Source organism: Psittacula echo (genome assembly GCF_963264785.1).
Source record: "Psittacula echo genome assembly, chromosome: 1".
In the NCBI taxonomy this organism is placed as follows: domain Eukaryota; kingdom Metazoa; phylum Chordata; class Aves; order Psittaciformes; family Psittacidae; genus Psittacula; species Psittacula echo.
The window spans coordinates 26615736-26759914 of record NC_137735.1 but is presented as its reverse complement, the minus strand read 5'-3'; the positions used below and the strand labels follow the sequence as shown (position 1 = coordinate 26759914).

The following is a 144179-nucleotide window of genomic DNA, read 5'->3' as shown; positions in this document are numbered from 1 at the left end:
AAATATATAGTTCCTCTGATTGGAACAAGAAAGATTACAGCAAAGTAATTTTCCAACAAGTTATCAAACTATGCAATCTGCTGTTTCATGATCAATAGATAGTGTAATGCAAGAGGTGATTTCATACCTCTCTGGTTCCCGTAATGAAATAATTTTATTATACCAAAATTATATGTATTATCCTCAAACTAACTTTACAGTTGAATGTGTTGTCTCAGGAAACATACATATTCCTGAAGTGGACTGGCTGATGCTTTAACAGTGCTTTTTTTCAACTTTTTGATCTGAGAAAGCAATCTGTCTTCAGTGTTTCTAAAAAAAACAGTATTTTCAGGGAAGAAATGTAGTATTTCAGTTCATCTGGGGATTTCAATTTTTATTTCCTTTACTGGAATTGAGAAAGAACCTAAATTTATGCAGGAATAAGAAATGAAAATATCTTTCCAAATGGAGCTTGAACTGAGGCAATAACTGCAATTCTCATTGATTAAACTAATTGCTTGTTTAAATATTTAAACAATCTGACAAGGCAGACAGCTTTTTTCATATCTACAGTTCAACACTACAAAATAAGATCTGATATTTACATCCTCGCTGGTTTAAGTATGTTCTACTTTGGACATTGTTGCTTTATGGGTCTAACTCATAGACTGTAACCTGCCGTTTGAAATATTACTGATGTAAGAGACTCCAATGATTAAGCAATACACTTCTAAAAGGGTAATTGCTTAAAAAATAAACAACAAGCATATCACTACTGCTGACTTAGTTATACCATTTTGCATAATTATTGCATACAATTACATATATGTTATTTTCATTTAAGTATTATGAAACACACATAACTACTGTTGGATGACTGCTCCCACCTGGCTTCTTGTGCCCTCCTCACTGGGCACAGTCTCACGAGAGACTGAAAAATCTTTGATCAGAGTAAGCACTACTTAGCAACAACTAAAACATTGGTGTGTTATCAGCATTGTTCTCAGACTAAAGCTAAAACAGAGCACTGTACCAGCTACTAGGAAGTTAACTCTATTGCAACTGAAACCAGGACAGCTGTACTCATGAAAATAATGCTCATTCCATAACAGGAATTACTGAAACCCCACAGAGGAGCAAAAAAACCCTGCAGCCCCACCAGCTTGGACCAGCTTAGAGACAACTTATGAAGTTGTGTAGAAGTGAGATATCAAATATATAAACCCCAAAGACCTGGAAAAGCCTAAGCAAGCTGTATATAAGCAAGCTCTGAATTTGGAGATCCTCTCCAACATTTGCTGTTCTGTTTTTTTTTCAGAGCTTTTTTCCTAGACCAACCACACTATAAGTCTGGATTTAAACTCTGAATGTGGCACAAACTAAATTAAAAGACTGTTTCTTAGGGCAGCGTGTTGGCAATCCTATGATACTGGCAGCAAAAGTAGGGCACTAGAATTTTTGGACTCTAGCATGGATCTCTATGATGCACTATCCCAAAGACTTTTCTTTGTGGGCTCATATTTTGTTGTATCCCCTGAATGTAAAGTTAGAGTTTGATACTTACTACATGTGCAGTCCTTGAGTTCATCTATTTATTTGCCCCTCAGGCTTTATAATGGAAGATTTTGCAACTTGAAACTTTGACCACTGAAAGAGAAGAAAGAGAAAACGTCCATGAGATCAGTCACAGATCTACAAGAAAGCCTTGTCTCTGAGACTGAGTGGCTTCAAACTTCACTGTCTTTAAGTTTTGCAATTTTGTTAAATCCCAGTGATTGCATGTACACTGCTATGTGGAGCATCCTATAGGTCAGATTTCCCCATATTTTCCAACCTAAGCAGTTCTATGATTATATGATTCTATGATCCACAAAGTGGTGAGATTTTAGGCTAAAGGAAAATCTTGAGTGTAGACAGTGCTTCACGTGTCTCTTATAGATTACTTGCCCTTTGAACAGTATCAGGCATCTTTCCATCCAACATATCCTCAGGGTAGCCATGACAGGCAACACGAAAATGGCTGGTATAGTACAGACAAAGCATTTGCAGTCAAGATGTCCAGCAGCAGAGTTTTCTCACATTCTGGTTTGCAGTTCATTCATTAGGATCTTTGCACAGATGGAAGAAAATTAAACAATAAAATCTGAAGAATGTAAATATGCTCAGGGCAAACAGAAACCTGTGGAGACGTATAAAGGGCAATCACTACATTCTCAGCCTCCATTTTATCAATGTTTTGTTTACTATACAAACATAGGAGAGGCAGAGGTGATGGGGCATTTGCTCAGGAATTATTCAGTACCATCTGGCACCTTGAGGTAATTAGTCTGCACTGTACCTCCTTTGGAAACCATAGCAACTCTACAATAACTTAATTGTGTTCTCTGATGATGGAGTAATAAATAATAAGTGCCACTGCTGTAATATACTAATTAATGCATTCATGACTGCCCAGATGCTGTATACAAATGCACTGTCTGTTATGGGTTTCTTAGTAACTGTTTGCAAAACAGAAAAATAAAATGATCCAAAACCAGAATAATTTTGTATGACATCATTCCTGGATAAAATCAAGGAGAAGCTGGTACATTATTTAGTTGATTAAGAGTTGCAGGAACCTAATCAATGTCAGTCAACATGGTTTTATGGGAAATAGATCAGTTTTGTCAGAAAAATCTAATTGCATTCTTTAAGAGCATAAGTTCTGTTGATTTAAAATAGCTAAGCAGATGTAAACCACACAGCTCTGCAAGGTATTTCATGTACTGCAACAAGACAAAATATGACTACAGATCACTATTACACAGTATCGATAAAGTGAATGCTAAAAATGTTAAGAAACAGCTAACAAATAAGGGGAGGGAGGGAGAGCCAAAACTCAAAATCACAGTTCCATTCAGCAAAATGCAAGGTTTTTACATCTAGAAACAATGAATAAAACCTATGCAGCCAAAAGAAATGGATCTGAAGAGTAATGAATCTCAAAAATACCTCTGAGTAAGATTAGATCAAGAAATTTATCTCGACTGTTGGAAAAAAGAATACAAGTTAGTGGATCCAGTATTGATAAACCTGGTGTTAGAGTATGGTAATAAAGGTCAAGTGCATGCTTGCAGGCAGTGCAGGCAAGGGTGAAAGTGATTCAAAACTGGACAAAATACTCTAGATCAGAGAAATGTGAACATGCTGCAGCACTGGCCAAGATATTAGCCTGTTTGTCAAGCTAGCAGTGGAAAGTGGTACAGCTGCAGCAGCACAATGCAAACAAACTGAGCAGAGAGAAAAGGGTTGTTTGCTCCCTGTGCCATCCGCTCCTCAATTGCTTCCAGAATTTGTGCTAGGCTTCAGCATAAAGTTGCCCTATATTGTGAACACATGCCAGCTTGCTCAAAATTAGCCCAGGGTTCTTCAACCAGACACAGCATCACATTATTTAGGCATGGCAATACTCAGTTCTAAGTTTGTGTCCAGCTCCATTCAGACACCACTGAATATGAGAAACAGAAGCCAAATGCAAATTAATGCCATAAAATCAAGTCGGATACCTTTAAGGAACACTCAACAGACTCAGTTCAGCCCAGGAATAGATAGAAGCCACTCCTTAGTGACAACCATGTGCATTTTGTAAAACATTAGAACAAACCATGGTGCTTATGGTCTTATGCTCTCTCCAAGCCTGTCAGTCATGTTAATTTTGACCCACCTTTTTTCCTGTCACAGATATGACTGCGTTGTTTTTCCAGCTCTCTATGAAGGAATGCACATTAAGAAATCCAATGAGTAAATACACTTGTATTCAAAGTGGTGACTGAAATATTTTATAATCTTGTTATTACAATGCCCAGTCCTATGCTAGCTTAGGTCAAAACTGTGTCTTGATCCCTCTCAACAGATGTAGCATGCTTTTATGGCAGTATAAAATGTGAATTATGAACAGTTGTAGAATGAAGATGTTGAAGACACTACAGAAAAATATTTTTGGTTCAGAAAAAAATGTAATGACAGGTTAAAATGCATTGGTATAGCACACAAAAAAAAAATAAATCACCTAACATATACACAGGGCTTTCAGAAAGATCAAATGATTACAAGACAATCAAGAATTATGCTTCTATCCATCATGATTCATATTTGATTCATATGGTAAGCGAAATTAATTTGAGTTGCAGGCATAAGTGAGAATACTTTGTCTTTTAGGAAGATAAGAGTTGTTTTGGCTTGTTCTTAGTACCATCCCAGATGACCATTCCCAAATACCTGGGAAAAACAAAAATCCACAAAAAAAAAAAAAAAAACCAAAAAAAACTCTGATTCTGAGCTCATCTCATTCAAGCTCACAGAAAGAAAAAGTAAAATGATGAGCAGCTTCTTAGCTCTCTCTGGCAGTTGACCCTTCCTTCAGATATATGTCATAATATCTACTTGTGCTGAATTTTCCCACAGTAAAGGCAAAGGTCTTTCGAAGCTTTCCAAGTCTCCCCTTTTCGGTGTCGATGCAATACATGCAGGCTGCCACACGAGGGTATGCATCCAGTAAATAAAGACACCGAAGTGACTACTCCATCATTTACACCTTCTCCTGACCAGCACGAACTGGGTGCCACTACAAGCTTGGTGCATTTTCTGAGGGCAGCAATATCACATTCCCACCAGCCCCGTGCCAGTAGGAGACACAATAACATCATGGTAAGAACTTCAGGTGAAACCAACTTTTTGTTGTTTACAAGCTCTGTGGTGAAGCCAACATGCTGGAGGGAAGGGATTTCATCCAGAGGGACCTTGACAGGCTCAAGAGGTGGGCCAGTGAAAACCTCATGAAGTTCAGCAAGGCCAAGTGCAAGGTCCTGCACCTGGGTCAGGGCAATCCCAAACACAAATACAGGCTGGGCGGAGACTGGATTCAAAGCAGCCGTGAGGAGAAGCCGTGAGGAGAAGGACCTGGGGGTGTTTGTGGATGAGAAGCTCAACATGACTCAGCATGTGCAGTTACAGCCCAGAAACCAACCATATGCTGGACTGCATCAAAATTAGCATGACCAGCAGGTTAAGGGTGTTGATTCAGCCCCTCTACTCTGCTCTTGTGAGACCCCACCTGGACTACTGCATTCAGCTCTGGGGCCCCCAAAACAGGAGGGACGTGGACTTGCTCGAGCAAGTCCAGAGGAGGGCCATAAAGATGATCAGAAGCTAGAGCGCCTCTCCTATGAAGAAATGCTGAGAGAGTTGGGCTTGTTCAGCCTTGAGGATAAAAGACTCCAGAAAGACCTTACAGCAGCATTCCAGTACCTAAAGGAGGCTTACAAAAAAGCTGGAGAGAGACTTTTTACAAGGGCATGTAATGATAGGACAAGGGGGAATCGCTTTAACCTGAAAAAGGAGAGATTAAAATTAGACTTCAGGAAAAAATTCTTTACTTTGAGGGAGGTGAGGCACTGAACAGGTTGCCCAGATAAGTTGTGGATGCCCCATCCCTGAAAGTGTTCAAGGCCAGGTTGGACAGGGCTTTGAACAACCTGTTCTAGAGGAAGGTGTCCCTGCCTGTGGCAGGTTGGAACTAGACAATCTTTAAGGTCCATTCCAACCCAAATAGTTCTGTAATGCTATGATTCCTAGATGATCACAATTATTTGACAGGCTTGGATAAAAATCTATAGCTTTACATCTACTCCTGTGAAAACAAGATGATAGTGAAATAGCTTCATGCAAGTCTTGATATTTTCAGTCAGGTCAGCTTTGACCGGCGAGTAGACAATGGGAGTGCCCAGGCAATTGAAAAAGATCAACAAATAGAAATTTGTTAAATTGATTCAGATACTGAAAAAGCCAAAGGGCTACTATTACCTTCAGTTAAATCAGTTTCAGTTTAGAGCTGAGGAACAGGCTTCCCCATACATGCTATATACCTATGTAACTGAAGCAGAATTCAATAATGTATGTATTTTTTCCTGATTCTGTTATATGAGCATACTTCCTTGTTCATCATCAGCTATCCAGGGAGTTAAGCATAAAAATAACAGTAATAGTGTCTATGTAATGTGTGGAGTAGGAGGAAAAGGGGGACTTGGAAACAATTTCAGAATTAATAATGGTGTGCTATTCTAAGCACTGCTATTTTATAGTAACTTCATTGAAAACTTAAAAATTGTTTAAATGCTTTTTGTCAGATGAGCAATATTAACTGCACAAAGTATCTCATGTTATTTGCAAAAGGAGGGAAGGGTATTGCTCCATTTCCTTTCCTCTCCTTTCCCAACCCTCTCCTTTTCTTCCTCTTTCCCCATATTTCTGTGACTTGCATTTTCATGTTTCTTATCTTCATAAGCTCAACAGCTCAAAGTAATAGCCAGCAATCTAGCAATCACCAGAGCAGTCAGCTTGGGCTTTGTTCTTACTAGGTATTTACAGGTATGTGCTGAACACTGAAAGTTTGTCAGAGATGAAACTCAGCCTGAATCATTCAATCAATCTCACCACTACTGGTAAGCCTAAGTGAGATACTTCAGCAGCTTGACTTGACTGCCATCATCAATCACAATACAGAAGACAGTTCAGATCATTTGCTGCTTAGACAGGTTGAGATCTTCCTCCATGATTCTGGTTAATCCATGGCATCAGTTAGGCAAACTTAGCCTTACTTCCAAGAATAAATGGATAGATGCTAGTTGCCCTGGCTCAGATATCTTCCCAAGCAGCTTAAAAATAGATATAGAATATCTAAGTTCATATCTAAAAGTTCATATTTGAAATCTCGCACCAAAGACACTGCTGCACAAAGACCATCAAGATAAAATAAGGAGTTAGACCTTATGTTTCATGGCAGAAATTCACTTTTGTAAGAAGACGACACATTTCCATATTGCTTTCGTTCTCTCTTTCTTTTTCTGGTCTACATAAAACACTGTCTATCAAACTCCTCCTGTTTGTTTCTTTCTCCTTTGACACACCAGATAGCATAGCTAGCACCATTGGGAAATGCTATCTAAAAAATGCAAAAAGAATTCTGAAAGCTTTTTTTGGTCACAAAGTAAATATAGGGAACTTCAGTTTACACTTGGTTTTCTCTGTGCCATACATTTTGTTTGCTAATCACTGACCTCTCTTCAGGGGGTGCTGCCATGCTACAGTGTACTTGATGAAGACAAAGGCAGCACATGGCAGAGAAAGTACTCTTTTCTAGTGAGCTTAACTTTGTCCTACCATGTATCTGCTATTTCTTCTCATATGAAATTGAAGGAACTCAACCCTAAAATAAGTAAACTCTAAGGAAGAACACCTCAAAAAAGGAAAATGTTCAGGGATGATTAAGACAACATCTCATCTGGATCTGCAAGGAAAACATGCAGCTCTGGGAATTTTAATGCTCCCATGCTGAGTGCTGAGTCCACAGAGCCTCGCTCTCCAGCTACTCCAGAGAGCCTGCTGCCCTTGCTCTCCTCCACCTGCCTTTCACAAGTTAACATCTGTGATCTGCTAGCATTAGTTAACACCAGTTACCAATAGCTGACATTCTCTAGAGAAGCACTTTCACTTCTTGAAAGGTTTCAGCCCAGTGCCTCTGTAGTCTGCAGAGGTCTGCCTGCAGACAAAACTGCCACTCACCTGCTCTCTTCCTCCCCAGGCTTCAGTCCTCCATCGTGTTTGCTGTGATCCTGCCACAGCTCTCCTAGGAACATCCTACACGTCTCAATGCCTACTTGGACAATGGCATCTCCTTACCCCACGCTCCTATGGAGAGGCTGGTCTGGGCCAGCCACTGGGTTGTGTAGTCTGCTGGATTGCTTTGATGTAGAGGAATGACAAAACTCTGTCAGACCACATGTCAGGGTTTCTTTCTAATCTTTGGTTTTGCTAGACTGAAATCACAAGCAATTTCCTTAACCCCATTAGGCAAGGTATTTCAGAACACACTGACAACTGACATTATAAGATTATTGTAATAATGAGGTCTTTCATTGTGAAGTCTATGAATAATTAATTCTAATTAAGTCGCTGATAGACACAGTAAATCATTCATCAGTGCTTGTCCTGCACATTACAGACTATAATAATTTTTCTGTTAGTGTAAATGCTGAGCAAGAGAGTTTAATAAATGAAAACATTATTAAAGATTTGTGTCACTGCTAGGAAACAAATTGGAGTATTTCTTCTCTGGTTTTGTTTCCCTTACTTGCTTTTGCAATATTTAGGCAGTAGTTGTCCTTGGCCAATGACTCATTTTTACTGCAGAATTATTTGCAAAATAGGAGTAAAGAAGAAAGTACAATAGTAGGAAGAATAAAGAAAGAAGAAAGATGGGCTATAGACATTCTGTCATTGGCTTTCTCTATTAAGAAAAGCGATGAGGAAAACTTTTCCAGAAAGTGCTGAGCCGAAGATAGTAGACACAGAAAACTTATTGTGGAGAGCTTTACGTTCTGTGAACTGTCATCACACCTGCTACATATTCTAAGGTGGCACATTAAGTATGCTTAATACTTAATTCTGGGATCAGACACCCCCAGATTGTTCAGGTTCTATTAGTAAATTCTGAAAAAATGTATGTATATTTGAAAACTAATGGCAGAATCATTGCAAAAATCTGGTTGTGATTACATATAGAATAAGAACACAAGAAACTGTAAATATTAATATAGGATTCATATTAACTCAATTAACTGGATATATATCTATCTCCACTATCTATGTCAAATGGACAGTGTTCTCCTTACATTCAAGTACTCGCACCCTACATAAGAGAGAGAGACAGAGCACACAAAGAATTCTGGCAAGGTTACAGGTAAGGAGATAACACATGGAGAAGCAATGGCTGGGCCACTATATCTGGTAAATGCTGAGTTTTTAGACAGGTTGGCTTAAAACTGATGAGTTTAAATGCTGCTGAAGTTCTTGACTTTGACTTGTGGATTATGATGCTTTCATAGCTCCAGTTTTACTTTTTTTTCCAGAAAGAGAATAATAATCTAACTCCAGGAAGGAAAGCTTTATTGAGATTTTCCAAGCATCCTGAGACTCAACTGTCTGTCAAAAGACCGCAACTTTTGTTGTAGCTTAGATGTTTAGAATTCAATTAACGATCCAGGTCTTAATGTCCTTGGGAAATGAGATAACAAATGCAAGCTTTCACTGTTATATCCAATGTGAATAAAATGAAGAACGTCAGACTATATAATACACTTTTAAGAGAAAAATCATTATTACAAAAGGCAATAGTAGCAAATGTAAGAAGTAATTTTAAAAGAACACTCCAAGAACATCAAGGATGATTCAAAAGAATTCAAATTGCAAAGTCTGTGAAGAAAAAAACATGTAAAATAATTGGCCATAAAGAAAAAAAGTATATGAAAGTGATAATGCAACTATAGAAGTATTTGCATAACCGTTTTCCTATTTTTATGAGTCTCAGTTTTTTATGATAGTGATAATTAAAACTACAGGAATTTGAATAGATAAGTAACAAGAAACCAGAACTTAAAAAACAGGAACACAAGTAAAATGAAAAGAAAGCAAACCTGTTAACAAAAGTTGTGGATTTTCTAACAATGTTACTTCAATAGAAAATTTACCCGTTTTCACTTTCACAGCACTGCAGTAGCCACTGCCATAGGAGACACTTAACACCCCCATTGATATTGGGTTTTTCAGTACTGTGAAATATATATATTGTCAAAACCATATCTTTTTTCTGGAGAAGAAAATAAAACCCTCAATGGCATGCAAGTGCCTACTTGTTCAGACCTGTAAGCACAAGCATAATATTGGTCATTATGGGGAGTGCCACTGACTGCAAGAAAGCAAATGACATTTGCATCTGTGTTTGAAGAATGAAGGGTGGAAGTTGTCATTGATGCAGAAGAAAAAAGATTTATATGTCAGCTGAAAGAGATGATAAATCATACAGCACACTTCTCTGGCATGAAATTGCAACAAACACTGTACCCTTCTTTTCTTCCCTTTCACCGAGCATATACTTTGCAATCTCTAGTTATACACCAACACAAACTTGGACATAGTTTTTTCATTTTCAAGTGTGCTCAGACAGCATTAAAGAGCCTGTCAGTTATCTGCAATACCTGGGCATAGCTCAAGGTGGAACTCTCTTATTTTCCTTCATCTTGACAAAGAAAAAAAAAAAGTAGAATTAGTGGCATGTTTTCAGTTGTATGAATAAAAATATCAGTTCCACGCATTTCTCAATTACATTTTTTTAACTGAAAAACAACCTATTTCCCAAGAAGAAGAAATTAAGTCCAGGGAAAGCAGGTGAAGCAGTGTTTCAGGTATTTTCTCTGATTTACTTGATGAAAATGGTTTTGTCTGTTTTAAGGCCAAATGGAATGATTCAGCAAAAAGGGATAACAAAGCCCTGAGTCAAATCCACAGCAGTCAATGGAAAGCATCTCACTAATTCAATGAATACTACATTCAATATTCGATTAATACTGAATTCCATCATCTTCAATACAAGCCCAATTAATCCTAGTTTAGTTCTCTTGACATCAGTTTACTGGCTAAAATGTATCATTTTTCCCTTGAGAGATTCCACCGTAGTATTTTTTAAATGTCTTCATTAAGAAAATGCAGAGTAATGTCAGTATGACAGTACTGCAGAGGTTGCATGTGCCCTAGAGCTTTTCAGTCAAATCCTACTCTTGTCACCTGGCCATGGAGGGAAGAGTCCCCTACTGATGAAAGCCAAGTGAGCTTCAATCTACCCAACTGTCTGCAAAGAGCCTTTCTCTCATCAGCAGGTGTTTTATAAATGGTGTAAAAGGAACATAAAAATCCCTTGCATATTCCAAAGTACACCAGGGCTTCCAGAGGATATGCTGAGTAGACCCATAAGAGTACAACTCTTATTGCTGAAGGAGACACAGGAATGTCTAGCAGACAAATGAATTAGAACTTCCACATATCTGCAGCTACAAAACTGTGTTTAACGAATGAACTAATGAAGATGGGATCTGCCATAATGCTGAGCAGCAGGCCAGCCATGGCATAAAGCCTCCCTCTTGTTTTAGTCATAAGAAGGACCCCTGCTTCTTTCAAGTCAACTCCACAACCAAGGTGACTGTGAACCACATAATCATTTCTAACATAAAACTTGCTGTTTGACAATGTTAATATGATAGCTGATGTTCCTCTGGCAGGGCTGGCAGACTGCAGAATGGAAACTTATGCACAGCGGCCACCTCTGTTTCTATTAGCAATACCCTTATATACCATAGGATTATGATGTTTTCTTCAATATTTATTCAGTCCTGTGAGTCCACAAATTACTCTTTTCTGGGTTTAATTCATATTCTATACATTGAAACAATCATCTAAACGTTATTTTCAAGTTAAAAATGTGCTTCAAAGTTGCAAATGCTAAACCTCATCCTCAGGTAAACAACAATTTGCAATTCCTGTTTACCACTTTCACATTTTCAGCCAGTCAGATTTAAGTAATATTGCAGAAAAAGTCTATTTGTTGTAAATCCTACTACAGCCAATACATTAACACCGGAAAAAAAAAATAATATTACTTTTGCTTAACCAAGTTTTCAAGCACACGATGCATGATTGCTTTACTTTAATCTTTTTACTTTAATCTCCAGAGATTAGAAGACTGTTCCAGGATTTTTGCAATCAGGAGAAAGAAAGCCAGTAGTAACACACAAGAAACTGTATTTTGTTCCTTTTGCAACTGAATTTACAGGGTAATGATACAGCAGGTCTTAAACATAGAAGTTTTAAAATTAATGTATTTCAGATGCACTGAAAATACAGGCTCTATTATCTTTATTGTATAAGAGCAAAAGACACTGTATAAAATGAATCCAGGTATTCTACATGAGAAGTTTATAACTCATTCTTCCTTTTCTTAGAGCACTACTGTACCTCCCAAGTATTTCTATATTGAAAGAATGGCTACTTCCTTGCAAAGTGAAATTGATTTAGTATTCCATAAAGGAGAAAAATCCCAGGGCTTTTTTTTATATATATAATATATAAAGGGCTGTATTAAGCCAGAGGACAGAAAGTCTTTCTAACTTGATATTCAGACTCAAGCAATAAACATTAATGGAGGCCTAGGGATGTTCTTCTTTGCTTTTGCAATTCCCAGAAAAACTAAAAAAAAATACAAAAAAATATATTTATGAATTAAGAATGTATTTCACTGTATTTCTTTACTGTTATGACCAACTACATCTAGTTTAAAACTATAGTTATACAACAGCTTGTAGAAATCATCGATTCCTTTACCGAGATTTTGTGCAAGTTAGTATAATTGTGAGTACAGGTGTCTAGACAGGCAGATAATCAATCACCTCAACTGAGCATGAAATTACACCCAGGTGTGAAATTGCACATGAAACCTGAAACTCTGGTACAAATATGGTCATGTCTTTGCATATATTTAGTGCAGATTTCAGATCTTCTTTCTGAAGAGTTAAAATATTATAAAACATGGAAGTTTTATATGATATGAACAAAATCTGCTAAATACTCCCCATTAATTATGCTATCAAAACCCACAAAGTATTATGGAATATAGTTAAAGAAATATGAGTTATTCTCTTACTACATTCCCTTGTTTCTCATTTATGAAAAAAACAAACAATACAAAACAAAACAAAAATCTAAAAGGCCAGATATATGGGGTGTATATAGAAGACTTGTGACTGACAGTAAAAAGTGCCCTGTGACAATCACCATTAAAACAGTTCACAGAAATTGCAGATGTCTATTTATGACACTTTTAACACAATGAAGATGCATGATTCTCATATATGTTACAGGTTTTCTGTATATGTCTAGCTTAAATCCATTTCTTGCATACCTCCAGCTAGAATTTCATTACAAAACTGACACTTGACGGAAAGTTAATATCCTAAGTTGCCTAACAGGGCAGCAGCCAATCAGTCTCTTTCCAGAAAACTGACAAAAGTAATTTTGTTGTTTTGTTGTTTGTTGGTTTTTTTTTTTTTTAATCAAAGTAGAGTTCTAAGTAAAATCCTTCAAAAAATTCTTCAAAACAGATAAATTTGGCTACTCCTGAAAAAAAAAAGGAAGCTGTAAGAAAGAATAGCAGCCTGGAGAACCTGGCAATGATAACATTAAGACATTCTGTACTTCTTCCAGCTCAGTGTTTTTCCTAAGGTTATTGAATTATCACTATAAAAATGAAAGCACAATAACAGTGGTTTGAACAAAGTAAATTTTTGTACCAAGGTCATTTGGTCACATCCACATGTAATCATTTCTTGCTATGTAATTCTAGGTTTGCAAAGTATGTAAACAGAAACTCAATTGCAAAAAATACTTGCACGGCAACCTTGAACAGAATCTGAACTCTGATTTAATTTCAAAGCTGTGGTCCCTGGAGTGTCTCATTGCTTTCATTCTTACAGTGAGGCCTGGGAGACTGAAATCACTGCATATGTCTCCCCTGATTAGGTGAAAACAGTATTATAAATCAGGTAAAGAGGTAAGTGATGTGTGCCTGTTCAACTACAAGAAATTTGAAAGCAGCTGTTCACAGAGAAAGTGGATGTTCCACATAGAAGCTCAAAGCAAAAGACAGTTCTCCATCTGGATTACTTATATGATCAAAAGCAAAATTATTTTATCTTGTTCTGCTGTTACTGTCTGGGGAATGTGCTGGAGATGAATACAGAGTTCAAAAATAATGGTGGCAATGATCTTTCTTTCAAGCCCTTGATGTACAGGTGCATATACAAAGCTTCTGCTTGCCACCAAATTAATGACAGTCTTTTATAATAGTAATCAAAGAAGGCAAGGATGATCCAAAGTCCCAAATTTAGCTAAAAGATGACTTCTCACAACGTAACCCATCAGTTCTCTAACCACTGCTTCCCCCGGTGAGTGCTATGAAAAGGGATCTACAAGGTTTTCCTCCAACAATCAAGTTGGAGTAAGTCATCTGACCTACTGTCTTTGCTGCTTCTCCTCCTCAGGCACTGACCTACAGGAACTTGTTTACTAAGAGTTAATATAAGTTCTTAAGTATAGAATAGAACACTTTACAACACTGTAATTACAATATCCTCTTGCAGCTAGTACATAAATACATAAATAGACAGTCCATGAAAGATTAAGCACATCCAGGCTGGCTTTGTTTCCTTTACCAACACAACAGCTTTATCACGTATTTCTCAACAAAAACCTGAATATTGCAGCAATTTGGTGTCATAGTAAAAACTATGCAAGGACCAAAGGTCCATCAGCCCTAATTGAGTAAGCTTATTCCTCTTTCAAGTTTAAAAGCCACAGTAGATCATTTTATGTACCAGGGTAGGTGTTCTGAAAATGACTGCTTCTTTCCTATTTTGGACAGTGATTTGGACCTTAATGTTGTCTGAAGAATAAGAGAATAACTTACTAAATGTACAACAGGACAGACAGCTGTTAAATACAGACTTAAACTCACATCTGTCCTTGTTGTCTTTTCCTTTCACCACTTCATCAGCTCTTCTGTTGTTAGTTAAACAAATGTTAAGCTGATGTTCTAATTAAATTAACCACTCCACTACATCTCTTTCCAGTTCCAGTTTTCACCTTACATTCATTCCACAGAGCATCTCTCAGTATTACAAGTCTACTACTTTTTCTACACTGAATTACCCATCTCACTGAAAGCTACTTCTCTCCCCCTCCTTTTATTAAAAAAATAAAATTTCACCACCATAAAACATCAGCCTTGCTTCAGGCCAAATTAGCGTTATGCATCTCTCTAGCCCTACTTTCACTATTACCTTCCTCCTAAAGCACTTTGCTAACTATCTTGCTTCAGTGGCTTCCTGGCAGGCTCCTTGCAGCTTAGCATAGGGTCATCTAATTTCACCTTCTATTGGATCTCAAGGTTGATTTTTATATTATCACTTACCCTTCTTTACTGTCTACAAAAGTGGTAAGAGAAAAATGTACAAATGTATCTATTGCATGGGATATACAAGACGTCAAAGAGCATCAGGAAAAGGAAACTATAATTAAAAAAAAAAAATCTGGATACTCTACAAAAATGTGTTCTGAGTCTTTAAGTGAAAAATGCAACAGGTTTCTCTCATATGGCTTTCAGTTGCTCATCTTGATATCTTCACCTAGTAGGAGATTGCTTTAGAGTGAGAATTATATCGATTTTCCAGATTATTTCATCTGTTACACATTGTTTTGGTTGTTTCAGAGGCAGTAAATCTTCTCTGTCTTGACACATACTCAGATCCTTATCACCTTTTTCCTTACCACTCACTTTTTCTAGCCAGCTTTAGCTATGCCATTTTATGATAATTATTCTTTGCTTTCTTAGACCCCAATGTTAATAGATAGCATCTCAGGCCAACAGGAGATGAACTGTCCAATAGAAAACACTGGTCAAGGGTGAAAAGGGTCCAGGAAAGAGAATAAGATAAAATAAGACTACAAAAAATAAGAGTGGAAATGAGACAAATTAAGGAGTAAAAGGTCCAGATGAAGAAAAAGAAGAAAAAAGTAAAGAGAAAACCAGAAAAACCAACACTGAAGTTAAAACAGATTAAGAGAGATAACTTAAATCCCCAAAAGCTCGCACACATACACTTGGAAGTTGTGTGAGGAAAATATTTTACAGTATAAAGATCTTAAGATGGCAGCAGGTCAGTGGAAAAAACATGATGATAATTTGCACGCAGTGCGACAGTAAGTCCCAGAAAATCAAGTGAGATAATCCCTCTTCATTTAGAGGAACTAAGCTTATAATTCACCATATGAAATGTAGAAGCAATGGGCCAGAGCTCGACATTAAATCTTTTATCTACAAGCACTATGCCAACAAATGCAAAAGCAGACCTGAGGAAAGAAGATAGAGAATGAATTATACATATGCATTTCTACAACATTACAGCATTAAAAAAAACCAAAAAGGAAATATAAGAATGAATATAGCTTCTTTCTGTGTTGTAAAGTCTATTTAATAGCCTGGTGTAACTGAAACCTTACGTATTGCACCTCAGCATCCCCAGGGCATATACAGAGCCTGAAGACTAGCTCTTAGGAGGAGCCATGCTACACCAAGATGCAATGATAAGACTGCTGGAAAACGTCCCTATGACACTCTCAAATCTCTCTTCCCTGTAGCCAGTATGCCGGCAGAGTATTCGTGAAATCATCACAAGGCAGGATTTTGGAACATATATATATATATCCATATGTATGTATGTATGCATTTACATATATACACAGGAACATACATATATTTGCATATATTGTAAACTATTGCCATTACTGAACAAACCATGGAGAACATATCTACTCGGGTAGCAGAGATCTTGATAAATCTTAAGTCAATGGAAGGTCTGCATAAACAGATCCTTATAGTTAAGAGATGGAAGAGGAACATTTGTAGGAACTATGTTTGTTCAGAGAAGTATGTCATTTCATGTATTTAGGCTTTAAGTTAGAGTCTGCAACTTTAACATTTTCCCACATAGGAAAAAAAAGCCAAAACCCACCTGTCGTGGTTTAAGCCCAGGCCGTAAATTAGAACCACGCAGTCTACTTCCCCCACACACACACCTTTCTTCCCCCCGCTCCTGGAGGGATGGGGAGGAGAATCAAAAGAATGCAGCTCCCACGGGTTGAGATAAGAACAGTTTAGTAACTAAGGTATAACACAAATCACTACTGCTACTACCAATAATAATAATGATAAAGGAAATAACAAGGGAAGAGAATACAATACCTCACCACCCACCGACCGATAACTCCCCCACCCAGCAGGGATCCAGCCCTTCCAGGAACTCTCAGTTCTACATCCCGGGCATGCCGTGCTGTGCTATGGAATACCTCTTTGGCTAGTTTGGGTCAGGTGTCCCGTCCCTGCTTCCTCCCGGCTTCTCCTCCTCCCTGGCAGAGCATGAGACTCACAAAGTCCTTGGTCAGGGTAAACATTCTGACCAGCAACTGAAAACATCAGCTTTATCAGTATTATTCCCAGGCCGAAAGTCAAAACACAGCACTGCACCAGCTACTAAGAAGGAGAAAAAATGACTGCTACTGCTAAACCAGGACACCACCAAAAAAACCAAAACCCACCAAAAAAAAACAAAAAACAAACAAACAAACAAAAAACTTCATTTGCTTCAGTGCTCCCACCTAGCACATGTCTATAACGTTTTACTTTAATGCATCATGTTTCACTCCAATGCATCTTTCAGAAATGGCCAGCCTATATGTTCTGGGCAAAGAATGCAAAGTGTGTCCCTTCTAGAAATGAGAACAGAAAACATGAAAGCTGCAATCACAGATATTTTTAAAAGAATTTATGCTCCGCAGATACGTTGGCATTCAACAGTATTTTTACTGGAAACTCTCCCTTCTCTTGTGAACATACCCTATTGACAGTAGCAGCCATGTTGGATTACATAAAACTACAATACAAAGGACAGAGAAAATCAGTATCTCCTGTGAAAATGATGAATATTTTTTGTTAGACTTTAATCTATGCTATTTAAATTCATGACTCACTTCTTATGTGTGAGATTTAAGGAACTACATTTAAATCAAAGACAGTGAAATTACAATATTTTGACATAGCAAAATGGTTAACCACGTTCAAAGTTTTCTACTTCAGTACCACCACAGATTTTTAATATGTAAAAATTAGCTACTAAGTATTATTGGAAATTATTCAGTGGTTTTAATGGCATGGTCTTGCCCCCGTTAAACAAAGAGAGAAATTTAAGCATGAATTTACATCAAATAAGCAAATCTTTAAAACCCCTACTGTATGTTTCTTTTCCATTAAACTCCTCTAAAGTTTCACCCTGCTGGTGATGAATACTGGCCTGGATTAAGCCCTGCCCGGTGTTCACCTGGCCATGCATACACCTCCATAGCATTATATCCCCGTTTTTCCCACCCTACCTCATAACTGACCATTACTTGGCAATTCTGCCCCAAATATTAACTATCTTAGGTGTTTAATCCTATGATTGTCTGGATATAGGCAGATCTAACTTATCATTTCTCTCCTCCTATGACGTCACCAAGCCAGAATTATGGTTTCAGCACACATATTACCCCAGATGAGAGACACATATAAGTCATGGCTTCTTTCTAGTATCTAAAATCCAATACATAGTCCAGTGCCAAATAGGACTGCAGGTAGATAATTTCCAAGATGATTTACTCCCATGATCAACGCAAGTGGGGGTGATAGATACAGGTCAATGAAGCATCTCTTCTGTGAGCAGACTGAGCCTTTTGGAAGATTACCTTCTGGAGACCTCAAGTTTTCCATGGCAGAAAAAAAGAATGCAACCTCCTTGAGGCATGCTCCTGTAGGAACCCAACAGGCCACACTGTCTGTGAAAAAAGACATCAGCAACAGCTGATATGATCATAAACACCACTCCAGCAAGCATATTCACTGTTTAAACAAAAAAAACCAGCCATCATCTTGCACCTGAACCAGTTGACAGTGGATAGATGAGTTCTGTGGCAGTGTCTGCATGAAGTCCAGGAAGCAGTGGTGTGCTGGGTAGGGTTTTTTCTCATCTATACAGCTTTGCAAAAGACCTCCAGATATGTAATAAAAAAGTGCTGTCTCTGGTTTTGACCTTACCTTCTACTGTGTGCTCAAAGGTGCTAGAAAATTGATAAACTGATAAAGCAGGTGGTGTGAAGTCAGAGATACAGATGCTGGTCCAGGAGAGAAGGAAGCAGACCCAGAAGGACTGGCACTAGTAGCAGAGAGAGTAGACGACTCTATAGCCAAATGTAGGAAATAGTTTTTTCTCATCAGGCAGCCTGTAACAGTAGTTTCTAGTTTATGAGCCCCAAGAGCGAAAGTGGATTGACAGCAGCTGCAAAAGCTATTTGTCAGGACCATTCAGTCTGATCCTGAACCTTCCCTTTGCCACTTAAAGTGAAAGCTAAATGACAGGATACCTGGGAGACCCTAGTGGACTCAGGGGGAGGTGGGGCTGAAATGACCTCTCTGGTTGGTCACACAGCTCTTGGACTCCCAGAAACTGCTGAGCATGAAATTGGAAACTCCTCCCAGGCAGGTGAATGAGCGCAATTCAGCTGAGCATCCAGCCAGTAGCTGAGCTTGGGAACTCAAGGAAGGCTCTCAAGGCATATTCCTACGGTCTTCTGCAAAGGACTGGGGTTAACAGAGGTTGTCGTATGTGTCTCTTCTGATTATTGTACAGGGGAAAAGGATGCCCCATCATTTGGTTAGTTTTTTTCTGCCCTGACAGAAAAAAATATTCCTAAATATGTTTTCATCAAGGCACCATCATCTCTGCTGATTGGCTCAACTGTGTTCTGCAGCAGGGCTGCTGGCTGGAATCAGTTGTGTCCAGAATGGGACAGCCCTCAGTCTCTCCTCAGAGGCCACCTTGCAGCTCACCCACTACCAACACCTTTCCACCAACATCCAATAAACATGAACTTGACCAGCTTATGGGATGGCACTAGACAGCTGGAGCTGCTTCACGTCAAGGCAAGTATTTGTCAAAAATATGTTTTCTGTAAGACTTCAAAAAACCCAGCATTTACAGCATGAAAAAGGCACGGATTATTACATAATTTTCAGCTTTTCTGAAATATCTGACTGTTTGTACAGTATGTGACAGGACATAATGCCTATTTAACACTCTAAGGAAAAAGGTGTTTTGCCCACAGCTGGTATAGGTATGAATATTGAGAATAGCAGAGGAAATCCTCCCAGAATGAGGAAACAAATTAAGAAATCGTACAGCAAAGCATGAAAGATGTCCACATAATAGATCACAGAAGTGAGATTACCAGCATGTAATGAGATCTCCAGAGGGATGTCTGCCTCTATGGACGTACCTGAAATATTGTCTTCACTGGATATAGAAAGATGTGTTTCAGATCTCTTTCTTCTACCTTCAGTATCTGCCTGGAGACACCACTTGTAGCTGTTTTTCTTGTGTCTTCAAATAACCCACCCAAATTTCTCTCAGGCAGGCAGAGAAGCCCTTGTCATTTTGATCACAGAGGCTGGTATCTCAAGTTAAAATTGTACTGTAAAGCATTATTTCATAGTCTAGACTTACCACTTCTGCAATAATTCAAGGGAGGTTACATAATTTACACAAAAGGTCTTCATTATAAGAAGATAAACCTTACCAGAGTAAAAAAAAAAAGTATAAAGCATGCACTGATGGGGAGGGGGGCAGGGGGACGAAAAAATTAGTTTCCATAGCAATAGGAAAAATAAGAATAGGTTTCAAGGTCTTCTTTTTATTGTTACTGCTGGTTGTAAAATATCTGAAGGAGGAACAGCTAAGGTGCATCTAGAAGGAGATACAGGAATCCATCATTTATATTACATCATCCATCCATCAAGGGTTAGTTTCAAGGAGTCTGGGTTGGTGGGGCTTAGACAATTACTTTAAGCAGTTCATAGGTATGACACACAGCAAGAACAGGAAGGCAAATGCCAACCTTCCTCCAAGCAGCAGTTCTGAAACAATAACATTTATTTCCAGCTAAATATTGGAAAGAGGCGGGGCATCCCAGAAAAGGTGAAGAGATACAGCTGCAAAAGAGCATCTCCCAGTCCCCACCAGTCAGGAAAGCCTTGCTCTTCTTCTCCCGTTAGGACTCCAGCATCAGCCTAGCTGTTACATGCAACTGGTATGTATCTGAGGCTTCTGTTGCTATCTGGCCTCTCTGAGGAGAAAGAGGACAGCCACTGGCAGAGGATGCTGGACTCCCAGATCATCTCTAGAAAGTCCCAATAATTTTGCAGGACGTTCTTGTGAAGCACTTGTGAACACTGGAGGAACAGAGATAATTCTGTGGAAGAGGAGGAGGTAGAAAACAAGCCTAGCTGCATTTCTTACTGTTGTGGTGGTTGTTATTGTTATTGTTTTTAATTGCATGTGAATTCTGTGATGGAACTGGCTTCCATCTCTCTCCACCACTGTCAAACAGGGAAGGGGAAAAGCACTCACTCTTAGATCAATGCACTGCTTAGTCATCTACTATTACTAGTGGCAGTACCCTTAGTCTACTTAGTCTAACCTGGCAAAGATCCAAATGGCTTGTGAGGGGCTAGACAGCAGTTCTGCTTCAGTCTCACGTCAGCAAAGAGGTATCATTTTACTAATTTTTTTCCTATCAGGTACTGATGCAGCTGAATTTTTAAGTGCATCATGATGCATCAGTATCTTCTAAGTACAAACTAGTGCATATCCTGAGCTTTCTCATCTTGTAGAGAATTGTCTGTTTTTCTCTGCTTTTTCCCTTTTTCATTCAAGCATTTTACATTGCTCCTTTGGCTGTCCTTAAAATGGCGCATATGGTCCGAGACCTAGCAGAATACTTACTCACTAATGTGTGAGTGTTACACCTTTACTAGAGGGTAATATAAAATCCAAAAATGTCACCTGGCCAATTGTTTAATAATGCTCATGCATTCATTATGCTACATCCCACCACAGATGCTGATAAAATGGAAAACATCTGAGCAGCTGTAGGCAACTCATGGAGAAACACTAGAGCCTCCTTGTTCAAGTCTTCCTTTCCCCCAAGCTTGCCCCCATGAGCACAGCGTGTACAGGAAGGCTGGACATATGCAGCAGTAGACAGAGCTGATAATAGCACCTATCGTTTATATCTCTGCCTAACTATTTGGACTAAAATTTTCTATGCCAGGTTCTCTGCCTCAGGCTGAGCTTCACTGGAAGCATTGCAAGGAAAAAAATACTCTTCAGAGAGCAGAGCTGATGGAGGAGGGAAACGCACTGCTTTTTCCACATCGCTGAAACAGTTCAATTAACCAAACAGGAATCTGCTTGCCATTGTTTTTCACAGTCCTTGTGAGGTGCTGCAGCTGATCAAGTGGCTGGATCTGTGTGGCTATGGAAAAAAGCATCTGGCTGCTGAAAGCTGCAGTAGAGTAGAGGTGCTTGAGTAAAGCAAGGTTCAGATCTCCTTTTTGGTTTCAGGGAGACTATTACCAGCTAGATAGAGGCTGGTTCTAACCATTTTGTGAGAAATTGGTGTCTCAAAGAAGAGAAGGAGAGAGTGTTGGGGTGAGACAGACAGAATCTCCACTTAAGAGAGGGAGAGGGCAAAGAGAAAGAGAGGAGTACAGCCTTGGGCTTGCACCAGAAAGCACTATCTGCTTCAGACCCCATGAGATCACCAGATTCCCCACCCTTCCGCTGCCAGCAGAAGCTCATTTTGTTCTCATCATATGGCTGCTCTGAGAACAGACTGGCAAGTTATTTGACCTAGTGATAAACTGAAGAGGTTTGTGTGACCTAAAATGTTCAATGCTGTTGATTGACCTTGCCATGTTATTATACATTTTTCCATGGCAGCATTGGTTTCCTTAGTTCTTGAAGTCCTGAAATCTAGGAAATACACAGGAAAAAACATACAGATAAGTTGGAAAGTCAATGACATCAAAGTTACTGAAAAAAAGATTAAAGATTGACTCTATTTTCCACTAAATCTTGTGGGATTGCTCCCTTTAATTTCTTACAGCATTTAGCTGCATTTCTGTTTACAGAATTGGAGCAAAAAGGAACACTAACTGATAGTTTAGAACAGAAATGTGGTGGGATGGTTTCTATGACTGCAGTGTTGGAATGGAAGGTTACAGGCTCTTTAGAAAAGATGGGCCCAGCAGACAGGGAGGGAGAGTTGCTGTTTATGTTAGGGGTAGGCTGGAGAGTATAGAACTCTGACTGGGGACAGGTGAGCAGTCAACAGAGAGTTTGTGGGTCAGGGTTAAAGAGAGAACAGCGATGGGAGACATTACTGTGGGGATCTGTTACAGACCGCCTGATCAAGAGGAATCTGTGGATGAAGCACTCTACAGACAGATAGGAACTGCCTCATGCTCACAGGCCCTTGTCCTCATGGGGGACTTCAACCACCCTGACATCTGTTGGAGTGAAGGTACGGCCCAGCACAAGCAATCCAGGAGGTTACTCAATTGTGTGGAAGACAACTTTCTTCTGCAAGTAATAGAGGAGCCGACAAGGAGAGGTGCCATGCTTGACCTCGTGCTCACCAACAGGGAAGGGCTGGTTGGAAATGTGATGCTCCAGGGCAGCCTTGGATGCAGCGACCACGAGATGGTCAAATTCGAGATCCTCAGGACAGTGAGAAGAGCGTGCAGCAAGCTCACTGCCCTGGGCTTCAAGAGAGCAGACTTTGGCCTCTTCAAGAACCTACTTAGTAAGGTTCCATGGGATACAGCCTTAGAGGGCAGGGGGGCCCAAGACTGTTGCCTGATATTCAAAGATCACCTGCTCCAAGCTCAGGAGTGTTGCATCCCAACTAGAAGGAAGTGCAGCAGGAGGGCCAGGAGACCTCCTTGGATGGACAAGGAGCTGCTGAGGAAAATTCAAAGGAAAAAAGAGGCTTATAGAAGGTGGAAGCAGGGACAGGCGGCCTGGGAAGAATACAGGGATGTTGTCCGGGAAGCTAGGGACCAGGTTAGGAAAGCTAAGGCCCAGTTAGAATTAAACTTGGCTAGGGATGTGAAAGATAACAGGAAGGGATTCTATAGGTACATTGCAAACAAAAGACAGTAGGGACAATGTGGGCCCTCTCCAGAAGCTATCAGGAGAACTGACTACCCTGGATTTGGAGAAGGCTGAGGTTCTCAATGACTTCTTTGCCTCGGTCTTCACTGGCAAAGGCTCTGACCACATCATCCAAGTCCTGGAAGGCAGATGCAGGGACTGTGAGAATGAAGACCTTAGGCCCACTGAAGGAGAGGATCTGGTTAGAGACCATCTTAAGAACCTGAACATGCACAAGTCATTGGGACCTGATGAAATCCATCCGCGGGTCCTGAAGGAGCTGGCAAATGAAGTTGCTAAGCCACTGGCCATCATATTTGAAAAATCATGGCAGTCAGGTGAAGTTCCCGATGACTGGAAAAAGGGAAATATAGCCCCCATTTTCAAGAAAGAGAAAATGGATGACCCAGGGAATTACAGACCAGTCAGTCTCACCTCTGTGCCTGGCAAACTCTTGGAGCAGATTCTCCTGGAAGGCATGCTAAGGCACATGAAAAACAACAAGGTGCCTGGTGACAGCCAGCATGGCTTGACTAAGGGGAAATCCTGCCTGACCAATTTGGTGGCTTTCTAGGATGGCGCTGTGGAACTGATGGACAGGGGCAGAGCAGTTGACATCATCTACCTGTGCCAAGCATTCGACACTGTCCCACATGACATCCTTGTCTCTAAATTGGAGAGACATCAATTTGATGGGTGGAGCACTCGGTGGATAAAGAACTGGCTGGATGGCTGCACGCAAAGAGTTGTGGTCAATGGCTCGATGTCCGGCTGGAGACCAGTAACGAGTGGTGTCCCTCAGGGATCAGTGTTGGGGCCGGTCTTTTTCAACATCTTTGTCAGTGTCATGGGACAGTGGGATTGAGTGTGCCCTCAGCAAGTTTGCCGATGACACCAAGCTGTGTGGTTCAGTTGATATGCTGGAGGGAAGGGATGCCATCCAGAGGGACCTCGACACGCTTGTGAGGTGGGCTGATGCCAACTTTATGAAGTTTAACCATGACAAGTGCAAGGTCCTACACCTGGATGGGAGCAATCCCAGGCACAGCTACAGGTTGGGCAGAGAAGAGATTCAGAGCAGCCCTGTGGAGAAGGACTTGGGGGTGTTGGTCGATGAGAAAATGAACATGAGCCGGCTTCAGTGTGCGCTCGCAGCCCAGAAAGCCAACCGTATCCTGGGCTGCATCAAGAGGATCGTGACCAGCAGGTCGAAGGAGGTGATTCTGCCCCTCTACTCTGCTTTCGTGAGACCTCACTTGGAGTATTGTGTGCAGTTCTGGTGTCCTCAAAACATAAAAAAGGACATGGAGCTGTTGGAACAAGTCCAGAGGAGGGCCACGAGGATGATCAGGGGACTGGAGCACCTCCCGTATGAAGAGAGGCTGAGAAAGTTGGGGCTGTTCAGCCTGGAGAAGAGAAGGATGAGTAGACACCTCATAGCAGCCTTCCAGTATCTGAAAAGGGGCTATAAGGATGCTGAGAAGGGACTCTTCATTAGGGACTGTAGTGACAGGACAAGGGGTAACAGGTTAAAACTTAAACAGGGGAAGTTTAGATTGGATATAAGAAGTTCTTTACTGTAAGGGTGGTGAGGCACTGGAATGGGTTGCCCAGGGAAGTTGTGAATGCTCCATCCTTGGCGGTGTTCAAGTCCAGGTTGGACAGAGCCTTGGGTGACATGGTTCAGTGGGAGGTGCCCCTGCCCATGGCAGGGGGGTTGGAACAAGATGATCTTAAGGTCCTTTCCAACTCTAACTATTCTATGATTCTATGATTCTATGAACAGGCAGAAGGGTTGAGAGGAAGAGTCAGGGCAATTCTCAGTCCCTCCAGTTCTCACTGTCTCTCAAAACTAAGGGGGAATTGGTTTTGCATTTATGATATAAAACCAAGCAGCTGGTAATCTTCCTGTTAAATGTACGTGTATATGTAATTTAACATTCCTCTTATTTTTAAACCTCCATTTTAAGCTCTTTCAATAGAGAACATATTTCTTTGGACTGATTATTTTTATTTCCTACCTTCAGACTTGATCAGCGCAGCAGGCAGCAAAGTACTAGAGTCATCTCTTCCTCCTCGTCTCACATGGAGGATGTATTTACAAATCACGTTTTACAGGAGGCTTCCAGACTCTAAACACCCATAAGCAATGTAATGAATCACAAGTACAGACATACTGCTGCATACACAGGAAGTAACTTAAATCACTGAAGAAAGTAACTGAAAAAATAAGCATGATCTATGGTGGGGTTGGAAGCAATTGAGAGGCAGGAAATTGCTAATTTCTGAACCCGTTCATTCTGAGGTATTTGAGGCATTGTGAGGAAAACAGCAGTGCTCCCTTCCACATGTGATGTCTTTCATTAAATAAAGGATGCCAGGCAGAGACTAACCACTTCATCAGGTGTCAGGCTCAATATGATGTTCCCCAGCTCTCAAGGAAATGTGCTTTGCAGTCACATTGCCCAGGGGAAAAAATAAGAAAAAAGGAGGAAAAAAAATGAAAAGGAGAAAAAAAAAGAAAGAATAAAAAAAAAAAAAAAAAAAAAAAAAAAGACTTTTTTCAGTGGTATACATTTGAATCATAGTCAAATTCGTGGCAATTCACAGGCCAGCATCCAACCCTTGCACAGGTGGGGACTCGGTGTGTCTCCAAGGTGGCACAGTAGCCAGGCAAGAGGAAGGAGCCAGCTGGCCCCCCCACAGCCCAGCACTCAGGGAGCAGCCTCAGGAGAAGGCTCTGCCACTGCTTTAGCTACCAAGGAGGAGGACTGGGGGAGGGGAAAAGCACTTTCTGAGCAGGGACCAGCCAGATAGCTCATATACAAAAGCCTGCTGTTCCCTTTCATTAGCTAGATAATCAGATTCAAAGTGAAAAGCAGTTGTCTTGGATATTTTGCTTCCATAGCTCACGGCATATAGTAGATTTCATGATAGCCTGAAGAGATAAATTCTAACAAATCAAAGAGGAAAGTCCATTTAGGAAGTATTACTTTCAGCTGTGTATGCACCTTTGCATGGGACCCACCTCTCGGGGATCTGCTCTGTGCACTCCTTCATGCTCCTCATGTGCAGCCAGATTTGCACTACCAAAGTGCACTGTCATTTGCTCAATGCAATCTGTGGGGTGACTCAGGTCTAGTATGCTTATCAAAGATTTAACAACAATATAAATACATTAAGAGGACACAGATTTCAACAATTACCTGAAGCAGTGTACAAGACAGAAATTATGTTCATGCACTTGAATGAGATTGAAAGCTGAAGATCAGTTAATGGCAAAATGGAAAAATACAAAAGAATACAAAAGAAAACCCATCTCTGCTGTGGGCATATTTTCCTTTAGTGAAGAAAAGAGCAGATCATTTCCAGAAGCTGCAGGAGGAAACAATTGTGAGAGTCTGCCAGACAATCTGCAACACAAAAGCCTGGAGAGGAATGATAACCAGAGAAATGCACTTTATTCCCTTACAGGATATATTTGTTTTCCCATCAGAAACCACAGTGCTGCTGTTAGGATTCTGCAGATCATTCCTTATGCCAGACAGTTAATGAATGGAATATAGCTATTTTAAAGACCTCTGCCTTACTTTATTATTTAGGGTGAAGTTTAGCATCCTTGTCCCTGGTCAAGGGAGGGCTCTTCTTAAGTACACAGAAAGCATCTCTTGGGTGCAAGACAGCACACGGCATACACATTATTGCCGTAAACTAGTAATGGCAAGCAATTCTGGTAACTAAGAAAGAGCTTCCTGGAGCTCATTGCTATTCTGGGACTGCAGTTGTTTGGTAGTTTTATAGGAAGATTTCTTCCTCCAGTGAAATTTCCAGCAGATTCCCTGCAAACAGCTCATTTGTTTGAGCCATGGGTGAGAGAAAGAGATTTTGCTTTTAAATAGCGATATCTGACCTAAAAAAAAATCTCAGAAAGGAACAGGGAAGAGAACTGGGAAAGGTATTTTGTGTAGAAAAGTGCAATGTTTCCCTCCATGATGTGAATGAGTGTTTTCACAACACTGAAAACCCATGGGGAAAGACAATCCTCTCTGAAGCAATACACAGCAAGTGCAAAGTGCTGCTCTGAAGTGTGTTCCTGCATGCTTAGTAGAAACGGAGAAGTGGTTTATCATGCAATGCAACATATAAAGCTCTCATTTGAATCATCCATGTAAGTGACAAATATGGCTAGCAGCTCAAATGAACCCACTGAAATTAAGTGTGCAGAATTAATGACTTAAATTGACAATGAACCTACTTATGTTAATCTTTCATAAACAGTCATTACATTTTTCCTAAGCACAGTCTTAGGATGTGCTGATTCACAGGCAAAGTCAAAAGATTATTTTCTTAGTGAAGTTCCTTACAACAGAGATTTCCAAGCTGCAGGGAGCTGGTTAGTAAAGTATTTCTTCCTTTTTCTTCTAGCTGTTAAGCATAAGGGGATACAGCAGAGGAAAGGAGAGAAGGAAATTAAATAAGCGTGTCTGTGCAGAAGTACACAGAATAATATTTTTTTTTTCCAAAAACAAAAAAAAAGAAAAATCACATGCATTCTTCTCTAATGTTATTACACCTAATTATAGCTTGTGGTTATCAAGGGGCTATTCTCAATTGCAAATAGGATGAAAACCATTTGCTTGAGACTGGAAATAGAAAAGGTTGTGCAGTTTTAATGCAGTGCATGCTCTGAAAATGCAAAACTTCTTTCCATGTAGTGCATTGAATAATCTTCGCTGATACTGAGTTAGCTATATTCATATTAATATGGGGCCTACATCACAGATTTTCTTTAAAAGTCGGTGTCCTGGGTTCAGCAGTAGCAGTCATTTTTCTCCTGCATGAGATGCTGATGCAGTGCTGTGCTTTTTGACTTTCAGCCTGGGAACAACGCTGATAACACCGATGTTTTTAGTTGCTGCTTAGCAATGTTTACTCTGACCAAGGATTTTCTGAGCCTCATGCTCTGCCAGGAAGGAGGGAAAGCCAGGAGGAAGCAGGGACAGGACACCTGACCCAAACTAGCCAAAGAGGTATTCCATACCACAGCATGTTATGGCCACTATATAAACTATATATGCCACTATATAAAGTTACCCAGAAGGGTTAGATTCTCCTCCCCATCCCTCCAGGAGGGGGGGGGGGAGGGGGGGAGTGAGAGAGCGGCCTGCGTGGCTGAGTTGCCGACTAGCCTTAAACCACAACAGGGTTTTTTTGTGCCCAACATGGGGCACGAAGGGTTGAGATAATAACAGATCTGACCAGAGTGTGTCTAATCGTATTTGTGATAAGCATTTATTGGTTTGGATTAATAGTCACTCATCACACTGCTGATTTATTGGCTCTCAAAGTTGTTGATCTCAGAGTTTCAGCATGTCATACCTCACTTGCAGCAGGTATTTGCTGTGTTAGCGTTTATCGGCTGGGGAGTCTGGGTTAAGTTTCTTGTTTCATTGTACTTTATGGTAATGACTTGTAATACAATAGAATCATTGATCATGAAAGTGATCTGGCTTGCGTTCCCAGTGTGGTTACCACCTCTATACTTTGGGAGGTATATAATAGAGGTGCATAGCAATTGCACATCTTTTTTCCCCTCCTCGGGTGGTCAGCCTATGAGGGAGACATTCCCACACACCCTAGTGACAAGTACAACAGCTACTCAAACTCTGACTACAACAGATAGAGTAGCTACTCCAGCTCCAAGCACAGCAGCTACACCAGCCCCAGTGACAAGTACAGCAGCGTCATTTGAGAGTTCTGAAGGTTTTGAATGGCCTTTAGGTACCCTTGGGACTTGCCTGCTGATTGTGATGGGGATCACCATGTTGGCACACACACAGAGTGTGTTTTACCCACAATCATTTTGTCTGATCTTGAGAGTTAAGCGGAGTCGTGTTTGGGCCTTATCAAAGGTTAGACAATGATATAGGAGGACCAACAGATTTTCCCCGAGGCTGGACAGTCATGAGTGTCAGGGTGTGTGTGACAGTATGGGCAAGTGTCTAGGCCAGGGAGTCCCTCCAGTGCTTTGGAAGCATCGGAGATAGAAGGCAGCTGTATGGAGTCCCCAGCGACAAGTTGCAGAAACTGCTGAAGGGGAGAGTGAATTATTTTGAGCCTGATGGGCCCATGACACTTCAGGCCATCAGGGCAGAAATGCAACATACAGATGTACTCCTGATCGAGGGGTGGACTTAGCAATGGACACTATTGCCCAAGTTATTCACAAGTGTGAAACGTGCTGCAATTAAGCAAGTCAAGTGGTTAAAGCCTCTTTGGTATGGAGGACGACAGCTGAAGTACAAATATGGGGAGGCCTGGCATTTTGACTACATCACACTCTTTCCTGCTCTGAAAGACTGTTACAAGAGATGGAACCCAACATCGTGGACCGAATGGACTCAGCAGCTTTATAGGGATTGGTCCATGCTCTAAGGAATGATATCTCTCTCTCTCTCTCTCTCTCTGTGGACGTATATATATATATGTATATATATACGATAAAAGTGATGGTATATTGAAAATATGGGATCTGAGCATGAGGTGAATGGTATGGAATAAGAGGTGGATACTGTCTTGGGTTCAGCAATAGCAGTCATTTTTCTCCTCCTTAGTGGCTGGTGCAGTGCTGTGTTTTTGACTTTCAGCCTGGGAACAGCACTGATAACACCGATGTTTTTAGTTGCTGGTCAGAATGTTTAGTCTGACCAAGGACTTTCTGAGCCTCAAGCTCTGCCAGGAAGGAGGGGAAGCCAGGAGGAAGCAGAGACAGGACACCTGACCAAACTAGCCAAAGAGGTATTCCATACCACAGCACGTCATGCCCAGGATGTAAAACTGGGGGCAGTTACCCAGAAGGGCTGGATCACTGCTCAGTCAGGCTGGGTATCGGTCAGCGGGTGGTGAGTGGTTGTATTCTCTTCCCTCATTATTTCCCTTATTATTGTTGTTATTGGTGGTAGCAGCAGTGGTTTGTGTTATACCTTAGTTACTGGACTGTTCTTATCTCAACCCGTGGGAGTTACATTCTTTCGATTCTCCTCCCCATCCCTTCAAGAGCAGGGGGAGAGAAAAGGCTGGGGGGAGTGAGAGAGCGGGCTGCATGGCTGAGTTGCTGACTGGGCTTAAACCACAACAGTCAGTGACCAGAATTTTTCTATGCAACTACTGAAAATTAATAACATAATGAATCACAGCATTTTGTTTTCCTCTCCCCCTCCTTTTTTGGTATATACATATTTTAAAAGTTTAGAGGAAATAAAACCTCCTTCAACATTTACCCCATCTCCAAAGTAGTGTGCACACCAACATCAAGGCTCTGTTTGCCACCTTTGCTTACACTTGGGTAACATTAGAACTGAATGCCCTCATCCTTGCCACTGTTTGGCATAAAACTTTTACCAAATATACCACAGTACTCTTCTATTTTACCCATCAGGAAGTTTAGAGCCCTCAGTGCTTAGGAACGCTAGTTTTGCACAGTTCCCAGTGTGTCCTTTTCCTTCTGAGCTGTGCCAGGATGCTTGTGCCTGAGACTGAAGCCTGCTTCTTTAGGACACAATCAGAGAAGTTGTGCTCATCACAACACTTTTAAAGTAAACTGCTTGCAATCACATGTAGAGTTTGTTTGAAAGCATTAATCAGAAAAAACAAAACAAAACAGAATAAAACCAAAGTTTATGACTAGCCTCTTAAAAGGTTTAACTGAAAGAGAAGAGGTAAATCTTTCTCTAAGCTGTCTCAGGATATGTTTCTTATCACCAGCAGAGCAAAAGGAAACACCCTGGACAGCCTCTATTTTAAACAGTTATAGCTAGGAATTGCAAAAGCTGAATCATGGAGAAGCAAACTCAGTTTACATTAATGCAGCTGTTTAATCTGCTGTAGACTGACGGAATATTTGACCATTATCAACTTTCCAGAGTACACAGCAAACATAGACATGTGCTTATTCTTTGGAAAGTCTTGGAAATGTTTACACCTCAGAGTAGTTTTTGATTCCTTCTGTTGACCTAGTAAATGTAGGAAAAAAAGAAAAAGCATGATGATTTAAAGCAGTCAGCCTTCTGTCACTGGTTATTATGTTTCTATTTCTAAAGGAGTTTACACTTTGCAGTTATAAAATTTCTCAGACTCCAGTCTTTCTGTTGACCCCTGTAAGCACAGGTAGCCTCAGTGTGAGGTAGCCTCAGTGTGAGGTAGCCTCAGTGTGAGGTATGGAAATAAAATGATGCAAAAGTGGAATTCTAACTTATAAACTAAACAGTAGAGCAAACTCAAGATATAGCAGTTTAAAGGTCTAAAATCATTGTTTCACAGCCTGGGATGACCTTTAGTCTGAAACCAGAGACTTAACCTGGAAATACATATCTTATCAAACTAGAGTGGCGGATATTATTGCACGTTACCTTTGCAAGATGGCCCGTTCCTTCGCATTGACACTTACTGACTGGTACAGTTTCTTTGCACTTGCTGCTCAGGACTTCCTCTTTTCCTCTGGTAAAACCTAGCTGTAGCTTTTTGCTGCCAAACACAAACAAAAAACAGCTATCGTAAACAGCTAAAATAGATAAATAATCTAAATTAAGGAAAGCATTGCTCAGGTGTTCCTGCCAAGTTGCATGAAGGGCTGCACTTTACATCTGCGTCAGGTTAATGGTAGTGATTTTCCCTGCCCTTTGGCTAGATGGAAGCCTCTCCCTACAACACACCCACAGCCATAGCACCACAATCAGCAATTATTTTCCCAAGGAAATAACAAGAGGAGAAACATAAGGGTACCCTAAGGTTTTATTTATTGTCACCTTGCTGATACACAGAGAGGGTAAAACAAGGTGAGATTTTAACAGCAACTGCTCTTGGAAAGTAGAACCATATTTACATGAAATGGTGCAGGAATACTCTAAGAAGGAAGAAATCATATCTAAGCAACGAAATGCAGTATCATGGTGATGACAGTGCTATAATAAAAGGTTTTTCAGCCCCTGCAGTGATTCAAGGCTTGCTAGTTTCTGTCCCTCCTGTCAGCCTCCAGCACCGCCTGTTGTAGGAAGCTTTGTTTCATATTTGATTTTTTCTCACGGAATGGCTTGGGTTGGAGGACTTTAAAGATCAACTAGCTCCAATCCTTTCCATGGGCAGAGAATGGGGTGCACTCAGCCCCTACTCATCCACTTTGTGTTGCAGTGGCTAGGGCCCTCCACCAGGATTTTGGGGAAGTTCCTCCAGCTCCATTGCTGCCTGGTAGATTTGAGGACTGGCACAAAGGAAGAGGTCACTGGCTGCCCTGGGATTTTTCATTTTCCTGTTGGAACAAAATGAAGGAAATCAAAAAGGTCCCAAAGAGAGGAGCAAAAACCTCCCTTTGGAGTTTTGTACCATCCTGGGGATGTCTACAGTTGTGGATTTCATACTATGCACAAGGAAAGTACATTAAAACAAACAATATTAGGCCTAAAGTTGCATGATGATTGTGGATAATGAGAAAAGAGGTAGCTGGAATACCACAGACACAAACACAAGGTTGACTATAGACCTGTATTAGTCTGTGTCTTTCTGCAGAGTGGAGTGCAGTCCTTGTGTCCTGTTGGCCAGGGAGCTGACAGATGGAAAAAAAAAAAAACACTAACAGCCATCATTCTCTCTCCCATCATCCTGTCTTTAGTGACCATGCTTTCAATCCAGTAATCTGTGGTGGTGCATGACGTGAGATGGCACAGAACTGCTTCAAGTAATATGGATAATATCTGACATAGAGAAAATGACTTAGATCAGTGCTTAAAATTTGATTTCAAGTTATTCAGCACTTAACATTGATTTAATATTTAAAAGTAAGTCTCTTCGGGGAAGGGGAGACAAAGGAAGTGTGAGTGTGATGCCAACAAAGAATGACAAGGTGGTTAGAACGAAACAGCTAGTCTAGAAAGTTAAAGCAACATAGAAGACTGAACTTCCAGTAACTGTGCTTATTGATTAAAGTGGAAAAATTACACAAATTACTGTCTTGAAACTTAACTGTGGAATTCAATGCTAGAGACCTTATTGCTGGCTCAAAAGATACGGTAAAATCACTATGAACCCAAACCAACTCCATTTCTTAGTGACAGAGCTCCCAGCACAGCACAATCGCTGTTCTCATTAGAGTCTATAGCAAAAGCAAGGCAAACATCAAGGGAAAAGGCTCTTCAAAAAAATAAAAATGAGGGGCACAAACCCAAAAATTCATCCAGTTTTTCTAGTTATCATTGTTACAGAGATTTATTATCCCCTCAAGAACCAATTGAAGCAGATTTGCCAACTTCCAGATGTAAAGAATGACTTAACTGAACAGAACTACTAAAATTGTTCTGAATGGGAAAAAAAAACCCAACAAATCCCTAACCATGCTGCTGAGTGTGAGATACTGCACAGAAAAGACTTAAATGAAGCGAGAAATGAGAGTACAGACAAAATGGTTTCAACTGATTTTCCCCCTGTTCCTTACACAGAGCCTATCAGAGAAACAGACTGCAGCAAGAAGAGGCTTGGGTTGGTCCCCAGAGCTTGTAATACCAGTGGTAGTCACTCCATCAGGAAGACGGATACAAAAGCCCAAATATAATTTCCTGTGTGGACAGTCCCACCTACGCTGGTTTAACCCAAAAAAATAAACTCATTCAAGTTATCACAGCAGAGACACATCCAGTGTTGCATAGAGCCTGGTATTTGAACACCAAAGCCAAATTTCACCACTCCCACAGAAAACAAAATAAGCCTTAAAGAATGAAGAAGGCTCAGTACTTCTGTAGTGAAGCACTAGTAATCTGCTGTTGTGAAACTGTTGGCAGTTGAGTGAGATATTTCTTTTCTAATCCTGGAGGAGCCTGTGCAATGCACGATGTCTGCTCCTGCTTTCTTCCTGTGCTGCTGGGCATCAGCAATACTGACAAAACACCTTCTGTATCATACAAGCTTATCATTTCTCTGTGAAAGTGGTGCTTTGTAGCAAGACCTTTCCTAATGAAAAAAAATAAAAATAACCCCACATATTTTCAAGGGTGGCATAAAAGTGTAACTGCAACTCTTTGTCATACTGTCAGAAGACTTTGCTGTCATTTTTAGAAACTAGGCACCCAAAAATAGAAGAGTAAGTCTAATATTACTGTCCTTTCATGACATATAAGCCATTACAAAACCACTTTAATCAGATTTTTAAAACTTACCTAAAGTGTTTTTTCTTATTTTACACAGCATATCTCCCAATTAAAATATAATTGTTCTATCTCTTGATAGAACAATGTACAATGGATTTTAAATTATATCCTATTCCCTTTCAAAATTTAAGACAGTGAAACGATCATCTGGTAGACACTTTAAAGAACACGACTGCAAAAGAATTATTTTTTTTAAAGAAGGGGAGGAGAAAATATTTTATTTATTTTTACCATCTTTATCCATAATTGTTCATGTTAAGATGCTCAAAGGTTTTGAAATGCTAAAAGAAAAGCAAGAGGGGAAACCAGGGACAGGGAGAGGGGAGAGCAAGAGAGATGACGGGAACCAGCAAAAGTTTCAGACTGGCACTGCCGAGTGAAGAGTTTGGACAGTTAATCTTGATGCAATCAGATTCCCAGGCCCTTCTGGACAATTTTTTCTAGGGTGATTTAGTAGCTGGTTTAAAAGAAAAGGCTTAAAGTACAACTGAATTTCAGTGTTACAGCTACTACTACAATTATATTTGAGAGACAGATGCATGTTGTCCTACTGTCTCAGCATCTCACGTCATAAGACAGCAATGTTAGGCAAAGCCAGGAGATAAGGCAAAATCACCACTCTTGAAATTCAGGGGGATCCTGAATTTCTAGACTGAGGCTTTCATTTTTCACTTACTATTGTCTCTTAATGATTTGATTTTATTTTTTTTTTCTTTCTCATTTGGTATAGTGTGTAACTGTATTTCAAGAAGAAAGAAAATGATGAAAAGTAAAAAACTTTTTCAGAGCAAAGTTCTCATATAAAATAGGTCCAGAAAATGAGAAAAAAAATGGTACAACAGTATATAAACCTGAAATGTGTCCCCTAAAATGGAAGCAGAATAAGTAGTCCAAGCAAAACAATTGGATCAGTTGAGCGGCTCTTCTCTTGTGTACTAGGAGGAGGGGTAAGAAAACAAACAAACAAAAAAAAAAAAAAAAGAAAGTTTTTTTAAAAAGAAGAACCATAAGATAGGAGTTCTCATTGGTTTGGTCATCATGTTGGAACACATGGCCTAGAGTGACAAAAGAAGAAATCAGTGTATATTTCACTATTAAGTGAAAAAGAAATGTCTTTACTATCTTCTAGTTTGCAAAAAAAGGCTTATCTGGATGAACTATTATCCCTGCTAGCACTAATAATTTAAGAAGTATTCCATAAGGTGAGTTAATTAAAGTTCAATACAAAGCAACAGCAGATAAAAAGAGAAAATCAGATAAATAAAAATATGGCAAGGTTAGCAAATGTATGATTAACATCATGTTAAAGATGTTAAATACAAGGGATGCATCCAATATCACTTTGGGGTGGGTGGGAGAAAAAGACAAAGAAATGTAACTGAGGCAATGCATTTCTGCAAAAAGCACACACTCAGCAAGATGTTGGTGTTCTGGTGGAGTAAAAATAATCAAGTAGGAAAAAAACTAAGAATATGTCAGTCCTTCTCTAGAAAATAAAGTTTGATCTGAATTTCCTAAATTGTAAGGTTGGTGAAGCTGGAACCTGTGTGGTCTTGCATTCTCTAAAGTAGTTCTGATAATGTGTCACCTAACTGGTAACTCAGATTTTTTCCAGCCAGGTCCAGCACTGATCACCAGCGTGTTTCGCAGTGGAGAAGTGGGTAGTTGCTAGGATATACAAAATAGAATAGTAAGAAAATATTAGGACTTTTATGGTTACTTTTTTTTCCCTAGTCTGTCTCACTTTGTGAAAATAACAAACACAGACAAGAAAAGTAATTAGGATGAAAATAACTCCATTGCCAAATAAACTTAATGTCGTCATAAAATCAAAATATGTAAGGAAGATTCAGATCAAGTGGAATTACAATGATGTAAAACCCAAGAGGAGAACTCAAGGCCTACTCATAAACACAAGGGGAAAAACTATCGCTGTATTAAGGCATCCATCATTCCCTTCCTCTTCTCCACAGAAATAAGAATTTCCAGAGAATAACATATAATTATAGCATCACAGCTGTGTATACAGCTCAGAGAATGGTTACTTTGTAATTCTCACAAATATATCTCTGACAACTGCTATATTTGAAGCTTCATTTCTTTTTGTTTTTTGCTTCTAATGATTAACACATTCGGGACCTGGGCACCTGAAATCACCTGAAACTATTTCCTTCTTTGTTTTTGTAAAGAAATACTGGCCTGTATCTCCGATGTGTCTCACACATGCACATATGCATACGCACAAAAGCCATTTTCTACCCTATTTTGAGGATTAAGACTTTACCTTTCTTCTGACACTGAGATAGAAAAAGCTTTCAGGAAGTTGTGAATGTGGAAATAGGGGTGGGGAGTCCTGTCAAGGCAGGGACTGGTCTGGTATATGCACAGCCCTCACTGGGGATGGCAGCTAAACTGCCTGTGCAGGTGCCCTGAGCACAGGGACTGTGCTCGTCTTCTATTAATACAATAGTCTGATCACTAAAATAGATTCATGCACACATCTTTTGTTTTCATTTATTTTATTTTCAGGTGGATTGTCAGTTCAGTACTAAATAGTCCTCCATGGTTAAATCTGTGGCAGAATTATCAAGCACTGTCTTCTCACATATGCTCTCCCATATATTTTCAGAATAATCTAGTCCATTTACATCGTGATGCCATCAAAAAAATATTTTTGACAGAGACTCTTCCAGCCACCTCACCTGGCTGTCCCAGAGACAGGGTTTGTGTCAGATCGAACCATCCTTACATCTTTTTACAAGAGGAAAATAACAGATTAAGCACACACTGAGAATAGAGATGTTTCTAGGGTGGAGAAAAGGCCAGCTTTTCTCCTAGAAGGCAAGGTCTTTGAAAAAACTACTGGCTTTTTGTCAGCATGCTAACTACTAGCATGCAGCTAACAGATGTGTCTGCTCAGCACACTACCGGTGCATAGGGGCAGAGCGATTGCAGTGCTGCAGTGAAACAGACCCGACACAGTCAAGTTGCCCTTTGGCCACTCAGCTGTCTGCCGCAGGGAGAGAGTAAAGGACTGCAAAATGAAAAATTGCATCAGGCAGTGGGCATATCCCATTTCACAGTGTAATACAAACTTTTCACTGCATCCCTTTTGCCCCCACGGTAATCAAGGCATAATTTTAGTAAGAAAGGCACTCACCAGAGCACCACACGTCCACTTTAACCATATAAATAGTGGCTTTGAACCAATATACTAAGTATTTCATTGTGAAATGAGAACCAAAATGGGGGGTCTATGAAATACATAGACTGGTTTAAAAGGAATGCCAAATGCATTGAGCTTTGAGGACAGCAGCCCGGAGACAGAGTACAAGGTAGGAGTAACCTTTGCCATAAGGCACTTCATGGTACTCCAGCCAGCACTTTAAAATCAGCCAAACTTTATTCATCCAAATGAGTAACGAGATCTGTTCAGAACTTTGCCAGAGTGTTAATCAAATAGATTGGTTTTTATCAGCTCATAAACACATATCAGTTCAAACTTTACATCACTGTCAACATAAGACCTAGATTGAAAATAAAATTTAAAACCTAATGAATTGTTAGAAGGCACGAAAAGAGTCCAGTTAAACTGTGTTTATTTGGTGGCTGACCGATATTGCTAATATCTGAGACAAAATGTCTACAATAGATTTTTAAAACATCAAACATTTTTAATTAATTCATTTCAGAAAACTTGTCAAGTAGCAACACAGATGGGGGTGCTTCTTGTAAACTCAGTGATAAGAAACAAAATACAGAAACTAAAACAATAATATTTGGTGTTCCAGTAAAGCAGATTTGAAGCCTGCCAAACATCTAACTAAATTAATAAGTACCATAAATACTATAACATGTGTTCCTATAGCATGCAACATTTATCTCCCCAGACAGGATTAACTGAATAATTCATAAGTGCTGTGAAATGGGGAATGAATGAGTTTCCTGTACTAATTCTTATAAAAGTGATTACCAGCATCTCATGGGGTTCCCAGTACTCCCCTTTACACTATGAACAAATGTCCTACGTCTGTTTCGTAACTGACCACTCACTGCTTTTTTCCTTCTGTGCCATCATTATGGATAGAACATACATAAGATGATTGTTGCCAGCTAAGATTTTTTTTTCTTTTTCTCTTGCAGTTGATATTATTTTCAAAAATGGTGCAGCATTACAACCAGACATAGAAACAAGACCTTCATGCACAGGGCTCAAATCAAACTCATTTTACAGAAAAAAAAAAAAAAAAAAAAAAAAACCACAACAACAACAACATTCTAAAGTGGTTGCTTGGGTCAGAGATTGTAAGGAGATGCTCACAACTGCTTCTTTTACTCTCAGTTGTGTATACAAAGACGGGGATTTCAACTCATAATATGAATTTTATCAGCTGTCAAATGCAGTTTGTAACAGGTGCTTTTTCAGTGATAAAGCCCCATCCCTAGAATGATTTAATCACAAAGCCAAGTAAAGATGTTTTTGTGGAATCAATGAGAATCTAATTAGTGTATGTGTCTCTTTGGGTTTATCTTGACTCTTCTGGCATTAAAAAAGGGATGCAGCTTTCATGGCTTCTGTCTCAGCCTTGTGCAAGCAAAAGTTCTTGAAGCAGTGGAGTTTTGCACTGACCAACACACTTATACCATGCAGTACATTAGCACAACTCTTCAGCTTCCCCTTTAGACTGGGCCTGCATCTGCCTTTGCTCTACATGGGTGGCCTGTGATCATACTGCCCAAATATCAAATATATTTTCCACCTTAACACGGCAATTGTAGCAGAGGCTACAGGTTTTTTTCCAGGCAGCAACAGGCAGTTCCTATTAGAAAGAGGAAGGCTGTAAGGGTGAAAGCACTGAGAGTGAAGCTACTGGCTACACTCACAGGGAGAACTGAAAGCAGAGGAGGGAGCCCACCAGAACCTGAGCAGGTTTGTGTTCCTCTCTGCTCCTTCTCTATGGCAGAAAGGAATCGGTTTCTTTTCATTGCCACATTTTCTTTGGGAAAGAAAAGCAAGGCAAAGATCATGTGCTGAATGCTGAGTCATTGCTTTGATTTATGAGTCTGTTGCAGTTTGTGTTTGATCACTGCATGTTGAGTAATGATTCAACATTGCCAATCATTAGAGTCAACTCATCTCCACAGCTAAAATGGCTCTCTATAAATATACAGGAAATGCTTAGTATGACTAAAATAATACACAATTTTATAGATTTTTTTTAAACTTGTTTTAGTTGGTTTTCTATATTAGCCCCTTTGCTAGAGAAGAATGAAAAGTGAGCAACACTATTCATTTGTTCTAAACTAAGAATTTTATAAACGCTACCAAAAGCTATTATCAGCTACATTTTACCAGTAATGAGGCAATTGTGGAAATCACTGCAGGAAATTAGAGGTATTATCTGGAGCTAAATTCATGTCTGCTTTCTAGCTTAGTGAAGAAAACAAGTAAATAAAAAGGGGACGCTGTCAGTAGTATGGATGCATGCTGCTCCTCAATGACAGAGGGTGAAGAACCTAACCAGAAAAGCACCCAGTTTAGCAAACAATAATTTTCTTTCCTGTTTTTCCTCATATTTGTCTCTGGTAAACTATACTTTCCCCTTAAATCAGCTCTGCATAGAGTTCCATTTGGCTCAAGACCACTCAGTTCTCTGGGTCCTAAGCACAATGCAGCTGTTACTGGTGTTGCTGAGATATAAATAGATTACCATCTCAGTGAGTTTTAAAGCCACAACTGAGCTTATTAAAACTGAGACATTGCACAAAGGGCATTCAGTTCTATTAATTCTGATCTTTACATTCAGTAGCACTGAATTCAGTTTATTCCAGAGCACTGCAGGGAAAAGTGACAAAGTGATTTTTCCGGACCCAAGTTTACAGCAAGTATTTCTTTGAGTAGGAATAGCCTTCTTTTCAGCAGGCCAACGTTTAAGAAGTAAAAGAATGTAAAAGCAATTTTTTTTTTCTTTTTTTGGCTTAGAGGAAGCTAATCTTTATATCCTAGCATGCATTAAATCAGCTTGGTAAGAGATACAAAATGAAAACTTGCATTGCTGAAGCTGACAGAGCTTTGCCGCTGACAATAGATGAACAAGTTAAACTTCACTCACAGTGAATACTGTCCTACATTTCAGAAGCTGAATAATCATTAGCTTTAATTTCCAAACATCTGATGCAATAGTGATTTCACTTGGCAATCTATATTTTATGATCCTTCTCTCTCAGATAAACATTAGATTAGTTTTATGGTGTCTAAATAGATGTTGGTATCTGTAGAGAACTAAAAGAGAAATGGAAATGGAACACTTAGAGAAAATGGTTTTCTCCTTTCCCCTTCAATTTTTCTTTTTTGGGAAAAGAGAGCTTTTTTACTTCTCTGAAATCTTACCAATCTTCCACAATATTTGCATGCTGTTACAGATTTACTTATATTTAGCATTTTTCTGTGGACAGCAGAATAGGCTATGATGCTGTATTAGTGCTTTATTCATAGTAGGATTTCAGATGAGTCACAGATAGATCTCTGTAGCAGCTGTTGCAGACCTTGTAATGCCATTAGGCTCAGACTCAGAGAGAGATGTTGCACCGGTGTCCTGTGGCTATAGTCTTAATGATCTCTACAACACAGAAGCCGCTCAATGTAGATGATGGGAAGTATCAATGACATTTTGATGCAGAGCATATCCTGAAGGTATAATGCATGCAATATGCACTTCACAGGTTTTGTGACCTTTTCAGAACTTACATGGAAGTTCCGCACTGCAGAAGATAAGGAAATTCTGTATGCAGAAGTTTGTGACTGCTGCTGGTCAAAAAAGATTCACTTCCTAGCTCATGACAAGAAAAAAACAAAAACAAAAACAAAACCCCACAAACACCACTTCCTTGCTCATAGTAAAAAAACAAAACAAAACAAAAAAGAATCACTTCCTTGCTGATGATTAAAACAAACACCACTTCCTTGCTCATGGTAAAAAACCTCTGCAGATTCACTAAGGACCACTAATGTCTGTGAGAACTTTTAGAGGTCCTGCTGAAAATCTATACATTCATACTACAGAAGAAAACAGATCCCATGTGATACCAGAAATTTGGTTGGAAGTTTAGCTAGATCTCTGCGGAGGATTGTAAAGCATCTTACATATCCTCAATGCTATCATAAAAGCTACAATTTCTGAGTTCTGAGGAAGAGCTGTCATCAGCACAGACACAGATAATACTTGGCATTTTCAGCTTCAATAGGAAGAACTCTGCTAAGCTTCCACCCTTCAGTGATGCCATCTGTACACAAACATTAAACCCATCTTTACCTCTGAGGTCTCATGTGTTAAACTGACATACTCAGCTTAATTCAGATTTAGAGCAGATAACCTGCTACACCTGGGGATAGGTACATAAAGTACAGCCACTTGTTCTAAGTGCTCAGCAAGTAAGACTTGTGATCATTTTGCTCCTGTCAAGTCATCCAGTCAGATATTAGGCATAACTTTGGATTAATGGAAGGTAGTTGTATATCTGGCTCCTTGTATACCTTTCTAACATTCCACTTGCCAGTCAATGCTCATTTAATTTTATTTCATTCCACTGCCTTTATCTCAGTATATCTGAAATGAATTTGACTTATTAAGATACAAACCAAGTAATAGACAACATGCATACAGAGATTTAACAGAATAATAATGTAACAAGTTATGTTTCTGAAAACAAATAAAACAGTACATAATTGTTCTAGTGTGAAGATACATAAATAAAAAGGGAGGGGAGGAGAATGAGCTAAATCATTTGTTAGACTGTTCATTACCAGACTGATATTTTCTGGCATGTCAAACATCTCAAAAATAAAACATGAATTCTCACCTCCCTAACACTGAAGAATGGGCATCTGTCATGTTACATTCACTCCATCTATATTAGGATCTCTATGAGCTTTTCAGAGACTCCTATCATGCTGCATGTTTTCATTTTGCAATGAACCCAGAACAAGGACATTATTTTGTTTAAAGGTCATGCAAAGCATCAGGTCAGAACACTCTGTAAGAAAACTATTTCATAAATTCACATGTTTAGAATATTTCATAAGGGCCCAATGTTGCAAGGTTTTGAGCACAGGAGCAATAACGTGATTCCCCAGATCCATCTGTATTTATTACCTACATAAAAGAATTCACATTGTAAATGCTTACAAAAATATTGACACAACAGATAAATCTGTCAAAGACAGAAATCAAAATACTCTTGTTCTATAATGGTAAATATTACCTCTGGGTGACTAGGTACACGCTAGATAAAGTGTGTGCAAAAAAATGTGTAGTTAAACTGCAAGTGAGGTGTTTTAGTTCATTACATTGGCTGTCCAAAAGCTCCTCAAACAAAATAGGTATGAACCTTCTTTATCAAAAGTAGTATGGCTGCCTTGCTGTCTAGGTAGTCATAGCTTTTTTCACTGTGATACTGCAGAGCTAAATGAATGCTGAAGATAGACTCTACTGTATTAGAAAGTAAAATTCCATGTCATGTACATCCAACATGATTACATTCTTCATTAGTAGCAACATTCTTTTAAAGTTTATATAAAATTGCCCTTCTGTCCTTCATCTTTTTTTAATTGTCCCACATTACCTTGCTCTAGAGAGGACAGAAAGAAACTGGACAATGCAACAGTAAAATCATTGAGGAATAATACTTATTATTATAATAATGATCTACAGAATAACATGTCACTGTTTGGGGTTTTTTTTTAAGTCAGAAGCAGATTTTTTGTTTGTTTTACTGACTAGATAGTAATATGATGGGTTCAAAACTACTGAGAAAGATCTGGGCAGTATCCTTGCACTCCTAGGGTCAATAGCGAAAAGGACTGCCATGTTCAGCATGTCCAGGATTTCTTTCTGAGCTCTTCTTTTTAGTGATGGATGTGGAATATGTCAAAAGAAGGTCTCCACAAAAGAAGTATGAAAATGAAACTTCTTTGGGAACTTTAGAAAAATTATTTGTCATCAAAGTCTAAACTGGGCAGTGTTTCATGCGTGCGCTAAAGCCTGTCCCAGCCAGAATGCTGTGACTTCTAACTTGTGACAGACTGGCTTTGTAACCTTTACTTTCTACATTTTTAAGTGCATTCAAGAGCCAAAGATAAAAATTCCATCATGCAGGTTATTTTCACTTTCCATTAAAACTACCAGATTTAAATCTAAACTATCTGATGCCTTTACTGTCAGAATTATTCCTTTACAGATGGACTAACATCCTCCTGGAATCGCTTGCTGAAATCTACAGTAAACTTCAGAAGTACCCTGACAGTCACAAGTCAAACCTTACCTGTTGCCAGAATTATTAGACATTTGATTATTACCCAGACAGCCCAAGAGTTAGACACTCCTAACCAAGGACTAAAAAAAGCACCCACCTCCGTGTTGAACACCAGACATTTGTTTATGAGTCTGTAGATAGCATGAGCTTCTTGATGTCCTAAAAGCGCTGTACTTTGGTAGCTAAAGACACTTTATCCATTGTTTTAACTCCCAGGCCAGCCCTCTCTTCCTTTGATTTACACAATATTCCCTCACTCCTATCTTCCCTACCCACAACTATTTCTTGACTTCAGTTCTCAATGCTGCAATCACACTTCATTCTCCTTGGCACATGGTTGAATCCAGAAGTGACACTGAAAAGCACAAAAATTTGATTTTTTTTTTGGTTTAATGTTAATCTAGTAATGGCCTTCCTGATACTGGGGAAGACACTGGGAATAGCCATTACAGGAGGGAATCCTGTTCTGTCTTTGTTGTCCTGGAAACCTGTGTAACCTTCAGAGACTTGGCTGTGAAATGCTGACTGTGCTGAGAATGTGAAAGCTCAGATGTTCAGAGTCATGACTCGCCCAGTTTCAGTTGACTTTATTTTCACTTTTTTCTGAGCAATGTCATAAAGCATTCCTCTGATGATGAGGCAGATCCCCTGCATCTCTGCAAAGGCTCTGCAGTTCCTCAGCTAAACGATCAGTTAACATAGGAGTCCCCCGCCACGTACTATTTTCTCTCTCTTATAAGGCTGGCTGCTCATATTTGGGTGCAGTCATATCAGGGAGAGAACAGAAGGCATGGAGATCTGTTTTCAAGCTCACATCTGCTACACTGCAGGGCAACCGATAGTGCCCATTGCACTGCTACCAGACAGAGTGACACTTGCTCACTCTCTCCAAAACACAAAGCTGACTCATGCACTGTATTTCTTTTTTTAACAGAATCTATTCTGCTTTGAGTAGATTTCAGATTGATGGTGCATTTTTGGTTTATGGTTTCCTTCTCTTTACTAACATTTGAATATTCCTACTTCTGCAGCTCCTGGTGATATCTATATGGGTAGACATTTAAATCTCTTCTAAGTCCTTTTTGTAACTGACTGCCTGGAAAACTGAAAGCATTTATTTTGAAAGAGGTTCTTCTATGCTCTTTCCTTATTCTGCCTGAAACATGCATCTAATTCTCTACTAGTCTTTTATCTGCAAAGTATCTGTAACTGTTATAAATCTAAACTTCAAGGGCCTTGTTCACCATCCAGCTATTCCATGTTTACAGTGTCATAACATCTTTAAAATTGAGAGTGCTAAAGCCAGCATAAAATGGAGGAAAGCAGCAGCAAATTATACTGTTGCTATAAATAGGAAGCCATATAATTTAAATTTGCATGAATTTCTTAAAGTAATCACTGAACAGAGGGATGAAATGGTCATGCTGTATAATTAAGACCTGTGTACAGCACTTGTCATTGCCCTTTTAGCATTTTTTTAGATGGTTTGCCCTCACATAAGAAACCAATCTCATATAAACATCTGCATTTTGTTTCTCTTCTGTGGTTTTAATCTAGTATTTGCATAAGTGTGTGATCAGCCACAAAAGAGGCCATCTGGTTGGCCACGCTCTTCCTGATCCATTTTCTTCATGTGCCAACAATACTTGCTTCTGTGCCATGTTCCTTGTGTGATAAATCTGCTCACCAGAATACTATACTGAAAGTACCAGCACAACTCTTTCAGTTTCTGTCTGCTGAGCAATGTGCTTGTGTGTTTGTCACAGCTTCACAAACATCAAGGGATTCCTGCAGAATGCTACAATAGCCTTGAATCTGCTATGAATGCCAAGTAATCTGGCAAGAGTGCAAATCTTTGCCTTGTTTTCTAGCAGAGTTTTTATGCCAGGCATAGTGTTCTTCCTTCTCATATTTTTTACAGCTGTGAGTAACTATCAAAAGAGTCACATATAGACCCAGACTTTCACATTTGCCTTTAGCTGTCTGCTTTTGTATGACTGATCTTCCTGTTTACCCCGTTGTAGCATATAAGGTCCTGTGGGTACAGCAGATAGGTACTGGCAATCCTGTAAGAAACCATCTCTACTGTGGACCTATACCCAGTACTTGAGACCATGGAAGCCCAAGACGGTAGTCATTTCAGCCCAGCCTTGCATGACACTGAACACTGCTGGTGAAAGGCTAAGCACTGTTGTTTGCACTGTTACTGAGGCCAGGACCCCACTGTAGTGGGGCTGGCACTAGTCAAATGAATATCAAGAAAGAAACTTTCTTGAAAACAGCTCAAATCATAAATAAATGGAATTAAAGCAGCCAGTAAGTGTTTATGTAAGTCACACAACAGGGCCCAAGGCACACTCAGGAAAATAATATAGGTATCTCACTTTCTCACAATCCTGTAAACGTACAAACAAATATGCAATCCCCAAACATACAACCCTTACTATGTCATAAAGTTACCCTAAAATCCATTCAAAAGATAAAAGAAATCTTCCAAAGTTGAGAATTTGGAAGTCATGTATGTCAACTCCTAAAAAAGTGTATGGCACAATCAAGACAGCAGAGATCCTCAAGTATCTCTTTTCACATAGCCTCTCCCTGTGTCTGTATCCATTCTGCTATTCTTAAGTGCAAATTGAGTTATGGGAAAGCCTATTTTGGGAAAAGATAAAAGAATAATTTCCCTTCTCTCCACATGTAAAAAAAAAAAAAAAAATATAAGAAAACCAAACATATTTCTCAGAAAATAGGTGGATTTGAAGAAATACTGATACATCCACTTTTGTTGACCAGAATGAATGTTCTTGATTGCACATTTAATACTGTCTGTACAGTATTTTCACAGCAAAAAACCAAAACAGAACAAGAACTGACTATAACTGCATTGCACCATTGTGAACATCTGTAGGTTAGCTGCTTCCAACTACCACAGCTCCTTCTAGCATGTGAGATCGTATCTTTTTAGGCACTAGCCTACCTAATGTGGGCTGTTGTAACAGAACACCTAGGTTTTGTAACACACGGTGTTACAGGATGCACATCAGAGAACCTGTCCTTGCAGACTTCCATTGCAACCAACTGCGAGTTTAGGTCTGTGCTACGGAGCTATGTATCCCTAAGCCTTTTTCCTCCAGTGCCCTGAATGTGAATCTAACAGTGTATAAAGGAAATTTGAGTAAAGGACATTAAGGCTCAGGTGTAAGGCTGTGTCTACAAAGAAAAGGATATATGGATGTAGCATCTATTTGTTACACCCTGGATCTGCTTTGTTTCTCTGGGGTTTTTTGCCTTCCTATGCTTTGCTTATGCGCTCAACAACTAAGTGAGAAACTAACAGAAACACATTCTAGAGTTTCTATAAATCAGCCTAGAGGTTAAATTATCTGATGTGTTTTGCGGTATGTTCTATATGTCTAAATATCCACTTACGGGGTTTGAGGTTTCTTTTATTAATATGTCTTGCCTCAGGGAAGGAGAAGTTTTGTCTTTAGTAATCATAAAGGATACACACAATATAAATTTACACTGGCTTGTAAAGATCAAACACGTTCTATAATGAAAACTTCACAGCCTGTATCCAGAGGTGATATACTTTTAAGCCCAAGGGATGGGGTACAGAACAGTTAAGAGCAAAGTACCATTACATAAACAATAGCAAGCAGAAGACAAATTAATTCTTCATATCATGCAGTGAGATATTGGTAAGTTTATGTGAACATTGGATAGACTCTCCTTCCTTATAGAGTATAGGCTAGTTGATGTATTTGATGTCACACTTGGGCAAACAAAAGATTCGTTGGTTCCTGTTAAATCACACAGAAATTCACTGGGAGTAGTTGAAATATCAACTAAGAAATGCCAAATAATTTAAATAAACTTACTTTAGAGATATATTTATCTGAGAAGATGAAACAAGCCTGAGAGATTTTGAAGTTCAGAAAAGATCAATGACTTAACATATAATATCTTAAATAAAACTTCTTGTCATCATTTTAACGGCTTCCAGTAGTATTTCAAAGCACTTTATCTGTTCTGCTCATAGCATAGATAGAAGAAGCTTATGCTTAGATATACACATAATGGATTTTAAAATCAGTACACAAAGCCTGCAAGTGTTATTCTTTCAGAGGGTCAAACAAGGTCAAGAAATCAAGAATATGCTTTTGCTCCTTTGAGCACAACACTGGTTTAGTCTTCAGCAATACCATACACAGACTCCTAGCTGACAGGAAAATTAGACTCATGTGAGCTAAAATGGCTCCTTCCCTGTACCTTTTTAAATTTTAGATGTAGCTATTTATAAAATTTCATTAAGAACTTCCCATGCTATGGGAATATTTAATATATTCCAATACAAAGGTATCAGTTTGAATGAGAGTTTAACTGCACAGCCTCCAGTTGCTGCAGTATCTTATGAAGCAGAAAAAGACATACACCAGAAATCCTTTCCAGACAACTCTGGAAAAGAAACAACAGTTAGTATTAATTTTGCCTTCCACTATTGTATGTAACCAGGCCACCTGTTTTTTGTCATATATCACAAAGAAAAATCCCACCACTTCGTATACATTAATAGCATTACAGGAAAAATATAGAGCGAATATTTATGTATGTCAAGTTTGTGAAAACTTCAAGCCTGCAGAGCTCATTTTCCCTGTTTATACAGGCATTCATGTTAAAGAGAGTATTTCTTTCTCTGAGAGGCTACTACACTGCATAGTTGGTATATCAGAAATAATGGAAACTTCTATCTTTAAAGTTCCAATCAAATAAGTGTTTATATCATTTGCAAGAACAGATTTCAGTTGGGTTAAGTACTCTATACCACTGAAAGCCATTAGAGATTAACTAGGGAGATAACATGGCCTCATCATAGACTGCCTTGGTCTAACCCATAAAACAATGAAATAGTATATGGAATATCTCTGACACATAAACAGGCTTGTAACCAAGGCCTGCAATAATTTTCTTCTACTAGCTCACCATTTCAACAAGTGATGATCCAGAAACAAATATTGAATTCCCTAAATACAGAGCATACTCCAAGTGTATAATCTGTGCATACTCTCAGATAAGAAAAACTGCAGAGGCCTTTTCTGACCTGTTTATAGCAAAACAAGACTGGTGGTGTGCAGAAATGGAAACTGCTTGAGTGACACAGCCTGTACTTAGCACAGAAGTGAAGGGATGGAGCTCGTACACTTGGTTACCAAAGAAAAGAAATAAATACTAGGGCCAGTTGGTTCTGCTGGCAGATCTTGTAGGGAGAAGGAGGAGAAGACAGAGGCTACTGGGCTTCTGGCGTAACACTGAAAGTGAAGGGCATTGTTATGAAATATAGTGGTGGAGTTTCCAACATTTGGATGACAACTGGATTAACTCTTTGTTGTGCAACTAATGGTTAAACTTTTTAGCTTATCATTGAGGCTTTGTAGAATGAAAACCGGGAAACTGGAGACTTTCTTAAGTGATGGTAAGATTTAATAAACCTTATTCCTTATTTCTTTTCAAACATTATTTAAACATTTCTTTTCAAACATTATTCGGACTATAAATTAATAAAGGCTTTTATTTTAAAAAGACAATAATTGGGTATTAAACATTCACAATAACTCAGAGTACACAAAAGTACACCACAAATAAAGCTACCAATTTTGCTGCTATGCTACTTTGTGATGCAAACAGTTTGTAAAGTAACTATTCACAATTTTAAATAGCACTTGGCAACACTGGTTTAGTATCTTCTGTACTTAAGTGGGTAAATTTCCAGTTGCCTAAATGTATCAGCAATAACCACAACTTGCCAGGGATCTTAGAGCCAAAAAAACCACACTTTAGACATAAAATGTGATTTAAAAGTGTATTTAAATGACAATCCTATTCGTCACCAGCATTGCAGTGATTCAGGGGAAAATGCATGTTGACTGGCATGTGTATAAATTTGTAGAGTTACACAGTCTGGCTGCAGCCTTTTAACAATAGTGTAGCTGCTACGAATTGCATAAAAAAACCCCAGACTCACACAAGATCCCTTTTCACAAAAAGGGCCCTATTTATGCTGGGAGGGTTATATATATATATATGTTGAGTCTCCAAAATGACTGCTTCAGTCAGGCTTAAATGGAATCTCAACAGAAAACTGAAAGCTGTTTCTTACAGAACATAACTTGCATTGGCCAAGCGTCTGTCCACGGACCCCTGACCTACACTGAGTGTTTATTAAAACTGGATGTGCAGTGCATGTTCTTTCCAGGCATTTTATTTTTTCAGTAAAAAAGCATTAAGATAGTTGTTTCTACAATCTTTGTTTCTGGTTCAGAAAAAAAAAAACCACACAAACACAAAAACCCAACACAAAGAACACAAACAACCCACACAGATTGCTGCACAGGATGATGCAGAAGAACATTCCCTTTTGAAGAGGAGTCTCCAGCAGGTTTTCTGACCCATGGCTTTAAAAGAAATTCTGCATTTATTTCCCAGTGCAGTCTTCTGTGAAGTTTTCCTCTTTCCTGGTATCTGAGCTTGGCATTTAAGAAAAAATATATTCTTGGTTCACTTTTCTCCATTAATAAAGTGCTGCTTGATCAATTTACACAATTAAATTTATGCAATTTTATCAAACAAAAAGACTGTTGCTGTTAAGATTATATACATATAGTTTTCTCACAGTACGTATGTATGGTCTGTAAAGAAACCAGTAGCAATCTCACACCCGTAATCTATGTACTTTCTGTGGGGGACAATGGTGGCCTTTAGTGAATGTCAGCCTCAAATCCTCTCAACATTCATAAGACAATAGTAGCTTTATTCTATTACACAACTTTCATCCTCTCAGCAGTCAGTATGCTTTATGCCTGACTGAAACGGATGCAAAACACAATCACGCCAAGACAACCTACCTCTAAATCCTATCACCTTTCCTATTTTCCTCTCCATCCTGTTTGTACGGTGGCTGGTTTGATCGAGACATAGGGACAGGATTGCTCAGCCTGTTGCAGTCGCCCGAGAGTCACGCTTAACAGCCTGGGAACAGAATTGCCGCCCCTGCTTCAGCCCGAGGCGCCTGCAGCTGGGACCTCCTCTCTACCAGCCCACACAGGAGAGCTGGGCTTCACTCTGACTCAGGCTGTCAAACTGCGGCACTCCGACAGAGGAGACGTTAAAAATAAAAAGCTGGGCAACAGTTTGAAAGCTGCCTGTCAGACGGAGAGCGGCTCCGATCCTCTCCCCCTGAATGAGGGACTTAGACCAATGTTTCAGGTTGCCCCTCTGGATGAACGCCTCCCGCCCCCCAACCGCGCCCTCCGCCTCATCTACACCTCGCTAAACTATGGAAGAGACTGAAGGACGAAGAGGTCCGCCCTGCAGATTACAAGGCTGGGCAGCTCTGCACACTCCCCGGCCCCACCTGCTGCTGCACACCGCTCCCCTCCCTTCCCCAACCTCCCCAACCCGGCCGCTGCCTGTTCCAGCCGCCCCGACAGGTGTCACCGCCCCCAACAGCCCACCTCGCCCCCCCGGGCGCCCCACTGCTTCCCGCCCCGCCGCGGCCGAGCTCTGCCGGAGACGGTAGCTGTGCCTTGTCGGAGCGCCCCCCGCCCTCCCCTAGCGCCGGGCAGTGGCGCTGGGCTCGGCGCGTTCCATTCCCCCCGCGTCACGGGGTGGGGGGCACATCGGATACCCCTTACTCGCTCTAGAACGGGACATAAACAGCTCGCAGTGTCGGTGCCCGGTTCGGCGCAGCGGCCTCACAAGGCTGAGCCAGTGGGGACGTGAGATGGTGTCGGGGACACCGCGCGATGAGGAGGCGGGTGGGGGGCGGAGTTGGTAGGTTCCGGAGGGGGCAGGCGGGCGCGGAGCGCTGGCGCCGCAGCTGTCACTGAGGAGCGGCGCCGCCAGCGGAGGGAGGCGCAGCTGGGGCGCGGATCTGCCGCCTCTCGCTGCCGGAGCCGCCGCTGCCGGGACCTGCTGCCTTTGTCCCGGGCCTCGCCTCGGCGCGGGGCGCGCTCCGGCGTGCGGCAGGTGCAGGGGGCGCGGGCGGCCGCGCCACAACCCCCCGCCCGGCGGCGATGCCGGCGGTGCAGAAAACGGTGTCCGAGATCCGCTCCCGCGCAGAGGGTAAGTGCTGCCCGGTACCCGCCCCTCGCTGCCCGCAGGGAGGCACGGAAGAGCCCGCTCGGCGCTCCGCGACCCTCCGGCTCGGAGCCGCGGCGAGGTCTGCGCCGTCTGGCTGGGAGGGGATGGCGGGAAGGCGAGGCGGCGGGAGCCAGTGCTGCAACTCCGCCCGCCCCATACCGCGGCCTCCGGTCGTGCTGTGACCCCTCCTGCGGGACTACGGCGGTGGCTAGTGAGCGATGGTGGTGCTGGTGGTTCTTAGGCGGTAGTGTGTGCATGGCTGCCCGTTGTCTGCAGGGGTGGCGAGTCCCTGGGCAGCGGTTTGCGCATCGGCGGTGGCAACGTTAAGGGACGAGCCGTTGTTTTCTTCCTACCGGTGTGTCTGCCTGCACGGCCCGCCGACCCCAAGCGGCGAGGCGGGAGGCGGCAGTGGCTCATGACCGGGTATATCTGTCCAGGGATATTGGTCCTAGGAATAAGCTGACACATCTCTTTTATATGTAATGTGTAAGTGCACGCCGATCATCAGAAATAAGCTTTTCTGGTACAGGGAGCGTGCCTGAAAGCTTCAGACCTTGCTGCTGTTTTATACCTAACCTAAGGGTTTAGGATTGCTTAAGCCTTCAAATACCAGTGTGTCAAGGGCTGCCTTGTAAAAAGAATCATTGCAGTGAAATGGTACTAAAATAAAATGTATTGCATGTGAAAGTAAAAGCTGAAGTCCGTGATAGCAGAGCAGTAGTCTGTTGGGGCAGGTTATGATTTTCAGTGGCTGTAGGCAACGATGGCATTATCACTGTAGTGACGCATACTTCTCCAGGCAGGCAGACAGGCAGGTTTTATCGCTTTGTCTGAAAGTTTTTGCACTTGAAACCATTACATCAGGTTGATTATTTTCTGGCTTTGTTTAGCTATATAGGGAAGTAAAAACTTTCACCTTATACCTTTCTTCCTTCTTCCAGACAAAGGACATTTATTTATTTATTTGTGCTAGGAAGAGCATGAAGAAACATAGAGTGGAAGTAGGCTATTATCTTGAGGTTCTTTTTTGGTACATGCCTTTCTAGGTTTGTGGGAGGTCTGGCTCTACCTAGGTAACATTAGCTGGCCAAGAAATAGAAGAATGCATCTTTCTTAGAAAAGAAGGTACGTCCTTCTAGGAACACTTTTGAAATGCATTTACAACAACAGTGGCTGTGCTGCTCCACCCACAGTGATTAGTAGATGCGTATAATGGGGCTAGTTAAATGTCTAAATTTTCAGAGCTTAATTTCAATTCTTTTCCAGTTATTCTTTTTCCAGACAGTTGGGTTTCATTGCAAGCTTAGCACAAATAAATTGGGAACATTGATGCTCTCTTTAAAGTGATCTAATTAAAAGAATCTTGGTGATTATTAGATGAACAAATGTGGTGTTTCCTAAAGGTAAACGTCTGTCTGAGATGTGGAGATGCAGTAAAAGCTGGGGGGGATGTGGAGAAGTCTGTCTTACTTGAATAGTGTTTAAGGCTGGATGGCGGTAAAACAGTTGAATACAGGGTTTAAAAGGCTTCTCAAAAATACTTTAAGACTGAAAGTAGGTATGAAATTTATTTTAAGAAACTTAACTTCTGCGAAATGACATGATTATTTTTTATCATAGCAGTGGAGTTATTGACTCACACTATACTACTCAAAGAAAAATCATTTAGAAACTGTTACCATTTTCTTAATGTTACACTAGTTGGTTTTATTCATATTCAGTTAAATTTATTTATGCTGAGTTCATTCACAGTGAAACCAATCTTGAGTCTCTTACTTCCTCTTTTCTTTTTGAGATAAATGGCTTCTAAGTCTAGTTAGTCCACACATTTGGACTGTGTGGCTGGTATTTCTAAAAAGTTCCTTGTAAGTAAGTGTTACTACTTTCTAAAAAAAGAGAACTCCAGAGTTCTGCAGTGTGGGTCTCATCCCTAGCGTTTGACGGTGAAATAAAGGGACTCTTAAACCCTAACTCTGCCCATCACACAAGTCTCTTTGATAAGCGTGTAATAAGCACTGTGCAACATGAGGATAAGGCTGCCTTCAGAGACCTCCACTGAAGTCGGACCTGCAGTGCAGAGTTGTTACTGGCATGGTCCCTCTATGTTCTTTGGAAGTTACTGGTAATACTGTAATCACAAACAGCAGCTCCATGAATGCTGTTGCAGCATGGACCCATTCCTTTGAGTACTTCAAGACCTGTGGGGATCTGATAGACAAGCTTAATTTACTTCCCTTAATCTAGATTTTTTGTAATGTGTCTTTGGAATTGAAACCTCTTTTTTTTTCTCTCTTGTCACTGCAGTATCTATTTTCTGCTTCAGAGACCTTTTCCATGGATCATGAGGTACCTTATCAGGCTGGACTCTCTTGACATCATCTCTGAACTAAGCTGTCCGTGAAGACATAGTAATACTGTTATTAGAGAAGATCAGCTGTTGTGCTCAGATGAAATAAACCAAGTCAAAATTGTCAGAATGATGCACACATGTATCATTCCCAATAATTGGTTGACAGTTGCACAGAATTGATGCCAAAGTTAGTAAATTATTACAAAATAAAAATTGTAGGTGTTTTAACATCTATAAGACATGTTCAGGTTCTTGTGCTCTTCATGACAAATGAAAGATAACCAGGAACACTTACAACCTTTTTTAAATAGATTTTTTCATGCCTACCACCCCTGGTGCAAATAACACCCTGCAGTTCATCATAAGCTTAGGAAATGACACAGTTCTGAAGTGGTATGCGTATCAATAAAGTCTGGCTCAAGGTGTGGAAGATGTGGCCCTCCTAAACAAATTTAGGGTATTACTAGATGCGTTTTCACCGCCAGTAACTTTAATGTAAAACTATACCTGGGCTTCAGACACTTGGTGCTGTGGTACTCGCATTGGTGTCATGTATTCTGCAGTTGCAAAACACATGAGGAATCTTTGAGTAGTGTAGCTGACATCAAGCTTTATTAAATACAGTAATTAACTATGGTTATTTTAGCTATATATAGCTGCACAGTTGATATATGCATCTATTAAATAATATGAAATAGAATCATTCAAAGCATTTTATTTCTTTTGAGAGGGTTTAGGAGAGTGGAATTGTGGTAGTTCTTACTGTGTTGTCCGAAGATTGAAGCATTAATGGTTTTCTTCCATGTGTTGATGGAGTTCAGTTAACTATATTAGGTCATCAAGAAAGGATAGAGATTTCAGGGTGCCGTAGTGCTGACTCCCAACAAAAGTAGACAATAATTAGTTCTTCATATAGTGGAGGTAAATGCCTGTATGAAAGCATAGTTTTCTATGCTAAGCTAGGGAAGCTGCACTTGTGCAAGATGAGATGACTTTCACATGAAGAGGGAAAGAGTTTTAAAATTCTGTAGCGGTCATCAGATAGTCTTTGTCAGATCATCTGTTTTTGTAATGCCTAATATATCCTTTGGTGTTTCTACTCATGGACTGTAGAATTATGTAGCATTTTACCAGATGTAATGCTCACAGTCACTTGTGACTGTTTTTATTTCTACCAAGTCTGTTTTGCAGACTCACAGTGGTTCGTAATGGGAAAAAAACATGGTCTAGTTCTAGTGCAAGCTTGGCCATCTCAGCAGTACCAGCAAGTTCAATCAGGTCATTCCAGTTCCCTTTTGTGCTCTGACTCCTCAGAACAGACTGATTGGTCAGGTTCCCAGTGCCTGTTCTGTCACTGAAGGTCGTTAACAGCATTACAACAAATAACTCTAAAGGTACCTTCTTTTCATACTGATACCCTCTTCAGACTGTGCTGCATCCTTCAGGAATATGAGCTAGCAGACTTACAGTTCTGGTTTTGGCTGGGATAGAGTTAATTTTCTTCCTAGTAGCTGGTACAAGTCTGTGTTTTGTATTTAGGATGAGAATAATGTTGATAACACACCGATGCTTTAGTTGTTGCTGAGCACTCCTGGAATGGAGTCAAGGACTTTTCCACTTCTCATACTGCTAATGCCAGCAAGTAGGCTGAGGGTGCGCAAGAAGCTGAACAACAAAACTGGGGGGAGTTGACTGGGGGGCAGCTGGTCATTGGTCAGTGGGTGGTGAGCAATTGTATTGTGCATCATTTGTTCTGTATAGTCTTTTGTTATTATTATTTTTCCTTCTTTTTCTGCCCTGCTAAACTGTCTTTATCTCAACCCACAAGTTCCACTTCTTTTCAAATTCTCTCCCCCATAGAACCTAGGGGCAGAGATGGGAAGTGAGCAAATGGCTGTGTGGTGGCTAGCTGCCCGTCAGGTTAAACCACAACACTTACTCATGTAAGAGGTTGTTGGCTACAGCACTAGCTTTTAAAGCTTTTGAATGCTGTGCTTTAAGAATTAAAAAAAAAAAATAATTAATTATTAAGGGAAGTGAATCAAAATAATTCTGACTTGAGTGTTTTATTTCCTTCCCTTTCTTTCCATATTGCAGTTTATCAGTATGTATCATTATCCATTTCTTATAATGAAAGTGAGACTGCTTTAAGGAATGAAAGCAGTCTGTTTTCTTTTTCTTTGGAACTGTTAAACTACCCTACCTAAAGGAAAAGTTGGATATAGAATCATAGAATAGTTAGGGTTGGAAAGGACCTTAAGATCATCTAGTTCCAACCTCCGTGCCATGGGCAGGGACACCCCACACTAAACCATGTCACACAAGGCCTCATCCAACCTGGCCTTGAACACCGCCAAGGATGGAGCATTTGCAACCTCCCTGGGCAACCCATTCCAGTGCCTCACCACCCTCTCAGTAAAGAATTTCTTCCTTATATCCAATCTAAACTTCCCCTGTTTAAGTTTTAGCCCGTTACCCCTTGTCCTGTCACTACAGTCGCTGATGAATAGTCCATGCCCAGCATCCTTGTAGGCCCCCTTCAGATACTTCACAAATATGGAAAATATTTGGATAATGTTTACTGTTTAGAATTTATTGTTGTTGCTTTTTAATCAAAACTGGTTTAAGAAGAGTCTCTGTAAATATTATGTGTTGGAACAAAGTTGCTTCTTTGAAATTTACTAGAAGGAAAATAGAGTCTTTGGTGGGTTCTCTTGTTGAAGAATGCTCAAGTTGATTACTTGGGGGCTTTGTTTGTTTCATTAGCTGCTTATTTATTTGGGCTTTGTTATTGTTGAAAGTTATTTTTACTGGAAAAACTGAAAATATGTATTCTGTGCAAAACACGTTTTTTCAGGTACAGCTTGTACCCTGGGAAGTAACTACCTGTCGTGGTTTAAGCCCAGGCCGTAAATTAGAACCATGCAGTTTCTACTCCCCCCCCCCGCCACAAGAGGGATGGGGAGGAGTCTCCATATTCTCAGAATTGACAGCAATTATGTTTTCAATGTTTTCTTGACTTTTCCCACTCTTGCATAAAATGTGCTTCCATTCTTTAATTTTGAACAGATTGAAAGAAATCCTGAACCAAAACCTGAGTTATTGAGTGACTTTGAATGAAATTCATGGTATTTTGTTATCTTCTATCTTATGGATAAGAACAATGAATAAGGTTCTGTGTTCTACTAGCAAATAACTTTTAGAGTGCAGAACAAAATATGTACAGTGATTCTAGTTTATGAAACAGCTTTGCAAGTGAACTTTCTGATGAGGGTAATAGTTGCATTCCTCTGATATTGAAGCATATTTTTAATTGGGTTTGGCCCTGTAGCGACAAAATTATAAAAGACTCAAACTATACTATCAGAAAGTGGGATTCTGAATGTTAAGGGGAAATCAGTTTTGAAACTTGCCATTTCTGCATAATACATTTTTAGTGCAATGTGTTAACATTTCTTCTTATTCTATTAAAAGTGCTGACTTACAACTGTTTTCAAGTCAGATGCTTTTCCATCAGTGGGGGCATGTATGAATGTATGTCATAGAATCTGCTTGATAATTTAGCTGTGGTTAAATATCAGCTCAGCTATGATTAAATATAGGCAATGTTGCAAGCCACAGCAGAGGAAGAGAAGTCTTGGAACATCATATGATAGAATCATAGAATAGTTAGGGTTGGAAAGGACCTTAAGATCATCTAGTTCAAACCCCCGTGCCATGGGCAGGGACACCTCACACTAAACCATGTCACCCAAGGCTCTGTCCAACTGGACTTGGACACCGCCAAGGATGGAGCATTCACAGCTTCCCTGGGCAACCCATTCCAGTGCCTCACCACCCTCACAGTAAAGAACTTCCTCCTTATATCCAATCTAAACTTCCCCTGTTTAAGTTTGAACCCGTTACCCCTTGTCCTATCATTAAAGTCCCTAATGAGTAGTCCATCCCCAGCATCCCTGTAGCCCCCCTTCAGATACTGGAAGGCTGCTACGAGGTCTCCACGCAGCCTTCTCTTCTCCAGGCTGAACAGCCCCAACTTTCTCAGCCTCTCTTCATACGGGAGGTGCTCCAGACCCCTGATCATCCTCGTGGCCCTCCTCTGGACTGGTTCCAACAGTTCCATGTCCTTTTTATGTTGAGGACACCAGAACTGCACACAATACTCCAAATGAGGTCTCACGAGATCACAAAATATATTTGTTCTTCATTCTCAATGGGAGGTCTTAATAATACAGCATCACAGTTCCTGTCTGAAATGTGATAACTCCTGTTTGCTAGATGTGAGACTTCAAAGTTATTATTAAGAAGTGCTTAATAATTTTTTGTAACCTTAAATTGTGGCCTTTAGGCCAAGAAGAGTGATGCTGCTTTTAATTTTAAGCCCTGGAAAAATGCTTAGTGCAGTGAACAAGCAAGAAGCAGCTTAGGTGAACATCAGTTTAATACCTGTTACACAGCAATAACTACACTTAAAAAAAAAATAGAATGATGGCTCCATCTGATGTTCTTAATTTTATTCTTCACACTGACTTTCTTCTAACAAGCATTTTGTAACAGCTGATTCTTTGCTATTGTTTGTGCATGTGTTGAGGGATTTTTATTCTTCCTATCTGGATTCTGTATTTCAGGTATATTTTTTTCTTTGACAATTTTCTGAATGTTTGAGTCAACACTCTTCTGTTGTCTTGGAACCTTCTAATGGCTTACAGAAGCAAACAACTCTTTTTAATTGTTATGTGTCAAATGCATCCTTTTCAAACACATCTTTATCAAAAATGTAGCTACTAGATAAAGAGATGGTTTCCCTTTCATTCTTAAGCATGGGTATGCTTTTATTTGTTACTGTGGTTACTTGTAGACAAGATTCTTACAACAGACCAGCTTCTGCTTATTTGATTAGAAGGCTGAGTTCATAAAAATTGGTTTGGTGCTAGCGAATCCTCACTTCCAGAGGAAGAAATACAGCAGATGGTAGCTTCTTTTTTGCAAAGTGGTGAATTTTTATGTAGACTTCCTGCACTGATGTGTGAGATCTTTTCTTATGTTAGTCAGCAGTTAAGCTCTACCTTATAGTTTGTTTTTTTTAAAATTTCATAGAAAGGTCACTCTTAAAGGTCAGGTTTGAGACAAAATGCGTAAGTTTTTAGATATTTCTGTGTACGTGTATACACGTATAGACAAACACACAAACAAGAAAGAAAAATTGTATCTCCTTGATTCTGCACTTTGTGTATCAGTCAAGTCTGCATACTCTAGTGAATGTATTCTAAAGTTTACACAGGGAGGTGATGTGTAACCTTTAAAGCTTTCAAAGTAGTAGTATAATGCTTCTAGGGCAGGAGAGCTGGTTTTACTGAAGCTGTGGAGTGTAGAAGGCTGTGGAACTTAACTCCTAAAATCAGTGTTTGGGGTGTTTTTGTTTGTTTGGCTTGGTTTTGGTTGGTGTTTTGGTTTGGTTTTTTGTGTGGAAATTAAAAAGTGAATTCAAGGTAGTAAGAAGTGAGACAGTAAATGTTTATAAAGCTCCTCAGCACTTTTTTGCTGTCTTTTTGAATAGAGGAGAACAAATGAATGCTGGAATACTGATACATGGAAATAAATATCTATAGTTTATCAGTCTAACAGACAGGTAATATATAGTGTTTAATGTCTGATAACATTTGCTTTAACTCTGTCACAGTATTCAAGTCTTATTCTGCTATAAGTTTTAATTTAAATGAATGCATAGTTTAAACTAGTACATTCCACAGATGTGTAAAATGTTTCTGTATTTCCTGAACTTAGTCAGGCTAGGTCGGTGTTTTGACACAGTAGTTTCCAACTTTTCCACCCGTGTGCTCTCATAGGAGCCATGTTTTGTTTTACTTCTTCATTGAGCAACTGGAAAGTACATGTCCTATACCTGGAATGAAGATGCACTTGCCATGCCATGGAATTGGGCTTAGTGAGGTATAAACATGTGACTGATTGTGCACCTGCAGCTTCACTGAAACCTAATCTTCTTAAAGATTACCTATATACAGTTCTGTTATAGGGATATATGTTTATCGAATTGTGTGATGAAGGTCATACATAGCCAGTTGTATGATGGTTGTCGTGATGGTTGCATGATGGTTGAGGTGGGCCCAGTCTGTTAAACTGGCTGCCCTTCCTCTGAAACTTCTAAACTTCTTGAAATACATACCGAAATTTGAATAGAAGGGTGTTGAATGTGTGCCTTACATTGGAGGATTTGGAAAGAAAGAAATAGAGACATCACAGTGGATGAATGTAGTAGAGGGATGTCCTGTGTCATAATAGAATCTGTGAATTCTGAATGGCAAACGGCATGAAATCACAAATTTCTGCTGAGTCTTTCACAATGCGTGGAGACTTGACCTTGCAAGGTTGTGTCTGAAATGTATGTTTTCAATATAATGGGTAAGAGGCTATGTAGAAGGCCAGTGGTCTGGGTGATGACTTGGATTTTGCATAACCTGTTTGTAAGGATTTATAAAAAATGCTAGAAATAAGCTTTAAGTTTTCATCTACAGTTTTAATTATCCTTGACATGCATATACATTCTCATGTATTCAATTGCATGTGGGGCCTGTAAGGATGCTGGGAAGGGACCCTTCATTAAGGACTGTAGTGACGGGACAAGGGTTAATGGGTTCAAACTTAAAACAGGGGAAGTTTAGATTAGATATAAGGAAGAAGTTCTTTACTGTAAGGGTGGTGAGGCACTGGAATGGGTTGCCCAAGGAAGTTGTGAATGCTCCATCCCTGGTGGTGTTCAAGGCCAGGTTGGACAGAGCCTTGGGTGGCATGGTGTAGTGGGAGGTGTCCCTGCCCATGGCAGGGGGGTTGGAACTTGATCTTAAGGTCCTTTCCAACCCTAACTATTCTGTGATTCTATTCTATGATTATAACATAATTTTTTCTATGTATGTTTCTAATTTGGCATGTAGAATGAAGAGGGCTTATTTAACAAGCAGCTATACACACAGAGATTATTGCTATCATTTTACAACTTCTTGGTGATTGATTTATGCCATACCTGTGTTTACAAGCTCCAGGCTGAATAGACTGCTTAGACCTGTTGGTCTTCAGTGTAGTGGCTGAGTGGTTGACAAAACCTTAGTGAAAAGTCTTGAGAGGAAAGAATACATTGGTACCCCCTTTTACAGATGAAAGTCATGATGCAGGTTAGTACAAGGTTATTTATAGTTTATAGAAGAATGTACACAAAGCGCAGGTTTCACTGGCTGGTGGAGGCAGGTGCTGAGAATATCAGTAGGTCTAATAATACCATTTCAAGTTGAGTACACACAAAATGACGAACATACTGATGTTGCTTCTCTAGGAATAATATGGTTAGCGTTGTGCTGAAAATTTGTAGCAGGTGAAGGAATGGTATCCCATTAACCAACAAATGATTAGTGGTCTTGGTTTCCAAGGATCATGTCCTTCCAACTCAAGACTGGCCCATCACAATGAGCAGGAAATCAAGCCAAGGTGGCAGTGGGACTGCACCAATTAGCAAGGAGCCCCTCACAAAACTCAAGTGTAAAAAGGGAACGCAAGAGAGGAAAAAGCAAGGATAGGTGGCTAGAAGGGAGTACAGAGGGATGGACTTGTCTGACAAAGCCAGAGCCTGCCTGGCATTTAATTTGGTAAGGGGCCTGTAGAAGCCCTTCTTATTCTCCTTCAGAGGTAACAGCAGGAAGAAGATAACTCTGGGACATGTGGGCCTACCTGCTGAATAGGGCAGGCAATCTGGAGACAAAGGACACAGGAAAGGATGTGGTACATAGTGCCTTCTCCACTTTAGTCTCTACTGATAAGATCAGCCTTCAGGAACCACAGGTTCCTTATACCAGTTTGAAATGATGAAGCAAGAAGGATGTACATTGGTGGAGGAAGATCAGGTTGGGGAACAATTAACCTGGGAATACAAAAGTCCATGGGATCTGATCTGATCAGTAAATTTTACAATTATGATTCAGTATTATAGCTTTACAAAGCACCTTGACTATACAATTTTTGTTTGTTTTTTTAATGGGTCATTAGTTGTGATAAATGCTAATGCATAGAGTTCACATTCACAATGAATGTCCTTATTGGATGAGGCAGGAAACTTAGTAACTAAAGATGAGGAGAAAGCAGAAGTGCTTAATGCCTTTTTTGTCTCAGTTTTCAGTAGGAAGACACCTTGCCCTCAAGATAACTGTACTTTGGGGTTGGTAGGTGGTGTTAGGGAGCAGAATGGTCCTCTTGTTATTCAAGAAGAGGAAGTTAGAGAATTGTTGAGGCACCTGAACATTTACAAATCAATGGGACCAGATGGGATACATCCCAGGGTGATGAGGGAGATGGCAGATGAGCTTGCAAAGCCGCTCGCCATCATTTACCAACAGTTGTGGCTCACTGGCGAGGTTCCAGATGATTGGAAGCTGGCCAATGTGATGCCCATCTATAAAAAGGGTAGGAGGGAGGATCCTGGTAATTACAGGCCAGTTAGTCTGACCTCAGTGCTGGGAAAGTTAATGGAAAAGTTCATACTGAGTGCTATTAAGCAGCACTTAAGAAATGGCCAGAGTATTAGACCCAGCCAGCATGGGTTTATGAAGGGTAGGTCATGCTTCACCAACCTGATTTCCTTTTATGATCAGGTGACCTGCCTGGTGGATGTGGGAAGGGCTGTGGATGTTGTCTATTTGGATTTCAGCAAGGCTTTTGATACTATCCCCCATAACATACTCCTGGAAAAGCTAGCAGCTCACGGCGTGGACAGGAGCACTCTTTGCTGGGTCAGTAACTGGCTGGATGGCCGGGCCCAGAGGGTGATGGTGAACGGTGTTGCATCCAGCTGGCAACCAGTCACTAGTGGTGTCCCTCAGGGGTCTGTGCTGGGGCCGGTGTTGTTCTATATTTTTATTGATGACATGGATGAGGGTATTGAGTCCTTCATCAGTAAGTTTGCAGATGACACTAAGCTGGGAGCTTGTGTCGATCTTTTGGAAGGAAGGAGGGCTCTGCAGAGAGACCTGGATAGGTTGGATAGATGGGCAGAATCCAATAAGATGAAATTTAATAAGTCTAAGTGCTGAGTCCTACATTTTGGCCATAAAAACCCTTTGCAGTGTTACAAGTTGGGGACAGTGTGGCTGGATAATGTCCAGGCAGAAAGGGATCTGGGGGTATTGGTGGATGGCCAGCTGAATATGAGCCGGCAGTGTGCCCTGGTGGCCAAGAAGGCCAATGGCATCCTAGCCTGCATTAGGAATGGTGTGGCCAGCAGAAACAGGGAGATTATTCTTCCCCTTGTACTCAGCATTGGTGAGGCCGCACCTTGAGTACTGTGTGCAGTTCTGGGCTCCTCAGTTCAAGAAGGACGTGGAAATGATTGAGCACGTCCAAAGGAGGGCAACGAGGCTGGTGAGGGGCTTGGACCACAAGCCCTACGAGGAGCGATTGAGAGAGTTGGAGTTGTTTAGCCTGGAGAAAAGGAGACTCAGAGGTGACCTTATCACTCTCTACAACCTCCTGAAAGGAGGTTGTAGACAGGTGGGGGTTGGTCTCTTTCACCAGGCAGCAACTGATAGAACGAGAGGACACAGTCTCAAACTGCGCCAAGGAAGGTACAGGTTGGATATTAGGAAGAAATTTTTCACAGAAAGAATGATAAAATATTGGAACGGTCTGCCCAGGGGGTGGTGGAGTCGCCATCCCTGGATGTGTTTAAAAAGAGATTGGATGTGGCACTTGGTGACATGGTTTAGTCGAGGTGTAGGGCATGGGTTGGACTCGATGATCTTGAAGGTCCCTTCCAACCTGGTAATTCTGATTCTGATCCCTTTTTTGTCATGAAGTGCCTTGAGTGTTGTGTATGTGCATATACAAATCTTCTTATATAGAAAATCATGCTGTGTTTTTACAGGCTATGAGAAGACAGATGATGTTTCAGAGAAAACTTCTCTAGCAGATCAAGAGGAACTGAGAACTATATTCATCAATCAGCCCCAGCTAACCAAATTCTGCAATAATCATGTCAGGTATTAACTATTGGTTTTGTTAATACATATTTAATTTCATAGCATTGCACGTTGTGTAACAAAAATGAAGTCTCAGACTCTGGAAGGGGGAATGAAGTGAAACGAGAGCAGCAGAACTGTTGCAATTACAAACTTGACCTTCCAAATTTTTAAGAACAGTGTGAGGAAGGTACGGATGCTTTACAGCTGCGCCGTCAGCTTGTCCCTAGAGTATGGATTTCTTCTTCAGCTTTCAGTTGAGTTCATCTTTGAACATATTTCTGGTAACTGAATGCCAATGCAGATGGACTTTACTTGAGCATGGCATGGTTTGTGCTTTGGAAACTCTTGTCTTTTTCAGTCAGCTAGTTACAATAAAACTAGGTTTGAATTTCAAGTTCAGGCTTTAGGACTCTGCTGATAGTTTATGTTGGGGGGGTTGGTGTTTGTTGTTTTGTTGAATTTTAAGTCATATACTGAATACTCATAAGTCATCATCGTGGCTTGACTTCGCGAACAAAGATTTGGGAAGGGCTTTACCCACGCTTACTACAAGTGCACTGATGACTGAAAAGGCCAATTTGGGATAGGCAAATCCAGTTGCAAAAAGCACAGTGAAAGGTCTCCTTGGGTGGTATAGGCAGGGCACGATTCTTTCTACGTTGTCTTTTGTCCTAGAGACTAATTCTGCGTGTGCTCTCAAAGGAGACAGCGGCGTTATGTATGGTGTGTCTCCAAGTCTCCCAATTGGAGGCCAAGGTGGACCACTGGTGGTAGTCAATATGGCCAAGGCTGAGGTATTGTTTCAGGGAGTCCTTATATCTCTTCTTTGGGGCATTTCTCTTGTGGCAGCCAGTGGCGAGTTCACCATAAAACACAATCTGAGGGAGGCGGTGATCCTTCATCCTAGAGACGTGCCCTACCCAGCACAGCTGCGATTTCAGCAATATTGCCTTGATACTGGTGACCCCTGCCTGTTCAAGGACAGTAACATTTGACACATAGTCAGTCCAATGGATGGTTAGAATTGTACGGAGGCAGCGCTGATGGAAGTGTTCGAGGAGTCGCAGGTGATGGCGGTAGATAACCCATGATTCAGACAGACCCATATAAAAGAGTAGACTGAATATCCATAAGTAACATGTTTAAATCTGGTAATGCCCTCAGTTCTGTTGTTGAAATTCAAAGTAAATAAGTGGCAAAGATACCTCTGTCCTAAGTACATGTGTTTTCTGGAGGTAGCTTTGATAGTATGCAGAAATTTTATATACCTTAAAAATAATGGGGCTTTTCCATGGACTTAAGAAACTTTATAATGCGTTTTGTTTGTGTATAGAACTTTTTCACTTTTTTGCTTTGTTTCTTGACAGTGATGAGCTTTTCTGCAGGATACATTCATGTGCCCCTTTAAATTGACTGTTCTGTGCAATGTCAAAGAAAATATTGCTAACTTAAAAAGGGGTTAAAATAGTCTTAAAAGTCTTTTGCTTGTAAGTTTCTGACATGATTATTTTCACTATTATTGTTTTAGGACCTTAGGTGGTAGTGGTCTGTTCTTAAACAAATGTAGGGCTGACAAAGAGCTGGGAGCTCAAACATTTTGTAATGATGGCTTAGCAGACATTATTATGCTGGGATAAACTGTATTCTGTTCTTCCAAGCTAGCAAAACTACACTTAATATCAAATATTTTGCAGTTTAAAATAAAAAAAAAAAATGAACTTTCCATTCAGTGAAGGTTTTTATCTTTTAACAGATTTTTATAATTTCAATTATTTCTTAAACACACTGATTCAATTCAGTTGATCCTGTTGTTAGTTTTTTTGCATTGGGTCGTGTAAACTCATACCCAGTGCGGAAGCTCCACTACTCCTCAGACCTGATTTAGCACCCTCCTTATTATGCTTGTTGTACCCATTTCTCATGAATTTTGTCTGAACTGGAGGCATTGTGCAAAGTTACCTGTCCAGTGTATGCCATGGGTTCCAGGGCAGGGTACTTGTCTGGGCTCGAGAGCCTGCCCTACCTGCTCCCTGGTGTTGGTGTGACTGCTTGCCCACTACCTTCTCTTTATTTTTTTCCTCTCCTCGTTGCCTATAACTGCGTGTCAGCAGAGCTCAGCTGCTTTCCACAGAGCAGGCAGGGGTGATGAGAGAACATCTTACCTCAACGTGAAAGCTGTGAGTGGCACGCGGTTCTCTGTGTTAGACATGTCATGGATGCCTGCAGGACCATCTCTGTAGAAGTCTTTCAGTTTCTTTTTTAGCAAAAACAAATCTGCTTGGTAGCACAGAAATCACAAGAGATAGTTTTATTTGAAAGTTTGCGTAACTGAGAGGGAAAGTATAAACTTGGAGAATTTTTTGTACTGTAATAACAGAGTGGTTTTTTTCTCTTTCTTTCAGCACTGCAAAGTACAACATAATCACATTCCTGCCAAGGTTCCTTTATTCCCAGTTCAGAAGAGCTGCTAATGCATTTTTTCTTTTTATTGCATTACTACAGGTAAGATAAACAATGAGATACTAATGTTTGAAACTTGTTAAGGAAGTATTTACACCATAGACAATGTTTTTGCAGAGATACTGAGGTTGGTGTACCGCCTTTTTCTGAGCTAGTTTGCCTCAGTATTCTGTATTGTATGCTGTATTGTGCAGAAATAGCTTTAATTGCGATTGTGGAGCTTTTTGCTTCTTGGAGATAACAAAATACACGCAAGTTTTTTTTTTTAAACAGGTTAAGTATAGCTGAAATACTTTTATGTGAAAAAGACTGTTGTGACAGGAAAATCCCATTTAATAATACCTTGCATACGCAGAAAAAATGTTACCTCTGGTTGGCATCTCTCATAATAGAAGGTATCCCCTGAAAAACTGAACTTAATAAACTTTAATCCTGTAGTCTGTTTTGAGGGGCAGGAGTTGCAGCTGAGGAGAAGTGAATATTTATTCTTAAAGTGAAGCTGATAAGGGTCGAAGTTGAGCCTAGATGAAGAAAACAGCAGTGGAGTCCAGTACTATAGCAGCTACTTCCCGTATGCCAGCTGGTTAGCTGTGCTCGTTAAGAAGAAACACACAGTCTTTTTCTATACCACCATTGTAGCTTCATCTAGTATGTTTGTAAAAAAGGGCTATCCCTGATCCAGCTTACTGAAACTTTTTTGAAGTAGTACATAACTTTTGCAGATCTATCAGAGTTTATCATTTTGCAGTAGCTCAGGTTGATAAAGCAGATTGGGGTGGGTTGTGCTATTCTGTGAATGCAGTAATTGGTTGAACTTCAGGCAGATGCAGTGATAATTACCATTGGCTAGTTCTGTATTACAATCATATTTGATTAAAACACATTTTTCTGCTCAGTTTATAGTGCATTTTTTTAGAATGTGTTGATTTTTCTCTTGTGGAGGTCGTTGTGTTAGGAATTGACATATCAAACAAAAATTACTAATAAAATGGCATATGTACTGCCCTGTGTTCTTTTTCTTCCCTCGCTTCAAATGTTTTAGTAAGTAAAACTTGATTCCTCTGTACTTAGGTTTCTTTGTTCCTACTGTAAGTGCTTGAAGCAGTTGCTTAGGATACATCTGCACAGATAACTTGCACTGTTTTCCACAGGGGAAAAACAAAAACTGCAGTTCAGTTTCACTAGGTTGTCTGCCTGCAAATCTGTGGCTTTTAAACGTTCTTTTGACCACACCTGGCATTTCAGTGGTTCAGCAGTGTTTCTTGTGATGCCACTGTGCACATCAAGCTCATGACTCAGAAAGTGAGGTTTCAGAAGCTGTTTGAGGCTTGGCATGACTGGGTGAAAGGCTGACAGGTAGGTATTTGGGGTGAAGGAAGTGGAATGTTAGGATTTACAAGCCCGCCATCTGTCAGGCTATCAGTGAGACTGAACAGGAGTAAGGAACATGAGGTAATGGAACGAGGGTACAAGGCGGATGCCCCTTTTGCTTTCGTACTTTGCCTGGAAAATAATGTGTAATTCGAATGGGGGAGTGCGGGCATATGTGTAGAGGAATGAAAGGGTAGGAATACCTGAAGAAGTGATACATCCCTTTCCCTTGTAGCTAACACATAGACATTTGCCCAACAATAACTTTCTGCCTGGTTTCCATTTAATTGCTTGAAAAATGTGATCTAGAGTAACCTGGAAAATAGAGATCTATATTGGTCTTACTCCAGGAAGCCCAGGATGTATATGTACGCATAACATCCTGTTCTCTTTCAGAAGCATAGTGTGGTGGTAGCAAAAAAAATTTATATAAATCATAAGTAACACTGGATGTTTTTCAGAACATTTTATGGGGAGGTCTTCTAACCATATTGAAGCACCACTTATTAGCATACTCTGCTTCCAAAGGTCTCATTGTAGTCAAATTGGATGCATTTCCTGTTATAAATCTGTTAAGGCAGCAATACTCTCACCTATCAATGTTGCCATTTAAGAACTCTAGTCAGTATAATTATGGATAAGCATCCATGTGTGTCACATAAGTAGCTGCATTTTCTCAGCATTTACATACACATTCACTTGCATCATTTGTGCCAATACCTGCTTAGCAAAAATGAGTTTCTTACAACAGTCTGGCAGAAAGCAGCTCTCTGTCAATTAATAACTAGTATGGTACAAAATATTTTTTAGAGATTAAAACTGTAAGGAAGTAAAACTGCCTCATACTTGTGTCCATTCTAGCAAAAATCTAAACTGAAAAACTTAATTGTGTTTTATAAATATATATTTTAGTTTAATTTGAAATACAGAAGAGGAAGATGAATATTCTGCAGCCACCAAAACCTCTGAATGTAACTGCTGAATACTGTGCTATTTAAAATGCAAATGTTGTTCTATTGTGTCAGCTGCTTTTAAATTGAAGACAATAATCCTCTCTTGGAAATAATCAGCACCATGTGTAAAAAGTGAATCCAGTTGCCTTGTCTGTATTTGCACATAAAATACTGCTTCTTGTGTTAAAAATACATTTTCAACCAGAAATGCAAACAAATTTTCTCTCTCTCTCTTTTCTTTTTTTTTTTTTAATATAGCAAATACCAGATGTGTCACCAACAGGCCGTTACACAACATTGGTCCCTCTCTTGTTTATTTTAGCTGTAGCTGCAGTGAAGGAGATAATAGAGGATATTGTAAGTATTTAATACCAATATTTTGAAAATAGCTTTCGGATTTTTTATAGATTATATTACAAAAATTCTGTTGAATAATTTGATGTTGAGCCATTCTTGCCTTACAGATGCTTTTGAAAGCTTCTGAAGCTACTTGAGATGAAAACTTTAGAACATGGTGTTACAATTTGAAAGTGTGTTAACTATATATACATGTGACAGTAACATGGCAAAACAGACTGTTGTGTTTATTATATAGTTTCTAGTCAACAGTTCTCGATAATGAAGCATATTTTCAAAATGTGAACTGGAAAGACTCCACAGAACCCAGTCAAGACCAAAATATTGCCAGTTTTCTCAAACAATGGCTCTGCTAAAAGAAGATTGGAAGCTACTGAATTCATCTTGGATGGAATCTTATCTTAAAACCAAATAACCTTTAAATACTTATTTTTTTAGTTTTTTGTTTGGCACTCTTTTTTTTTTTTTTTTTTTTTTTTTTTTAATCCCTGCTCCAGTCCCTTGATTATTGTAAAGGGTTGCAAGTAGTACAGTCTTTTCCTGCTCTTGGGAACATCATCTTTATTGTGTTTGAGCAGAATTACGATGTAGGTGCAGAAACATGATTAAGAGGAAGAGTGGTGAGCCGCGAGTAAGCTTTGAAGTGGAGCGCAGCTGATTGCATGCTGCCTTCTTGGTACAGTGATCTAAATCTTCTCCATTACCTCTGTGAATGCATGGCAGGCAAAGATACGTTGTCCCTGAGGGTTGGGTGAGCTCCTGGGCCACAGAGTTGAGTGGTCCTGCAAGAGGCAACAGTGTTTCCAATAAATTTTTTTACTCTATGTTGCGTTTGTAGCATTTGCTGCCCAATAGTCAGCTTCTCCTTAAATGTCTTTGTTGATTTCTCTTTATGTAAACAAAATCACTTTTAAAAAAGCCATAAAATCAATTCATGTTCTTTCAGATATTTTTAACCATTCTGCTGTTAATGCTTAGACTTGCACCATCTGTCAGTGTCTAGGCGAATATAAAACTGAGGCTGCTGCTAACTGCACAAAGTGTCCTTTTTAAAAATTACCTCATCCACTTGCTTTTATGCCATTTGTTTCTACCATTTGCTCTGCGCCTTGGAAGTGTGGAGTTTGGAGTGGGGCAGAAGACATGGAAGAGGTGTAGTATTTTTTGCATGTGTCAGCTAAAAAATAAAGTTCTCATTACCAAATACTACTGAGATACCTAAAGGCATTTCAAATACTGTTTTTCTTTCTGTTAAGTTTACATTGTTTCAGCATGTAGTTGGAAAGGAAGGAGATGAAGGAGCTGATTGGGAGAATTTAGGTGCTAGTTTAAGGGCTCTATGTGTGCATGTCTGTATGTATATATATATATATGTGATGTAACTTCATGAGTTTATCACACAGCTGTGTTTTTCGGACTGTAGTCCAAATAAAAATTATTTGCTTTGGTTTTGTAGTCAAACAGGTATGAAATTTAATGTTGCCTGCAGGAATGTTTGACTGACACCTGCACTTTTTTCCTGTGAAAGCTGACCACTTGCTGCATAGTAAAATATTGAGTGTGTTTTCCCTTAACCTTTAATTTTTGTTATGTCTTAGTTTCTTTACACAGAGAGATACCCAAGATTATCTTCTTATATTAAAGCAAGATTGATTGGCTTTTGGATGGGAACTTTACATGTTGATATCAATAAATATACTTACCGAAATAACACTTTTGGCTTAAGAACCAAATGCTTCTTTTTCTGGAACGAAATCCCAAGATGCAGAAGACGTTATTCATGAACAGAATGTGTTTTCCATATATGCTTCAGAAGTGCTAGCAAAATTTGTGACATGCAGTGCTAGATTATCAGCTGTTTCAAATGATTTTCACCCATCATAGCTCAAAAAGAAACCGACATTAAACATTTACCTGTTTTAACCTGGAGGAGACTCTCCTCATGGGCCAAGAAACACCTGCTTTGATCAAGTTACTGTGCCTTCCCATTGATCAAAGGTTATTTATCTGTAAAATCAGCCATCTTTTTGAAAGGTGAATCTGCTGATTATCTGTGAAAATCTTGTAAAAAGTAATACCTTAACTTAGTCTTTGCAAAGTGATAAGGTGGCCTTTTAAGAGCTGCTAGCTCAGTCATACCAGCATTTTATTTGAAATAAATCTGTTGAGCAGCTTGACTTATTTTTCTTTCAGTTTACAAGGTTGCTTCTGATTTTTCTTTGTATTTCAAAGACATGAATTATGCAGCTCTATTCAAAAAGCTTACCTAAAACAGTTAATTCTATTTAAATTAATTTTCCAAATCATATTCTTGCTCAGAAAGAACTGAGTTCATTACCCTTAAATACTGTGTTTAAACTAGTAGTCTCCTAAGCTTTTTGTAGCTTAGAGACACTAGTACGAAGAATGGTTCCACAGTCTTTGCTCTGGTAGAATCATCTCCCAGGAAAGGGCAAAGTTATGGTACACAAGTACACTACTTCTTGTATAACGAGCTTGTTTAGATAGCAGTTGCCAACATGGGAGGACATTTAAATAAAATGCAATTAGCCTGGAACTGTGTGTGACTTTCCAAATGATCATAATTATGCAAATAATCCATAGTCATCTTTAAAATGTTTTTTAAATCGGTTTATTGAATTGATGAGTGGGAGGGGTATTGCATGTGATTTTTATCTTAAGTTTGAAAGCTTTATGATGTCAATAGAAGTCTTTAACCACTGTGCATTTTTAATTTAGAAAAGGCATAAAGCTGATAATGCAGTGAACAAGAAACAAACTCAAGGTAGGAATTTTTTTTGAGCCAATTAATAATTGTGGGTTGGGGGGGTGTTGTTTTTTGAGTTTTTTACAGATGATGGTAATGTAATCTGAACTGCTGACAAGTGATTGAGTGGGAAATTGCTTATGCAGATTAATTCAGAAGTTTAAATCTAAACAGTCGCAGTAACAATTTGCAGTCACATTTGGAATACGTTCCAAATTTTTATGAGGTTCCTAAGAAACTTTAACATTTACTTATTTAACATAGATGATGCTGTAGCTGTTAAAAGGTTATGATCACCACTGTATTTAGTAGGCCTAGATTATGATGAAAAATCTATGTATTGCTGAGTACACAAATCATATTGGGTATTTTTGACCATCAAATCTTGAACAATTCAATTTTCTGAAACTCTGCAATTGGAAGGGTAAGTTATAAAATGGAACTATCTATGTTGCCTTGAAACTGTAAAGATGAATAGAGGGGTTTGGGTTTTTTTAGTTGTTGTTTTGGTTTTAATATGAAATCAATATAATGGTTTTATTAGAGATTATGAGATATTTAGGCAGTGTACTTAACCCAAAAATTTGGAATGTGATTATTTATTTTTTTTAAATAGAGAACAGCTATTAATTGAGGGAATTATTTTAGCTCAGAAAGTGAGAGAAATATGTCCTAAACATGTTTGTTGTGTAGGAAGTCTTAAGTTTAAGTTCCTCCTTTGCTGCTTTTCAAACTTTCATGTTACTTGTTCTGAGGCAGCCATCTCTTGATAGAGCTGGTTCTGGTTTTATAAACAGGAGGAGGAATTACCATCATGTGAATTTGATTGCAGCAGGTATGAAAAATACCACAAAAAGGAGAATCTTACATGGAATCTTATTTAAATAAGAAAGAAGCGTAACCTCTAGTTTTTTAGGGAGGGATGTAGTCATTGACTAAAATTAATCAGAAATGCTTAGCACTGCTAACTACTGGAAATGTCTCTGATTTAAAAACATAAATTCTAAAGCCCACCTAAATTGTAGATAAGTTTTGAAGTTTACTGTAAAATTTATGGAGGATGGAGGGGGAAGATAACTTATGAAACTACTGAGCATGTAGCTGAAAAAGACAATGAGACAAATCTATTGACTGAAAGCACTGGGAATAGAAATCTCAAGAGAACAGGCCTGGAGAAATAGATAACCTCTTATCTGTACATAAAAAACAAAGGAAACCTTAGTTTAGACATCTAAAATTCTTTCATCAAATGTTAATAGCTTTTGAGATTGCAACCAGCAGTTTTAGGTAGCAGTGAATCTCGGAGTGCCTTTTGGTTTTTTCTATAGTTTGTTCAGAGCGTACAGAGTTTAAAATTGATAAAAGTCTTCTTTTAATGTCTTTCCTGCCTCTTCTCCTTGGTTGCCTCTCATTAGGCTCTTTGGTGACTATTCATAAAATTCCTGAATGTTCATGCATGCAAAAGAACATCTTGGAAGTTGAAACGTAATGAGGATGCATAAATATTGGTAGTACTGAGAAACAAGTTTCTTCAGCTAATGTGGGATTCATGTAACTACAGCATAAGTCTTAGCATACTGTCAAAGCAATATTTCAATGTATTGTGAAATAGAGTCTGTTGTCAAAGCAATAATTAAAAAGTTAATCAGTATGGTACTCCTTTTTCTTTTTTTGCCGTCTATTCAGCAGTTCTGTAACCCTGAAAAGTTACATTACATAAAATGTGCTTAGTACATTATATGTCCAGCTCCACCTTCCATTGTCTTTTAAGCATATGAAATTGTTAATGAAATGACAGTTGCATGTATAGATTCTGTATATGGGCTTCCCTTCATCTGTCTATTCCTTAAAGACCATCTGTATCTCCATTAACCTTAAGTAATTAACTTTCTACTATAAAAACCTTTTGCAGAGGATTTTGATTTATTAGGCTGCATTAGGGATGATTTTTGTTACCTCAGGCTGCATGCACACACAGCAGGACACTGGCAGACAGTCTGATGAAATGTGTATTTCTGCAGTGTGGTGAAGTTGTCTTGTGTAGGGCAGATGGAGCATGCTTTTGAAAGTTAGAGACAGCTAAAAATGGGAAATACAAATGTGAAAGCCAGGCTGCAGAAGACTTTATGGCACAAGTTCTCTAACTGTTATATAAAAGGAGTATAGCAACACCACTTCTTTTTTTGGTCTTATAAAAAATGGATTTAATTGAATGTCAGTATATGTTAATTTTGCTTAAAAGTCACTGGATCAAGCTAGGGTTAGAGCACTCTTGAGATTTCAGGTGTCTCATATTTTCATGAGTCTGACTCATTCGTTTGTGAGCTGATTTTAACCAGCTAAGCCAGCAGGAAACAAATCCAAAATGAAAAGCTGACAGTTTCCTTCCATTTAGTAGGTTAAACTGACTCATCAAAGTGTCCAACACCAGAGGCAGCATGCATTAAGCAGTGGGGCACGCACCTTTGCATGAGGTGAGGGCAGAACAGGACCTTCCCTTTGCAGTGGCAATGCTATGTTAGGGCAGCTTGGCAACATATGAAACAGCTTTAGGGTGTATTTCAGCAGTGCAAGTGCTTCTGCAGCCAGCACTTCATAAGAAGCCCTTGGCCACCTCTGGCAGCTTATAAATAAGACCTGCAGAACTCCACTGGCAGTTATTCTAGTGTAGCTATTTGTGAGATTTAGTCATCTGGATTGCGGCAAGGTATATTTTTAATCCTCATCAGTTCTTTCATCTGGTTGGTACCATGGCCCCACAAAGAATATTGCTGGCACAGACGAATGGAAGTAGGTGGTGGCACAGTTATCAGACCTCTAGGGTTCCTTAAGGACACTGTTACAACCAGTCCTCATTCTGGATCTGTCGTTTTCCCAGTGAAGGTAAATTGATTGTCAAAACAGATTTTGTGTAATGATCAGCTGTTTGGTGAGACAGTCAGAAAGAGATCTTGCTTACTGTCTGAAAGGGAGACTGCTCTGTTTACCATTCCCCTGAGCATATCAGCACTAATAAATACAAGGGAAGGAAGGGTAAGAAAATTTATCTTATCCCAAAGAATTATTAAGCAGTTTAGGTAATGACTCACAGAACTGTTGAGATACAGGAAGAGGGGTCAGTCTGGACAGAACCTCAAGGAAGATGTAGATATAAAGTCTATATGTATTCCCACATTATGATCCACTTTTTTGAAATCAGCACGTGCTTGCATAAGAACTGGATCCTGATCAGGTACTTAAGATAAGCATCCTGACAGTTTGTAAGCTGGGGGACACAGTGAAAGAGAACAACCTCTTGGATCTATCTGGGTATTGACACATGGTGGCACATTTTCATTTCAGTTTCTTTTTGCCTATGAATCTTAAATAGCTTTGTAACTAGGGCTAATCATAAAAAGTCACGTTTATTATTCTCTGAAAAGGCAATCTTGGCAATTAACTAGCAAACAAGGCATGGGTTTTGTATCATAGTATTAATACTTAAAACTAGAGTAGTGGAGCATGCTTGCAATAAAAATTGCTAGTGCCAGGTAAAATCTATACTAAATCTTCAATGGCATGGGTTGATTTGGGGGATTTTCAGTATGTTTATGGAGGAGATGGCTGCAATAATCCTGAATCTCTGTGACATGCACCCAACAGTACAAACAGCTGAATGCTAAGAAGCCTGCTGGTGATTTTTTTTTATGGATCTTTTTTGCATGAACATCATCAATATTTGAACTGTGAAAAAAGAATTTAGTTGATTTCTCCCCCACAATAACTTCATAACTTTTTAACTTTGCCGGTTTTTATTCCAATTACTAATTTATTTTTTAAAACACCGCATTATCATACAATCTATATCAGATATAATTGATTCTTAAACCCTGTAAAATGTCATCATTGACATTTAATAAGATTCTATGGTACAAAAACTAATATACAGAACATGCGCTGTAAAATTGGAATGTTTGACCTGAATTCATAGAAACAAGGCATGCTGTAAAATGTTGTGTAAATGGGCTGTGTTTGGTTTTCATATGGAGTTCAACACATACCTGTATACTGCAGTTAGAGAATTTTCCAGTTGTACAATCTTTCTTTTTTATTTCCTTTTTTTCAGTACTACGAAATGGTGCATGGGAGATTGTCCACTGGGAAAAGGTGTGTCTGTATTGGTGACTGTTAGAGCATAATGCATATTTAATATTTGCTTTATTTCCCCAAATGATTGTCATCTGTAAGAATTAACTGGTATGATGGGAAAGGTACAGTCTTTTGTAATTTATTTTTTGTTTGTTAATACTTCTCTCTTAAAATGTACTTTTAAGTCAAATCAGTTTTTATGGTATGAGTAAGGCAAAACTGATGTTCAGTGGTGGTCTTTAAGTTCAGTGAAAAATAGCTTAAATAATATGATTAACTTGGCAAAATTATGCAGTCCCATAGTAGTATTTGGTGTGCCAAAGCAGGAACTTCTTTTCAGTAACCAATTACTTTGTGAACTTCTTTGCTTAAATCCTGAGAAGTTTAAAGACTGTTACATAGTGGCTAAGATGGGACTGTTAAAGGTAACTTTAAAGGACTAAATGTTGTAATTCCTGTCTAGTCCCCTAGTTGTATTAGTTTCCGTACCTGAAAACTTGAATAAAAATTGACCCACAGTAATTTGGAGACAAGGTTCAGCTGAAATTGGTTTGTATCCTTGAAGAAGCAAGGATACAGCATGTATTGTGGTGCAACTGAGCTGTGATCTTAGGGGAGATTAATTTCTTCTTTAACTCGGCTTCAGTCTTCCCATAAAGAATTTTGCAATAACTAGCAGAAGTAAAGAACTGCATAGAGAAGGTCAGGATTAAGACTGTTTAAAAAAACTAACATCTCCAAAGAGTTTCAATGACCTCTGAATCACTGGAGTACCTAATACCTTTAGGTTTTTCTAAATGCGTGTTTCTAACAGTCTTTCTAGCAAATTCAGCAGGTAGATATTTACTGTGCTTAAAACAAAGGGATAACATATTTTGTTTGAGACCATTAACCGATTCCCAGTTTTCTTTCAGGTAGATGTTGGAGATATAGTTATAATAAAAGGCAAAGAGTATATACCTGCTGACACTGTACTGCTCTCATCAAGGTAGAGATGCCCACTGATGCTTACAATGTAGAGGCTGGTTTCTCTACCCTGCATTTATTTATTTATTTATTTGTGATTGCTCCAAGGAAATAAAGAATAAACAAAAATGCTGCTGTTCTGAAGTGTAGTCTTTTGTTCGTTCTGGCACTTATTTAAGGCAGTGTTTCTTTAAACTGTGACAGTTACAGTTTTAAGATTACACTGGCATTCAGTTTACCCAGAATAAAAACTTTATATATAGTTTTATTGAATATAATACAAAAAAAGGGAGATTCTTATTCTAAAAATTGGACTTCAACTGCCATGTTTAAACTGGTTGGCTTTTTGATGTGTGCCTAACAAATTTTGTGCTGTAAATAAATGGATATATTACAGGGAACTGACATGGTTTTTAATGGATATAGTCGCCATTTTGATAGTTGAATCAGGAAAAAAGTAATTGTGAGATGTGAATGATCAAATTTGTGCTGTCTTTATGAACTGAATATTCACTTAATTCTCATATATATATAATGCTAATAATTTCAGCACTGAAAGCAAAACTTGATTTATAGCATGAAATGCTTTGATTCTTCTTACATGGGCAATCAGAGGTTGTTTATCATCATTTCCTTGGGCAGTTTTATTTAAGAAATCCACATCTTATGTGGAAGATACACATTTTTCAACATCTATTTGATCAGGTCAATAGATAACATATTCTAAGAAATGTTTTAATGAAGATTATTTACATATGATCAGTAACATTCTGATTTATTACTCTATGTTTACAATGCAATTTCCATGTTCTTTCTGGCACAAGTGGAAGCATTATTGTCAAGTGTATGATTCTGAATTAGGTATAAACTGCTATGATCCCACTGAAGTTAATGAATCAGTCATACATACAGTTAATAAGGTTAGGATCTTACCTGTTTCTGTGACTAGACTGTAGTGTGGAATAGTACATTGTTTATTCCATCTTCCATCACATCTCAAAATTAAGCGTTGCAGTTTCTTAAAGCACTTCTATTATTATCAAGTGTAAAGTAGTTGCCATATAATACAGTAAATTTTCCCCACAGTCTGTCTTCAGTGCTAATGTTTGTCATAACTTAGCTGGTTTTGTGTAGAGTATCCTCAATAAACCTTTACTTCTGCAATTTGAGAAGCATTTATAAATTTTATTGGTGCTTGTCCACCAAGATCTTCTTCAGGAAATACACCATGCAGCAAGAACACTTGTTCTGTTGGCCTGATATTAGCTTATGTCTTGCTAACACGAGTGTCTTACAGGCAGAAAAGGTCACATCCTCTCAGACCAGCTTCTATGAAATCTGAGTAAACTCCTAAATTTGAGTCTTTGCCTTGATGTCTTTTCTTGTGTGCCCTTTTGGATTTGAAGGACGCTTGCAGCACAGTGTTCTTCAGTTGTAGTTTACACACAGAAAATTATCACCTGCCTGCAAAGCCATCACTCTGAGCCTTGTCCCCCCTCTAGAGGAATCCTGTGTCATAGAATCATAGAGTAGTTAGGATTGGAAAGGACTTTAAGATCATCTGGTTCCAACCCCCCTGCCATGAGCTTGGACACCTCCCACTAAACCATGTCACCCAAGGCTCTGTCCAACCTAGCCTTGAACATCACCAGGGATGGAGCATTCACAACTTCCTTGGGCAATCCATTCCAGTGCCTCACTGCCCTTACAGTAAAGAGCTTCCTCCTTATATCCAATACAACTTCCTCTGCTTAAGTTCTAACCTGTTACCCCTTGTCCTATCACTGCAGTCCCTAATGAAGAGTCCCTCCCCAGCATCCTTATAGGCCCCCTTCAGATACTGGAAGGCTGCTATGAGGTCTCCACGCAGCCTTCTATTCTCCAGGCTGAACAGCCCCAACTTTCTCAGCCTCTCTTCATACGGGAGGTGCTCCAGTCCCCTGATCATCCTCATGGCCCTCCTCTGGACTTGTTCCAACAGTTCCATGTCCTTTTTATGTTTTGAGGACACCAGAACTGCACACAATGCTCCAAGTGAGGTCTCACGAGAGCAGAGTAGAGGGGCAGGATCACCTCCTTCGACCTGCTGGTCACGCTCCTCTTGATGCAGCCCAGGATACCGTTGGCTTTCTGGGCTGCGAGCGCACACTGCCGGCTCATGTTCATTTTCTCATTGACCAACATCCCCAAGTCATGTGCTGATATATTGAAGTAACAGCTGCTGCTGGACTTGGCCAAGATCATTACCTATTTGTTTAACCTCTCTTTACTGCCCTTGTCAAAACACACTGTCCCAACTATGACCGTTACTCACCCTAAGTTTTCCTGTTAGGTTTTCTTCTAGGATCCAGTTTGCAAAGGAGACTCCTCGCATCATGATTGCTTTACTGGGCCCAGCTCAGGCATTTCTTCAAACTACAGCTTCCTTCTTAGTTGTATTGCTACGGTCCTGTTGCAGCCCCCCTTCCAGGAGAGAAGCCTGTGCTACTTACATTACCTCTAATTTGCTCTCTTTCTTGTCTCCACGTGGCCGTGCATTCTCCAGGAAGACAATCTTACTGATTTTTCGCATTCCAGGTGTTTATTGGTCCCCAATTACATGTTAGGTTTCAATAGCAATGCAAGCTTGTGGGCTTGGTTTTAATTCAAACTAATGGTGTTTGGTTCCTTTTACTAGCAATAGCAGTTTCTGGAGATTAAGAGGCTCTTAATTGTTTTAGGAAATCATAATCTCTTACACTGGAAAGACGCAAACCTCTGAGAGATTTGATTCTGTTTGGTTCTTGCTAATTCAGTGTGTACAGAAATTTACAAAGCTGAAGCAAAACACAATTTATCTACATAGAAAAGGTTCTTGTCACCTGACTTTCTGAAAAGTTGGTGGAAAATCTGTTGTTGTGGCTTTTATTTTTATAGATAATGTATGGAGTATCTAAAAACTTTGTCAGTTGAGAAATAAGCATAACAGCTTTTTATTTTTACTGTACAGTGTCAGTGTGCTCTGCAGCTTAAAATCAGTGCCTTAGAGTAAAACCATATAATTGAGTAAAAATGAAAATATTCTAGCTCTTTTGTTTCTGACCTGATCAGAATAGGTTTTGAAAAAATTGTTATCAGACATTTTAATTAACATGTATTGTTTGAATAATAATTTCAAACTCTGTCTTTTTGTCTTTGTCCATTTTTGTTTTGTTTTTTCCATGTCACTTACTTTTCTGTTCTAATAATTTTCAAACTGGGATGTGTAGGTGGCAGTAGGGGAAGTAGTGAAAGTGACCAATGGGGAACATCTCCCAGCTGATCTCATCAGTCTGTCGTCAAGGTTAGAATTAATTAGTTTCACAGGAGACGTGTAAGTGGGTCCTCATATACCAAATATGAAGAACACTGCCATACTGATAACAGCTGCTTTGCTGTTCAGCTTTCTTCAACAAAACCTTTATAAAATTAGAAGGGGTTGAGCTGATAAAAATACAGATCATTAAAGTGTAAATACACGATAACACTCCAAGAAATCAAAATCTCAGTCCTCTTTGTTTTTGCACTACCACCATAAAATTTTGTCAGACAAGTTGTCATTGAAAAAACACACGGTAAGACACCAGTATAATATATTTTTAATTCCTTAGAGTAAATTAAGAATATACATGTTTATACCAACCCACTATTTTCAGCAAAGAATATAGTTTAATGTTGGTAGGACTGGTAGAGGACCCTCTGCACAAACTGGATGTTGCACAATTTCTGCTGCATGCAATGGCAAAAGCAGCACTGTTCTTGTGTATTGTGACAAAATGCATGTTTCTTAGATGTGTCAGCTTTATGCTATTGTCTGCACTGTTACCGCACTTTGTTTTTCCCTAATAAATCAATGGGCCTGCCTTGATCTAATTGTAACTTACTTACTTTGGAGGTCACTGCTATCTGCTACAGTAATTACAATTTAGCATGTGTCTCACTTGAAATGGCTTTGCTGCCTTAGTCTGTTTTAAAACTGCTTCATGAAAATACTGTTTGTTTTTGTATTAACCAATAAAAATGCTAGAATTGTTATAATGTTTTATACAAGTGATTCCGTCCAAACAATCTAAATAGATGTTATTTACATTTTAGAAAAGTTTGCCAGAAAACACTAACCTGAAAGCAGTATATCACTTTTTAATACTTTTGCTTTACAAAAAATGTGTTAGAATAACCTACGTTATTTTATCCTGCAATCAGAAGGCACTGTTGCATTAAGAAAGGAAACTTTGCAAAACGCTTGGTGCTTGAAGTTTGTGCTACAAAGAAGGAAAATATTAGAAGCTTTAGAGTGGTGTAGAGAGTAAACATTTATTTTTTTAAGCTGTAAGGAGGTTTTATGACTTGTTTCATCCTTTACAGGATCAAAACATCTATCTGTTGTAGATGTAAGTAGTAGGTGCTCTGTCTTCACACCCAGAACATGGGAGCTGACGAGTACTTCAGAAATCCTGAGCTGTTAGGCATACACTTGCTTACTGTCTCCTTGCAGAAAAGTCATGTCCTGCTGTATCTCTGTTTTCCTAGTCAAGAGATCTGTAATGGTTGTAATATGATTTGAAGTCTAAAAGTATTTTACAAAAGATAAAATTGCTGCTGTGTTTCATATCAGAAAATTGTATTGAAAAAGTTTATTGCAAAGAATAAGCCATTTATCAATATGTGTTAAATGGATTAACCATTCAAGTAATAATGTTCTGCATAAACTTAAACCCTTTAATTTAAAAAATAGCCTTTTAAGCTTCTTAAAGGGCGTATTTCAAAAACTATAGTATGTTATCCGTAAATAATACTTTTTTTAATAAAAGAACCCTTTACACAGAAACTTCCATGTCTAAACTACTGCTGCCTACAGTAGTAGGCACTACAAATGCACTACACTTGTGTCTGTATCTTAATCTCATATAAAAACGCAAAAAGCTTTTGCTGTGTACAGGATTCTTAGCATTAAGTTTTTAGGAAAAACTTTTTTTTTAAGGCAAACTTTTCTGAAACTGTAAAGTACTGCCATTTTTTACAATTTGCCTGTAAAATTTCTCTTGAAGATTTGATAAAAAAAAAAAAGCTGATTGCATAAATAGACATTAAGAGACTACAGAAAGTTTGTGAATTTCGATAGTATCATTTAAAATTAAGGATTTTCTTTTCTTAATAGTGAACCACAGGCTATGTGCTACATCGAAACATCTAACTTAGATGGTGAGACAAACTTAAAAATTCGACAGGTATGAATTTATTTTTGAGAATACTGCTAATACTATTTTCATCTGTTTATAAAAATATCTTTTACAGCATTAATGGCTGTTTTAGAAGGTTGAAATTACAGTGGTTTGAATAAAAGGCTGCAGGTTATTGGCATCATAGAAGTTTTTGCTGAATTAATCAAGTGGGAGGAATCAAGGTACTCCTAAGTCATGCTTTGTGCTTTGTCTGGGGGCTTTTTCTTTGGAAAAATTGGTAGAAATATTAGTAGCTTGGGTATTGGTTTTGTTTTTAGAGGATAGGTGATAGAGAAACCGTGCAGAAAGAAGCTGGTAGTGCCAGTATTACCCATCAAAGGCAAGAAGGGAATATAATTTTTTGACTGAGTGCATTGTCTGCATTCAGGGACATTCTCGCTGAGCTATATGACTGGTTACAACCCTGTCTTCATCATGATGCTATAAGTTACTAAGGTGACTTTTTCACTGTCTTTAGCATCCAGCAGTGTGACAGCAAAGTGTTGCATTCCCATTTTGCTGCCATAGGGGTTCTGGTTTTCTAGTCTTGCACCATCGAATGTCTAATACATACATTTTTATATTGGAAAGTGATTCTTACTGTCATGACAAACAAATTTTGTTTACAGGGATTGCCACTAACATCAGACATAAAGGACATAGAAAGCTTGATGAGTCTTTCTGGCAGAATTGAATGTGAGAGCCCAAACCGACACCTCTATGATTTTGTTGGAAACATCAGACTGGATGGGCATGGGTATGTAGATCCAAGGAAGATGACCTCTTGGGAGATTCAGTCTATCGGTAGATGAATATATGTTACTAAACTACTCAAGTTAAAATATGAAAAGTAAAGTCTGTTCTGCTAAGACTAGAGAAGAAAACAAATTTTCTGATGTATTCTTTATTCTTTAAAAAAAAAAATTGAGGGATAAAAGCTTACTTCAAATGTCTAGAACTTGAATTTTTGTACTAGTTGACCTTCAGAAAGCAATAGCTATTAACAGTAGATGGGAGTGCTATTAAAATTGAACTAGTCATGGAATGTGTATCTAGTAACTCACTTAAGTATCTGATACATCCTCTGTTAAGTTTCTATTATAGAAGCTGAGTAGAAGTAGGTTTTCCTCTAGTTTTTTTTTTTCTAATTGTTTTCTTTTGTTTGTCTAAATATGGAGTGAAATTGAGTCCATCACTGTATACCTCAAATTCTTCTAATTTGGTACCTGAAAGACATTTAATGCCTTAGCTCACTGAAAGTATGTTTCTGTAATAATAGACTGCCTCGGTGCAATTACAACATACATACTTGTAAAACTGCTTCAAAAATTCTTAAAATAAATGCTTAGTAAATATTGATATTTAGAGTCCTCTATGGGTTTGAACTGAATGTGGTACATTAGAAGTATAAAGTTCATTGCTAGATCCAGAATTGTTGAGTTGTTCATTCCCAAAGATTTACAGGATTTCTTTCTTCTTTGGTAGGCATATATTTTTCCATATACAATATTACTTGTCTTTGTGGTTTTAGAGTGATATGTATAGTGCTAACTAATTATTAAATACTTTTTTTTAACTCCTTCCCCTTAATATTCCTTGTTTTATTTACTGATTTCTTACAGATGCATTCCGGGAGTTTTCAGTCGCAAGAGTGTGGATCTATTATAATTCCACTGTACTTGTCGTTAAGAAGCGAAAAGCATTTACCTGTAATTCTTCTCTGAAGGTAATAGTTATAATAGATCCACACATTCATCCTTCCTCCCTGGCTAGAGGGAAAAAACGTACTTTTCAATCTAATTATTTAATTTTAAGAATTAAATTTCTTTAAAAAGAAACGTGGAATGTGCTGATGGCCATTATGCCTGAAGAATGTGTAGGAGCACGCCATCTGCTGGTCAAGCAATTTTTCATTTGGGAAATTCAGTTTTGGAATATTTTTAACATAGTTCCTGTGCAGTAGAATAGTTGCAAAAGTGTGGCTCTAATATAATATTTACCTTCAGTGAAAAAGAATTGCAGGTAAGTAACTCTTTTTGGATCCTGATCTTATTCCCAGCTCTGAAAAATCAGAAATAAGTTCTCTTTCTGTCCATATTAGAGGTAGCACAGATTCATCTAACTGGTAAACAATCAGATCTTTAAAACCTTCCTACCAGATTGTGTAGCTCCAGTTGTTGCAATTTCAACTTCATCCACTACCATCTTAAAACTTTTGCAAAAGCAATAGAGAGTACTTAAAATGCATCTCCCTCTTTTTTCTCCTTTTCCTTTAGATAACTCATTGCAGTGCCAGAAATGTTGTATCTGGATGATCTTTTCAGTCTTTTCTTTTTGCCTTCATGGGAGAGCAACTCAAAAAAAACAAAGGTCCTCTTTTTTTCTTTTTTTTTTTTTCCTTTTTAATTGTTAATATTCAAGGAGGTAGAACCTCACTACAGTTCTTTTGCCTTATGGCTAAATCTGTGGACAGAGGCCAAAAAAGTTTTCTTTGTATCCTCCAAAGTATACAGCTCTTTGTTGTGCTCGTGAATATACAGAAGCACCTCAGCTTGGTTTCAGTCAATGAAGACAGTTAGTTATAAAAAGAAGAAAAGTTCTTTAGCTTGGATAAATGTGAAATTATAATTAGACAATGGCTCAGAGAGGAAGGGTGAGCAAGTTAAAAGCAAGGGCAGATATTTTTTATACACACCTGAAGTAAATGTTTTCCTGAAGGCATTGTTAAGCAAATTTTGGGTAAAAATGAAGTGTGAAGACATTTTGGTATGTAAGCCTTCAAATGTGTCTTAGGAATTTCAGGTTCTTAATATACCCTTGACAGCTCTGGCACAAAAATATGCTGAAAGGGTAATATTTCCTATTGAGAACATCCCTTACTGAATACAACCCAAGTATGTTGCTGATGAGTTCTTAGTTATGTAGCATACAAGAAGAATCAGATGAGTTGGAGCAGTTTTGAGAAGGCTGAGACTGGGAAATAGTGACTTAATAGCTCCATCAAGTCATCACACCATCTCCTTATTAGAGAGTTACTGAGGATCATTAGCATGACACCAGGCAGATCTGGACATTCTGTGCCCCTGGTTGTTTTGCTCTCTCCTTTCCTTGGTCTGTGCACCAGGTCTGCTGGAGACAGGTCCCACTGGACCTGTTCTGCAGTCCCAATTCACTTCTGATTGTCTTCCCAGTAACAGACCCTTAAGGATAAATTCCCTGTCCCAAGGTGCAGAATTGGGACAGTTGGAGAATTTGAGAGACAGTGTCCTGATGGAAAAAAAGAATTGATGGATCCTGCAATAGAAAAGACTTTATTGCATATTGTTCATATTTCTTAAGAAAACAAGGAGGAAGATACAGGAAGAGTCAAAGAATTCCCCTGACTCTTCAAAGAATACAAAAATTAAGAGTGGAAGGTTTTGCCTTCTGCCTTCCCAGACCCTCTTGAATTAGTAGAAGGGCCACAAAGTCTTTTGGCCTTCCAGAGAAGGTCCATAGTTGAAAAGATTTCTAATCTCTCTGTGAGAGACTTGCATATAACCAAAGAAAGTTTCTTTTTCTCCTTCTGTGACATTCACATTAGTGTTAATAGGCTAATAATATCTAATTATTCTTGGAATAACAGGTAATCCATTTCTTATCTGAAATGTTTGCCTGTTGTCTGACTGATGGTCCAAAAGACTTGGAATAATTCTGCAAGAATGCAAATGAATAAATATAAGTTCAGAAGCAATCTTTGATGGCAACAGGAGTCTCTCTTAATGATTCTTGGGTAATTCAAACCCCAGCAGTTCCTTTCGTACTTGAAAAGACATTTGTTCTTTTAATTTTGCCATGATACGAACAAATCTTAAGTGCAAGAGCAGCACAGGTCAGATTTAGAAAACAGGTAAATCTCAGTATGTTTCCTATTTCTGTTTTCTTTCCTGATGCCTTCTTTTGATGAAATGCCTGCAGCTGGAAATATATTCTATAACAATATAATTCAATTCCAGTTGCTGAAACATAGTTATTTGGTGGGGAAAATGATTCCTTAAACAACCAGTTTGCTCCATGCTAGTTTCCTCAAAAGTGGACTAAGCTGTAGTGGGGTGGTATTTGTTAGTTGTTGCGGTTTTCATGGAAGAACACTTTTTTTTTTTTTTTTCCCTCTAGTTTCTGCAAGAGCTGATTCAAAAAACTTGTATTGCCACTGTTAATTTTAGGGGAGGAAGAATGTGTTGTTTCCTCTTTACTTGCGCTCTTTGAATCTTAAAAGCTTGTGTGTGAGAGGAGGGAAAGGGGCATGATGATCCAGAGGAAATTAGTACTTGAAATTTTTTTACTGAGACTGACTTCATGATCTTTGTGCTACCAAAAATGTTACCAAATATCATGGCTTCCTCAGACTTTTTATAGCTTATATATCAGATATAGTTGCTGTCAGTAAGCAGTTTATTTGTGATCTTCACAATGTGTTGGTTTCAAACAACTGTAGAGATCATAGTTTTTGATGAGAATACCAAACAGTAGAACACTATTGACAAGTCTGAAGTGCTAGCTGGTGTTTATAGAAAGAAAAGTACCAAAATAGGGTATTGTTTGTCCCAAGAAAAGAGTAATAATAATCTAAATTTTTTCTATTTTAAGAATAACCTGAGCTACAGTATACAAATTAAGTCAGCTGTCGGAATTTAATACAGTTAAATGTTTGCAATGTCTTTTGAGGTTTCGTAGCTTAGCAGTGCAGTTCTAAAAGAGCAGCAGAAGTAAATTTATCTGGTTTTGCAATTTAAAGAAGGTGAAGAAAATATGTTGTGAATTTTAAATAATTATGTTCATAAAGCATATTTATTTCACTGGAAGAGTGGATAAAGTTAAGAGTTCAGAAAATTATTTAATTTGAAAATTCATTTTGAAGATTTTTTTAAGCGTAGACTTGGGGAAAAAAGCTTCAGAGTTATAAATCACAGGAAAAATAGCCTTTTTTAGTTTCAGTATGCTAGTAGTACCATATCAAAATTAGTAGTCCATAGACAAAATGAAGTGGTAAGTAATATTTTTCATACTTAATTTTTTATGCTTGCTTTTAACTGACAGGTTTTCTCTCTGTCAACGCTTCCCAGAAGTTAACTATGAAAATTAGGTTCCTACCATATTTACTGTCTAAATTTTAAAAATTAGTTTTAACAACTGACGGTAATGTTATTCATTGACATTGTTTTAATGCTAAATTTAAAACTCCTTCCTTCTAGTACTATTCCACTGGGAGCTGATCAGATTCTTCTACGAGGAGCTCAGTTGAGAAATACTCAGTGGGTTCATGGAATAGTTGTCTATACAGGACATGACACAAAACTTATGCAGGTTTGTCACTTAGATTTTCACTAAATTACCTGTTTTGTTACCTTATCATGCCATTACATAGTGTTGAAAATCGTGTCAGAGAACATGGCTACACTTAATACAGTAGCTGAAATGTCGGTAATAGAGCATCTTTCTTACGAAATAAAACCAATAAAAATAAAGTACTTTCTTATTATTAGTCATTTAGCTACAGAGTAGTTTTTCTATTAGTAAGCATAAGTAAGTATTTGTTGATTCTATTTTGTAACTTATGTTTTGAAAACTGTTAGATTAGCAAGCTGGATCATTATAGTTTGCCTGTTCATCTTTTTTTATTTTTGACTCCTCCTAAAACTGTCCTCTTGTGTAGCTTTCTTTCAAGTACAAAGGTAAGCAGTCTTGTCAGAAAATAAAGTGAAACTTTATTTGCCAAATGCGGTGGGAAGAGAACCATTCTCAGACTATGAAATTAGTTTTCCTAGTGCTGTTTGAAATATCAAAATTCAGATGCATTTGTTGACAAAAAAATGCTTTCAAGTTGGTCATGCATGTTTCTTATTTATTGTTTTCTGATTTGTAAAACAGTTACTTGAAAAAGTTTGTATTAGCAGTTGTCTTCTATAGCACTGATGATAAGGTGTATGCATACTCATTTTAATATTGTTAGCTGTTGCTGTTATAAGTGTTCTGTGTAATTGTTTAAACTGTTTGTAATACAAACTAAAGCTCTAATTCATAGATTTATAAGCTGCTTTTTTTGGGGGGGAAGAGTTATGGTATTTATTATAATGATGTATTTGGAAGAATATTTAGAAAAGAATGCAGTAACACGCATTTTGAAAAGCGAAAAGTATGTATATCTCTTCTAATATTTAATAGCCACTGTTGGTTTGTATCTTTTACAGAATTCAACAAGTCCACCTCTTAAAATGTCTAACGTGGAACGAATTACGAATATTCAGATTTTGATTCTGTTCTGCATCCTTATTGCTATGTCTTTGATCTGCTCTATTGGTTCGGCTATATGGAATCGAAGGCATACTGGAAGAGACTGGTATCTTGATCTAAATTGTAAGATGTAAAATAATATGTTAATATTTTAGTGTTTCATTTGTCTTTGTGTCAAAAACCACAGTGTGGTTTTTATCAGTCTGTCTGTATCAGTTGTTGACTAAAGTAATCAGGCTGGTTATATCACAGCAAGTATAAAATTACCTTTCTGTGCCATATGAGCACTTGCTAAATTCAAACCTACGCATCTTTCAGTCTCTACATCACTGCAGCTTTGCAAGGTCTGTATCAACATTCCACTGGCATAAACTGTCAGCGTCCTAGACATCACACTAAAGCTATTTTCAGCTATTACCAATAGATTGCATTTAAAGCTGTAGTGTCTTTTCTGAATTTTCAAACTCCCTCGTTCTGGGAAACTGTGCTGTGGCTTTAGAATTTTTACTGTACAGGGATCTAACTAATTATTGGCTGCAAACATCAGGTTTAGCATACTGCTTCTGAAGAACATAAAACACAAATATCTAACATACTGAGCAGCTGTACTCATGGTGGATGCAAGGCATATATGATGTTACTTGGGCCTTCATGCCAGCATGCGACATATTGATGTAATTTGACCCTGCACGAGGAAAAGAGATTTAAAGGAAATTTTCATAAATATACTTTATGGTCAATTATTCATGTTTTCAGAATTTCTTGTGATAGGCCTAGAGCCTTCTTTACTTAGGCAGTTGAAGGAGAATTAGGCTTTCTGATCCTGAAATAACAGTCTTGAATGCAAAACTGCTGAATGTGGTCATCAAAGTAGGGATTGTGGAGTAGTTTGATCAGTTTTTAAAGAAAAATCTTAGAATTGTTTGAAGGCACTCTGCTAAAGTTTTTGTTGAATAAAAGTTGTGTGCATTTGTGATTAACTTTTCTTTATTGAGAACCTTGCTTCTTTTTGATGCTGAGGAAGAGATTTATTTAAAGAAAGAAACTTAACTTTCATATTTCCATTGTGAGATGGCAAAAACTGAATATTGACAATTTCCACTGATATAAAAGAATTTCATTAGATGTGCTTCATTTGTTATTTTTTCAGCTGGTTCTTTTTTTCATTGTATTTTTTTCTTTTCTGGGAGACGTAAAAGCTTTCAGAATATGGTGGTTAGTGCAGTAGTGAAGTGGTTCAGAAGCTTTTGGTTTTATTCCTGAAAAAAAAAGAAACATGAAATAGTGGCCATTGATATTTTCTGTGTTCTTCAAGTGATTATCCTTGTCAGTTTATAGCCTATATATGCCCCATGATTAAATGAATTGTGTTGGGGTTTGTGGGCTACATTCAGCTCATAGTTGTTTTTGTACCAGGTACTTTTAATATGTAAGAAACAATTTATTCCTCTTTCCCTGTAGTTATTTAATTTTTATGTGGTAGTGAAACAGGTTCCCAACACTGCCACATCTTTCTGAATGCTGTTAGCATTTACTTAGAACAATCTGTTGCCCATGGATGATAAAAAAAAGTAGTAACATTAACAATAAATATCTGAATATTGATTTATTTACAGGTAGCAAGAGGTATCAAACTTCATCTGATCTTTGTAGTCATTCAGATTATCAATGTCAGGGTGTATGTTAGCTCTCTGGTCTTTGACTTGTACTTCCTTTGATGCTGGAATTGATATTGATGAAAGTATCCCAAACCTGCTGTCTTGGATCTTAAGAGTAACAACCAGACCCACATTCCATAGAGAGCAGAAACCTGCCTGGGGCTGCTTTTCTTTGGCTGATCTTTGAATACAGACAGGCAGTCCTTTCACCCGTTTGCTGTACTGGAGAGCAGACTGCTCTTTCTCGTTCACATCCTTTCTGAAGTGCTACTCTAGAGTTAATTTAAAACTTTTAAAGGAAAAAGTATTTTAAAACTGCATGTTAATATTCACATTTCCAGTTCTGTTAAAATTTTGATTAAACTGTAATTTCATCTCCTTCTTATGTGGTATGAATTTGCCTTTTTCATCGTATTTTGCTGGGTTGAGGAGGGGAGTAGGAAGGTGTGAGGGTGGGTGGAAAAAACCAACTCATTCCACTACATATTTTCCCCCTTTAAATATATGAAACTCTAAAATGTGGAGTTTAGAATTTGGTTGCTGTATATAGATATTCCCAGATTATGATCTAAAAATGTAGCAAAAGAGGGAGTGGCTGGTAAGATTGGGTTTTAGAAATTGGAGAAGATGGCAAAGCTCTCTAAATTTGAACTCCACTTTATAATAGAGATCGTTAAATCTTATGAAGTTCACATTTCTAGGCGAGTGATACTGTATTTAATTCTCAAATTTCTTCTTAGATACTTTAAAAATCAGCAGTTAGTGCAATACTCTGACTACACTGTATACACATACTTGTAAGTTTAATGTTTAAATTTTTTTTATTTGCTTTGTCTTTTGGCAGATGGTGGAGCAAGCAACTTTGGATTGAATTTCTTGACTTTTATCATTCTCTTCAATAATCTTATTCCAATCAGTTTGTTGGTTACACTTGAAGTTGTTAAATTTATCCAGGCATATTTCATAAATTGGGTAAATATTATTTTTACAATATGCATTAATTTCTAAAATCAAATGGTTTGCAAGTAAGTGAAGTGATTGCTTCTTAGAGAATACAGTTTTTTCAAACTTTTTCTCAATATAAATATTTAAATATTTTGTTTATTAATACTGGAATCTGAGAAGGTAATAATAAATGGATTTATTGAGTACTTTTATACTTGCAACAGTCCTTTTTGGAACTGTTTTTTGTGCTTTATGTTTTCTCATTGCTAATATTCAGGTATCAGTTTCATCCAGAATGATCAGAAGAAAGTGTTTTGCAGTCCAGTGAAGTTTTGTCCAGTTTCATTTCTTCTTTCTAAGTGTAGCTCATGTTTTGTTGGGGTTTTTTCAGCATTTTGCTGGTTTTTTGTTCCCACTGGTTTTTGTACAACCCACTGGTTTCAGTACAAAGCCAGGGTCTGTTAGTATTATCTCTTGAAAAATATATAAAGATCGCTTTGGCTTTTTTTTTTTATTTATTATTTCCGCAATGAATTAGTGGCAGGTTAAGAAGGATTTACTCTCTTTATCTGTTTGGGGTGGGGGGTGAGGTATTCTCCTTAAAGCCGTGTAAGTGTGCTTAATAGCATGCCTTCAATTTTTCCATTTTTTTCCCAAATGTAAGTTATTCATATAATTTTGAACTCCTTAATCTGATTCCTTGATCAACTGTATGAAATGGATTTCTGTATGTAAGATATGTCATGCAGATACAGATAAAAATGTATGTGGAGTAGCAGGTGACGTGTATGCTTGATTTTAATAGCTCAGTCTTTTTGTGAGCCATCAGCTAGTTTTAATTTATTCGTTTCTTTTGTGCTATAGAACAAATTGTTGACAAGTAAGAGAATGTAATTAAAGTCTTGCTTCATGTTCTTTATTTTACAATAAATATTCAACAAAGGCTCACCCATTTTGAATGTGTAAATTGGCAAATGTTTATACAAATCCAAAAGATGGTTTTATCTTCTGTCCCCCCCACCATGTCATGCCCTAGAGGGATTAGTTGTCTTTAATTTAATTTAAGCTGGGACTCGGGGCATTATCTGAAACATATTCTTTGTGTGTGTGCATGTTGATATAGAGAAGTTGGTCATCTGCAGTCTGTTGCACCACATTGCCATACTTCACAATGTTTTAAACTTTTGCTGTATTGAAAAATACACTCTGATTTATTTTATTTATTTTTTAACAAAAAAAAAGGAAAAAAAAAACAACGAAAAAAAACCCAAAACCAAACACACCACTTATAATGTACCCTACATTTATTGTGTACTCTTAAATTTATCTTTGTGGTTTTATCTCAAGGCATGTTTATCTTACTACTTAGAAATGACTGGTTGTGTATACAATACTTCTACATGTAACAATGCAGTATTTCTGCTTGTTGCTAAATCTATTTTGGATACATGGGTACAACAGTTTTTCTGTAATAAAGATCACTGGAAATAATCAGTAAAATCTCAAAGAATCATACAGATTTTTTGTTTTCAAGAGGAAATCTGATTTCTTCAGGGGACTCTTGGCAGTGATCTGATTGTATCTGTGGTTTCCGTTGTTGAAATAATCATAAGTAGATAACTTGTATCATTTTTGGTCTGCTCTTCTACACTTAAGTTTTCTGTTTACATGCTGAACTTTTTTTTAATAAGTTATGGAAGACTATTATTTTATTTTTTTATTTTTTTTTTATCTGCAGGATGTAGACATGCACTATGAACCTACAGACACTGCTGCAATGGCTCGTACTTCCAATCTCAATGAAGAACTTGGACAGGTAGAAAAAAAGTTACTGGTTCTGACTCTGTGTGTTGAAATTACTCATAGAATCATAGAATAGTTAGGGTTAGCAAGGACCTTAAGATCATCTAGTTCCAACCCCCCTGTCACGGGCAGGGACACCTTGCACTAAACCATGTCGCCCAATTCTGTGAAGATTTATTTCAGAAAACTTATATTATTGCCTTAGTCTTTGTTTATTTCTGTTCTCTTATTTTTGTCAGATACTTTTAAAAACACTTTGCAATATGTGGGAAATTAACAAAAAGACCAAATCTCTTTTCTGAAGTACATGAGGGCTGCACATAATGGAGAGATTTCCCCTGAGAGATCCTCAGGATTTAAGAAAGGCAAAACTTTGATGTTGGGAAAACCAAAGTTGAGTTTTCTTAGCTGCAGTTCCTGCTTTCCCATTGTGCCCACATAACAACAACAACAAAAATACAGATGAGGCATAAAACTGGCATTCAGGATTTCTTCTAACTGCTGATTTGGCTGAGTCATAATCCCTCAGAAACAGAATCTTTAAGTAGGAAATGACGAATATATTTTACTAATACATAGCCTTATTAGCTTCTTGTATAATGCAGTTAATGCCTAATTAAGAATACTGTGAGGGTTTTTTTAATGAGAAATAAATTTTAATTTTAATTTAAAGTTGAGGTTTACCTTTGACTAATAGAACCTTTGCTTCATCACAGACCATTTAATTTCTTTATAGATTAACTTTCTTCTTAAGATTAGGTTTGAACAAAATTTAAATGTATCACAGATAAATTTATTTCAGCTTCAGTTTTAAAATACTTTAACTAGTAGTTTCTGGAGAGGAAGGGTTTACGATGTTAGGGAAATAGGAGAGTACGTAGGAAGGAAGGTATTTCGTCTATTCCTGCAACTTGGCATTTCTGAACTGTTGTCCTTTTACTGATGTTTTGGCTTTCAGTGTCAAAAAGAGGGGTTAGATATGCATGTAGACACTTCCTTTTTACTGTATTGCTTTCTGTCAGAAATGGAATATTCTGTTAGCATAGAGATTGTTCTTCACTGGTTTCTTGCATTTCAATAAGTGATGGAGAGCTAAGTATACCACCATGTGCTGAAGCAAGCTTAAGCTTCCTGACATCCCAGTTGATTAATATGCTTGGAACTGGATATCAAAACCATGCATCTGCCACATTTATATATTGGTTGGTTACTGGTTGTTGGGGTTTTTTTTCTATAAACTATGAAGACTGAAGAACTGGTAAAAATATTTAGTGTGCTGATAGTCATGAATTGTATTAAATATGTAAATAGCTGCTGAATGTTGACATGTAATGACTTTTATCATTCATTTAGGTCAAATACATATTTTCTGACAAAACGGGTACTCTGACATGCAATGTCATGCAATTCAAGAAGTGTACTGTAGCAGGAGTTGCTTATGGGTATGTATTTTTATATACTTTCCATTATTTGTGTGCCTTTCTTTGCCTCTACACCCATCTTTTTAATACAGTTAAAATACACTACAGTTAAAATAAACTTAAGCTTGGCAATATCTAAAACTATAATTCAGTTTGTGGCTGTGAAATGTTACTTACAAGAGGTATCATCACTTCAGTTATGACATCTCTTTTTGCAAAGAGAAATAGAGCTAAAGTTTACAAATCAAAGGCTTGCTGCTGTAACACAACTTCCATCGGCATGGAAGTATGAACTACAGTACTGTAACCACCATCCAGATAGCTTTTATAAATACTGTTCTAGTGACATAACTCCAAATATCAACTCCTATTAAAAAATCTCTCCAAATGCAAACAAAGCATTTTACTGTTTCTTTGTCAGCAGATGCAGCCAACTCTTCAACAGAGTTCATAAAAGCCTCAAACTTTGAGGACTACTTGGAAAAAAAAAACCAAAGTAGAGCAATAAATAAAGCAGAAGCACCTATATTTTAAATGCTATGTGGCTTACCAGCATGTGATATGCTGGACCTGGGCCAATCTGGGTGTGTTCAGTAGCTGTTAATTAGACACCTTTAGTACTAGGTAGTGAGGAGGCTGTGGTTGTAAAGTGTTGGGCTTGTGCTAAAGGTATGAGCTTGGCTTTTGTGGCTTTATGATTTGTATCCCTTTAAAAATCTGAATTTTCATGAGTCTAATCTAGACTTTTGGTTTTAAAAAATCTTATATCTTTAACGCATTAACTATACTGATGGTTTTTTTAATTGTATTAAAATACAGATAAGTGTATATGGTTTTACATGCACATACACACACACACATGTGTATATATATATGGCTCAATTTCAACCACTTGACCTAACTCTGTGACTTCAGAGAAACTGCTGTGAACTGTTTTCAAGTTCTTTGTATAGCATTTTTAAGATAAAAAATACCTTAATGATCATGGCACTTAAAATCAGTATTTGATAATTTGGTTCAAAATTTCTGTGTCTGAAGTTGGCATAGCACAAATTCTAAAAGTTCTCCTTTATGAAACCTTGGCGTGAATGTAGGTTTTAGGGGAAAAAAAAAAAAAACCGAAACACAAAATTTTCCTTACCAGTTTTCTGGTTAGCACTGCTGTTTAGAAAGCAGAGTTTCTTTTTACAGAGAATATCCTTACAGCATCTCTCATAGCTACTCAGAGAACAGAGTCACTCTGTTTTTCTATATTGATCCAAATAAGAAGTTGGGAATACAGGGAAAGGTGTAAGTGACTGTTCCATCTCCTATGCTTCTTCTTTCTAAGTGTGCTATAAATCGTGGTATGTTTAAACCTGTGTCGTCACAGGGCAGAGTCCTTCATGTGCTATGGCTGGCTGTAACAATGCATATATACTGAAATATAAAGCAATATTTGTAAATAGGGCAACTGTCTTTATATCTACCGGTATAAGTTATTAAGTAGACAAGCTTTCAATTAAAAAATAATTCATCATTTATAGTATATAAAGCCTCAAGAGAAAAATCGTATTTTTGCAATATTTTATTGTTATCTAGGCACTAGCAGAATACTTTGTTGAAATACCTTTAAAACTTTTTTTTTAGTAATTTAACTAACTTCTTTCTGTTCATAATCAAATTTTTTAGCCTTTGTGATTATTTTTCCTCTCCCTGTTTCTGTTCTTCCCTTACTTCTTGTGCAGCCATTGCCCTGAGCCTGAGGATTATAGTGTTTCTTCAGATGATTGGTAAGCTCTAAAAATGATTTAGGGTGTGGTGTTTGTTGAAGATTCAAGCCTAAAAACACTGAGCAAGATTTTTAGAAACAGAGCTAAATGTGACATATTTTACTCAAATGTTATTTTAGCTTCAAATTGTTGCAGATTGACAATCTTACAGAAATTTATGCCATCTATGGCATATTCTGTGGCATTAGGTTGTGTACTCTGGAACAGAATTGCTAATAGGATCACTGAGATACACTACAATTATTTTCCTGACAATCCTCTATAATTCAGAATTGCTTGTTGGAGAGAAAGTTTTAAAATTTATCAAGGTAGCTGGTATTAACTTTTATCACACTTTTCTACTGTTACTTAGCAATAGGTAGCTGGTATTAACTTTTATCACACTTTTTTACAGTTAACTTAGCAGTAGGTTAGTAATAACCTCTAACATGTTGGAATGCAAAGTCCGTATTTGAAAGTGAAAATGTGATAAGTTATTCTAAATATTTTACTTCCTATAGATAGTTTTATAATATTAGCACCACATAGTTCTTAACTGTGTATCAGACAAATACTCCTGGGGTCAACATTAATCTCTTAATGGGGACCTCAGGAAAGACTAAGTCCTGGCTTCCTTTCTGCTACGATTTGCGTGATGCCTTGTACTACTTCATTATACTTTGTTAAACTAAGTATTTTCAATGTCATTCAAATTAGATCAGGGAAAAAATGTCATTTACTTAAAATATCACTGTTGTATTTGTTGAAAGTTACAGCAAGATGTGTCACACAAAACTGTAATGTGGCGGTGTCTTAGTTTGAAAAGTTTGAGGTGAAAAAAATTGCATTGCTAAAGGAGATTTAATAACTCTTTCTTTAGATTATAAAAAAAAAAAAAAAGAAAAGAAAAATGCCTCCCACATGCACATGTAAAGTGGCACATATGCGCAACCCAAAGTCTTAGCTGACCTGAATATCCTCATTTGATGTAGCAGCAAGGTATTTCTTCTAAAGATGAACAAGTGTGCTTAATTGCGAAAGTGTTGATTTCATTAAAATAATGCAATACTTACTTGAAATTAAGCATTCTTGCTTATAAAATATTTATGAAATAAGGCTGGTTTGGGCTTAATCCACATCAAAATCTTCATAAGCATGTCTGAAATGGGTAAACCGAGGCCTGAACAGTAGTTAAAAAAAGGCAATACTTCCCTTCTATAAGCAATTAGCATCTTGTAAATACTTATGAAATAAGATACTTAAGAATTTTTTTATGTGTAAATCTATTGCAATTAATAGTCTCTGCCTGACAGTAACATTTGTAGTCCTAAAATGACTAAAGTCATTAATTCCAAACCTTTTCAATATTTTTTTTTAATTAGAAAGAATTGTGTTCCAGTTGGACACAACATATACCTGCAAAAGTTTTTCATTTTTTTAGCACTGAGAATCCGGAACATATTTTGAAGTCTCTCTGTCAGAAGGCTTAAAGCAAACAAAGTATAAGCCTTAGACTCTAACCATATTTAATGTATCTGAAGTTTTTAATATTTGACACTTCAAGATCTATTTGCTTTGCATTTAAAAAAAAAAAAAAAAAAAAGGCTTCAGTATATTCAGAATAAGGATGCTTCAAATTTCTCACTTTAATTATACATTTTTAGAAAAAGTAGTTCTTGAGTGTCTGTATAGGAGCCATATTCCTCCATGATAGTGCAGGACTTAAACCAGCTCAGTTTTGGGTTTTGTGGAGAATCTGTTGACTGCCTTTGATGTATATGGCTTATTCTTCAACTTAAATCACAGAATGTGTTCGCTGTCTTGCAAGATTATGTGATCCAAGGCAAGATCCAAAGTAAATGGAAAAAGAATACTTTCCTCCAAATGCGTTTACTTTTCAGCACTGTTTTAGTTCACTGAGATTCAAACTCCAGTAGCTTGTCTTAATATACTCAAGTCAGCTGCAGTAACAAGTCTTCCGAGAAGTGTCTGCAATTTTGAGCTCTCAGTTTCAGCCAGAAGATTTATGCAGTTTGAGAGATGTTAGTGGATGACTTTGTTTCTCCAGAACCGTCTCCATCTTGCATCTCTTCAGTCCCTACTTCACCACTGTTGCTGTGTTCTTTTACTAAGTGCCTTTTTGGTTCTGAGTAATAGAGAACAAACCATCTTCATCCAGACTTCCCTGATGTCTGAACTCAATTTGCTTACTTCTTTCGGATACCAGACTTTCTTTTCTGAAGCATTTGCAAACCTGTTCCAAAACTGCTGATTTCTCAATGAAATGTGATCTCTTCAGACGTACCTTTTTTCTGACTCCCTACTGTAATTGCATGCTAGAGATCAAAAAGCAAGAAGCCACAGTAACACTGTTGATATATTTTTACTTCGTCCTGCGTTAGTTGAAGTCACCAGAGAAACTTCCCTGGGTTTAAGTGTATTTCTATAAATTAAGGTTTCTTAAAATTAGATGAGCTTTGGAGATGTGAAACAAGTACCTTTTCACTTCTCACAGTGTGTGATTGCAGCCTTTATTGTAACAGATAAAAAACAGAGTTTGTGCTTGACCTTAGCACAGTAATGTGGATGATTTGTATATGAATTGTCAAGAATATGCTAATGATGATCTCTTTTCTACTGAATTATTTTTAGGCAGGGCTCACAAAATGGAGAAGAAAAACCATTTAGTGATTCATCATTACTGGAGAATCTTCAGAGCAATCATGTAAGTTATATAGAAACAATTACCATTGTTTTGTGAAATCAAACCACTGCTTTCTGTAATTCAAGATTATGTCCTTTGAAGGAAAATAAATAAATTATACCTTTACATAAAATAGAAATGAATACATGACCTCATGAATACTTTTATAATTGTTTGTTGTCAATACATATTAGATATGGGCCTTTTTTTTTTTTTTCCCTTTTTCTTCTTTTGGAAATGGCATGATTCAGATGCTATGAACCTGAAATATCATAGTCTTACATTACAATAGTCATTCTGTGGGTGTTTTAACATTATTCTTGCTGTCCGTATGATGTCATGATATCCATCAAAGCTTTCAGGATCAGTCAAGTTAACTTCTGTTGTGACATGACTTAGTATTTCTGTGCCCAGTCTTAGACAGGAGTCAACCATATACATTGTTTTTGCATACATGCTTCCATGAGGTTAGATCATCAGTTCAGATGATGAAATGAAATAGGCATTCTAGAGGCTGGTATTTACCCTAAAAAGACAATACATTTCACAGAAAGTCAATAGCTTAGTTTATGATTTGACAAAGCAACAGTACCATCATTCCACTTTCTGTCATTTGTACAATGGATGTTTTTGCCTGGTCATAACCAAGAGCACCTACCTTTAATAGTGTAACTGTTCTCTTTTTGAAGAGAGTAAATAAATTACTCCTTTAATTTTTTTCTTCTCGGGAAGATAATTTCAGGGTAACTATCAGACTGAAGTATTTTATTACTAAAGCAGAGGGGGCTCTTACACTTATTGCACAGGCTGTTTTTATCTTCAGTGCTAGCCACAGACTGCTTGGAAGAGGCATCGTCCTGTTACTGCTGTTGTCTAGAGTGAGCACACTTGGTGTGCAAGTGGCTGAATCTTGAAAGTTTTCTGGTAGATATGTAGTATTAAGGATATATAGTGTGAGCATATAAGCTACAAAAATGTATCTGTATACATATTAAAGTTAAAAATTCAGGCACACATTCAAAGAGATTTCACCACTGTATTCTGAGGCGCTTTGGAAAAGAATGTGTAATTCAGGCTTCTGAATAAATCTTAGAGGATCTGGAGGCCCTCAGTGGAAGAGAATAGGAGCCTGCTCCCATTAAGTGTTTCTGCACTATGGAATTAAGTTAGGTTTTCAGAGATTATTGTATTTTATAGAGTAATTGTAACGTTATCCTCATTGTTATCGAATCATAAAATCATTTAGATTGAAAAAGACCCTTAAAATCATTCAGTCCAGCCATTAACCTAGCACTGCTAAATCCACCACTAAACCATGTCCCTAGGCACCACGTCTACGTGTCTTTTACATGTGCCCAGGGATGATGACTCAACATCTTCCCTGGGCAGCTTGTGCCACTGGTTTTTTTGGTGAAGCAATTTTTCCTAATATCCAGTCTAAACCTCCCCTGGTACAACTTGAGGCCATTTCCTCTTGTCCTATTGCTTGTTACGTGAGAGAAGAGACTGACACCCACCTTGCTTTCAGGTAGTTGTAGGGAGTGACAATGTTTCCCCTGAGCCTTCCCTTCTCCAGACTAAACAACCCAGTTCCCTCAGCTGCTTCTCTTAAGACTTGTGCTCCAGGCCATTCACCAGCTTTGTTGCTCTTCTTTGGACACACTCCAGCACCTCAATGTCTTTCTTGTACTGAGGGACTCAAAACTGAACGCAGTGTTCAAGGGACGGCCTCACAATATAATAAATATGCTGCAAAAAAGCCTCTTATTGAGGTGGGCAGCTGCTTTAAGTTTATTTAGGGGGAATGCTGGCATTTCTCTTGAATATCCGTTCAGGAGTCCATTCATTTTGCAGATTTCAGCTACACTAATGTTTTTAGCTGTATTTGTCAATAACAATCAACTAGCTTTCTTGTACACACTCTTTTCTCCTCTTTTGGCTAAATCATTTGAAATTGTTTCAGCTTTGTAGACTGAAGTGCCTGAGACATTCATTTAAATGTCTTTCTTTAAAAGCTGACTGCTTGACCTTGCATCATTTTCCACATGATTTACGAGTTTGGTTGCTACATCTTTGTAAAGGTTCTTAAAAACTGTTGTCAAATACAGTATTAGACAAAAGTAATGTAAAAGGGAGTATTTCTAGTAAAAAGCCAACTTCCAAAGAGACAACAGTGAATAAAGTAAAATTCTTTCAAGACAGGATTCAGACTTACCTTCCCTATAAAATGCCTATTGAAATATTAATTTTTATTAATAATAGGTTTCTGGTTATCTGCTTTTGATTGTTATGATAGTAAGTGACACTAAATGTGTATAGACAGTATTGAAGTACAGCAGCGAGAAGTCATTCTGCATGCTAAAATTAGTGTACAGATAATGTCTGTTTTGTTGTTGGTAGTTTTTAAAGAAGAGGGTAAAAAAATCTTTCATTAGATTTTACATGACTATTGTTTGTCCATATCTATTATTACATTTCAGTTAGTTATTGCTTAATCACACTCTGACATTTTTTTTTTTAGCCAACTGCACCTATAATATGTGAGTTTTTGACAATGATGGCAGTGTGTCATACAGCAGTTCCAGAAAGAGAAGGTGATAAAATTATATATCAAGCAGCATCTCCAGGTGAGACTCAGATAACTGAGTTAATATAAAGTATTCCATTAACTCAAAAAGCAAATTTTATGCAAAATCTGTTGGGTTTTTGTTTTGTTGTTTTTTTTTTTTAATATCTTCCAAAATTAACAAAGCATGTGTCCCTCAAAAAAAAAAGGAATGGGTGTCAGCTAAAATCAGTTTTATCAAAAAAGGATTTAGACTTCTCTAATTTGCTTTAGAAAATATATATGAATGTCCTGTGGATTATGTAAGGGCAAAGGGTGGTTAACCATACAGCACTCCTAAGGTGGTGGAGCTCTGAAGGAACTGCTGAAATGCAAATGGAAATCAAAACAGGAGACAAATTGATGATCTTGCTTATGAACCTGTTCTTTACTTGGTAACCATGATTTAGATCAGAGACTCTGTAATCAAAAATGAAAACTATTTTTAATAGGCTAAAAGCTGTGATAAAGCTCTCCTAGAGAGTAACAAAAGATAATAGTGCAAAAGGTGTGGTTCAGGCCTACTCTGGTTCTTAGGCAATTTTTTAATTCAGGAAGTGACGAAGCAAGACAAAATGATTAAAATACGCTCAGCTTTGCTGCACTGATGTATTATAACAAGTTATGATGGGAGAAATGGTATGAAGTGCAGAGTCTCCAGCCCTCATATTCCCTGTCTGTCCCAGTTCCTAGGTGGTTATTTCTCTAAATTCTGTCCTTCAACAATTGGAAGACAAGGGCAGAGGTAGGGCCACAAATAAAACTAACTAAGCCAAGGCAATGTTTTATTGAGCATTGCAAGCAAATTCTGTTCCGATATCCTGAGCTTTTTGGAGACAGCTGATGCTTATGGGGGGCTGGGTTGCTGCTTGAAATGTTTCCTAAAAGTAGGCATTGAAGATACCTATTATTTATAGGCATGACTGACCACACTTCTAAAACAGAATTTACACAAAAAGAAATGTACCTTGTCAAATGCCCTACTGAGGAAGGTGCTTGCCTAGGTGCTTTGAAGGGGGTGCTGTCATTACTGATCTGAGAGGCATCTTTCGAGGGCTTATTTCCTCTGAACTGTAAACTCATTTCATCAGTTTCACCAGGAGAAACAAGGAGTTCTTTCCAGCACCACATCTGATCTTAAAATCTATAAAGGAAAAAGGAAGTCAAACAAAGAAAAGCTTGGACTGTGTCCATTAAATCATGGGGTAAACTAACAGTTTTCTGGCACATCTGTAAAATAACTACTTGACTTGTTGCAGATGAAGGAGCATTGGTCAGAGCAGCCAAGCATCTTAGTTTTGTATTCACTGGAAGGACACCTGACTCAGTAATCATTGAGTCTGTAAGTACATTGGAGTGACTTTATATTTTGCTGTACTTATTTCTGCTATGTTAAATAATTTTGAATAACTTCAACATGGTACATATGTATTGAGATATTGGTTGGTTGGGTTGGTTTCTTGAGGGTTTTTTCATTAATTCTCACTTTTTTTTATTACTTTTCAGTTGGGACAGGAAGAGAGATATGAACTGCTAAATGTCCTGGAATTTACAAGGTAAACAGTATGTTGTGCGCTTAGTGTCTTTTTGTGAAAATATGAATTTTTCTTACAGATAAAAATGTTTGCATTTTTAATTTATACAGGCAAAGTATGCAGGTTGTGTATCTCTTATACCTATAATATGTAATTATTACATAATAATGTCATACTATAGGCACAGCAGTGTACATGATTAAGATCATACTTCTGGGTTTTTTGTAAAATATTTTTTCTTGTCTCCTTTTTGGCTAATGTTTTTCACTTTTGCTTTTGTGCAAAGACCTTTGATTTCAAAGCTTAAAAAAATTATGTGAGAAAAGAGTATAGGAAAGTACTCGAACTTCAAAAGGTATTTCTGAAAGCCATGGCACCCTGTCATTTATTAAAAAATTGATATTTGGGGGCAGGAGAGAAGATTCAAGTAAGTGTTAAAACATAACTTGTGTTTGCTTTAACTGATAGAATGAAATTTTTCATTTTACCTTAAATACACTTGCATAATTATGACTTGTTTAAATACTCAAGACTTAAATACTCCAGACTGGAAGCCATTCTTTTTTGAGCACTAGAGCACGGGCCGGATAGTTTTCTTGGAAACTGAGTGTGTCACATGCTTTGCTTTAAGTAAAAATTTAATGTCAGACCTCCTGGAATTGTGAAGGTACCCATAAGAAATCTGGATGTAGTTTCACTTATTATATAAATCTGTTTAAAGTGTATCCGTGTATGCTGTCTGTGTTCTAAGTGTGTAGGCCCATTGCTTACTTTGGCACAGGATGAGGAAGGGATTTGTATGTAGAGGAAGCTTTTTTTTTTCTCAGAATGATTACTTGTGCCTGCAGAAAGTGATCATTGTTTTCCTTCCTGTCTTACTGTGTTTCCCTTGAGCTTAGCTAAAGAAGCAAAAAATATCAAGAAATAAAAATCAAAGTCAATACTGGAGAGAGGCTGAACATGTAGACGTTGGGTGAAATAAGAGTTACAATAATAACAATAATAATGTGAGGCATCAAGATCACCACAGTTGGGGGGGAAGGAAGCGACAGAAAGTAATTTTTATAGTGTTGAATGTCTTTTCATGACTGCTTGTAATTAATGTTGAGTTTGTATATTGTAGAGGAAATACTTGAAATTTTTCAGATGTATGCCAGGGTTTCATTTTTCTGTAGGAACTACTTTCACTTTCTATTCTGGAAAGTTAGCAAGTATGTAGCACAAAGTGCATTTGTTGTTAGTTTGACATACATGAAAGTTTATACTGCATTCATGGAGTAGTAGTGAAGGATTCCTTTGTTTCTGGTTTTGGTCTTTGTCTTGATTTCATAGATCTCTTTAAATTTCTGTGTCAGTCTAAAATTGTCATTTAAGCAGTGGTGCTTTATGAAGAAAGAAGAATTGCTTTTAAATCCTAACCTTTGGAGGATTAAGTTTTTTGGTGGATACCAATTACCCAACTTTATTCAGTTTTATAGCTGGTTTTGTTCTTACTCTATTTAACTTTGCTTGGAACTAATTTGTTGGAGGCACTAGAGGTCACCCTTGTTCCACAGCAAGAGAAGTTTTGGTTTCAAAACATTGCACCATGTGTATGGGTAGGAGCATGTACTTTCAGAGGAGTAATCTGTAGCGATTAAACTATTGAATTAAGTGTTTCCAGGTGTTCCGAGTTTTTCCCAGAAAAAAGTGTGAACTGATTCCTTGCCACCTTCCAATACAAGCCACATAAGACTCTTCTGCAAGCAGAGTGCAGCATTGTCAACATTTGATAGGAGTTTTTCAGAGAAGTATGTTACAGAAGTAAAACTTGTAGGAATTCTTGGTAGAGTCATCTTTTATGGTCATCGTATGGTCATCATCATCACTCTTTTTACAGTGATTATAGCCATGCCTGTGGAAAGAGAAGTAATAGGCATAACAATATGCTAATTATACTGTTTTTCATAGCAAGGAAGTAGCTCTCACTCTTAACTGGCAGGTCAGCATACTGAAAGCAACTGATAATCCTTAACCAGCTGAAAAATATTCCTAAATATAGTACTAATCTCTGTGGACCAAATGGTGTTTTGATAACTTGTGCTGAGTTTAGGTTGCCTCCAGCATATACTCTGCTCAGATACCACCACTGCTGTGGTACCGTAAGCTCAAGGAATTGTTCAGAACCTCTGCTGTTCAGGGCTCCCCATACTTATGGGCCTACAGAAGTATACACAGAAAAACATCAGTCGCTCTAATTATTAGACAATAAAACTGTTTTTTCAGCCCAGTCACCTGAGAACATAATTCATAATAGATAGCCCTTACTTCTTTGTCTTATGTAAGATTGATATTCTTAGGTTAAATATTGGTAAATATTTGTATTTATAAGCCACCTTATGTAGGGCATTTATTTCTCTTTCAGCACAAGGAAGAGAATGTCAGTGATTGTTCGCACACCATCGGGAAAGTTAAGACTTTACTGCAAAGGAGCTGTGAGTTTTATTCTGTTTTCCCTGTGTCAACATGGGCAACATATACAATATGAAAGCAAAAAGTTGTTCTAACTGCAGTTAAAATATTGAAAACATGGCAGAAGGAAGGTTGATGCCTTTTTCAGTTTACATCATTTTACTATGTAGCTGTTTAATGTGATGGACTAGTTAATGTCTTTTTTCCTAACTGTCTACAAAAGTATGACAGACCTGTTCATCATATTCTTTGTTCTGGACTAATAACTTTATGCTTCCTATTAACTGTTTCCTTCTGTACTCCAAGGAAATGGATGACTGTATGGTTTAATCTATTAGTTACTTGCTGGAGTAGCTCAGCATGATTCACTAGGTAGAAATAGTAATCTAGCATAAGGGACTAAATGGAATTTTAACCTACCATTGATGTTATGCCAGAGGTAAATTTTCCTAAAAATGGGATTTATGGGAAGATACCTTAATCATAATGTGTTTGGGAATGGCAAAGTTGCTCATTAGTTCTTGTTCTGTATCTTAAGTCAATTTTGGAGGAGGGGAATGAAAATCCAGTTGCTAAATGGTTTTAAAAAATGAAATTGATGGAATATAAATGTCTATTCTGTATCTTCTCAAATGGAAAGAAGCTGCTGTTAATATTATGTATATCAAGCTAGCTACAAAAACCTGAGAATGGCAGTTTTGAATCACTAATTTTGCCTTGTGGGCTTAATATTAAAAAGGAGGAAGACAGAATTGTAGGAAATCAAAAGAATTCACATGGCAAGCCAAAGGAAGAAGCAGTGCTTTTCAAAATGAAGGGAAATAACAGCAAAAAACGTAGGATAGAAAAACTGTATCATAGCAGAATTTGTAAATTGAGAGCATCCTAAGGATTTGGAATGTCCTTTTTTCCATCCTCTGAGATAAAATTACTTCTGTTCACTTTTGATGCTGAAATAAACACAGTCTTGCATATTTTTATTCCTTTTTCCTACGTGATTTGTATTGTCTACACAAAACCCAATTTTTTTCTATTAAACTGTTCTGAGTTAATTTTATGTGTCCTGTAGGATACTGTAATTTATGACCGTCTTGCTGAAAGTTCAAAATACAAAGAAATCACCTTAAAACATCTAGAGCAGTTTGCTACGGAAGGTGGGTAATATTATTCAATATAAAACTAAACATGAAATTCAGTTGCCCCTCAACTTTTCAGTTTTGTCACTTTTATGTTGCTGTAATGTTTTATTCACATTAAGTTTGAAAATAATGTTTTAATGATGGCTTCTAAAAAAATCTTACTGACAAATTTCAGTAATAAGGTCATGCTTTAAAAAAAAACCAAAAAATCGCCCACATAGTACAATGGAGTCTTTTAAACAAAATATATTTTTCCAGAGAGCAAACACATTGCATATTGTTTGTTTCTGTGAAGATCTCATTTCCTACGATCACTTTCATGTCCCACACCAAATGAATGCTGTAGGGAAGGCACACAGGAAAAAGCAGCAAAAGTGAAGATGCTTAAAAGTTACTAGCATGATGCTTTTAAGGTAGCTTTATGCTATATTACTTCTGTCACCAATCACAATAAAGGAAATTGCCAGCACTAGCATTCCGTACAGTATGTTTTGGTGTCTCTGCTGTTTTAACAATCACTCTTACAAAGCAGCTGCTGATGGTGGGGTACCTCTCCATGAGGGTTCATGAAATAGAAATAGAAACAAAAATTTAAAAGACTGCAAAATGAAGATGATTGATGTAAGAAGCCAGTTAGTTATTTAATCATACTGGATGATTACATAATACAAGCATGAAGAGGAAAGCAGACTGTCAAAATACTTCTGTTTTCATGCAGGTACTTCTAGCACAGTTCCTAGATCTTCAATGCCATGCCCCTTTGTGGTGTCTTAGTAAAGGATTATAGAGTTGTTTTGTGAAGTATCATCGTGTTTAATTTGTTTATGAGTTTGGAGAGGGCAGTCAGAAGCAGAATTATAACAACTGTGGGACTCTGAATTGCAATATTTTACCTTTTTTTTTTTTTTTTTTTTTTAAATAAGCTTACACTGGAAAGCAAACTTTATTAAAATCTTTTCTTTCTAAAATACAATCCTTGCCTTTTGATGACTGATGTTTGGCTGAATCTTCTTGTATCAGGAAAGATGCTTTTTCTATCTGTTATAGATACGACTTCTCTGATTTTTCTCTTTTGGTTTATAATGGAATTTGGCATTTTTATTAGTGTCATAGTCAGCACTCTAAGTCTCTTGATTGTGGCAAGGACAGCAGAAGCAAGCCATCTTTTGTTTCTTTTGTTAGTTTTCCATATCAAGATCTCTGCAGGGAACATTCGGTTAGCCTTAAATAATCTTGGCATATCAAAGTTATAATAAATTATACAATGAAGTTTAAAGCAGAACTAAAACCAAACAAGGTTGATAATGTAACATAAAACTTCAGATATACCCTTTGAGCTCCTGAATCTAGTTGTATGAGTTGATTGGCCAGTTTGGGGTTTTATAAAGGTCAAATCAGGATCAGTCAAGGGTTTTATAAAGGTCAAATCAGGATCAGTCAAGGAAAAGTACTTAGTACAAAGATAGTTTGGGCCATAAGGCTATGTACTGGGTTACAGAAAAGGTAAAAATAGGTCAATGTCTGCTACCTGTGTGAATTGATATGCAAATTTCAATGCAATTCTTAATTACTGTTCTCATTAAATCAGTGGTACAGCTGATATTTTTTTTCCTTAGCAGTCAGGTTGGTCCAAGTGAATCAACGTAAAACATGAAAAATTCCACCCATCTTTAAAACCACTGTACATAAGTATTAGTGTTAAGAAGTTTGTTAGAGTACTTTTTGTATCCTTATTTTCAACAGTTGAAAAGATTTACTGTTCAGAGAGTGAATTTCTAACCTTTCAAAAGCATAAAATTCAATCTTAAAACTCAAATCAGTATGTCTTTCTTTCTCTCTCTCTCTGGAATCGATTAAGGAAATCGGTATTTATTTTTGCATGAGATTTAAATTGCAGCTGATGACGTTGCAAAGTTTCTCATGAGTATCCTTTCATGTGGCAGTACAGTATGTCCTTGGCATTTGCCGCATGCTCTTGGTGTGTTCAAAAATGAAGTGGTTAGCATGGCTGGCATTAACATTTAAGCATTTATTAAACTTGAGTGTTAAAGCCTGCTTGGATAAATAGGAAAAGTGTGTAATTTTCCTATGTTGTTCCAGTCTGTTAAGAAGCAGACTTAACGATACTTTGTTTTCCACTTTTCATTTGGAAGATTCTTTTGAATCACAATGAAAAGAATCTTTTTTAAAATGAAAATAAATTTAAAAAATAGTCTCTGATTTTAAATAGAAAACAAAAATTACTTGAAAAGCTTATTTGCTGATACTTGGTACACACTGATTTCTTCATTTTATCATCTGCATAAAATGTTTTGAAAGAACTGTGGAAATAATATTACTATTAGTCAGGAATAAATTCCTTTCCACCCCTTCACTTCATATTCATTGTTTTGGACCCTTCTAGTGTATCCTTATTACACAGAGGGGAAGAAAAAAAAAATCAGTTTATTTGTCTGTCTTTTCTCTCTAGGTATGGACGGTGAGAACCTGTGTTTCTAATAATGTTGAGCTATCAAGATATTAGGTTTGCACATGGTTTTCATGCTGAAGATACTAAATTACTGTCTTAAATCTGAGACACATATGTATTATTTCATGCCCAGCCTCTTGATCACTTCAGAATTGCTGCTGGTGTTGAACTATACACAACAAAAAACTATGAACAAGATTGCGTTTAGCCATCCTTGGTTAGTGGTGCTTGTTCATCTCCTGAAGCAGAGTGGGCAAATGAACAAAGGCACTAAGTCCCGCTTATCCCCTTCCTAAATCTACATGCCTGAAAATTGTGGCTTCATAAGACATCATTTGGCTAGAGCACTGCTCTTCTCTGTATATAAAGAGTTATAATAATTTCATGCTCTAGAAATCTAAGAATCTGTACTATGTGAAAATGAACTGTTAGAACATTCACACCTAGGTACTTAAATTGAATGTAAATGTGTGTGGTCAAAAAATAGATCTCTTATAATTTTGCAGCCTCAAATTCTCACTGTAGTGCTTAATTCAGATTTCTGCTGAAGGAAAAAAACCTCTTAAGTATAAGCAGCTCAAAGATTGTTAGGTAAAATCTACAAATGTTCCTGTACACAAAAATTTTATTGTAAGAATTTGGGAAACTGAAAGAATCTGTGAGATGGAAAATTAAATCTGAGCAGATTCAAGGTCAGCTTCTAGATGGTGAATTTTAACTTCAACCAAGAATTTCCTGAGGGCATTGAAGAGGGTTGGAAAAAGGTAGCTGTGACATCATGCTGATATACTGCTTTCCAGTGTAGCAACATTTAAGTTTATAATTTCTTTTTGTCAGAAATAAAATTTAATCTTAATGTTTTAATGTTGCTAAAAATCTAATGTACATATTTGTGCAGCAGGTGTCATGTGGGATTGCTTCATGTTTTGTTTACAATTTAAGATAAATCAAACATGTGTGAAATTTCTTTTTTTTTTTCCCATTGAAGTACATCACCTGTATTGCATTCAGCTACCCTAAAACAGTTACTCTGTTGGATAAATTTCTATTTATGTCATGTTGGTTTACTGTATATATATATATATATATTTGAAAGTTCTTCAAGACATGCAGCAGTAAGTTGAAAATCGGGCATAAGCATACACAAAATACATAATAAATTCATCTTTTGGTAGTTACTCATTGCAGGCATATCAGGGAAGGGACTAACAACTACTGAATCATACTTACTATCTGCTCTCTCTTTAGGCTTAAGAACTCTGTGTTTTGCTGTGGCTGAGATTTCAGAAAGTGATTATCAAGAGTGGTTAGATGTCTATCACCGTGCTTCTACAGCTTTACAAAACAGAGCACTTAAACTTGAGGAGAGCTACGAACTAATTGAAAAAGTATGTGTAGCTTTCTGGGGGTGTTAGTTGGCTTGGGTTGGGGGGGGGGGAAGAGGATGGGGCACATGAGGAGAGTGGGCTTTTTTAATTAATGTCCTTGCTTTCTACACCATGAAATCTGAATCATTATAGAGGAGTAATGCTTAGGCAGAAAAAAAATCTAGCAGTATACTGAAGCTCTGTCATGTAGTCCTTGTAGATTAAATGGTCAAAGTGAAGGAAAGATTAATTTGACAAAGTGCTTGCAACAAGTAGTTTCCTTGCCAGAAAGTGATGATTTTGAGTTGAAATACTGGAAATCTTTTTTCAGAGTTGCTCTATTGTATAAAAAAGTGTAACAACAGGCAAACAACGTCTGATTTATTTTCTGATTAGCTTAGAGACATAGAGTAGTTAAGGTTGGAAAGACTTAGGGAGGTCATGTAGACATAAATCCCTGGTCAAAGCAGGGCTAATTTTATTTGACCCGCACTTCAATGAAGTTTTGAGGTTCTGCAAGGAAAGAGTTTTCCCAGCTGCAGTAAGCAATTGTTTGTTTGGTTATTTTAGTGCTCAACTCTTTTTTTTTCCCTTTTTCTGAATTTGAATTTCTGTTACTGTAGAATGGGACTGTTGCCTCTTGCCCTTTCACCATGCACCTCTTAGAGGAAGATGGCTTCTCTTCATGCCCTCTTCAGTTAGCAGAAGGCAGCCATGGAATTCTTCCCTTAGCTTTATGTTTTCCCCATGTTAACCTCATCCTGCTTCTTCAGACACTCAAGAATGCTCCAGGCCCCAATCTATTTTTGTGTCCCTCTGCTGGACTTGCTCCACTTTGTCAACCACTCTTGTACTGAAAGCCCAGAAAGGGAGGTAATATCCAGGTGCAACTTCACAAGAGCAGAGCCGTAATCATTTTACCTTGGGTTTCTGGCAGTGCTGGTGCTGGAGTAGCCAAGCATACATATTTACAAAAAACATACAGATCTGCTGCATGGGAAGTTTAAAACAGCATAATCAAGATTATAGTTTTAAGATTAAGATGAATTCACAGATGGGGTTTCCTTCACTTCGGGGAAAAAAAAAATCACTACAAGTGGGAGAAGACATAGTAGCACTCCTGAAGTCTTCAAATCAGAGAGGTGCCTCTCAGGAAAAGGTAGCTGTTGCTGAACGGATACTGAGATTGTTTGGATGGTCTCACTGTGCAGTTTGCAAAGCCACATAGTTATTTATCTTTAAGCTCATAGGAGTAAACTGGAGGATTTTTATTAGCTGATACCAAATCTGACTAATGAATTTAGAGAACATTAATCAAGTCATAAATATGGAAAGTTAAACAAAAGAAATTTAAAATATTAAAACTGAATTTAAATAAAAAACCCCTGCGTATACTGAATATCTTATGTTCACAGAATCTTCAGCTGCTTGGAGCAACAGCAATTGAAGATAAACTGCAAGACAAAGTGCCTGAAACCATAGAAACTCTCATGAAAGCAGACATAAAAATTTGGATACTTACTGGGGACAAACAAGAGACTGCCATTAACATCGGTATCATGTTTGCAGTTATTTGATGGCTTTGTGTTACAGATTTACAAATTATAGAAGTTGCTAGAATAAAATTCCTTCAGAACAGAAATGTATCTTGTAAAAATAATATGGCATTCCAGAATTTAAACGTGTAATTTAGTCCTCAGTCGCTGGTAGGTGGATAAAAGGGACCGTTGGGTTCTTCCTCTGTTAAAATAGTAACAGCAAGAAAAAGAGGAGAAAAAAATAGGCATTTGTACTTTTTTTTATAGCATCTACATGAATTGAATACATTGTTTGTGTTTTGACAGCAAGAATAATAGAAAATATAAGTATTTTTATTTTCCATTCTGTATCTTTCCATCTATCCAAGAAAGCTGGTAGAGAGCGTGATCTTAACTGAAGCAAGACAATATAGATTGTACTTTAAAGTGCTATAAACTTTTTACCATCCATGAGACATTTATTTTTTTATTATAAAGGAGGGGAAAAAAAAAACACAAAACCCTCACACGTTAACTAATTTCAGCAGCAATAAATCTGTATTTTTAAATAGTAATACATGAAAGCTGCATTTAAGATTTAATATTCTTTGCATGTGGGCATATCAGCCCTTCTGCAGTAACCTACATATGTGCCCAAAATAAAGTATTATTTCTTTTTATTACTATTATTAATCTGAAAGAACTTTTTGTATGCACATGATACATTTGATCTAAGGTTATTTTCATTAGTACCTCCAGGTTTGAGGCAATACATGTAATACCGGTATTTTCATTTTAATAAGAATGGTGATACATATTTATCTAGGCAGCCTGCATCATTAGCATACAGTGTACATTCTGTTTAAAACATCAAAGAATATAAGAAAAGAATGGGAATGTGTATATATGCAAATTCTGTATGAAATGCAAGTTGCATTCCAAAAATTTGCAAGGCTAAAGAAGATCTGTTTGCTCTTTTCTGTAACTTTCTGTCAAGATGTTTCTTGTCCTTCTGCTGAGCATCACTGAGTAAGGCACAACTCACAAGTTGCAGCAAGGAACATTTGCTGCTCTGACTTAGTATCTGTATGTCTCATTTTTATAATTTTTTACCACTGATTTCAATTGGGGAGGTCTTATTTTTAGTTCTGTCTGTAGTTCTCTTACAGGAAAAAATGCTTTGTTAGATTATAATGGATTTTGTGGAACAAATTTTTGAAAACAAAAAATGTTTTTGACAGGTCACTCTTGTAAACTTTTGAGAAGGAACATGGGGCTGATTGTTATAAATGAAGGCTCTCTTGATGTAAGTAAAATCTCAGTTTTCAGGTAATGAAACCACTTAATGTTACCATTTAAAATATCCTGATATGGTGGAGGTGGCCTGAAGAATAACTTGGAGCATCTCTTTATTTGGACAAACACAGAAAATGCTGCTAAAACCACAGTTGGGTGGGGTGTTTCTGTTTCTTTGGTTTGGGAGGTTGCTTTTTTGTTCGTTTTGAGAAAATTTCAGTTAATTTTAGTATTGCATACTTGGAAGACTATATGGTCTTCGTGGCAAAATGTTACTTAATAAATAGAAACTTATTTACACTTTCCAAAACCACAGTGTAGCTACTACACAAATGAACTTCAGAATGATAAGCAAACAATTTCACATAATGAAATGACTCCATCCATACAGGCACAAAGTCAGGAGCTTCACGTGCTTCTAGTAGTACCTAGCAGTACCCAAACAAGCTAACTGAAGTTCCTTTCTAATGCTGTTTCTTATGGAATACTTACTATCTAACAGAAGTTAATTGTAGTTGTGTGGTTAAACAGCTGAAATTATAATAAGATGTTGAAATACAAGTAAGGGTTAAAACTACAGACTTTCAAATACACTGCTTTGTAGAGAAGAGATTCTTTAGATAAGGTAGGAATGCAACATTAAGTGAAAAATCTCATGAGGGGAAAGAAATCATTTTACCACCCTCTCTAAGGGAGCCTTAAATGAACTTAAAAGTGGAGGAAATTCCTCAGTGGGAAAACGTACTGTCCAGAAGTCTTCAGGAGAAAAACTTGAAATGAAGTTTACTTTTACTCTATATTGTGATCAGGTTGCTCAAGATAGGACTTAAGGAGAGAAAGTGGAAAGAAAGTATGAGAAGAGTGCCTTAACTGAAGAATTCTATGTTAGCACATAAGAGTAGGCTACAACAGGAATTAAAATACTTACTACTTTCTATAGTATTTCTACAGTATTTCTTTACTACTATTTCTGATCTATATTTAGGTCATTTACAGAGACTTCTGGATTTCAGAACTACTGCAATACTTAATAGATCTGAAGTGACAAGGATTGATTATTTTGTATACTTCATATGTAATGAAATAAAGTCAGGTAGTTTTATTTTACTACTAAAAGGAGTACAATAAAAACCGTTAAACAAGTGTTGCACATTAACTGCTCCTGGTGTGATAATTAAAAGTTGAATAAATAGATATTAAACAATATTTTTTTAAAATAAATGTGCTGTGCTCCTATGAGGGCTTCTGGGCAGCCCACTTCCCTCAGCACAGTAGGAACATTGTTGTCATAGGATGTTACTGGTTTCCAAATTCAGTATTTTGTAAGCAGAAGCAGTTTTTTTCTTCCTTCCTTTCTTCTCTAAAATGCTTCTTTCTTCTGAGCTGTGAGTGAAGCAGGAAACAGTAGAAGAGTATGTTGTAGATCTGTGAAGACCATTCAAAAAGAAGGAAACGCAACAAGCATTTTTTTTCTTCTTCATGGCAATCTGTGGTAGAGCTGTAATTAACTAGATATTAGCGACCTCTCCAAATTCGACCTACAGTTGAATATATTATTTACTGAATATAATCTGAAGTTCTCACTTCCGGATCACAAATTAGTAACTTGTGTGGGTGCAATTCAAACTGTCCTTAGCAACTAAAAAATCCAAAATATAATCCCTTATATAACATGTAGTTGATACGGGCTTATCATAAAATATAAATTCAATGTGATATAATTATCAATTTTAATGCATGTACTTATATTATGAATTGTCTCTGTTTCTCTTCCTTTTTTCTAAACATTTAAGACCCATTTATGTAAAAGTGAACAGAAATTGTTTCGTATTGTATAATATTGTTTTCATAATTGTATAATATGTGAATCTTCCTTTGCGTAAGTGTATAGGAGACTTATTATTTACTATTTTTTAGCAAACATTTATGCAACTATTGTTGCCATTCGAAGAGCGTGGAAAGTTCCACCATAATCTGTACACATGCAATTTTTTGGCAGTGTGAGAGCAGTCCTACACCCCGTTTCTACTGTTATTTCTAACCGTAAAGCTGTTGCAAAGACTTTTTTCATTTAATACTGTCTATTTGATAGCCTAATCAAAAAGGAAATTCCTCAGAAAATGAAATGCCAGTGTTTCTGATCACACACACACAAAAAAAAGTTGGACTTAAGAACAGTAGAAATTAAAAATAATGGACGCAACTTTTTTTGTGCAACAGGGAACAAGAGAGACACTTAGCCATCACTGCAGTACTCTTGGTGATACTTTAAGGAAGGAAAATGATTTTGCTCTCATCATTGATGGTAAATCTCTGAAGTATGCTTTGACATTTGGAGTGAGACAGTATTTCTTGGATTTGGCTTTGTCTTGTAAAGCTGTTATTTGTTGCAGGTAAGGCTTACATTATTCTTTCTGTACAGTATTTTTATTGGCATATAAAAATTAAGAAACTTCTCTTTCAGAGAAAATACACATATCTATGTCGTACAACCATGAAATATTAAAAAACCCACAAACTTCAGTAGCTGAAGTTATGAGATGCAGTCATTCAAGCAAAATATTTCTGTAAAGCAGTCTGCAACAGAATGTATCTGTCAGAGTCATTCAGATTGCTTATACCCAGAAAAATAATCCGTTATCTGTCAAGGGTAGTCTCAGTGAGGTTGAGACACTAATCTTATCCTTTAAATTGATACTACAGTTACCTGCAGGTTTGATCACATCTGGGTTTTTTGCAGAGCTTCCTCTGCAGGCAAGATTTTATATCTCCACTTTTCTGAAAGCCATGGATTACACTGCATAAGTGGACAAAAATGTTAAAGGTACTACTCCAGGTGATTTTTATTTTCTGAAGCTGATTAAAACACCTTTTTTTTTTTTCCAATTGTTATTATTATTCCTGATTGTTTAGGGGTTCTTTTACACAATCAGACCTTTCATCCTTTCCTGTAAACATTAGCTATTAAAGCTGTAAGTTCCCTGTAACACTGGAGCTTTGTCCAGATCAAAGAAAATTAAATATCTGCTTTTTTTAAGTATACACAATATGAAAGCAGTTTGGCATGCCTTTTAATATTTCCAGTTTTATATTAAGGGAGAAATACATAAGACTACATAAGTGCTAGTTTGTGTGGTTTGGGGCCTTCTGATGTTTTTGTCTTTAAACACAAAAATGGCAAATATCTCCTAAGCACCTTTTCTACATTTGAATGATTGAATGAAAAAGGAATTTGTGTGCTTCATAGCTAGATACACAAGAACTGCTTCTGTCAATGTTTAAAAACTTGGTTTAGGCCAAGTGATCTGTCAAAAAGCAGAAGCAAGCATCACTTCTTATTGAAATCTTCTTTCAATAAATTATATAAGCTTACTTCCTACTACCTCATTATTGCCTATCCTGTTATCTGCCTGAAGGTAGAGACATTGTCTGTACAAATATGAAAACTATTGTAAATACACCTTAATAGATTATCTGCTTTTCAGTAATAAGATAAATAATTTCAGGGTTCTTGTGTTCAGGTAGAGGGTTTAATAATGTTCTTAATAATGTTCTTAATAATTAAGATAAAACAGATTCATCTGGAAAATCAGAATTCAAAATGGACCCATTTTTCTGCTTTACCAAAGGACAGGGAAAAGCAAATGAGGTTGTACTATCCAAATAAATACTTGGTTTGTAGTCTTCCTGTCATTTCTGTCAAGTGATATTTTATGCCACCAAGTGATATATTAATTTATTATGGTTTAGCTTTGTAGCCATGCTTTAGCATGAAACACTCTGAATTTCAAACTAAGATCTTCATGTCTTTTAAACTGAGATCTTACACTGGTACACAGTTCATACTGTGTTTGAACTTCTTTCTATCACAGTAGTCTGTGACAGGCAAGTTGTAGCTTTGTGCTTCTTCTAGTAGTTCTGGTTTTGCTTACTGTAGTAAGGAACAAGCAAGAGATGCACATAGAACTGCTCTTTCAAAACTATGCTTCTTTTTCTTCTCTTTCCTTGATTTGAAAATATATTTTACGCCATTTGAAGAGACAATATTGCCATTTTTTTTGACCCATAGAACCATTGAAGGTTATTCTGTACATGGAGCTGTCTGTTAGTGGTAGCATTTTTATGATGTAACAACAAAAAGTGCAAGATTAAGTTTTCTGTTCTAGTAGCATTCTCTCTGTTATTTCTGCGTTTCCATACTATTCTTGGGTCAGCTGGTCTCAATACATGTCTAGGTATATGCTCTGACATATTTTGCGGTTGTGTGAAAATTGCCTACAGGTTTAAAACTAAAATATTTGCTTGTAACATTCAATGTTTTAGTGAGCTATTATTCTTCTCAAAAGTCAAAATTCTGTCAAAATACTAATTTCTGTTAATGCTCCATCTTTAGTGACAAAAACTTCATTTCCTTGTTTGAATGTGAAAATAAAAAGTTTAAAAATGGCAATTTTTAATTAAGGTAAGTAATTTAAATATGTATTGTCGTGACTAAATGAAAATTTAGTCCTTTTCTCCACTCATATAAAGGCAGTAAACGTTTTAAGCACTCCTTGGTTTTAAAAGTACAAATTATATCACTTTCTTTGAAGTTTCTATTGCCAGTGGATTCTTCCTAAGACTAGCCATAACACAGATGAAGCTGACAAATACTCAGTAGATATTTCGCTTCAAAAAGATCTCTATGTTGTTAATTCCAAGCAGATGTTTGGCTTAAAGACTTTTATGAACTGAATTCCAGCTCTGTATTGGCTTCAGAGCAATGTGTGTAAGAAAAATGTTGAATGGATTATTCTGTATTCTGTAAAAATGTACAGCTAAGAGTGAACAAAATGAACAAAAGGTATTTTTTATTATTCTCATCATGAAATTGATGCACCAGGTAATGAGAGGAAATGCACCTTCCTGCTGCCCCTATAAGCTTGTCTGAAAGCAAAATAAGCCACCGTTCCTGGAAAGTTAAAAAGATGAAAAAGAAGTTCTCAGGTCACAAGTCTTCTGTAGAAGCTGTCTATAGCGAATCTTGATGCAACACTCATCAGCAGAGTTCAAATAAAACATATAACAAAAGATCATAGAAACACTTTTTTATATACTTGGACCACAGAATTTTTCTGAAGGGCTGTTGCCCGGAAGCTTTCATCCCAGGTTCATCACAAGGCTGTACACATCCCAAGTACCTTTTTCAAAAGTCTGATAGCATGTGTTCTGTAGGCTAAAATAAAGTAATTAGATAGCTACCTTCAGTCCAAAGGCTGTATTATTTTTCACTCCTTTATTTCTTACTTTTGAAAAATCATGCGGTTAAATTTTATGCAGCCGTTTTCTCATATGAATTTCACTTAAAGCTTAAGAAATTTAACTTAATTGGCACAGAGTAGGAGTGAGGCTTTCATTCCACTGGTGGAACATCACCCAAAGGTGTACCATGAGAAGGAAGGTGTTCTCTGGCAAATGAAGAGGAGAATGGAAAGAGCTACAAGGATGTTACTGGAAGCCAGTGGTAATTAGAGTATTGTATGTGAGCAAAGATAAGCATGGATACCGTATACCTAGTTTCCCTTCACAACACTGTCTCAATGTTAAGCACAATGGTCTAGGAAAGAGAGGCAACCATCGTTAGTGTCCTGCTTTGCTGGGAGCTCAGTCATCTAATGTTGAGGTTTAATTTAGTTGTTGAAACTTTATAGGGTTGGTAAAATGAAAAATACTGACATTTACTTGAGAAAAATGGAAAATGTTTTTTCTTTTCCGAATGAGCTGTGATACTTATACTATTCCTTCATATTTCTTCTGTGACACTGAAATTGAATCAAGTATCAGTCTGTTCCATAGTGAAAAGGATACCTTGGTGATACGGACTGAATTCAGAAACTGATACAATTGAAAGTATGATGTGTAATGAAGCTGTGTGATTATAATGCATCCATAAGATCTCATTCTACAAGAAACAAGGGGATTGTGGTTGAAACAAATAATATAGCAAATATGATTCAAATGAGATATTAATGAATTTATGGAAAAGTTAGTGTGCTTTAATTTCAGAAGTAAAAATGCATAAAATTACACAAGAAGGCAGATAATGATCACTTTATTTGTTTTTTTCTTAATAATTTCTGTTTAAAATTAGATTTAAAACAGCTCTCTAATATGCTTGTAAGTTGGGATTGGACTAGATGATCTTTTGAGGTCCCTTCCAATCTCTAACATACTGTGATACTGTGTGTGATACTGTGACTTCCTCCACCAGGAAATGTTTGGCATGCTCTCCATGTTTAAGTAGTCTGAGTTTCAGAAATGTTCTAACTAGTAAGAATTGTGATTGTTACTGTAATTTACTGGTTTAGGCAAAACTTAATTCTTCAACGATGTTACAAGAATAAATACATGTTTCACAACTTAAAATGCATGTCTAGGAAACCTTTGTTTTCTCCTACAGTTTTAACCTGTGCAGTCTATAATTTGTCTGCCATGTCAACATTGGAATTTTTTTGTTATCTCTCTGTTTGGTTTGGGGGGCTTTTTTTCTTCTGTTGTTGTTTTTAAAAGTTGTTTTCTAATTGCATTCTTATTCAAGCAGAATAGAAGGCTGGTGGCAATGCCATTAGCCACAGCAATCATGTAATTGCTTGTTGGTTGTATGGTTGGGTTTACAGATAGCTAGAAAATTCAATGGCCAAGTATTGCCATTAGTATCTGTGTGCTTAATGAAAAGAATATAATCGGTGTTTCAGTGTTTTTAACTGTAAAAACTTACTCTTAAATGTGGATAATATAGTATGTAATTCATTACTTTGAAAGAGATGGATAAGTTGTTCTGTTTCTGGTTTTTTGGAAGCGGTTCAGGAAGAAGCGTGATGAGGGAATTTATACCACCAGTTGGAAAAGGAAACATTTCCTCTCAAATTGTGTTATGGATCAAAAGTTTGGTCCAAATAGAAAGCAATATCCATTTGAACCCATAGTGTCAGTCTGTCCAGTGTCAAGACATGCAAATCATTCAGGCTTGGCTTTAATGCCAGAGATCACTGGGCAGACAGTAACCATAGAATCATATAGTTATGGTTCGAAAGGACTTTAAGATCATCAAGTTCCAACCCTTCTGCCATGGGCAGGGACACCTCACACCATGTCACCCAAGGTTCTGTCCAGCCGGGCCTTGAGCACTGCCAGGGATGGAGCATTTGTCACTTCTTTGGGCAACCCATTCCAGTGCCTCTCCCACCCCTACAGTAAAGAACTTCCTCCTTTTCTCCCATCTAAACTTCTCCATTTAAGTTTGAACCCGTTACCCCTTGTCCTGTCACTACAGTCCCTAATGAAGAGTCCCTCCCCAGCATCCTTATAGGCCCCCTTCAGATACTGGAAGGCTGCTATGAGGTCTCCACACAGCCTTCTCTTCTCCAGGCTGAACAGCCCCAACTTTCTCAGCCTGTCTCCATACGGGAGGTGCTGCAGTCCCCTGATCATCCTTGTGGCCCTCCTCTGGACTTGTTCCAACAGTTCCATGTCCTTCTTATGTTGAGGACACCAGAACTGTACACAGTGCTCCAAGTGAGGTCTCATGAGAGCAGAGTAGAGGGGCAGGATCACCTCCTTTGACCTGCTGGTCACACTCCTCTTGATGCAGCCCAGGATACGGTTGGCTTTTGTAACATTTTATTATACCATGTTCTGAAAAATAATTTTACTAATGTATATCATTGGAATGATTTTGTTTCTTCTGTAGGTGAATTGCTTTTATTATTGCCCTCATTAGCACTGGTTTTGTAATCTTACAATAGATCAGTATTAAAAAAATGGGGGGTTTTTTGCTGCATTCACTTACGAGATTTGATAGATTTTTTTGCCCTATAATTCTTCAGACTATAAAGGGAGAGGCTTTTCATGAGGACATTGTCCTGGGTTCAGCAGTGGCAGTCATTTTTCTCCTTAGTAGCTGGTGCAGTGCTGTGTTTTTGACTTTAAGCCTGGGAACAACACTGATAGAACCAATGTTTTTAGTTGCTGCTCAGTAATGTTTAGTCTGACCAAGGACTTTGTGAGTCTCATGCTCTGCCAGGGAGGAGGGGAAGCCGGGAGGAAGCAGGGACAGGACACCTGACCCAAACTAGCCAAACAAGTGTTGAGCGGTTGTATTCTCTTCCCTTGTTATTTTCTTTATCATTATTATTATTGGTGGTAGCAGCAGTGATTTGTGTTATACCTGAGTTACTGGACTGTTCTTAGCTCAACCTGTGGGAGTTACATTCTCACGATTCTCCTCCCCATCCCTCCAGGAGCAGGGGGTGGAAAGTGGGGGCAGAGAGTGAGCGAGCAGCTGTGTGGTTCTGAGTTACCAACTGCGCTTAAACCACAACAGACATGTAGGGATACAACAAAGAGCTTTAAACTGAAAAAGGGTAGATTTAGACTAGACATTAGGATGAAGTTCTTTACCTGGACGTGGGTGAAACACTGGAACAGGTTGTCCAGAGAAGGTGTGGATGCCCCATCCCTGGTAGTGTTCAAGGGAAGGCTGGACAGCGCTTTGAGCAACATGGTCTAGCAGAAGGTGTCCCTGCCCATGGCAGGAAGGTTAGAACTAGATGAATGGATCTAAGTTGGAACTTAGATCCATTCCAACCCAAACCACTCTATGACTCGCCTATCAGGAACTCGTTAATAGTACAGTACCATTTTCTCAAGTATCATGAGACCTTCCAGTATTCACGTGCTTATAAGAATAGTGCCTTTGGGACCTTCAGCTTGCAGGATCTTTTGTGAGGACTTTTAGGACTGCACAGATGCCATAATATAGCTGAATTTTTGGTGTCTGCTGGTAATGTTTCATTTTGTTATGGAGCTTGAGTGCCATGCAGCAGTCATGGTTCAGGTGAGAACTGTACTCATGAACTTTATAGGCTGTGTTACTTGCCAGTATCCCAGTGAGTAGCAGTATACAGAGCATGTTCAGGAAGGAATGTTACTTAGAAGTAGTTGCTCTTTTGTGCTTTTCCTTTGCAAATTTGTCCCCAAAAAAAATTGTATTCTTAATTTCTTGTATATTTCTGTTATTTTAATTTTTTACCTGGAAAAGTTAGGTCAGGTTATGAAAATCCCTACATAAGCCTTAACCTTGAAATTTTGTCACTGCAGGGAGAATCTTTCAGAGCCCAAATTGTGAAGTTCCAGCAGCTTATGATACCAGTCAGGTCATTGCCATGAGTGTGCATATAGACTTGTAGGAAAGTAATTAGAAATACATGTTTTTCCCCAGATCTTAGTGTCACTTCTGTCCAGTGGCAAGTTCTGTTTCCTATCACATCTAGTTTTTGCCTGGAGGCATCTAGAATGAGTTAATCTGGAAAGCTGGAAAGGTAGATGAGGAAAGGACAGTTCAACTGCACATCACCAGCTCCAGAGCAGGAGTCATGCCTTGGTACCAGAATTGCTCCCTTTGTAGGAAGCAGTAAACAGCAGTGGTGGGGGAGACATATAGTGCTCTTTACATTTCTTCTTGTTTCTATTTGTACCATGAAACGAGGGGCAGGGTTTTAACGTTGCCTGCAGTGCCTGGAAGCACAAGAGTGGATTGCCACACTGCTTAGGGCTTGCTCCTTTGCTTTGTTACCCTGTGAAAAACACCAGTCCCAGCACTTGATTTCTATATATTATTTGCAGTTTGCGACATCTCAAATACTACAAGGACTCAATTTCAGCATATAGAATAGAACTTTAACAACATGAAATGAAAGATACATATGTGACACACAATGGCAGATGGAGCCAAAACTGATACAGTTTCATCAATAGAGCTTTTGAGAGTCATCCGTGGAATAGTTTGTCCCTTCAGCTGTGTACAGGTGTTTTCTTAATGAATGATAATTGGAATAGTCCTGAAAAGAATGAGGGAGAAGTCACAAGCTGTTGGACAAAGTAGAGGATCAAAAGTCAACGTTCAAAGTTGCTTCTTGTAATTTAGTGGTGTAGGCTGTTAACACAGTGCTGTCCACTCTGTTTGTTTGTTCCTGTTTGATTTGACATCTGTGTCTTAAATAACTTTTGTTTATTTATAAAATACATGTTTAAACAGAGAGGAAAATAGAAAGCATAACAATATAATATGCCAAAATCTGCAGTTGTAAGTTAATACTGGTAGTGGCAGTGTTTGGGGTTCCTTCCATTACTCCTGTTTTAAGGGCCCATTGCTGTTTGACTTACGACTCTCCAGTCCTATTAACATCTTGCTTCAGTAAATCCAAATTTACTATGAATTTTGCTGAGAATGTGCTTGTAACATACAGCCTAAAGGGCAATAGCAATGCCATGTTGCTGACGTGGATGTTATTTGGCTTGGTTTTACTACCTTTTCACAGGTTAAGTAGTATGTTTTTAAAGTACATTCATTTGAATGTTCCATATTATTTTTTCTTTTTGTTAACCCTTAGGGTATCACCGCTTCAAAAATCTGAAGTTGTAGAAATGGTTAAAAAACAAGTTAAGGTAGTAACTCTAGCAATTGGTGATGGAGCAAATGATGTTAGTATGATACAAACAGCACATGTTGGTGTTGGTATTAGTGGTAATGAAGGTCTACAAGCTGCAAATTCTTCGGACTACTCAATTGCTCAGGTGAGTCATTACACTGTAAAATACTATAGTAACATAGCTTGATATCAGATTAATATTGGTGTATTCATGTTTTCATTGTATGTTCATTTTTCGTTTTTTGCAGTTCAAGTATTTGAAGAACTTGTTGTTGGTTCATGGAGCCTGGAATTATAACAGAGTAGCTAAATGCATCTTGTATTGTTTCTACAAGAATATAGTCCTTTATATTATTGAGGTAATTTTATGGTACAGTTAATGTTACTTCTTGAAAGTACAGACATTATTATTTTGAGCTTTTAGTTATTATATGTGATTTCAAAGTAGCATTTAAACTGCCAGTAAACACTTCTACTGAGTCTTGTTTTCTAAAAAGCTCATTAATATTAGTGATTTTTCTTAACTGTCAAAGATCTAATTGTCTTAAAAATACGTACCAAATATTAGTACTCAAAGTTTGCATTGCATAATACTGCTAGGTTGTTGAAATTCTGTATCTGTAACTTCATTACAGTATTTAAGGAATAGAGTTACAAATAGCCTTAAATTTACCAGGAGATGCATGTGCTGGTGATTCACCAAGAAATAAATGTGACACCAGCTTTTGAGCTATAGTAGCTGTACAGTTCACTATCTGAAGCTCTTTTTCAGGTCACTGTTGAGCTGCAGGGCTCTTGCTGTTCAGAACAGTATTTGAGTTTTTACATACGTGTTTAGTTAGTTACACTATTGCATACTTTCACTTGTTAATGAGGTAACCATGCCTACTTAGGCTCTAGTTCATGAACAGGAATATTTATCTGAAAGTAATTGACCTAGTTTTCTTACTGGAATCTTGTGAAAAATACAGTAGTGAGAGGCATATGTTGAAATAAAGGTACTTTTATTGGTACATGGTTAAAAAGCATGCATAGCTATAGTTTTCATGACCTTCATGACTACATGGTATCCTTAAATTTTTGAATGTATTTTTAAATTCCCCGCACCTTTATTTTCTCTTTTTTCTTTCGACAGCTGCTCGCTTCCTTATAACCAAATATGTCTAGAAATTATGTTTAGAATAGAGTTAAACTTTATATTCACAATGATACTTTGTGTTAAAAATGTGGGAAAAAAATTTGTTGCAAAGCTTGATTACAAAATAAGTTTTACTGGTCTGTCTCCTGTATCTTTACATTAATGGTGTTTACAGTTATTTTAAAAACTTTAATATTTTTTTATATATATTTTCAAATTAATATCTTAAACTTGCACAGTATATCCCGTTTTACTGAAAGAGCATGGTTCATTTCTGTTATACCTGATGTAAACATTAGTTAATATTTCTGATTCTGATATTTATGTTGCAATATTTGAAGATAATTCAAACATCTTTTTGTAAACAAGTATTGTAGCCAAAAAGGCGCATTTTTCTTACTAATTTTTTTTTACATGTTCTAAGTTTTCTTAGTTTTTATTATGTTGTTAACAAACAGATTTCAATCTAAGTAGTAACAATTTTGTAGCCCATTTAGAAAAACATAAAGTAGGAAGCTATAGAAAAAGCAAGTCCATTAAAGATCCTTGTTGCTTTAGAAGTGATGGGAGACTAGATCCTGCATTTCAAAAACTGAATAATTACTTAAATGATCAGACTATGATTCTATGACTTCCAGAGCTACTGATTAGCAGTAGCTCTTGAAGTATTTGGAAAAAACAATTAATGTATACTTTGTGTTTATGGAAAACATGCAAAGTTGGGCTTTAGAACATATTACCTTATTTTTCTCAATTTTCTGTCAGTCACCTGCAAACACATTATAAATTTACAACTTGGGTCTAAATATCCCACCGTTTGTATTCTTTATGAAAGAGAATTAAATGCAAGGTACAGAGATCATAGCCTAAAAAGTACAAAAGACTAGAAGAGGTAGTCTCTGTCTCCTGAGCAGACAGAAGGGCAAAGAGGTCATTTTGTATGAGTTATGACCCTTTATATATAATCCATACAAACATTTTACCACTTACACCTTCTCTGGAAGACGACTTCTACTTGAATTCCTGTATACTCAGCGTTTGTCAGCTCAGAAAACTTTCACAGATGTTAATAGCTCATGTCAATACTGTGAGTGAATGGACATAAATTCATCATTGAATGTCTCTAGAAAGGACAACTGCCAGTCTTGAATCTCTCTTTTCAGGTTTTTGTACGGATCAGGCGTGGGAGCAGAGAGCTCAATGAGTATTTGTAAGCTGCTGCTTAATATGCAGAAATGCTACATCAGGAAAATGCCTGTGAAGCTTTTGTAGCCACACCTCCTCTGTCTTGGAGTTTAGAAAATAATGCTATGAAAGGCATGTCTGGAAGTTGCTTTAAACAAGTTTCCCTTTATTAGCTGACAATAACTTAAAAAAAAAAAATACCTGCCTTTACTTAATAGATGTATATTACATTTTTAAATCTCTGCACAATATTAATCAAATAGGTAATAGATTCGATTTAATCTAAAATACAGCCTTTTTCCTAGGCATTAGTGGTGTGATGCAAAATAATTGTCTCTGGTTTCTTGTTTCAGAAAATGGTAAAGGTCTATAATAATTAGTGTTTTTCAACATTTAAACTCCTATTCATAAGAATTCTCTATTATAACTTTTTCTAGTCTGTGTCTTGATTCAGTAGATATTTAAACATGGGCTTTCCCTTTTGACCAAGCCTAGTCCCAGTAACTTTAGAGGTCGTATTTTAAAGTATCATTCTAAATTGCAAGTGAAAGCTTTGTATTTCCAATAGACAGCTAGTGTGCATTATTATGTCTTTGCCTGTATGGGAGTGTGTACTTACATAAGATAAGCCTATGCAGAGCCTTATACTTATTTTGAGGGAGCTGTCATTATGTTACAGTGATGGTTGGGATTGAGATTGATCTAGTGATTGAAAACTCCTTCATGGATTGGGTTGGGTTTTATAATTACCATTACTGTGTATACTCTGTCTTTAAACTATACATTTTTGAAGTTAAGCAAATCTCCCTTCAACATCAAAAGGACAAAATTTTCTTATTCCTACTTTCTGTTCTGCTAGCTAGCAATAACTAGTGATAACATTAAATAAACTGGCTTATGTTAAAAAAGAAGGCTTACAATTTAACAAAAAGAAAAGATTCACAGATCTTCTTAGGTCGTTCATGTTTCATGTAGGGGAAAATTCATATGAAAGGACACAAGCAGAAAAAACACATGCATGGAGTTCACATTTAAAGCTTAGTTACAGAGCCTTGAACATGATTGTTTGTAACAATTTAAGTGATACTATGTAAACAATTCAATTAGACTAAGTAATTAGAGCTGCAGTGCCCTTTTTTTGTTGTTGCTTCATAAACTTTGGATGATGGTTCTCTTCTCCTCCCTTCCCCCACCCCAAGCCCAGCGCTGTTACACACTTAGTGCTGCTCATGTCTGTAGCTGAAGTTTAGCATTTTGTTCCCGATTTCCTGTGCCTGACACACATCAGATGAGTGCCTGTGGTCATTTTGAGAGCCAGATAATGCATAACCCCACATGTGAGCAGGCTTTCTGTGTATATTCATCCTAGTTCTGAGGTGTGGAGTTTAGGTGCTGTTGTTCAATATGTCATGCTTTGCTTAATGTATGCAAACTGCACCAAGTTCAGTTTAAAATACAAACAAGAGAAAGTGATTATGCACATGCCCACTTTTTTGCATTATAATGTTTGAAAACTTGGAAATACAAGGTTCTGCCACAGAGGCCTGTCTCATTTTAGAAGGGCTGAGAACCTAAATCTTTCATTTTCCATGGAAATTATGTAGCTGTTAAACTATAAAATGGTCTGAATTTTTACTTCCCCCTCACTTATGTAGTCTAAATTACTTCTTAAAGACACCTATCACCTATCTTGCTGTATAGGGATGCTGGATTAGTAATCTGAGTTAGAGTAGGACCTGTCCTCTAAGAGAGAAGTGGCTGAGTCTGCTCCTAAATTAGTATCAGGTGCAACATGTCCTAAAAACTTATTTTGCAGGTATAGCTGCCTTCATTGTCCATCATAATTGGAATGAAATACACTTTCCATTAATAAATTTCTCACTGTGAGGAGTTTCTTGTCGCTATAGCTGTTAATAATGTAGTAAACTCCATAGTAGCTTTTTCGTGTAAGAAAAGAGTCTAAAAAAAGTGGCTTATTTTCTTCCCCTCTTACAGTTTGAGATGAGGGCTGCATTTATTCTTCCTGCCTTTTATTTCCCCCTCTACATCTGCCAGTTATTTTTGAGCCCTTGGTGTTCTTAATGTGAACATTCAAAAGCTATCTGTTGTAAACAACAGAAAATCCATGTTTCTGTTCAGATACTAAAAGATGCTGTCTCTTTAAGTAGTATGTCTGGTATTCCACTAAATAGTAGTGTTTCTCCTACAGAGGGCACAGTGTTTTTAGCCACATTAAAAGGTTTCTCTTCCCAACCAATTTTTGATAGATTCAACAAGAACTTTAGAATCCTGGGGTGCTACCAAATTTAATTTCTTCTTGGCCTGGATCTAGAGCTCTGACCAAGATAAGTTCCAGGCCCTTATTACACTAAACTGACCTAAAATGCCTGTACCTTGCATGCTTTCTTTAGAAGAAAGTAAATGCTAGTGTTTCAGGAAGTTAATTTTATGCCTTAAAACATTTCTTTACAACTCTACAGTAAAACTGTTTTCAGTTTAAATAGCTTGAAGATTTTTAACTCTTAAGTTCTGTACAAACTAAAACTGAAAGCAACATGCTTTTTAAGGAATAGAAGGCTTGGGAGCGATATCATGTATGCCATTCCATTGTAAATGAAATTTTATCTTAAATACTTTATTTATAAAAGTGACTCCAAAATATTTTCAAGTGTTGCTTAACATCACTTATCTTTAAAAGCAGTGAGTATGTGGAATAAATCCAGTACATATATTTGGTCCTTTCTTTTTAAATGAGAATTTTGTAACATTTTGACTGCTAGTTAAATCACAACAGAATGTTAATGTTGTTTTCTATACTCCTTGGTTACGAAGGGTCAGTTATATGTCTGCTTGCGGTCTGTCTTACTTTCCTTCTAGAGAGCAGTACTTCCGTTAAACTGTCTGAAATTACCAGTAATGAGGTGTACATGTATTTATGCCAAGCTACTGAATCACGTAATCTCTATTGAAAATATCCTTTTCCACCACCCTAATGCTTTCATAGTAAGAATTTGAAAATTTACTTCAGTATTTGATACAAAGAAAAAAAAAAAAAGGGGGAGGGAGGTCAATCGTCGTAATATCTATTCTTTCACTCCTCTCTCTAGAGCTGTCTTCCTAGCCATCTTCCTAGGTTGGGAGTAAAGTAATGTAGGACCTATGTATAGTGAGAAGGTTGAAAAGAGAGATGGCAGTTGAGGACCACAACTTGTATACAAGCAGTGATGATGGATTAGGTGACCCTGGATTAGGTTCACATACTTAGCTTAGTTGTAAAGCAGCCAAAAAACTGTGCTGATGTTGAGTACATGATTATGTGTTCAGCAGTGAACAACTGATTATGCACTCATCTCACTACTTCATACTCAGCAACTGAGAAACTGCTACTAATGAGTGCCTGCTAAATTCATCATGGTTAAATCATAACTACTGTTACAAAAGTCAAAAATCAAAATAGACAAGAGCTTATAAAAACCTGACTCTACTGGCATAAAGTAATTCCATTGTCTTTTCAGTGAATGAATTCCTGTGAATTTCAGTGAATGAATAACCTTTTCAGAATGAAAGGTTAGAAAATACTGGTTAACCAAAGTAAAGAAAATTAGCATTATAAGATTTCAGAAAATTCAGTAAATTCTGTATCTCTGTATTGTAGCCTCTAACATTCGTGTCTTGTGTGCATTCTTGTTCCAATAATAGGCCACCAAAAAAAATCTGTTTAGTTTTCATTTATTGGTTGAACAAATAACAGGTATTTGGCTGGATTTTTCTTCTCATTTTTAATGTAAATTGTTATTAATTTCAGGATTTTTTTCCATCTCAAAGTAGTCACAAACATGTTCAGACATTCCACCATATGTTAAAAAAATCTGAGCTTGGCCATAGAATCTGGTCACCTGGAGGCCAGCCTGAGTATATACATACTGGTAAACATACATTATGATTGTAGCAATTCATGCTTCCATGGTAAAGTCAAATGAAATATGAACTGCAAGAAAGTCTCTGCAAAGCAGAAACTAAGAATTCACTTGAAAAACATGAGTCTTAAATTGAGTAGAATGTTGTTCAGATGATCCTTGCTTCTGTCAGGTTTCAGCTTATGTTTTGTCAGAGGCAATATATAGTTTCAGTGTAACTTGTTAATAAAAATTCATCAGATGTGCTGCTTCTCCACTTTGTCATTGAACTAACAGACAAATGAAGAAATAGGAGAGAGTCGTGCTACATGCTATTATGAAAGACATAAGAAAATGTGTTATTGTGCCTTTCCTAATGTGTTCCTTTCTTTTTAACCTTTTAGCAAAAAGTGATAAAACTTAGGCAGCGAAAGGGATAAATATCCAAATGCCTCTAATGTACTCTGTAGTTGAGTTAGTGTTTTTTTAAATAAGTAGTTGTAGTTTATTTAGTGGTAAAGCCTTATCCTTTCATGAGTTTCATGTATGAGAAAGGAATACTGGTACATTTTTCAGTTTCAAACTGCAACTTACTGTATGAATTCTATTAGTTAGGAGATTTGCTAACAATAAAATGACTGCTTCTTATGTGTAGGATCACACACCACACCCCCCCCCATATTTCTCAGAATTTTCATTTCATCATGAGTTAAGTACAATATAAATGCAGTGAGCTTAAATCACTCTTAAATACTTAAAGAGTATGACATTTCTTCTGAAAATAGCTACTTCCTTTAAATGTTTTCATATTTAGGTGGAATTGCTCACGTATTTGACTAGATTGACTCGATTGCCCATTATCTGGTCTTGAACGCAAATTGGTTTTTGTGGGGCTTTTTTTTTCTTGCATAGATTTAAACCAGAACACTTTCAATTGTGTTGTAAATGTGTTTTAGGGATACCTTTTTTTTTTGTGAAGCTGAGGAAAAATATATTTTTCATACCTTGCAAGATATCTAACTAATATGTGGCTCTCATCTTTTTCAGATCTGGTTTGCATTTGTAAATGGATTTTCTGGACAAATTCTTTTTGAAAGATGGTGTATAGGTCTTTACAATGTGGTAAGATGATTTGTGTGTTTTCAGTTATTTTCAACCATAAACATGAAAGTTTCTTGAGTAAGTAATCTTTAAGCAAGTCCTCTAAAGTTTTGCAATATGTTTTTGTTTGTTTGTTTGTTTTAATCCAACTATTAGATGTTTACAGCAATGCCTCCACTAACTCTTGGTATATTTGAGAGATCCTGCCGAAAAGAAAACATGCTGAAATATCCTGAGTTATACAAGACTTCCCAAAACGCACTGGACTTCAATACTAAGGTATATTAAAAAAAAAATAAATCAAATATAATTAAAGCAGAAATTAATAGGAATTCAGTATTGTTATTCTTTTTGTACTAAACTGCTGACATTTAAAAATGGAGGGCATTTTTATTGCTACTCTTTCCAGTTGTCCATGTGTCTGTGCATGGTGCAGATCATATTTATTCATTTTTAGCAAGTATGGAAATGGACAGTAAGCATTTTTTTTCCCCAGCCCTTATTTCTTTTCCTCTGCTGGTAATAAAGCTGTCTTCTATAGGCAGAAGCGATTAGTCCTCTCTGTTGCTGGGCTGTATGTGCTTGTACTGTTATATGGAAATGGATTACTGAAGCCTGTGGAGAAGTGTTGCAGAGGACAATAAGAACTGTCATTAGAATTGTAGAGGGAGTGACTTGGTACAATTCTTTGTCAATTTGGAGTTGTGATTTTATGGTTTAATTTTGAGTTTTAGAAAAAAATACTTTGAGTCAGATAAGAATGTGTCAGAGTAGATCAAAAGGAATCCAAGGCTACTTTTGGTGGGAAATGGGCAACATTTTGGAGATACTAGCACAAGAAGTAGTAAAAGAATGTAGGACTCTTTAATATATAAAATATATAAGCAATTTCTACAGACTTATCCATAAATAATCTCTTAAAAAATTTAAATTAAACTTGTTCCTGAATTTACAATTTCATGAATGCTGTGGCGTTCATTAGAGTTTATATTTGATTTTTCTAAATATAATTCTGACATTTCAAGTAATATCATTGTATGTTGAACTTGGATATTTTCAGTCTGTCATTGAATTAATAATGCCTGGTCTGTAAGTAGGCGTGTAAAGCCGATACAGGATACTTAGCTTTTCTATCTGTGCCACTTGTGCTGTAAAACTGGAATACCCTTATCTATATAGAGTTATTTGTCTAAACTGTCCATGTTCACTGAATCGTATGAGTTTTTTCCACTTCTGCACTTCATTGCTGCACCTACAAAAAACAAACGTGAAAGTTGTAAGGAAACTAGGGAAAATAGTTTTGTGTGTCACAGTGAATGCTTTACAAATATCAGACTTTTTATAGTCCATTAATAGAGCCACTTTTGTCTTGTGATTTTAACAAATAACGTAAGTCATTAGTTACAATTGTTGGATTTTTCTTCTGCTTTTAAATAAGCCTTAATATTTTTATTATTGTACCGATGTATTGTTAACTTCATTGGAAATTCTGTGGCTATTCACATACAACACTTCTATGAGTAAACATCTGCAAACTTTCCAGCTACAAAATTCCCACCTATAAAAGTTGAATAGTTGGTGTTAAAGATTTGGAAACATTACTGCCTTGAATGTTGATGCAGATGTTTGTTATGGTAAAAGGGATCAAAGGTTATAAGGTCATGACAGAGGTTGAAGGATTAGCATGTGACAATAAGAATTGATCAGGAAAATGGAAAAGTAGAACTAATTTTTCTTGCACCCACCTGTGCTTTCTGTCAAATAAAAACTTCTGGAAATGACATAGCAAGAAAGAGAGACAAAGGTTAATGAGTAGCACAAGTTCAAATGTGCAAAGTATTGAGGTGTAAATTGGATCATACAACCTAGTGTAGTTGTATAATCTAACAAAAGACTTTGAGACATTGTGGAAAACGCGAGGCAGTCACTTCATTTCAATTGTTTGAGCACCTTAACACTCATAATACGCATCAGTCAGTTAGTTACAATAAAGGCTGTGATAGCCAGAAGAGCTGTTAATGAAAAAACATGATTGCTATAATGCAGGAAATCAGTTACATGTTTTTTATTTAAGTCTTTCTATGTTTTTATACAATATATTATGGGAAGCATCAGTAGCTTCTTTATCCTTAATACTGTTCTCTGTAGAAAGCATATTTTACAAATGAAAATAAAAGTAAAATGTGAATTATTTAGCAAATACATTAAAGGAAGTCTATAATGATGAAGCTATGTACTTCAAAAACGTAGCATCTAAGGAGGTATCCAAAAAGATACTTTTATTTGTCCTTTTTTAATTCCTTTGTATGTGGAAGTATGTAGATGGGTATATGTAAAACTCAGGTTTTGATTGTTCTGCCATCAAAATTTCTTATTACACAAAATGTAAATTGTAAAAGCTAGAGTCCTTTTTAAGGCTCTACCTAGAATGTAGCAATTGTTCCAGTTGTCTGGTTTAGTTTAATTTTTCTGATGATATTCCCATATGTATACATTTTAATTTCCCTTCTGATTTGAAATTAAAAGAAGGAGATAATACACACTTTTTTTTCAAAGCATAAAAATAAACAAATGACCCATGAAGAGCTAAGAGGCAGAAAGTGCCTGTCAGTTATATTACTTCACAGTGTTGGCCTAACAAAAACACATTTTGTGACTCTAACACACAGATAAAAAGAAAGGTCAGGGTTCACAGAGCTAATTTATTGCAAACGGTTCTCATGGATTTTCTGTTTTCTCTTAGGTTTTCTGGTTTCATTGTTTAAATGGCCTCTTCCACTCATTCATTCTGTTTTGGTTTCCACTAAAAGCCCTCCAGCATGGTAAGTCTTACGAAAAATATAAATATAAGTGTTGAAAGGTATGAAATACGTTAATACTTTCTTTGTTCTTAATAAAGCTTTATAAATGCTAACAGGTTTGTGTGATTAAATTTGAAGATACCATTTCTAGAACTAGAGTAGGTGCAGTATATTTAATATAGGGGTTTTTTTAATCTGTTGAAAAGTAGGAGCAATATTGTGTACATATACATTAAACTATATGAATGGGTTTTAAGCAAACTGAAGCAAGATGGAAAGAGATTGCTATTCAATTATGCTAGTTTTTCTATATAATACACTACCATGATAAATACGTACAAGATCCTAAATTACTGCTGTCGCTTGCATTATCTGTTACATTTTGTAAACTTTTTTATTATTATTTTATGTTATTTTATTTACGTTTTGTAAACTTTTATTGCTGACCTTTTCTCCTGTTACTTAAAGGGCATACTAACCCATTAGTTTACCTCTGTATAAGTTGGCTTGTGGCAGAGGAAACTGGGACATCTTGGACAGCTCAGTCTTTCACTCTTCTAGTTCAACTGTTGTGTATGCACCTGAGCTACAGAAGGAAATGGTTGGGAGGAAAGCTGTGTTAATCAGACAAAATTTTAAAGCACTGCTTCCAATTTGTGGCAATGTTGTGAGGGCTGCAGCTTTTCTGTAAAACTAATAGTCTGCTCAGTGTCCCTGAAACAACCTGGCAGTCTGCCCCAGCATATAAGATAGAAATACTCTTATGGACATTTTCTAACTGTTGAGACTAGGTAATGATACGGTCACAGCTGCTTGTGCTCAAAAAGGTTAAGGGGAAGACTTGTTGCGGAGTATTTTATGCTCAGCGGCTCCTGGTGGGTAAAGGGAATTAGGTAGCAGCCTGTTTTCTCTGAAAGGCCACTCACATCACGCTGGATTTGAGTGACTTCAGTAGCAGTGGTTTGCATTGGAGAGGTTTAGACAGACCAGGAGGAAAGATGTCCCAAAATGTCAATGCATACTCTAAAACCAAATCCAAACCAAAATCACTGTTCAAAGCTGTTACCAGTCCATATGAGAGATTTATGCATTACACGTTTAGAGAGCAGACTTTGACCTCTTCAGGAACCTGCTGAGTAAGGTTCCATGGGATATAGCCTTAGAGGGCAGGGGGGCCCAAGACTGTAGGTTGATATTCAAGGATCACCTGCTACAAGCTCAGGAGTGTTGTATCCCAACTAGAAGGAAGTGCAGCAGGAGGGCCAGGAGACCTCTTTGGATGGATAAAGAGCTGCTGAGGAAACTTAGAGGGGAAAAAAGGGGCTTATAAAAGGTGAAAGCAAGGACAGGTGGCCTGGGAAGAATACAGGAATGTTGTCTGGGAAGCTAGGGGCCAGGTTAGGAAAGCTAAGGCCCAGTTAGAATTAAACTTGGCTAGGGATGTGAAAGATAATGGGAAGGGATTCTATAGGTACATTGCAAATAAAAAACAGACTAGGGACAATGTGGGCCCTCTCCAGAAGCTATCAGGAGAACTGACTACCCTGGATTTGAAGAAGGCTGAGGTTCTTAATGACTTCTTTGCCTCGGTCTTCACTGGCAAAGGCTCTGACCACACCACCCAAGTCTTGGAAGGCAGACACAGCGACTGTGAGAATGAAGACCCTAAGCCCACTGTAGGAGAGGATCTGGTTAGAGACCATCTTAAGAACCTGAATGTGCACAAGTCATTGGGACCTGATGAAATCCATCCGCGGGTCCTGAAGGAGCTGGGAAATGAAGTTGCTAAGCCACTGGCCATCATATTTGAAAAATCATGGCAGTCAGGTGAAGTTCCCAATAAATGGAAAAAGGGAAATATAACCCCCATTTTCAAGAAAGAGAAAATGGATGACCTGGGGAATTACAGACCAGTCAGTCTCACCTCTGTGCCTGGCAAAATCTTGAAGCGGATTCTCCTGGAAGGCATGCTAAGGCACATGAAAAACAAGGAGGTGCTTGGTGACAGCCAGCATGGCTTCACCAAGGGGAAATCCTGCCTGACCAATTTGGTGGCCTTCTATGATGGGGCTATGGAACTGATAGACAGGGGTAGAGCAGTTGGTGTCATCTACCTGGACTTGTGCAGAGCGTCCCGCATGACATCCTTGTCTCTAAATTGGAGAGACACCAATTTGATAGATGGAGCACTCAGTGAATAAAGAACTGGCTGGATGGCCGCACACAAAGAATTGTGGTCAACGGCTCAGTGTCCAGTTGGAGACCAGTAACGAGTGGTGTCCCTCAGGGATCAGTGTTGGGGCCGGTCTTGTTCAACATCTTTGTTGCTGACATGGGCAGTGGGATTGAGTGCGCCGTCAGCAAGTTTGCCGCTGACACCAAGCTGTGTGGTTCAGTTGATACACTGGAGGGAAGGGATGCCATCCAGAGGGACCTTAACACACGTGTGAGGTGGGCTGATGCCAACTTTATGAAGTTTAACCATGCCAAGTGCAAGGTCCTACACCTGGATGGGAGCAATCCCAGGCACAGCTACAGGTTGGGCAGAGAAGAGATTCACAGCAGCCCTGCAGAGAAGGACTTGGGGGTGTTGGTCAATGAGAAAATGAACATGAGCCGGCTTCAGTGTGCGCTCGCAGCCCAGAAAGCCAACCGTATCCTGGGCTGCATCAAGAGGAGCGTGACCAGCAGGTCAAAGGAGGTGATCCTGCCCCTCTGCTCTGCTCTCGTGAGACCTCACTTGGAGTATTGTGTGCAGTTCTGGTGTCCTCAACATAAAAAGGACATGGAACTGTTGGAACAAGTCCAGAGGAGGGCCACGAGGATGATCATTGCGTAATGCAAGACAGCTGATTAAGGAGGACTATTTGTATGAACATCCACCTGCTGTCTCTTCCAGAAGAGGCAATCATTAATACATAGATCTTTTTCGTGTTTATGATAAACTGGCCTCACAGGTCCTGAAAAGCTTTTAGAAGGAACAGTCTTGATCCGTGACTAAAATTAATTTCATTGTAAAGATGATATGAAGGCTGGAAAAAACCAAACACCTTTATTATTCTTCCCCCAACACAGCTTTTGAAAAACAGCCTTTCCTATACTCTCTCAGTATTAGCAGGATTTCTTCTTCTTCTTTCATTTTTCTTTTTTTTTCCTTTTTTTTTTTGGTCTTGTACTTTTATCTTTCCTTAGTGCATGCGCAGTACCTTGATATCTTTTTATATGGTGACAGTTTAAAGAGTATCCCAGTGATTAGAACTGCTGCAACAGAATAAGTGTCCTGGTTTAGTTGCAGTATATGAACAATCTTAAGTGCTAAAAGCATTTCTAAACTGAACATGTGAAAATTTAGCAAGCTCATTACTTCTAATTGAGAATGAGAAATTCGCTCTGTATAGTTTAGTTGTGTGTTGTCCCATGTCTGCCAAGAACTTCCGTAGAACTGGGATCAGGAAAGCCTCTGCTCTAGCAGTAGTCATAAAATAAGTTTTGTCAAACAGGCCTAAATGCACTGCTTCAGAATTCTGAACTTAAGAACCACAGTAGACGTGAATCTTATGCAAACACATCTCTTTAGGGCACTGACTCTTTGCATAAATGCTGTGTGTGTACCCATGTGTGCAAAATGGATATGTATTTATAAGAATCCACAGATTTCAGTTGGGTAAATTTTGAAAATGTTACTCATAGCAAGCATCTCAAGATTTAAAATTGAGTATATTTTGTATATATTATTTTTGGATAAAAGCAAAGATAAATTTCTATACCAGAAATACACAGAATCAGTGAAAATCTGATTCTCTAAGCATTGTATTTACCTCTATGCTACAATCAATGTGCACTGCAGCGATTATATTTCATATTATTCTGAAGGTATGATACTGTATCTCTGATTGTAAAAGTTACTCTAAATTATTGCCAAATAAAATATTATTCTTTTTGGTATATGATGTTACAAAAAGCTCCTATTTCTAGCATAATTCCTGAAGTCACTGAATGCTTTAAGGGATTAAAAATTATGAAAGTCATAGTTCTCTACTGTTCAGTAGAGTTTAAGGTGAAAACTTCTGTTAGTACCCTCTAGAGATGCTGCCATCTCTGTTGTACCAAAAAGATTTTATATACAGAGACTGCAATTGTGAGTGCTTGAATGTTTTTATCACTATGTCCTTCTCCAGGTACTGTATTCGGCAATGGCAAAACTTCAGATTACCTGCTCCTGGGAAACACTGTATACACTGTAAGTCTTCCTATAGTTATGTGGTGCTCTATTATCTATCTATATTGGCTCTATCTTTAACTATTAAAGCGATGTGGGTTTATTTTTATTTATAATTCTCTACATAGAAAATTTGATTCATTGCAGTGCCTTAAGAGTAGGAAATAGCTCTTGAGTGACTCCTTGAGAAGCTTTGGAGTACATTTTGTATTCTAATTCCAGTTTTTAAAACAAAGCATATAAAATAATAACAAAGCAATAAAAATGCAGAAGATACACCTGTCCTTTACTGGAACTGGTTTGTGGACTTGTGAGGATACAATTCTGTTCTCCCTCTCTTAATTTATCATGGGGCTTTGAAAGAGAGCCACATGGAACCAAGGTTTGTGGGATGTCTCTTAAGAGACAACCAGACTGCCAGAATGACACCTACCTGACCCACACCTGACAGTAATCTTCTGTTATTCTCAGAAATAATAGTCATTATTGGTTTGTTTTGTTCTTTTTATGTCCCTAGATTAAATTAATAAAGCTGAAGATCTGTTTTTCAGTACAAATAATTCTTGTAAAAATCTTTCCGTAGGGAATAGGGAGATATCATAACACAATAAGAAAATGTTCTAGAAATAGTCCTCTGAGAATGTAACTACTGTCAACATCTACATATCAGAGAACATTTTGACTAGTGTTTTCTGGACAGCTAACCAGAAAGGTTGAAGAGCATAAAAGAACGAGTAAACACAGCCCCTTCTACGTATTTCCTGCTTCTGTGCCAGTTAAAATGTTTCTTCTGCCAGTCAGTACCTGGCCTTTAAACTGGTTCGTTTGGGCACACTTTGTTTGTTCACACAGTCTCCTAAAAGTTTATTTTATCTACACTTCCCTTTCCCTGTTCCAAAAGGCAAGCCTAGCATGTTTTGTCAGCAGTAGTCGCATATGATCATGCAATCTATCATATGATGAACTGATCTCCATTAGGGATGGATGGAATATTCTGGGTAAGTGTTTTCTGTGCAAGTCTTAATAAAATTAAGATGTAAGGTCACAGTCATTGTCATAGCTCAGTCCTGACAGAAGTAGTTCAACTGACATGGGTCTATTTGTATTACAATCTCTGGAGCAGTGTTTAGAAGTCAGCATTTATCTAAATGTCACAGCTTTCCCCGATATTGGTAAGTACTTCATAAGAGTGTCAACCAGAACCACCTGTTGCTGTAAGTAAAACAGATTCTTCTTGAGAAGAGGTACTCTGAGCACCAGGTTTTCACCTTATTTTCATCCTAATTTCACTGATCACTGTACTTAGAAGTTGCAGTGTTGCTCAGTTCAGCAGAAGTTTATTTTATGAATTTTATGTATGTATACATGAGTTGCATAACTTTAGCTATCCTTGCACCTAAGCCTGGTTTTATGATAGCATCTGCTTTCCTTGATTGCTCTAAAAGTATCCTTTGTATTGACCATCATTTTGTAGAGTTAGCACTGTTCACTTGTTAAACCCAGCTATTCAACGTACTGCAATCACAACTGATGTTCTCTCCTGAAGCAAACTCAGAACTTCATCTGCCCAAGTCACTTTGCTCTGTGCTTCTTTCCAAAAGCCAAGCTTGACACCAGGAGAAAACAAGTTACATATGCTGTGCTAGGGGTTTACTGGATTACACTAGGTCCTATGAAACCGAGCATTTGAAAAATGCTGTTGTTTAGATTGTAACCTATCAATGGATAAGTCTAGAAATCTTACAGTACTGCAGAACATCCGAGTATCACCTGTGACATCAGTTGACTCACAAACATAAAAGCTTGCCTTTTCACATTTGTTGCAACATTATATTTTCCACCACCTTCAGAAATGAATTTCTGATACTTTCAGTATAGTAACCCGGAGCTACTCATTACTCTTTGAAAAGCGATATCCATAAATGCTGAAATAAAAGTCAGTGTAATTGTTCTGTCACCTTCTGCAACTGGTTTTCAACTAGGAGAGCTGAAACTGCACCATTTCCAGAGGCTATTAGCCTGCAGAATGGCAAAGAATCCCCAGGAAAAAATCATTTCACGATTTTAAGTCCAGACAACCTGCTTTTTCATTTGTTTTCCAGATTATCCACTTCAGATTGAAAATCTGGGGAGAGATGGAGGTTGCAGTTGATGTATTCCTCCTCTTGCACAGGAATTCAAGGAGGTCTGGAAAACACATGAAGATCTGAGAGACTTTCACAATTGGGGGAGCAGAAAAGAGAATTAAAGACTAAAAATATCTGTGCTTGTGCAGTGTACGTGCACTGACATTTGTCAGACATTGTTTTAAAATACCGAAATCGTAAGGCTGAGGGTACTTCTCATTTTTCCCACAGCTTTTAATCTGGTTTTAGAAAGTCTACATTTATCAGTTGGGCAAGAATCAGTAGCAGAGGAATTCAGAAATAAATATAATTTCTTTGGACCCACAGAGGAGGTCAGGAATGTGCATGGAATTCATATCATGTCCTGGAATTATTTCTTCAACCATAAATTTCAAATAGGAGTGCCATGAAAATATTTGTATGACTGTTCTTGAGAGGTCTTTTTAAAGAAGCCCAGTGCGTTATACAAAATACCAGTTTGATTCTTATTTCCTGGGTAGGATTCAGTGAGCTACTGTTAGTTTGGATCAAGGGGGGGGAGAGGGAGCAATAAAGCCCACATTCTTGAGGAAACTGCTGTGTGTAGTTGGTAACTGTGTTAGGGGTGTTGGTTAAGATGCAGGGAGGGTATATATTCACACAGTGCGTATCTCCTTTTATAGAGACATGCAATGTTTGTTTTGTGTATATGTTTTGTCTATGCAATGAGAATTCCTGACATGATCTTAAAGGATGTTTTCTTTCTTATGACCAACACAACAGTAGCAAGCAGGCATTACCAGATGAGTACTTTTTTGGCCATAATTAATTTATTTCATTCATCCAAATATAGCACCAGAAGTGGTTAGACTAAGTAAATTATAACACTCATCATGGCCCTTAATTTTCTTCTCATTAGATTTCACACATGTTTTATATAAGGGAGTTGTGGCACTGTGATTTTTTTGTGTGTGTTTTTTGTTTGTTTCTTTCTTTCTTTGTTCTTAATAATGCAGCAATAGTTGGAATAGGAGCTTCCAGAATTAAAAGTATAAACACAGAACTAGCATGAAAGCTTTCTGGCAGGGTTTGTATCTTTCTGTGCACCAGACATAGTGCACAGACATTGTCATTTATATTTAACCAGTTATTTTCAGCTTCTGATTGAAGTAAATTTGTGAATTTCTGAGACTTCTTGAGGTTCAACCACAGACAAATTCATGTAGATCATTGCTGCCAACCTGGACAACAAACTCGAGTTTAAACTATAGCTGTAACCATTGGAGCTTGGTCTTTGTGACTCAATTTTTCAGCCTCATGTTCTTCAGCTTGCACATAAAGCAAAACTTGCGATACACATTTACATGTGATTTACAAAATTTAATAACTATTTCTTTACTAAGAATTTTTGTTTGTGTGAATTTCAAAGGAAGGAGATTTTCCTGAATCAACTAGTCCTTGCTGTAAAATTAACAATTTTCTACTACTGCTCATCTAAACTAAAATGGAGCATGTCCTACAGGACAACAACATGATGTTTTCAGAGACTGCTCTATAAAAAGAGCGGGGTGCATGGACACACATAGTACTTTGTTGAATATTATTAAGAAAATCACATTTAAATTGAAGAGGTTGATTATCCTTTCCCTTACTGCATTTGTGCAAGTAAACATGAAGTATGACAATCATTAAACTTTTTCTTCTGTTCTCCTGGACGTTCAGCCAAACTAATGAACTCCGTATGCTACGATTCTCATCTTAATTCAGAATCCTCTCTTTTCTCTCTTCAAGTTTGTGGTTCTGACTGTGTGTTTGAAGGCTGGATTAGAGACCTCATATTGGACTTTGGTAAGCAGATGTCTTTTCTATATTCTTAAATATTCTATAGAATGTGATGAATAACTATGTTCTTTTTTCTCATTTATTGTAATGCACCCTTACAGTTTGTCAGCGCTCCGCGCAGTATCAAACTAAACTGGGGTTACTGCATGGGAAGAATACCCACATGCAAAAAGTAGTGCTTTATGTTGAAAAGAAGGATATTGGGATAAGATGTAAAAGTAATCCTTAAACTAGAAAAATCAAATTACTCTGAACTGATTGTACTTAAGTTTGCATAAAATGCAGTAATATTGCTGCTGAAAGTATCATTGTAGCAACAGGACAACAGGGAAAGGGATTAAACTTAAACAGAGAAAGTTTAGGTTAGATACAAGCAAGAAGTTCTTTACTGTGAGGGTGGTGAGGCACTGGAATGGGTTGCCCAAGAATGTTGTGAATACTCCATCCCTGACAGTGTACAAGGCCAGGCTGGATGGAGTCTTGGGTGGCATGGTTTAGTGGGTGGTGTCCCTGCCCATGGCAGGGGGGTTGGAACTTGATGATCTTGAGGCCCTTTCCAACCCTGACTATTCTATGATTCTGTGATTTTTGTGTTAAGAAATAGCTAATTGAAATAATTTAAGTAGCAGAGTTAAATTAATACAAGTCATGGAAATTTCATCCAATACATCAGATTTGCATTGTAAATAGTAAGTAGCAAAGATTTTTTTGTGTGTCATAATGCACCTGTGATGATTTTTCTGGTTTTTTTGGTTTTTTTTTTTTTTTTTTACAGTTCAGCCATATAGCTATCTGGGGCAGCATAGGACTTTGGGTAGTGTTTTTTGGAATCTACTCTTCTTTGTGGCCAGTCATTCCTATGGCACCCGACATGTCAGGAGAGGTAAAAGTGTATTTTAACTACTATCCAAATGTGCACAAAAAATAATGTTTCAATCTTTAGTACTAGTCATTATTGGATCCTTGTGTTAACCAAAGGTGCATAAGAAGTTTGCTTCTTTTTTATGTTCAATGTGGTAACCATGTTTATTTAAAACATAATGAATTTTTACTCTTGTGAAAATGGAGCTCAACTAACAGGCTATCATTTTAGAGTCTAGTGAAGAAGAGTAGACAGGTAAGCTGTTTTGCAGTTCTTTAGTAAGTTTTCATTTTCTAAAGATAAGTTTTCGAAATTCAGATATCGGAATTACAGTGCTTATTTGGCTGGAAGTTTTTTTCTATAATGAGGTAGCACAAGTAGTGCATTGGTTAAAGCAGTTTCTTGATCTTCAATTTATGAATTTGCCAAGTGTTTGAAACTGGAAAACACCTCAAAAAATTTGAGGTGCTGTAACATTGCATGAGCAGCTGTTTGACATGCAGTGGTTTACTTTTCTATTAACTTGCTGCTTTGAATGCATCATTGTGCTGTATCTTTAACCTTTTCACAGTAATTACCTGTTTCTGTTTCATTTATTATGCCATTTGTGTAAACCTGCTTTAAGTATTGCAAATAGAACTGAATTCATACAAGCTGCTTACTTGCTGCCTGTGCTGATCTAATTGGAACTTCAGTCCCAAATTCTCAAAACCATTGAGATCCAAAAACAGATGAAGATTAGTATTAGTTTCCTAGACTACTTATGTCTGCTTCTGGGCATGGCTAGTACCTGCTGAGCTGAGGAGTTCTATGTGTATTCTCAATGGGA

General features: G+C 37.7%; 1 protein-coding gene across 1 annotated transcript; it reads left to right on the top strand.

The window, feature by feature from the left end:
- Positions 1–75247: 75247 nt before the first annotated feature.
- ATP8A1 (ATPase phospholipid transporting 8A1) lies at positions 75248–126553 on the top strand (the record flags this gene model as incomplete). The annotated part of the gene is made up of 23 exons (XM_080629472.1): positions 75248–75346; positions 80806–80879; positions 82734–82803; positions 83427–83554; positions 88032–88143; positions 89028–89193; positions 91573–91700; positions 93412–93489; positions 94830–94918; positions 96625–96669; positions 99301–99373; positions 101874–101979; positions 103217–103299; positions 103464–103513; positions 105897–105966; positions 107013–107097; positions 110801–110940; positions 112335–112473; positions 113678–113742; positions 115953–116125; positions 124163–124346; positions 124450–124560; positions 126503–126553. 23 exons carry the CDS (start codon positions 75248–75250, stop codon positions 126551–126553), a joined length of 2319 nt encoding a protein of 772 aa, XP_080485598.1.
- Between the last annotated feature and the right edge of the window lie 17626 nt (positions 126554–144179).